Source organism: Podarcis filfolensis (genome assembly GCF_964270895.1).
Source record: "Podarcis filfolensis genome assembly, chromosome: 13".
NCBI lineage: Eukaryota > Metazoa > Chordata > Lepidosauria > Squamata > Lacertidae > Podarcis > Podarcis filfolensis.
In genome coordinates, this window is record NC_139615.1 from 46,039,546 (window position 1) to 46,155,845 (window position 116,300).

At 46.0% G+C, this 116,300-nt stretch overlaps 1 protein-coding gene across 4 annotated transcripts; it reads left to right on the forward strand.

Moving 5' to 3' along the window:
• The first annotated feature begins 21,089 nt into the window (after nucleotides 1-21,089).
• On the forward strand, nucleotides 21,090-101,036 carry LOC310747908 (transmembrane protease serine 11E-like). 4 transcript variants are annotated; one of them, XM_083583307.1, is made up of 13 exons: nucleotides 21,090-21,462; nucleotides 50,394-50,613; nucleotides 62,113-62,264; nucleotides 64,981-65,102; nucleotides 66,473-66,591; nucleotides 67,471-67,538; nucleotides 71,081-71,244; nucleotides 76,281-76,319; nucleotides 84,245-84,268; nucleotides 90,541-90,709; nucleotides 91,621-91,886; nucleotides 98,776-98,918; nucleotides 100,593-101,036. In XM_083583307.1, the coding sequence occupies exons 4-13, from the start codon at nucleotides 64,982-64,984 to the stop codon at nucleotides 100,752-100,754; spliced, it is 1,275 nt and encodes a 424-aa protein (XP_083439433.1). In that variant the 5' UTR covers nucleotides 21,090-21,462; nucleotides 50,394-50,613; nucleotides 62,113-62,264; nucleotide 64,981; the 3' UTR covers nucleotides 100,755-101,036. The 4 variants fall into 4 exon arrangements, with proteins under 4 accessions (XP_083439433.1, XP_083439436.1, XP_083439434.1 ...); XM_083583310.1 differs by lacking the exon at nucleotides 84,245-84,268; XM_083583308.1 differs by lacking the exon at nucleotides 62,113-62,264.
• The last annotated feature ends 15,264 nt before the right edge of the window (nucleotides 101,037-116,300 follow it).

The following is a 116,300-nucleotide window of genomic DNA, read 5'->3' on the forward strand; positions in this document are numbered from 1 at the left end:
TTTCTGTTCTGATTGTACCAACAGCCTAGCAATTTTCTGTTTCGGCAAATTCATCATGGCCAGGCTATTACGAAACAGGCTTTCATTCAGAAGCCGGGAGATGTTTGCGGTACAAAGCACTGCAATTCAACTGCAGTCAATTGAGTACACTAATCCAGCGGTTTTAAACGTCTGAGGGTGTCAGAATAAACCTGAGTGAGTCATTAGGTCTTTCAGAGTTCAATGCAACAGCTGTGGTTATGATGACACCACAGAATTTTAATGATAGGCATTGTTAAATGCATTCCTCCCTCTGCTGGTTCGCAAGTCGGGACAGCCCCACACCTTCCACATTTCTCTCTAAATGTTGACAGAGGAGCATCGCTGGAGCCCAATTTGTACAGTAAACGGCCAGCATTTACACAGGACGGAACTTGTTAAGAACATCACTCCCCCCACTATGAAATGGGAAGCTACTTAAGTACACGTTGCTCACTGATTTCTCCTTCTCTTGCAGAACAGAAAACAACAAACTTTTTTTTTTGTATTTTCTAAGGACAGCAGCATTTCTTCTCTTGTACTTCCTGGTCTAGGGTGCAGAGTTGTACCTGTTTAACCAAGCAAGGGTTGTCTTGATTGATTTCCACATACAGAATCTTGCAGTTAATGTTGCAGCCAGAGAGCAAACTCTTAGTCAGATTAGGCAGAGAATTATTATGGTGCAATAGCTTCCAAGTTCAAGCTTGTTTAATTGTGGTGCACGTTAAACTATCAGTTCACTTGTATCAGGTACCCATACACCCTGGGGGCTGATGGGAATTGGGGTCCACCTGGACGACAGCAAGTGCCCCACAACAGACATGAAGAACAACAAACAGACATGAAGAGCAACAAAAGTCAATTGTTCGGTCTAATCTTGCTCTTCCTCCTAGAACCTCATGGCATCATACATAGTATCTTCACAACAACTTTATGAAGGCTGTCAGATGGTAACTGGACCGAGGTCATAAAGTAAGTTCATGGTGGAGGGGAATTTGAACCCAAGTATTCCAAGTCTTTTTGGGGGGGATGCGGGTGGCGCTGTGGGTTAAACCACAGAGCCTAGGACTTGCCAATCAGAAGGTCGGCGGTTCGAATCCCCATGACAGGGTGAGCTCCCGTTGCTTGGTCCCTGCTCCTGCCCACCTAGCAGTTCGAAAGTACGTCAAAGTGCAAGTAGATAAATAGGTACTGCTCCGACGGGAAGGCAAACGGTGTTTCCGTGCGCTGCTCTGGTTCGCCAGAAGCGGCTTAGTCATGCTGGCCACATGACCCGGAAGCTGTACGCCGGCTCCCTCAGCCAGTAAAGCGAGATGAGTGCCGCAACCCCAGAGTCGGTCACGACTGGACTTAATGGTCAGGGGTCCCTTTACCCTTTACCTATTCCAAGCCTTTATCCACTCCTCCACTCAACTGTTGAATGAAAGAGACTAGATACCAGCGAATAATGGCACTTGAAGGATTACTGTTGCTCCACACGGCATGAAGCAGAATAAAATTGTGATTTAAAAAATCAGAGAAGACCCCCCCCCCCCTTCAAGCAGCAGAAATGACCAAAAACTCAAAAATGAGCTGGAGGAGTTGACATGAGACTGATCACAAATGATGTTCAGATGAAGAGCAAGGTTTACATCGCTGTGCAGTACACAAAAATCAAGGCTGAGGAATCTGTGGCCTTCTAAATGTTGCAGAACTGTTGCCCCATCATCTCTGACCTCTGGCCAAACTGGCTGGGGCTGATGGGAGTTGGGTTCCAACAACATCTGAAGGGCTATGGGTTCCTCACAGCAGACATAAAAAGATTAGCTGTTTGAACTCATGTTCAGTCTGTTGTTTTTAGAAATGCATACTAACATGGCAAGTGCAGCTGAATTGAAGGCATATACAGTGGTACCTCGGGTTACAGACACTTCAGGTTACAGACTCCGCTAACCCGGAAGTAGTACCTCGGGTTAAGAACTTTGCTTCAGGATGAGAACAGAAATTTCGTGGTGGCAGCGTGGCGGCAGCGGGAGGCCCCATTAGCTAAAGTGGTGCTTCAGGTTAAGAACAGTTTCAGGTTAAGAACGGAGCTCCGGAAGGAATTAAGTTCTTAACCAGAGGTACCACTGTATAGGTATTACTGGGAAAAGATGTGTGGCTACCACAAAAAGAAGAAACTGCACATCTCTTCCTTTCCCTGATATAAAATGCATGTGCTAAAGCTGATCCAGTATGCTTTGCTGCCAAGGAAGTAGCTCAGTTCATGTGTGCTTTCCATGTGAACTTTTTTTATATACAGAAAAGACAGTGCTGTATAGTGGTCAGAGTGTGGCACATGTTCTTGTCCTTGCTCAGTTATGAAATCCAGTCTGTGGTTTTGGACAAATCACACTTCCTCAGCCTGACTTACCCCACAAGGATTAAAAAATGATAGAACCTGATGCCCCAACAGATTTGTTTTGATTTGATTTTCAAGTGAAATCTTAAAAAGGAAAAGGAAAATAATAAGCTCATATTGTTACTCAAACCATAGAATCATAGAACTGTAGTTGGAAGGGACTCCAAAGGTCATCTAGTCCAACCCCCTGCAATTCAGGTATCATGTTCCCTTAGAGTTTCGAATTCTTAACAACGAAAAACCACTGCAGTTCATCCGCTGTCAAAAAAACCCTATGCTGTTTGTTTTGCTGACCAGTGTGGCAAAATCACACACCTTATGTGATTTACACAATTAATTATGGAAATCACACACTCCATAAGTTATTCCACCCCATTCATTTCAGTGCAAATGAATGTAAATAGGGGTGGCAAATGTAATCAGTCACGTGGTTTGCAGACTGAAAACAACAACAACAGCAAATACTGATCATATTTGCTGGAACGATTTCCATTCTGGACCTGGGATGAGTCAGAACATGGGCAATTTCCATTTCCATCAGAAAATTCTGACATCCTACCGACTGCGCTACCAGCCCTGTTCCTCCTCTGCCTCCTTCAGCCACCCACCTCCATCCCTTTTCTGCTGTGGAATAAATGAAACCCTCTTTACTATCATAGCATACGGAGTGAGCTCCTGTTGCTCTGTCCCAGCTCCTGCCAACCTAGCAGTTCGAAAGCACCCCAGTGCAAGTAGATAAATAGGTACCTCTGCGGTGGGAAGGTACACGGCATTTCCATGCGCTCTGGCTTCCATCATGGTGTCCTGCTGTGCCAGAAGCGGTTTAGTCATACTGGCCACATGACCCAGAAAACTGTCTGTGAACAAACGCTCAGGGGCAGAGGAATGGAGGTGCGGTGGGGGCAGTTCGTACTGGGTGTCCCCACCGAGGGGGGTGACAAAATGCCAGGCGGCACTCACCATGGGGCCTGCAGTGCATCCGAGCCATGTGTCTTTCCTGGGAGTGACTCAGTGGCTTGGATGCCCGCAGGCTCCATGCTACCCCAAACGGTCTGCCCACCACCTTCCCCTCAGCTGTAGGGTAGCTGAGTGGGAGGAGTCAGGCAGACTTCTCGGAGGCCCCGCGTGTGGTTGGCCCCCCCCCCGGGTGCAGGGCACGCACGCTGCCCCAGGCGCCCAATTGGCTTGCTCCACCACTGCAAACGCTGGCTCCCTTGGCCTGAAAGCGAGATGAGCGCCACAACACCATCGTCACCTTTGACTGGACTTAACCGTCCTGGGGTCCTTTACATTTACCTTAAGAGGAGGAGGGAGGGAGGGCAGGCAAGTGAAGGAGCTGCATCATCTTCCCTCATATTGGGACTTCCAAAGGTATGCCGAGACACACATTTCTTTTTTACGATACGATATCTTTATTGGGATGCGGGTGGCGCTGTGGGTTAAACCACAAAGCCTAGGACTTGCTGATCAGAAGGTTGGCGGTTCGAATCCCCGCGATGGGGTGAGCTCCCATTGCTTGGTCCCTGCTCCTGCCAACCTAGCAGTTCGAAAGCACGCCTAAGTGCAATTAGATAAATAGGTACCACTCCAGCGGGAAGGTAAACGGCGTTTCCATGCGCTGCTCTGGTTCGCCAGAAGCAGCTTAGTCACGCTGGCCACATGACCCGGAAGCTGTACGCCGGCTCCCTCAGCCAATAAAGCAAGATGAGCGCCGCAACCCCAGAGTTGGCCACGACTGGACCTAATGGTTAGGGGTCCCTTTATCTTTATCTTTTATCTTTATTGTCATTGTCCCATACAGAACACTGAAATTGACAAATCTACATAAGACATTTAAAAACCCCTAAAAACTCTGAAACCCCATTTTAAAATACAATATTCTATAGAGACTCCTTATATTGCGTTTAGAACCAGAATTGCATTTAGGTAGAAACTGTTTCTCAGGCGGCTAGTCCTGGTCTTTATAAACCTATACCTTCTCCCAGAAGGCAGAAGCTGAAAGAGATCATTTCCGGGGTGCATACTATCTCTGCAGCTTTCTTATGGCACCTGACAGCATAGATTTGATCCAAGGTGGGAAGAGTGCACCCAATTATTCTCTCTGCAGAATAATTATTTTTCAACATTTCAAATTGTCCTCTGGCCATCTGTATAGCAAAAGGGGACTTCAAATGGACTTCATTGTCTGTGCAATCCCCTTCACATTACACCTTATTTGGGGGGTGGGGTGAAACGAGGGAGCTGCTCCTGGACACTGTAAAAGGGTAAACGGACCCCTGACCATTAGGTCCAGTCGCTTTATTGGCTGAGGGAACCAGCGTACAGCTTCCGGGTCATGTGGCCAGCATGACTAAGCCGCTTCTGGCGAACCAGAGCAGCGCACGGAAACGCCGTTTACCTTCCCGCCAGAGCGGTACCTATTTCTCTACTTGAATTTGACGTGCTTTCGAACTGCTAGGTTGGCAGGAGCAGGGACTGAGCAATGGGAGCTCACCCTGTCGCGGGGATTCGAACCGCCAACCTTCTGATCGGCAAGTCCTAGGCTCTGTGGTTTAACCCACAGCGCCACCCACGTCCCCCTGGACACTGAGTTTGGAGCTAAAGCACTGAAGAGGAAGCAGAACAAGCCCCAGTAAAAAAACCCTTACAGGAGTTAGCCCAAACCCATTTTTTAATTTATTTATTTTTTGCAGAGCTCTCATTCATTTAATCAGGGCTTGCTCAAGAGAACTCCCAGCGGATCATGTCTCCATTATGCATCGTTTCCTTAATTTATCAACAATGCACTTTCCATATTATTTGCAGCGGCTTTCAGTCTGCTGAGAATGGTTTCCTCTTGCCTCCCATCGGTTATTCCGTGCTGACGTGCCGTTCTGTCAATCAGATCCCACAATGCAAAGTCGTGTTGCCCAAGTATTTTAACTGGAAATCTAGGTGCAGTCCTAATTAAGACTCTGGTTGTAATCACTGCTTGAGTCAAAGGCTCCCCAGTGCCTTTAATAGCTACATGACAAGGGAGAGGTTGAAGAGGTGCAGCTTTGCCTGCCACAGACTGAAATGGCAGCAGAAGCCTCTCCACCCACTCCGCTGCTATCTGCATTGTAAAGCACTAAGAGATGAGGTAGCAACGAAACCTCTGGCAGTGGTTAGCTGAGTTGCTATAAAGAGCTACAATGGGCAGAACGGGTCCCTGGCTGCCATTGGTTGCCACTTGTCCCGAAAAAAACCGAATTTGGACAAAAGCCTCTCCTGTCCTGTTTGAACTTCCACTTGCTACTCATCAAAGAGGCAGGACAGGCACAGGAAATTAGGAATTAAAAGGAAGATTTTAATGGCTTTTATAGGTCTATTAAATTATAAATAATACTGTTCCTTTTCAGAGGTTAGTTTTGTGTGGATGCGCTGCTCATAATTAGCAAGAATTACATATGGGCTTGCCGACAAAGGTCCGTATAAGTAAAGCTATGGTTTTCCCAGTAGTGATGTATGGAAGTGAGAGCTGGACCATAAAGAAGGCTGATCGCCGAAGAATTGATGCTTTTGAATTATGGTGCTGGAGGAGACTCTGGAGAGTCCCATGGACTGCAAGAAGATCAAACCTATCCATTCTTAAGGAAATCAGCCCTGAGTGCTCACTGGAAGGACAGATCCTGAAGCTGAGGCTCCAGTACTTTGGCCACCTCATGAGAAAAGAAGACTCCCTGGAAAAGACCCTGATGTTGGGAAAGATGGAGGGCACAAGGAGAAGGGGACGACAGAGGACGAGATGGTTGGATAGTGTTCTCGAAGCTACCAACATGAGTTTGACCAAACTGCAGGAGGCAGTGGAAGACAGGCATGCCTGGCGTGCTCTGGTCCATGGGGTCATGAAGAGTCGGACACGACTAAACGACAACAACATATGGGCTTCGTTTGCTCATAATGCTAAAGCTAAACCATGCAGTGGGGGAGGAAAGGGGGCGCGGTGGGTGTGGTCCACCCCAGGTGTCCCCACTGAGGGGGGCGACAAAAATACGAGTTTAAAAAAACATTGGGCTCATGAAACTTTTCAGTTCAGTCAAGAAACGTAAAGAAATGCGGCTGGCACTGGGCACCACACCGCGGAGGCTGGCACTTACCGCAGGGCCTGCAGTGCGCACGAGCCAAGTGTCTCTCCTGGGAGTGACATGGTGGCTTGGGCACCTGCAGGTTCTGCGCTGCCTGAAACGGCAGTGTGGGACTTGCGTCTGCCCACCACCTCTCCCTCAGCCGCTCTATAGCCGAGGAGGAGGTGGCAGAGAGGCTCCATGCAGCGCGCCCTGCTCCCATAGGTGGCTTGCCTCACCCCGGCTGCAGGACGCACACGCCGCACCAGGCATCCGAGCGGCTAGCTACGCCACTGAAGCCATGGTTTGTTTTAACCATTGTTTGCTTAATCAAGTAACAAACACAAGTTGTTTCAGGGATGAAGGTTTGTTTCTCCGTAGGTCAATTTGTTGTGCAGCTTCTCTTGCCTCGTGCCTCTGCAGATTGGTGGTTTGGTGGGAGTGGCCAGACAAACCATGGTTAAGCAAGCCCACTGAAACACAGCTTGGTTGGCATCCATCTGTCTTGGAAGACAATGGAGGAGTGCACCTTTGGGATTGAAGTCAAACTAGTCACACTGAATCACACCAAACCACTGTCAAAACAAGCCATTGTTTGTAAGCCAACAACAAACAATTGCTTTGCATTGTTGTTTTTTGCCAGAGAATAAACCAGGTCGATCTGCTAAGGTGGGCTTGGATGTTTATACAAACCATGTTTTAGTATTATGTACGAGCCCAGCCATTGTATATCTCTATTTTAATAATAATAATAAAAATATTTATACCCCGCTCTCCCCGGCCAAGACCGGGCTCAGGGCAGCTAACACTGAATAAAAATACAGTAAAACATTAAAAACAAAACAAAACAAAAAAACAAAAAACAGTTGATTAAAATATAAGTTAGAATACAGTTTAAAATCCAGCCTCGTTTTAGTGGTAGCCTATAGATCAAAGCCATAAGGGGAGAAAACGTCAAATATTCACCGGAGCCAACTATCCATGCTGGTCCTACATGGGCCAGCAAAAAGAGCCGAGGGAAAATTTATATACAAATCCCATATAAGGGGTTCCATAAAAAAAGGGGGGGTGTTAGACTGCGTCCAGCCTAAAGGCCAGGCAGAACAGCTCCATCTTGCAGGCCCTGTGGAAGGGTATCAAATCCCGCAGGGCCCTGATCTCCTGCGGTAGGGCATTCCACCAGGCTGGGGCCAGAGCTGAAAAGGCCCTGGCCCTGGTTGAGGCTAATCTAATCTCCTTGGGGCTCGGGACTTCCAAAGTGTTGTTATTTATGGATGTTAAGGTTCTCCGCGGGGCATACCAGGAGAATTTTGCCCATACAGTATGAATATAGAAAGAACTAGAGTGGATTTTCTTCTGACTCAGTGTTGTTTAAACTGGACTAGACCTTGACAAACTTTCATGTAGGCTTAGAGACTGCAATGAAAATGGAGAATACTTACAAGCCAAAGATCTATTTCAAGTTTCAGCCACACATAAAAATGCAATTAATGGGTCAATTCTTCATGAGTCAGCAGAGAAGACTCATTCCCCACAATGCACCTGTAGGCATAATGTCTTATCAGTGTTGCTGGGAATATTTGGCAAGTAACTTTGTGTATATAAGGGCTCAGGTTGCAGCATACTGTGTGGGTTGTGGTAGGAGATTGCAGGAATTGCTGGAGGCTAACTGTTGGAACTGCGGATTTGATTGAAGGCTTTTTGAAGAGATGGTCTGGGGAAGAAGGTGGAAAATTGCCAGGCTTCAGATCTTAGAGACCTCTCTCAGTTGCAGGACTTTGCAAGCAACTGAATTTAGGACTTGGCTGTGGGCTTTAGCACAGCAAGGACTTTGAAGCAAAGAGCCCTCTCTGGGTTCTGAGAAAGAAGACTACTTGTAAATAGTGTGTGTGTGGTGGTGTATGCTGGTGTTGGTCAAGTAAAGACAACTTTGCTAAGTGACTGTTTTCTATGGTGAGCGTAACTGTTTGACTGAGCTACTACAACACGTAAAACACCCAACAGCAGGTTCCAAAATAGACAAGGAATTAAGAACAGGTCTTCTCAGCCCATAGCAATGGTGACAGGACTGGCTCCTAAATTCTTCCTGAGACTTGTACTAAAATGACCCCCTTCTCCTTGTAGTGTCTTGTCTCATCTCAAGATTGTGGGCGATCTGACCCTCTGGGACATAGCAGAACTTAAAAGTTTAATATAATACTGTTATGTGCTGATGGGGTGATCACACAGTAATCCATGGTGTGAGAATATGGGTATTATAAGTACACCAACAGAAATGGGCCCATTTTCATTTACGAAATGTTAAGGAGGTGTGTAACACCAATTGTGTGGCTATGTGATTAGAATCATACTGTCTGGGTTCACACCTAATGGTAAGCCAAAGATGGCTTAGTGCAAACTTGCAGGCTCCTAGAGAGATCATGGTTGTTTTTTCCCATCCCCTAGTTGTTCTGCTGCTGTGCTGAGTTAAGCCGTGGTTTAGCTTAGCATGTCATCCAAACTGGGGCTTGTGTTTTAGCTCTCTCTAGACAAACAGTTAGCTGTATCCAAGGTTATTCCTATCATACACAGCTTGTGTTTTGCCTGGGAGAGCGAAACCAGGAGCCTAGTTTCAGGTGATATGCTAAGACGAACTGTGACTTAGCTCAGCGCAGCGCAGCAACAGAATGACTGGATGAAGACCAAAGCATCTTCAAACTCCTCCCTGGGAGCCTGCATGTTTGTTCATTCACACTAAGCTGTGGCTCAGCTTAGTGCTATATGCAAATAGGGCCACTGCCCATGCGTTCCTCTGTCTTCACAACACACACAGGGCTGTGTGTACTCCACGCTAAATTAAAACAACAACAACAACTCTGTCAAGGTAATCCAAATTCTGAAATTTACTGTAAATTACAGACTGAGGAAATGTGCCCTATTTCTCTTGTATTGCATAATTTATTCTGCAAATTTTACAACTTTGCATAATTTATTATGGATTTATTAATTGGGGGGCATGAAGCTATACAGACATTGATGCCCGCAACTATTCAGCCTCTTCTCTGACTTCTGAGATTTTTGCTGGCATTGCCTGCACACTTTCAAACATATTTTTTGCAGCCATATTTTACAGAAACCTCTTGTTTTCATGAATGATTGTGGCAGTTTAAATCTCCACCTGATACCAAATTCCTGTTGCGATTCTCAGGTGAAATACCCATGCAATGGAAGCTACCCCCAGTTCCAGTCTAAGGTCCAAAATAGTTTACTGCTGCAGAAGATTAGGCTTCAGTAACACAGTTCCAGACATTGATATATATGTACAGTCTGTGGGCTTTACAGATACAGATATATACATGCACAAAGTATCTCTGTCGCTCAAACTTCAAGATATAACACCAACTCCAACTCAGTCACTTATATAGATGGGACTGGTCCATTGCCATAGCAACTTGCTTGACTCATTTTTGCACCTGTCGCCTTATCTCATACATGGGGTGATTTGTGCCCATGAAGGAAATTAACCCTTTCCTAAACCCCACTTCCTCCAACCATTTCTGCACATTTTCTGAGTTTCTACAGACAATGCACATCCCAGAACACAGCTGTCCTTCACCATCAGTTCGGGAGTCATTTGACTTTGAGCCTGGGGTGGTGGAGGTGATGATTTGGGGGGGGGGCACCCGTTAAGGGTGGCAGAATGAGAGACAGATTTGGCTCTGGGAGACCCGATCCATTCTGTGCTCCCTTCTATGAAACACCTGTGTCCCATGTTAATTACGGAGGGCTTGCCCTTGGGGATTCCACTTTGGGCTGGGGCTGTACATATCCCATAGTTTCAAACGAGGTGCTGAGGGAGAGGCTGTTAGCTTTGGTACGTGATCTCCTGGTGCACAGCTGTTGTGTTCCTGGGAGGGGCGCCATGCTGTGCCTTCCATGCTTTGCAGGTTGCTCAGAGTTCCAACTCCCAGGTCCTTTTGTTTCCACCATGGGCTGGATTTTGCCACCAGGAGCCCTGCCCAGCTTTTAGGCAGGCCTCCAACAGCAGCACTGCCCCACCTTGAGGGAGCTCAGCGAAGGAATTCCGCTGCAGGGCGTTCCTTCTTAGGCTGCCTGTCACAAAAGGGAACACCCACCCACTGGGTGCTGACAGACTCCTGCCAGGACAGCAGCCGAGGCTGCAGCTTACAAATTGGGAGAAGCAAGCTCCGCGTTCTCTGCATACAAAGCCAGCGCCAGTTCAGTCCAATGGAAGGAGTGACTCAGAGCAATGGAAGCTTCAGCCACAGACTCAGCAACATCTTATAATCCTGCCTCAACCTGGATCCTTGGGCAGGTCTGGTGGCGCCAGGGTGCACTGATTCTTTTATTTATTGTGTTCTGCATATTGTTTTTCAGCTCCTGCCTTTCAGCATCAAAGTCGGTCATAAGGAGCTGTTTTACAGCTGGGCTGTGTACTCACCATACGTGTAAAGCATACGGCTTTAATAAAGGTAAAGGTAAAGGGACCCCTGACCATTAGGTCCAGTAGTGACCGACTCTGGGGTTGCAGCACTTCATTGGCTGAGGGAGCTGGCGTACAGCTGCTGGGTCATGTGGCCAGCATGACTAAGCCGCTTCTGGTGAACCAGAGCAGCGCACGGAAACGCCGTTTACCTTCCTGCCGGAGCAGTACCTATTTAACTACTTGCACTTTTTGGTGTGCTTTCGAACTGCTAGGTTGACAGGAACAGGGACCGAGCAACGGGAGCTCACCCCGTTGCGGGGATTCGAACCACCGACCTTCTGATCGGCAAGTTCTAGGCCACCAGCGCCACCCGCATCCCTTATGACTTTAATAGTCCCCCCCCCAAATAACTGCAGTTTACCCCTCACAGAGCTATGGTTCCAAGCACATTTAACAAAACTACACTCTAGATCAGGCATAGGCAAACTCTGGCCCTCCAGATGTTTGGGACTACAATTCCCATCACCCCTAACTAACAGGACCAGTGGTCAGGGGTGATGGGAATTGTAGCCTCAAAACATCTGGAGGGCCTATGCCTGCTCTAGATCCCTGCTCAGTAAGACTGATAACATCTAGTGGGAGGGGATTGACTGTGTGGGCCCACAGTGCCTCACCGTGAGAGGAAGTTATACCATCAGGAGCAAGTCAGTAGTAAACCACACAAACTAAGTGGAGTTAACTCTTTATCTGAAGAAACAGGATCTGCTCATGAGTGTCAGGCCCAATGAACACAGCAACTCTTCTTGGGTAGGGCTTGCCAGTATGAAGCAGTTGCAGAAACTGAAGGTCCCCACCTTCTCACAGCTGCCTAAGTCTCTTCCTCTCCAGAGATTTCCCCAAGCAATCTGAGACTGAGACTAAGTGCCTGCCTTTGCTCCTCCCACTTCATGCTTATTCTGGGTGACAAGTGGGGAGGGGAGCTTGTTGCAGCAGCAAGAGGAGACACCTGTTCCTCTTTACAAACTGGACTCCTCTTGGTCTCTTTGCCTCCCTCCTCTCCTGCTTCAGCTTCAGCTTCTAATTCTGTACTTCATTCCGCCACAGACTCCCCCTGCTCACTAAGCCCTGTTACCTCTTCGGCTTCCAACACATCCTCCTCCCAGTTTTCTCTACTCATCATCGTCCCACCACCAATCCCCTGGCTCTGCGCCTTCTTCCCTTCAGGGTTTCCCAGCCAGTGCCTCCCACCATTCCTCTGTGTCTAGCCAGTGCCTGACATACGCCCACTGCTTTGAAAGATATGGTGATATGGGCGTTCCTCCCTGGATCCAGAGATTTTGCAAAACTACTGTCCAGATTCCAATATTCCTTTATTGGGCAAGGAGACTGAGAAGGTAGTGGCCAGTCAGCTGCAGGTATCCTTGGGAGAAGCAGATGATCTAGAGTTATTCCAGTCTGATTTCAGCCTTACTCATTAATTACCTGAATTGGGAGAGAGACAAGGGGTTCTCCATGCTGTCTCAGGTTTTGATACTACGGCATTCTTCTGGAGCGACTCAAGGAAGTGGGAGTTGGTTCTGCTGCTACCTGCAGGGTCACTACCAGAAAGTAGCGTTAAGAGTTTGTTGCTTGGCTCCATGGCTTTTGGGCTGTGGGGGTCCCAAAAGGATCCATTCTGTCTCCTGTGCAATAGGAGATATGAAACCATTGTGGGAGACCATCTGAGGATTTGGACTATGGTGTCATCATTGTGATATGCATCTCTCTCTCTCCGTTCCATCAGAATCAGGAGAGGTTGTGAAGGTGTTGACCTGTCTAGAGGCACTGATAAGACTGGATGCAGGGGGCAAGAAACTGAGGCTGATGGAAGTGTTGTGGGTAGGTGGTTCCTATGTCCAAGAATGAGGTGTATGACATCTTTCTGGGAGGGGCTGCACCCCCCCTTTAAATATCAGGATTGTAGTACTCCTAGATTTGGACTTGTTGCTAGAATCTCAGGCAGCTTCTGTGACGAGGAGTACTTAAGCCTAGCTTTGGTTGTTACTGGACTGGGTTGGCTTGACCTCAGTTGGCCATGCTCTCGTGATCTTCTGCTTGCACTACTGTAATGCGTTGCCCTTGAAGATAGTCCAGAGGCTGCAATTAGTGGCTGTTGGGTTGATAAGTGGGGCAGCCCAATGGGACCATGTGGCTCTGGTTCTGAAAGTGCTCCACTAGGTGCCAGTGAGCTATGAGATGAAATTTAGCATGGTGTTTGGTTGGTTGGTTGGCATCCATCTGTCTTGGGAGACAATGGAGGAGTGTGCCTTTGGGCATGAAGTTAAACTGTTGGAAGATCATGGTGCCTGCTGTGGCTTAGTGGCATTCTATAAGGCCTTAATGGCTTGGGACCCAATACCTTAAAAAAGTTTTCCCCAGCACCAACCATCTTGGACTGTATGACTGGCAGGCGAGGCTGCCCAGTTGACAGGGCCTTTTCAGTGGCAGTTCTTCGGTTGTGGGATGTGCCCCCTGCTCCAGTGAGGCACGCTTGTCTCCATCATTGCAAACTTTCAGGAGGAATGTTTACCCAGGAATTTGGTGGCTGGAGAATACTGTTCCTGGCAACTCCAAGATCATTGGATAGAAGAATGTTGTTGTCATTGTCATTGTCGTTGTTGTTTAAGTGTAACTGCTTTTAGATGTTTGCTTTTAGAATATTTTAACTGTTTTAACTGTTTTTGCTTTGTTTTTGTTTTTAAATTGTGTATCTGTTTGCCCCTCTGGGTTCCTTGGGGAGGAAGGGAGGGATATAAATTCAATAAACAAACAGGAAAGTGTGACATGCCATATAAGTTATGTGTTTTCGCCTTTGTCAGTCAATGAAAATGCTACTTCCTTCCTCCTCCAAGTTATCACAAGCTTGCGCTTTGGAAAGCTGTGTGCATTGTGATAGCGCAAGTCACACAAATATACCTGTGGATCAGTTCCAATGACATCACTAGGGATGAGCCAAACTCCCCAAATATCACAACTTCCCATTCTGTGAACTGTTTGCCTTTTTAAAAAATAAAAATCAACTCCTTACTGGATTTCTTGAGAGACTGATGGTGAAACTACATGCTACATTAGCTAGGTAGCTGTGCCTTGAAGCGAAGGTTTGTTGTGTTAACACAATTTCCAGTGCATAACTCCTGATCCAGGCATTAGTATCAGGGAGTAGAGGTTTAACCTTTTCTTCTTTTGGTGTTCATCATCAGCAGCATCATAAACTTTATTGCACTAGCCAAAGGCCACGGCATCATTCACAATGGGAACAAAAACAAAAGCAACAATAAGCATAAAAACCATAAAAACATCAGGCACTGCAGATACAATAAACCACGATCACTTCTCCTAAAAATTATTTGTTGCATACGATGGAACAGCAAGGGATTCTCAGATAGAATGTGCCAGCTTAAATGTCCGAATCACCTTTGCAATTGACCACTATTTTATCTAGTTCTTTTCTCCTGATCTTCCTAGCTGCCAAGACATATAGTGCTACTTTTACGAAGTCATCAGTATCGCTCAGCAGCCATTTCACCCTTTCTGCCCTGTTCGAGTGTGTTCCATTCATGAGCAGGGGTTTTATAAATCGGTCTCTTGGTTCTATATATAGCAGGCATTGCAATCAATAGTGGTACAGATCCTCTATGCAAGGTTGCCCACACAGACAAAGTCTCTCCTTGTTCTGTACTTTGCCACAACGACCATCCACCACCGCCGAGGGCATCAATTGTAATTGTAATTCTGTAAAAGCGATTCTTAGTATGGCAAGTGGGTTAGCCTACGGCACCCGGTATTCATAAGCGGTCTCCCATCCAAGTTCTAACCAGGTCTGACCCTGCTTAGCTTCCGAGATCAGACAAGATCGGGTGTGTTCAGCGTAGTATGGCCGTAGACGCCTTTGGTGGTCCTAATTCAGACTGAGGCCCATGTGTTTACCATTTGAATTGGATGTGGGGAAAGCTCCCTTCTTCTCATTAAACATGCAGAGGCTCAGCCCATCCTACAGCTTGACTCTTTTCATCTGAATGGGGGAAAGCTGGCTGTGGGAGCTGTTGATTGGCTAGTACCTATGACGTTAATGCTTGCAGGGACAGATCATTAGTTGAATGGTATCTGAAGTCGGAAAAAAGTCAAGCTGGCTGGGTGGCTGGCTGCCTGCCTGAAGTATATACAGAAGGTAAAGTCTGATGGGCAAACAAACTTTAATGGTTGCTCACACAAATGCAGACCTTACAAATGTCCCTATTTTCCAAGGATAGTCCTGGATTTACAGAAGCCATTCTGGTTTCTGATTTGATTCCAGAATGTCCTGCATTTCCTTGTTGTTGTTGTTTAGTCGTGTCCGACCCTTCGTGACCCCCTGGACCAGAGCACGCCAGGCACTCCTGTCTTCCACTGCCTCCCGCAGTTTGGTCAAACTCATGCTGGTAGCTTCCAGAACACTGTCCAACCATCTCGTCCTCTGCCGTCCCCTTCTCCTTGTGCCCTCCATCTTTCCCAGCATCAGGTCTTTTCCATGGAGTCTTCTCTTCTCATGAGGTGGCCAAAGTATTGGAGCCTCAGCTTCACGATCTGTCCTTCCAGTGAGCACTCAGGGCTGATTTCCTTAAGAATTGATAGGTTTGATCTTCTTGCAGTCCATGGGACTCTCAAGAGTCTCCTCCAGCACCATAATTCAAAAGCATCAATTCTTCGGCGATCAGCCTTCTTTATGGTCCAGCTCTCACTTCCATACATGTCCCTATTTTTATCAGAGAAATGTTGGAGGGTTTGGAGTTATGCAACCCCCGAGCCAAGGAGATAAGTAACTATACAACCTTTGGAAGACACCTGAAGGCAGCCCTCTGTAGGGAAGTTGTTGAATGTTGAATGTTTTATTATGTTTTTATATGTGTTGAAAGCTGCCCAGAGTGGCTGGGGGCAACCCAGGCAGATGGGTGGGTATAAATAATAAAATGATGGTGGTGGTGATGGAATAGGACGTCCCTATTTTCATCAGAGAAATGTTGGAGGGTATGCAAATGTGTAAGGCACTTTGTGCTAAAACTGTATTTGTGTTGTTGGCAGAGAAAGTGCTGTGATTTATGGCCCAAACTAGAAATTATGGGGAAGTGTGACTTCTGCTGACCTGTATCTTTCCAGCAACATCTAGTAAAAGGAAATGTGTGATGTAACATAATTGGAAGGCTGGATGAATCTCTCAGTTTCGGTGTGCCTTAGTTTCTCATTTTTGCAATCTTAAGTTCAGTCAGCATTTCCCCAATGAAAAAAAAGCACAAGCACTTTCACAAACATTTCTCCTAATATAGTCCCTTAGTGAAAATAACGTGCAAAAATGTGTTAATATCATACAGATTTGTGTGTGCATTTTTCTGCAATGTATACATTTTTGTACACATTTTTTCTAAGAAGGAGGCAGCTATGTGTTTCCTATACTGTCTAATTTGGACTATCTTATGTCTGCCTTCACCCAAGGATGGACTTTGCTGCCAAAGACAGGTATAATTTCTCCTTTGCCCGATTTTCATCCAATCTCATTTTTGAAATGTGTTGCAAAATGTGACACTTTTCTAACTGTTACAAATGCAGGATACTGCAGATTCCTAGATGCTTGCAGTGTAGAAAAGACTAATTGCTTTATTAAGATTGCTACTGCCCCATTCCCCTACAAATGCAATCCCACAGATTTAGATACATGTCGGATTATAATGGCGCAATTATAGCAATTGCACCAGGGACAATGTCTGCAAGATTCTGAGCTTTTTCTCTATTATTTTCAAAGTAGTCATACCTCGAGTTGAATATGCTTCATGTTGTGCGTGTTCGAGTTGCACTCTGTGGCAACCCGGAAGTAACGGAGCATGTTACTTCCGGGTTTTGCTGCTCGCGCATGCGCAGATGATCAAAATGACATCACGCGCATGCGCAGAAGCGGCGAAAAGCAACGCGTACGTGCGCAGACGTGCCGTCGCTAGTTACGTTTGCTTCTGGATGCGAACGGGGCTACGAAATGGATCCCGTTCATATCCAGAGGTACCACTGTACTTTTCTAGCCCTCCTGGAAATGAAGTTATAAAGCAAAATATGCAGGCAATGAAGCAACTTCTATAAGTTGAGACAGCCTGACTACTACTGCTTTTCAATATTTTTAGCCATTGAGTGAAGCCACAGCTGTGATCAGTGAATGATTTGTTTGGACACCAGACCATAGAAATCGCTGAAGTCCCCCCCGCCTTTAGTGCATTTTTCTTTCCTACTTTTCATTTTCTAGTCTTTGGATTGCCGTAGTGTGATCACCCCCCTCCCTCTCTAGTAATTAGGTTTCATCTTTCTTATGCTGGCTTCATAAGAGATCAGGTCTTAGATATTATTTTCTGCAAATACTAATGAGTATATGTTGTTGTTTAAATTTGTTTACCACCCTTCATCTGAAGATCACAGGGTGATTCACAACGTAAAAATACAAAACAAGAACACAAAAGACATAATAAAACAAAAACAAACCAGTAAACCGCCCCCTACCAAACACATTAAAAAGACCATAGGCTGTTAATCCGCCAAAGGCCTGGTTATTGAGAAATGTGTTCACCTGGTGCCTAAAGTTAAGTAATGAAGTCGCCAGGTGAGCATCTCATGGGAGAACATTCCACAAGCGGGGGGACACCACAGAAAAGGCCCTCCAGACCTCTCATGAATGGGGCACACAAAGAAGAGACTCAGATGATGATCATGGGTTCCAGGTCTGTTCATATGGGGAGAGGTGGTCCTTGAGGTCTTGCAGCCCTGAGCCATTTAAAGCTTTTAAGGTCAAAGAGATCTCTGATAACAAGACAAGAATAAAATATGAGAAGATACGTCAAGATACGGTACTACAAATGACTGAGGGGGGAGGGGAAAAAAAACACCTGTCTTCCTTTTTTTTATGTGATTTAACAAGAATCCCCTCCCCTAATGAGTCAGAAACTAAGGACTTAAGCTGTGGATTTAAGGCTGTGTGGAGATAAACTTTCGAACCAAAGCAATGTTTCAAGATGAAGCTGGAAAGCTAAGAGTTTTGGAATGACGCAGTTAAAAATGCCGTCGCCATTTTGGGAGGCATTGTTGGAGCTCTTGGGTCTGGGAGGAGAAAGAGAGAAATAGAGTTGTTTACATATCATAGATCAACTTCTCGGTGGGACTTAAGAGTGACAAATGCCAAATTTATGATGGAAAGAGCGATGCTATCTACGAAGGAGATATATGGAAACCATCTGGACTTAGTGGAGGAACGGGAAATCCACACAGGATTATTATTTTGCTTATCGGCTTAAGGAGACTAACAGAAGAGATCGTAAAGGAAAAATAGAAATTATATGAACAAGATATGATGTGGAAACACCAAGATAAGACTGGATAGAATTATGAATTTTGTTTGGACTGATTGGGACTGATTTGGACATTAACGCAGTAATAAGAAGATGATCTGAATCCCCCTTTGGATCTTGAAGTATGGGTTCCCCCAACAAAATTTAAAAATTTGGCTTTGTAATTTGGAATTTATGTGATGTGATTTAATTTGATGTGATTGGCCAGTTAATAAAAATTATTTAAAAAAAATAAAATAAAGCTTTTAAGGTCAAAACCAGCACTCTGTATTGGGCCCAGAAACTAATTGGCAGCTAGTGAAGTCAGGCCAGGATCCGTGTAATATGCTCAAACCGTCTTGCCCTGGTGAACAACCTGGCCTCTGGATTCTTCACCAGCTGAAGTTTCCAAACCGTATTCAGACACGCGTATAACGTGCTGCAGTTGCGTGTTGAGACCTTTAACCCGCCCCCTGAAATAAGTTCAGACAAGACTCAAATTTTGGTTTGGTTTTTGGCAGAATTTAGGCCACAACTTTATTGATTACAGCAAGTGACTGGTTGCATAGGCTCTGGTTCAACTAGCTCCCTGCACCTGTTGCAGGTAGCACTGACCCAGGGCACCAGCATAGGTCAGCCAAGGGTGAACACCTGGATAAGCAGAAAGCTGGGAACAGGCTAACTTCGCCTCCCAAATTTCTCCCTGGACTCAGGCATGGGCACAACCCCCTCTCAGGGGTTGACCAAACCATCAAGTTCCTGGATTCCTTTAACGGAATATCCTTCACATAGGGATGGCGAGAGCCATCTCCCACCCCTATCACCTGAACCAGAGCCTATCCGCAACCTTACAAGTTGTGACGATTTGCTACGCGGCAGGCGAAACCCAAATGGCAACAGCCAATCAGCCAAGTGGGGAAAATTCCTGCCGTGCCCCTGTCCCAATGACAGACGACACACGACGGCATAGGAAGGTCAAGCGCAAAGCCCTAAAAGTAGGGAGAGGTGGGCGGGTGTTCCGATGCACAAGCCAAAAGAGGAAGCTCTGGGTCACGTGCATGGGTATAAATAGGTCTCTTGATCCATTTAGGCTGCGTCCCATTGGCCTGATGGAACCCTGCATCAAGGGACCTACCAATCGGGTGTTGTGGCTATTCAAACGTACCCACCCACAACACAGGGTCAGGTTGCCAGGTCCCACCGCAACACGTGCCCTCTTTAAGGGAGGACCCGATTCATCTAATCTAGATGTTATCAGAGCGTAGGCCCCAGAAGTTAGACTATACCTGTCTGGATAAGGGCGCAGATGGGCCACCAGCCGAAGTTGATGGAAGGCACTCTGCACCGCTGAGGCCACTTGGATGGATCCAAAAGCTGCATATCGGCTCCTTCAGAGGAAGTGTAACCCCATCAAGAGCAGGCCACCCCCATCCCTCCAGTCTAGGGAACCACCCACTCACAGTGTCTCAGTCTCACCTGGATTGAGCTTCAGTTTGTTGGCTCTCATCCAGTCTATTACAGAGGCAAGCACACTGGCATCCAATTAAAGAGCACCGCCACCCAATCACAAAGGCAAAATGTGAAAACCTGCAAAGAGGATTAGGCATGCATACTGCTGCAAAAGGCACTGAAGTCTAGTTGTGCAGTGATATATATGTCTTTCTGGAAAGTACCGTATTTTTCTGTGTATAAGACTAGGTCCCCCCCCCTCAAATAAATAATGTCAAAAATTAGGGAGCCTCTTATACACGGATAGTGTATTTCCCTATTTCCTTAAATCTGAGTCCTCCAGAATAGGGGGTGTCTTATACATGGGGCCGTCTTATAGACGGGAAAATATGGTAAGTTTCTTTGTGTACACTGAGGTTTCCTCCCAGGCAAGCGGGCACAGGTTTGCAGAATCAAAGGATAATGTTAACAACATTTATTAGTAATATTTTTTTTTTAAAAAAAGGATTTAAAGAATTCTGGTTTTAGCCAGCAGAAGGAAGTGTCCCACCCAGCTGCAAAACTTTCTACTCCTCCTCGGATTTTTTATTTACCAGAGGATTTATCCAGTGCTATTTTTATAGAAAAAGAGGAGCCGGAACTCACCATGAACACCTCCTTTGTTCTCTTATAATGGCTCACCTAAGAGGTGCTGGAACTGAGTTCTGGCTGGGAAAAACAAAACCCTGGTTTTATCTTTGGGGCAGAGCTTTGGAAAGTGGGAGCAGGTTTTATTCTTTTACTGGGCAATTAGGAAAAATAGTGGCCTTATGCTTATCCTTACTATTTTACTTGCGAAAGCAAAGTAGGGAAAAAAAAGGGGGGGTTGTTTTTAAAATGAAAGCACGTCACTCTGATTTCCAGTTTGGCAAAACGTTTTTTGTTTGTGTTTCGCTGCAAGTTCCGAAACCTGATGGGCTCGGCATATTTTTGTAGTTCCTGAAAGTTTATATCGTTCTAAACCTCGTAGCATTTAAGTTACCACAAGACATATTTTATGGGACCTTGTTTAATGCATTCCTGGGGGTGAGGGCTGAGCCCCCATTTTGGGAATTGCAGCAGGACCCAAACCAGCTTAACCTGGTTTTGACATGGAGGTAAAGTCGAATTCCATGGGAATCAATGGTCCAGATTCCCAGCGGTTATAAATCTGCCTGGTTCCTTTGATTTACAGGTGACCACACTGATTTACCTAAATAGACATTCATCATTTTCTAATGCCAGCTTCCTGGGAACTCTTTGTAAATTCTTTGTTTCATTCTGTTCTGCCAAATGTCTTCTTTATTTGATCTTGCTTGGCCAGCAGAAGGGAGTTCCCCCCCCCTCTCCGCCCCCTGTAAAGCTTTCCACAGCTCCCCGAATTTCTGTTTACCAACCTCTCTGCGGTTGTGTTGCAAGGCGCAATGAGTTATTGCTTGTCAAAGTCACCAAGATTCTTGAAAGAAAGGCATTATTATTAAGCATAAGGCACTGTTATGCTTATGAGTCCTGCCTTGAAATCTTACAACGAGGTGAATTGCTTGTCACCGTGACTTGTCCAACTTGTTTTATCTATCGTGTTGGTGGCTTCGTTTTTTTAATCTTAATCCAGCCCATAAAGCATCAAATGTTCACAGTGATCATGCCACACAACCTGCTGTGAATGTCGCCCAGTGGAGGCGAGGGCTCCTCAGCTACAACCAGTACCCGCAGGTAAGAACTCTTTTACTTTTTAAAAACTGTGGATGGTTTTCGACAAGGAGGCAGAGGCCGACATTGCAACAGTTTGGATTCCCTGCCAGAATTTGGGAGGCTGTTTCCACACCACCCCCCTCAAACTGGCTGTGCCTCTCTGGTTGTATAATTTGTATGAAAAGTAGACTTTGCTAGTAGGTGCTTTCTTTCTTTCTTGTTACTGGAAGAAAGTATTAAGGCAGCGAAAACAGCTGAGGAAAAAGCAAGAAGAGACCTTGCCCCTGGCTGGCACTCATTCAGTGGACTGACCACCCTCTGACTGCTGTATACATTTACAAGGGATATGGAAGTGTAACAGACATGTGAGAATGCATTGCCTCATCTCTCTCTCTCTCTCTTTCTCTCTGCTGCGGAGGCTGCTCTCTGTATGGGATTTCAGGGGAGAGGAGCAGTTAAGAAAACGAGAAAATGAGGCTGCAATTTGGGGCACAGACACTGGGGTTCAAACCCAAATTGATTGGGACTTCTTGTGTGAACACTCAATGCTCTCACTGTACTGCTTTATCTTTCTGTAAAATTTCCCCCTCTGTTTAGGACTTTGCTATCTTTCCCCTGATAAATGAACACTTGCTTGTGACAACTCAGTTCTGCAAAGTCTCTGTGTCCAGGCTGTCTTGAGCATCAGGTGTTTGGCGGGGGGGGGGGGGGAAGCACAGGATTTATTTGTTTGTTTTATATTCTTGGCATTTATTTTGTTTCTTTTTTTCACAATATTGGCGTACGATCCTTCAGCAAAGCGGCTATCAAAAGAACAATAAGTCTTTGCTTGTGAGCTTCAAAAGGCATCTGGATAGCCTTAAATGTGCTTTCTCGATTGCTGCTGCTGACATGATGTTCTATTGAAACTATTATTGCAGTGATTCTCTCTGTGTGTTTTGAATTATTATATTGCAACGTTTCCTCATGAGGTCGTGAAAGTGTGTGGAAAAGAGGGCCTTAAACATTTTAAATAGTGTGAAGGACTGTCACTGGAGTGGAAATGTTGAAGTAGATGGATGCCCGGATCAAGTAAAGCAGCCTTTGCATTCTTAGGGTTTGGGGTGTAGGATCCAGATATTTTTCCTTGAGGAAGGACTGTCTATTGCACAGATAAAACAGAATTCCAAGAACAATAGTTTGCCCCTAGGAACAATGCTGTTCTACTTGTTCATCCAGAGGCATTTCTTATGGCACTTACGTTATGGTTGTGCACCTGTTGGATTGTAATTTATTAAATTAATGCATTTAATAAACCTCATGTGACTCTCATGCTCAGACTGTCTGGTAGCTTACATTGCCATATGTTGATTGGCTAGTCTTCTATTGTTTGGTCATCGTTCTGCCCTCCATCGTTCTGCCCGGACACTGAGGTCCAGCGCCGAGGGCCTTCTGGCGGTTCCCTCGTTGCAAGAAGCCAAGTTACGAGGAACCAGGCAGAGGGCCTTCTCAGTAGTGGCACCCACCCTGTGGAACGCCCTCCCACCAGATGTCAAAGAGAAAAATAACTACCAAACTTTTAGAAGACATCTGAAGGCAGCCCTGTTTAGGGAAGCTTTTAATGTTTAATAGGTTATTGTATTTTAGTGTTTTGTTGGAAACTGCCCAGAGTGGCTTGGGAAGCCCAGCCAGATGGGTGGGCTATAAATAAATTATTATTATCGCTCCCTTTTCTAGTTATGTAGTGCATGCATAAATCCAGGTGTGCTGGAAAGCCAAAATGGGAGTGGGGAAGCTTAGGTAAGAGACACCCCCCCCCAAAAAAACCTTTGCATGAAGGTTTGGGACGATAGAAATATCCACCTGTCCCGCTACCCTGCCCTGCCCCACGGCCACCCGATGACTGGCCACAGGCTGCTTCTATGCTACGGCTTTGGTGCATTGGCAACAGAACGCAGTGCAAGGCCACAGCTGGAGTTAAACAGAAGGGAAGCAAACATCTCCCCATGGTTGAATTAAGTCATAAGGGAGGGCTGCACCTTTGCAGTTTTGAAAGCCACTGCTTTGCAGGAATTGCATTTCCCCACTTGGTTTGTGAATGTTGGAAGATTCAAGGCGGATAAGAAAGCACTTCTTCACACAATGCATAATTAAACAATGGAGGCAGCGATGGCCACCATGTTGGGTGGCCTTAAAAGAGGATTAGACTGTGGATGGCTATTTTCTGTATCCACAGTTGGAGTCAGCTATGCTTCTAAATGCCAGTTGCTGGAAACCACAAGAGGGGAGAGGGGTCTTGCGTTCGAATCCTGCTTGCTAGTTTCACCCAAGCAACTGTTCAGCCACCATGAGAGAAGAACGCTGGATCTAGCAGGCTGTCCTTACCTTATTGTTTTTAGGACTGTAAAGTAAAAATGGCGCACATCCTTAACACACATCAGTTGAATCATTCGGCTTTACCAGAGAGCTTACTTCGGAGAGAGTTTCAGCAATTCAGTGCAATCCTCGCAGTGCTGTGCTATTAGCTCCCTTCCTTCCTTTTTCCTCGTTAAAAAAAATTCTTACAGCCCTTTCTATTCATCTTCCTTCTGTCTCGTGGCTTTCTTCCTCTCCTTTCTTCCTCAGTATCTTTGAAGTCTAGTCCTGAGGGAAAGGCTTAACAAACTCTACAAACTTCAAAACCTAAACAAGAAAATGAGCCGAAGCCATAGGGTACAAAAGTTGCTCTTCCATCTTAACCACAGGCTTAAATCCTCAGGATCCAATCTACCATGCACACCGTTCGGCTTAGACCTATAATTGCAATTTTATTTTTTTAATTGTATGGAGAAGCGGAAAGCTCTAATTGCTTTGCCATGTTGCCTGTTCATCACCATCTTTCGTTTTATTGCTGCCTGCAGCTCTGTTGCCCAGCAGGACAGAGATAGGTCAGGCAGCAGAGCACATAAAGTATGAGAGGATACGATGGAAAGTCAGTCTGGCTGCTCCAAAGTCACTACTCTTTTAGCCTGTCTATTTCCACCGCTGTAAGCAATAAAAGGTAAAGGGACCCCTGACCATTAGGTCCAGTCGTGGCCGACTCTGGGGTTGCGGCGCTCATCTCGCTTTATTGGCCGAGGGAGCCGGCGTACAGCTTCCGGGTCATGTGGCCAGCATGACTAAGCCGCTTCTGGCAAACGGGAGCTTTGGGATTGATGAAATATATGCAACAAGAAATGAATCAATGTGAGTTACACGGCTCAGATTGGGTCTACTAGACCCAACACTTTTATTTTACTTTTTTTATAAATATTTATTCAATTTTCCAATTTTATACAAACAATAAAGAAAAAGAAAAAGAAAAATATTAAAAACAAATCAATTTCGATATCAATTTTTCAATAACATGTTTCTTTGACTTCCTCATACCTCCCCTTCTTGTTTTCTAGTTCAAAATGATTATCCAGCAAATCCTAATCTCTTAACATTCCTTTTAACTAACACCTTATTTTCCAATCAACTTTTTTAAATTTTATAACTTAAACAATATTTATCCCATTTCTTTTTATCATAACAGCTAGAAACCACATGAATTCAATCCAGCATCTTTCAAAGTTCATTAATTTTGCAATATTTCTGTAAATAGTCCTTAAATTTCTTCCAATCTTCTTCTGCCGACTCTTCTCCCTGGTCGCGGATTCTGCCGTAGACCCAACACTTTTAAGCAATATGGACAAAACTTGTTTCTGGGGCCGCTCTGGGATTGGGGCCCTACAGCTTAATCTTCATTAGTTTCCTAGTAGATCTGCCCCTGCTTCCCAATCCCACCAGAGAAGTGAGGAGAAGCTGCTGCCACATCTTCCATGGTAGCAGGGACCCACCACCAAAATCTGAAAGTTGCCACTATGTGAACCCTGTAAGCAGGACTTTGGCAGGGACAAGGCAACAGCTTACTGCTCTCACCTCAGGTGACAAAATCAGACAGGCGGACCTTGGTAAACATTATTCTAATACGAATGCAAATGAAATCCACCATTAGTACAGTGGTACCTCGGGTTACAGACGCTTCAGGTTACAGACTCCGCTAACCCAGAAATAGTACCTCGGGTTAAGAACTTTGCTTCAGGATGAGAACAGAAATTGCACGCCGGCGGTGGCAGGAGGCCTCATTAGCTAAAGTGGTGCTTCAGGTTAAGAACAGTTTCAGGTTAAGAACGGACCTCCGGAACGAATTAAGTACTTAACCCGAGGTACCACTGTGTATCCATATTGCAGTGAGCAGGCATTCTGCTTCAGATAGTGTGGGCTATGCCAGCCCTACATAGCAGACTAGTAAAGGTAAAGGTAAAGGACCCCTGACAGTTAAGTCCAGTTGCAGAGGACTCTGGGGTTGCGGTGCTCATCTTACTTTATAGGCCGAGGGAGCCAGTGTTTGTCCGCAGACAGTTTTTACGGGTCATGTGGCCAGCATGACTAAGCCGCTTCTGGTGAAACCAAAGCAGCGCACGGAAACGCCGTTTACCTTCCCGCTGGAGCGGTACCTATTTATCTACTTGCACTTTGACGTGCTTTCGAACTGCTAGGTTGGCAGGAGCAGGGACCAAGCAAAGGGAGCTCACCCCGTCACGGGGATTCGAACCACCGACTTTCTGATCAGCAAGCCCAAGAGGCTCAGTGGTTTAGACAACAGCATCACCTGCGTCTTTACATAGCAGTCTAGTGTTGCTATACTGATGTTGTAGGAGTGAGGACTATGGGGCAGCTCAGGGTTCCAACATGGGGCCTTGGGCAAGCGCAGTTAGCCTTGAGGCAAGGCCATTGTGGGGCACAACTATGAGGGTGGGGTGAAAAGGTGAGGGCCTGCTCTCCTCCCTCACACAGAGACTGCGACATGTTTCAGGATGGCTGAGTGGGGCTTTTGCCGTATGTATGTACAGGAAGGAAAGAGGGCAGGTCACACGTGTTCCTGCTAATTCTGTCAGACTTGAGTGTGAAGTCAAATCTTATCTGCTACATCTTCCTGGAGCCAGTCACCTTGAGAAGCCTCAGGTGAACCCCGGAAACTCTGGATGTGATGTTTCTTGAGGCAGAGCCAGCTCTCGTTCCACCTCTCTCTGCTGGGTCAGCCCTGAGATAGGTACTCCTCATCATGCTTACATGAATCAGAACCTCAGCCCCGTGTTACGCAATGGCAATGAAAATGCAGCCACCTCGGCACCCGGTTTGCCTGCCGTGCCCTGCCTTTTTGCTGCGCTGATGGTTACAGTAAAAACAATGGGAATTTAATGGTTTAGTCATAGCTAGCATACTGGTTTTCCCAGTAGTGATGTATGGAAGTGAGAGCTGGACCATAAAGAAGGCTGATCACCGAAGAATTGATGCTTTTGAATTATGGTGCTGGAGGAGACTCTTGAGAGTCCCATGGACTGCAAGAAGATCCAACCTATCCATTCTTAAGGAAATCAGCCCTGAGTGCTCACTGGAAGGACAGATCCCGAACCTGAGGCTCCAATACTTTGGCCACCTCATGAGAAGAGAAGACCCCCTGGAAAAGACCCTGATGTTGGGAAAGATTGAAGGCACAAGGAGAAGGGGACAACAGAGGACGAGATGGTTGGACAGTGTTCTTGAAGCTACCAGCATGAGTCTGACCAAACTATGGGAGGCAGTGGAAGACAGGAGTTTGGATTTGATATCCCGCTTTATCACTACCCGAAGGAGTCTCCAAGCGGCTAACATTCTCCTTTCCCTTCCTCCCCCACAACAAACACTCTGTGAGGTGAGTGGGGCTGAGAGACTTCACAGAAGTGTGACTGGCCCAAGGTCACCCAGCAGCTGCATGTGGAGGAGCGGAGACGTGAACCCGGTTCCCCAGATTACGAGACTACCGCTCTTTTTTTTTTTAAAATAGATATTTATTAAAGTTTTAGAAAACAAAGAGTTCATCATTTCAAAATGTATCATTTCCATACATAAAGCTCAAGAAAAACAACAATATGTGACAGAAAAAAGAAATAAATAAAAGAAGAAAAATAAAAAAACAGAAAAAAGAAAAACACTCTTTCTTAAATTTGTAAAGTTCCATGCCCCTCTGTCTTGACCTCCTCACATCCCCCTTTTTTGTGTTCCACTTTACTCCAATCAGATTCAGCAAATTCAAAACCTTGTTTCAACCATACTTAATGTTATATTCTAATTATTATGTCCCCATTTTCCATTTTTTTAATCCGTACCTCATCTTATAAAATATGACATAATATTGTTCTGTTCATAACCCCTTATCCTTTTTTTTTCTTAGATTCTTCTTTTCACACACCTTTGGCCAAGGTCACACAAACCCTGTTACTTTTACTTCCCACATCCTATTAACACTCAAAGATTTTACAGTATTTTTGTAGATAGTCCTTAAACTTTTTCCAGTCCTGTTCCATCGATTCTTCTCCCTGGTCACGGATTCTGCCAGTCATTTCAGCCATCTCCATGTAGTCTATCACTTGCGTCTGCCATTCCTCCACGGTGGGTAGATCCTGTGTCTTCCAATATTTAGCTAAAAGTATTCTTGCTGCTGTTGTTGCATACATAAAGAATGTTCTATCTTTCTTTGGCACCCATTGGCCAACTATGCCCAAGAGAAAGGCCTCTGGTTTCTTGGGGAAGGTACTTTTAAGTACTTTCTTAAGTTCATTATATATCATTTCCCAGTAAGCCTTAACTCTTGGGCAAGTCCACCAGAGGTGAAAGAATGTTCCCTCAGCTTCTTTACATTTCCAACATTTATTGTCAGGCAGGTGATAGATTTTAGCAAGCTTGACTGGGGTCATGTACCACCTGTAAATCATTTTCATAATGTTCTCCTTTAAGGCAATACATGCCGTAAATTTCATACCGGTGGTCCACAACTGCTCCCAATCAGCAAACATAATATTATGACCTAGATCCTGCGCCCATTTGATCATTGCTGATTTGACCGTTTCATCCTGCGTGTTCCATTTCAACAGCAAGTTATACATCTTTGACAAAATCTTAGTTTTTGGTTCTAACAGTTCTGTTTCCAATTTCGATTTATCCACCTGGAAGCCAATTTTTCTATCCAAATTATAGGCCTCTCTTATTTGATAGTAATGAAGCCAATCTCGCACTTTGTCTTTTAATTTTTCAAAACTCTGCAGTTTCAATCTGTCACCTTCTTGTTCCAAAATTTCCCAATATTTTGGCCATTTAGCCTCCATATTGAGCTTTTTCTGAGCCTTAGCTTCCATAGGTGACAACCACCTTGGGGTTTTACTTTCCAGCAGGTCTTTATATCTTATCCAGACATTAAACAAAGATTTTCTGACAATATGGTTTTTGAATGCCTTATGAGCTTTAACCTTGTCGTACCAAAGATATGCATGCCACCCAAAAACATTATTAAAACCTTCCAAATCCAAAATGTCTGTATTTTCAAGAAGCAGCCAGTCTTTCAGCCAGCAGAATGCTGCTGATTCATAGTACAATTTAAGGTCTGGCAGGGCAAATCCACCTCTTTCTTTTGCATCAGTTAAAATTTTAAACTTAATTCTAGGTTTCTTGCCCTGCCAGACAAATCTAGAGATGTCTCTCTGCCACTTCTTGAAACAATCCATCTTGTCCAAAATTTGCAAGGATTGAAATAAAAATGAGACTACCGCTCTTAACCACTACACCACACTGGCTCCCTTAGTGCCTGGCATGCTCTGGTCCATGGGGTCACGAAGAGTCGGACATGACTAAATGACTAAACAACAACAAAGCACCTCCAGGTCTCAATTGGCCATTTTATGGAAGGACTGAAAGCAGAGCTTTCAGGTCAGTCTTCCTGAGGCAAAATTTACTACTGCTGGTAGTAGTAGTAGTAATATTTGCTCATCCTTTCCCCTAATGCCCCCAGGGCAGGTTGAAATCATTTGAAAAAAAACATTAAAAAATGGTTCAGAACAAATTACAATCACAAGAACAGGGTGAGTTTGACAAATATACAGCTTAAGTGTCAGAGGTAAAGAGGTACATCGTTAGCATTGGAGGAAAACTATACAGTGGTACCTCGATTTACGAATTTAATCCGTTCTGGAAGTCTGTTCTTAAACTGAAACCGTTCTTAAACCGAGGTGCTCTTTCCCTAATGAGGCCTCCCGCCGCCGGTACCCTTCCACTGTTCAGCTTCCATTCTTAGACTGAGGTAAAGTTCGCAAACCAGGACACTACTTCCGGTTTTGTGGAGTTCGTCAACCAAATCGTTCGTAAACAGGGCTTTTCTTATACCGAGGTACCACTGTATAGCGAAGGTGCCAGATATCATTACTTGATACCATTTGAAAACTCTCCCCTTCGTTCGGCTACCAATGTCTTTTCTATCCTGCACAAGCTCCAGGTGAATGAAGAAGGAAGTGGTGACCCAAAATGTCATTTCAAAGGGGCATGCTGCTGAGCAAGGCAAAATCAACCGGCAATGAGCTTTCCTTCTCAGAATGAAGCTGATTTCTCAAGAAGCACTTTTAAGGGATGTAAGATATGCCATAGATCTAGAGCGGGCTTCCTCAACCTCGGCCCTCCAGATGTTTTGGGACTACAACTCCCATGATCCCTAGCTAGCAGGACCAGAGGTCAGGGATGATGGGAATTGTAGTCTCAAAACATCTGGAGGGCCGAGTTGGAGGAAGCCTGATCTAGAGTGTGTGCGGACTACCTTGGTAGTACTTAGTCTCCATTGAGTCTAGAATAAAATGTTGTTTGTACACTGCCAGAGCAGTACATTGGATGCTCGGGTTGCGAACGTGATCCGTGCGGGAGGCACGTTCGCAACCCGCAGCACTGCGTCTGCGCACACGCGGGTCGCGATTTGGTGCTTCTGCGCATGCGCCAGCACTGAAACCCGGAAGTAACCCATTCCGGTACTTCTGGGTTTGGCGCGGTGCGCAACCCGAAAACACGCAACCTGAAGCGTCTGTAACCCGAGGTATGACTGTACATTCAAACCGCTTGACACCTGTTACATAACTCCTATCTTATTTATTTATATCCTGCCTTTCTCCTAATGCAGAACCTAAGGCAGCTCACAACATAAATTAAAACAGATGCAAATAAAAAGCACACAATGAAGATAAATATTTTAAAAAGCAGGTTAAATAAATAACCCTACTAAAATCTGCACTAAAATACCATTTAAAAGCAGCAATCCCTCTCTCTTTGTGCGTGTAATGCGTATCCTCAGAAGACCCTGCCACAACAGCCCAAGACCTGTTGGAACAAAACAAAACAAAAAAAGATCTGCCTGCCAGCAAAATGAAAGTAGAGACGAGGTCAATCCAGCCTTCCATGGAAGGGAGTTCCACAGCCTGGGAACAGCCACCGAGAAGGCCATCTCTCATGTCCTCACATGCCTCTGAAGGTGGCAGGATCAAGAGAAAGGCCTCCCAGAAGATCTCAAAGCCCAGGCAAGTTCATATGGAGATGTGTACCTCCATACAACCTGCAATTCTACCTGTTCTACCTGTAATTTGTCTTTGAACAAGCCACCCCACCTCGCCTGGCAACTATGGAAATATTTCCTCGAGACCAGAAATGAAGGCCCAAACCATATTGCCTGAACCTGTAGTGTCCACATAAGGCATGAGCCCAGATGTAAAAAATTGTATCCAAGGCTTTTGCTCATATGGACTGCTGTGTAATTATCCTCTTAAAAGTGGGGCTTTTTCTCTGTCTTGAGACAAACATGAACAGTTAATTGTACCTCTTGGTCCTTCCATCTTCATGGTCAATGTATCTTAAAGGTGTTGGCTTTGGTGAAGAGCAGTTGCTCTCTAGGAATCCAAGTGTCAAGGAATCTATTTTACTAAGGGTTAAACTAAGGTAAAGGGTAAAGGGACCCCTGACCATTAGGTCCAGTCGTGGACAACTCTGGGGTTGCGGCGCTCATCTCGCTTTATTGGCCAAGGGAGCCGGCGTACAGCTTCCTGGTCATGTGGTCAGCATGACTAAGCCGCTTTCTGATGAACCAGAGCAGTGCACGGAAACGTCGTTTACCTTCCTGTCTGAGCGGTACCTATTTCTCTACTTGCACTTGGATGTGCTTTCGAACTGCTAGGTTAGCAGGAGCTGGGACCAAGCAACAGGAGCTCACCCCATCGCTCGGATTCGAACCACCAACCTTCTGATTGGCAAGACCAAGAGGCTCAGTAGTTTAGACCACAGCGCCCAATAAACTTCAACAGAGGGCAGATTTATTCAGGAAATTAGAATGTATGGCACATTAAAAAGCATTTTACCTTTTCGTCTGCCTGAGCAGTAATAATTCATCAAGAGGTGTCGTGCTCCTGTTTATTTCAAGGTGACCCATGTAGGAGACCTTCTCAATGGATTGTTCCATATTCTCAGAATCTACCTTGGATTCAGCTGGAGCTCAGCATATCTCTGTTAAAGGGTCAGTGAAGTAGCACCTGATCTGCTCTTGTCTGTCTGTATAGGGAAGTCTGGCCTCCCTGTAACCCCTTCCAGAGTTGGCAGGGCCGTCTTACCCATAGGTGCTGGGGTGCAGGGCACCTGGGCACCGGGCTCTCAGGGGCAACAGGCCGAGAGTCCGGGGTCTGAGAGTTGAGTCCAGGGAAGAGCCCACCCGTCGGTCTGAGCACCGCGGTGGGCTCTTCTGCTGCGGCTCTGTGCTGCGAGTTTGGGGGGCGACCAAGCCAGTAAGACACTGATGTGGCCGGCCAGCTCTGCCTTCCTGCGCGCCTGGGACTGGGCAACGGGGGGGGGCGGCACCAGGTGGATATTTGCACCCCAGTGCCGCATATGCTTAAGACAGCCCTGAGAGTTGGCTAAATTTATTTATTTTATTATTAAGCCACCATTTCCCCCACGGAGCTGCAGGTGGTGTCCATGGTTGGGTTAGGCTGAGAGATGGTGTCTGGCCCAAGGTCACCGGGTGAACTTAGTGGCCAAGTAGGGATTTGAAGACCCGTCTCCCAGTTCCTGGTCCAACACTCTAACCATGACACCACATCCTTCCTCTCTCATACTATATGTTCAAGACCCCCTTTGGATCCTGATACATGCTGAAGGAAAGTGTGGCAGGCTAGGTTTGACTTTGAGAGAGACAAATTATATTTTGAGAACTGCACCCCAAATCTCTCGGGACTCAGAAACGGAGTGTGGAGCAGTGGTGGAGGGGGGCCAATTGTGGCACAACAGTGCAATCCTCCCGGCGGGGGTCCGATCATGGCAAGGCGGCGCGACCCTCCTGGCAGGGGGTCAATTGCAGCAAAGCGACGCAACCTGCCCTGGGGGGGTTTTGTCATCCCCCCCCCGGGATGACACCTGGGGCGAACCACCCCCACCGCATCCTCCTTCCTATGCCCCTAGTTTGGTGAGGTCACCACTTTGCTGCCTCTTCCTTCTTCCCTTACTTACCCCGTGCTATTATTACACCGCTTTGAGGAAGAAAAACAGAATCCTGTTGCAGAGAGGATTAATCTGCCACTAAAGGCTTCGTCAATGTGCATCAGGTGATCCTGGTCTCTCTCTCTCTCTCTCGGCAGTAGTTCAACTGTTGTGAAAGAATGACACCAGTGCTGTCAAGACAGGATGCTAAGAACCACATTTCCTGCAGTGTTCTGGAGGGGAAAAACCGAAACGCGTTTGCCAAAGAGGAAAGAAAAGGGGGCAACCTTTGAATTTTATTTATTTTAAAAAACCAAGATGGCACGGTTTCAGCATGCAAATGTTCCGTTCCTCATAGACCGCTGCACCTCTCACGAAGGGGTAGCGAGGTGCCTTAGCATCATAACAAAGACAAATCACATGCATTTTATTTTTAAAAAAGAAGCCTCTCCCGGTTTTTATTTTGATTGGTTTTCTCGCAGATCATTTTTCCTACTCTTGGTGCCAAACTACGCAAGGTACACAGTGGCATTTAAACTCTCCCTAGATATAATTTTAAAAGCAACAGCAACAACTTGCTTCCAGACGGAGGTTGCAGTTTTGCTTGCTTGCTACATCCAGACCTGTAGCCCAGTATTCTGCACACAAGAAGTATTGCACGTAAATTCTATAATGTTCCGTCCACCTACTCTTGGTGCCAAACTACGCAAGGTACACAGTGGCATTTAAACTCTCCCTAGATATAATTTTAAAAGCAACAGCAACAACTTGCTTCCAGACGGAGGTTGCAGTTTTGCTTGCTTGCTACATCCAGACCTGTAGCCCAGTATTCTGCACACAAGAAGTATTGCACGTAAATTCTATAATGTTCCGTCCACTCAGTGGGCATGACCTGGGGCTCGCTCACACTTCACCTCTTGTCCTGTGCTTGCTAAGCTTCCTGGTTCGTATCTGTGCGCCATTTTTTGCCGTGCTGCTTTTCCCAGGAAAACCCAGTTGTTACGGCTGAATCGGAACAAACAACAGTTTGGGTTTTTCAAGGTAAACGTAGATGAGCCCTTAGTCGGTGGGAACCTGACCGCTTTTCCTTTCTCCCAACTCTCATGGTTGCTTTTATTATTGCTTCCCTAGTGGATGCTGTTGCTCTACAGTGGTACCTCGGGTTTCATATGCTTCAGGTTACACACTCCACTAACCTAGAAATAGTGCTTCAGGTTAAGAACTTTGCTTCAGGATAAGAACAGAAATCGGGCTCCGGTGGCGCGGCGACAGCAGGAGGCCCCATTAGCTAAAGTGGTACTTCAGGTTAAGAACAGTTTCAGGTTAAGAACGGACCTCCGGAACGAATTAAGTACTTAACCCGAGGTACCACTGTATTTTCCTGCCCTTTCTCTGGAACGGAGTAATAATTAATAAATAAAAAAATAAAGGCATCAACACCTGGCTCCCTTCCTTCTCAGCACATAGTACAGTGGTACCTCAGGTTACATAAGCTTCAGGTTACAGACTCCGCTAACCCAGAAATAGTACCTCGAGTTAAGAACTTTGCTTCAGGATGAGAACAGAAATCGCGCAGTGGCTGCGGGAGGCCCCATTAGCTAAAGTGGTGCTTCAGGTTAAGAACAGTTTCAGGTTAAGAACGGACCTCCGGAACGAATTAAGTTCTTAACCCGAGGTACCACTGTTCTTTAATGGGGTGGTTGTTTTTCTCCTGCCCTTCCTTGCTGTTTGCTTTTCTTATTTTATTGTTAATTCACAAAGATTTCCCCTTTAGTAAAAACAGCACTGATGATGATCAGAGTCATCATTTTGGACTAAAGGACTTGTCGTTTTAATAGAATTGCTGGGAGCGCACTTCAGGAAGCTTTATTGTACTCCGTCTTCTCATTTTTAGTTTTTTTGGTGGTTTTTGTATTCCATGGAGTTGTAGGTTGCTTTGAGACATCTGTTTGTATTGGGTGACAACCTGCTGCTGCTGCTATTGTTATTTAGTGCCTTGTCTGATTTCCCCTTGCTTGCACCCCCAGAACTGTAGCCCCCCATTCCAGTTTCTAATACAGTGTCTTGGGGCTTTTTTTAAAGCACATTTTAAATCTGTTTTAATGCCACTTTCCCCAGAATCATGACTGCTTTTAATTCTTTTTTTTTTTTACCAACCCCTTTTCTGGGGTCTTTAAATTTCATTTCAGCAAGTTCTAACCACCTTGCCTTCAGATGTTGCTCTCCTGCTAAGATGGGATGGTCATCTCAAGGTGCAAGGGAGGAGGGATATGTCAGCTTTGGCTTCTCATTTTTCTAGTCTTGAGTTCACTATTTCTGCATCAGCTCGCATTAAAAAACAAAATCCTCATGAAAATTCATCACTATTTTAGTGCAAATTTCTTTACTCGTTTTTGCAAAGCAATCTCCCCTAACATAATGCATTCTAATCTTGCATGCTTTGGCATATGCCTTACTATGCATTCCTTGCTCAGAAGATTGTATGACAAGTTTGGGAGAAGTGCAAACTTCAAAAGGTGGATATGGTTCAGTTCACTTCCAAAAGTGTGAATTGACTTGGTAGGTTCCCCATTAGATGATGCTGATGATGATTTATTATACCCTGCCCATCTGGCCAGGCCTCCCCAGCCACTCTGGGCAGCTCCAAACAGGATATCAAAAACACCATAAAACATCAAACATTAAAAACTTCCCTAAACAGGGCTGCCTTCAGATGTCTTCTAAAAGTCAGGTAGTTGTTTATTTCCTTGACATCTGACGGGAGGGCGTTCCACAGGGCAGGCACTACTACCGAGAAGGCCCTCTGCCTGGTTCCCTGTAACCTCATTTCTCGCAGAGAGGGAACCGCCAGAAGGCCCTCGGAGCTGGACCTCAGTGTCCAGGCTGAACGATGGGGGTGGAGACACTCTTTCAGGTATACTGGACCGAGGCCATTTAGGGCTTTAAAGTTCAGCACCAACACTTTGAATTGTGCTCGGAAACGTACTGGGAGCCAATGTAGGTCTTTCAGGACCGGTGTTATGTGGTCTCGGTGGCCGCTCCCAGACACCTGTCTAGCTACCGCATTCTGAATTAGCTGTAGCTTCCGGGTCACCTTCAAAGGTAGCCCCACGTAGAGCGCATTGCAGTAGTCCAAGCGGGAGATAACCAGAGCATGCACCACTCTGGCGAGACAGTCCGCGAGCAGGTAGGGTCTCAGCCTGCGTACCAGATGGAGCTGGTAGACAGCTGCCTTGGACACAGACTTAACCTGCAGCTCCATGGATAGCTGTGAGTCCAAAATGACTCCCAGGCTGCGCACCTGGTCCTACATGAGAATTGTAGCAAGTCTATTCCCCATCTCTATGTGCTATCTTTCTTTACTGCCCCAGCTACCAAGCCTTAAGGAAACAATGGCCTGGCTGATACACAGAAATGTAGCAAGTGAAGCCTTTTTTCACCATGGGCTTCACTTTCATGTCAAGAAGAATTCAGCTGCTTCATGATAAAGGCAGAGAGACAATAAAACTAAAAAAGGGAGCAACCCTACTAATCTCTCCATACTCAACTTTTGCCCCACGCTTTCCAGATGCAGTTCCGTACTTTGAAAGCTCAGCATTTATTTATTTTATTTGCCCTTATCTATCTCTGTGAAAGCCCGCTCTGTATCACTCAATCATAGCAAATGCTAGCTTGGGTTTTCCACAGATTTCTGTTTGCTCTGGTCATGCTTTAGAGAGAGTGTTTTTCTAGGGAAATCTCCGGAGCAAAAGAAAAGGGGAGGCACCCTTGACATGGAGTTTTAAAGCTTGAGCCTGGAAAGAGCAGGGGAAAGCTAAGTGCAGATAAGCCCGTGTGGTGTAGTGGTTAAGAGCGATAGACCCGTAATCTGGTGAACCAGGTTCACATCTCCGCTCCTCCCCATGCAGCTGCTGGGTGACCTTGGGCCAGTCACACTTCTCTGAAGTCTCAGCCCCACTCACCTCACAGAGTGTTTGTTGTGGGGGAGGAAGGGAAAGGAGAATGTTAGCCGCTTTGAGACTCCTTCGGGTAGTGATAAAGCGGGATATCAAATCCAAACTCTTCCTCCTCCTCCTCCTCCTCCTCCTCCTCCTCCTCCTCCTCCTCTTCCTCTTCTTCTCTCTAGCAAACATGCCCAGATTACAACCTGTCCTGCTCCTTTAAATGCTCCAAAAGCAGTTGGAGGGTGTGTGCCCTGTGCGCCTGAACATTTTGAAGGCATGGGTAGGAATGGGGCAGTGGCGTAGGGAGGGGGGTGCGGGTCACCCCAGGTGTCATAACTGAGGGGGTGACAAAATGGCAAAAAAGTGCTTTTATAATAAATAAATAAAAACTGGCCCCACAACACTTTTTTTTAATAACTTCTGCACCCACCACACCCCCTTCATACACCACTGGTAGCTAGGTGAGGCGGGGGGCACCGCAGCGTGCCTGAGCCCCACGTCTCTCCTGAGGGGGGTGCAGCGGCGGACTGTCTGCGAGCTCCGCGGTGCTTTTTCGAGCAGCGTGGGGCCTGCGTCTGCCCACTGCCTCAGCCGCTCTACAGCTGAGGGGGAAGCTGAGGAGAGGCTCCACGCAGCGCACCCTGCCTTGGCTTGCCCCGCCCCCATGGGCAGCTCACCCCGCCCCTGGCTGCAGGGCACGCACGCTGCCCCGGGCACCCAAGCAAGTAGCTATGCCACTGGGATGGGGTGAGTTTTTAGTGCAAGAATGCTCAACTACTGCAGAACCCCTGCTCAAATCCCTCCATATAGAAATCGGGGAGGGGGGGGGCGTATTTCAAGCAGACCTCCTGCTGCCATGTTTCTGTTTATACCAAGAAAAAAGCACACCAAGAACTCAGGCCAATGTAAGTTTCAATAGTGGGCGTGGTCCCTACTCACAAATCAACAGTCAATAGTAACAAAAACTAATCCATTCAAAAGTACAGTGGTACCTCGGGTTACATACGCTTCAGGTTACATACGCTACAGGTAACACACTCTGCTAACCCAGAAATAGTGCTTCAGGTTAAGAACTTTGCTTCAGGATAAGAACAGAAATCGGGCTCCGGCGGTGCGGTGGCAGCAGGAGGCCCCATTGGCTAAAGTGGTGCTTCAGGTTAAGAACAGTTTCAGGTTAACTGGTTGCCAGTTTACAGCCAAATATGGTGAGAAATACGAGCTGCACGCAGGTACAGAGTCCACCCCAAGTGTCGTGGTGCATATCTGTGACACGGATGCAGCAGAAGAGGGAGACCCAAACAATTCACCCAAGCCTAAAATTGTTCAAACTCGACGTCCTGATGTGCCATCTTCTGTGTCTAACTGATTTTCTCCAACAAGAGCACCTCTTTTTTATCCCACTTCTGTAGTCTTCCCATGCATTTTAATTTCTATTGGCTCTGTTTGTCTGGTAAAAATATATTGTGTGTTTCTGGATATTTACCTTATTGGAATACACTCTTTGCTGCAATGAAATCTTACCAAAGAGTAAAAAAAAAGAAAAGGAAAGAAAGAACAGTTTCAGGTTAAGAACGGACCTCCGGAACGAATCAAGTACTTAACCTGAGGTACCACTGTATTTAATAACAAGAACTCCAACTTATTTAAAGTTTCTGCTTATGCCTCAGCTGCCCCTTCTGAGGTCTCCAAGGGATGGGGTAGCAGGCCATGGAGGTCTCCCTTGATAGTAGGAGAGACCAAGGCAGGCATCTGTTTCAACAAGACGCTTCACCATCATTTCATGGCACAGGAGAGGTCCAGCCAACTCTCTCCTATCATTTCTGGAGACCTCAGACATCTGCTCTGTCTACCTTCTCCAAGCGGAGCCTTTTTATCCTGGGGTGGGGGGAAGAGGCAAAGTAGCAGGTGGAGGAGGGTTGGCATTGCTTCCTTCAGGACCCCTTGAAGGTTTCAAGCCAGAGCAATGCAGCTGATTTGGGGGTGGGTGGGTGAGCACAACAGTGGCGTAGCGTGGGTTGTCAGCACCCGGGGCAAGGCAAGTAATTTGCGCCCCCTAACCCGTGGATCTGCGCCCCCTAACCCTAACCCCCAGATGTTGCGCCCGGTGCGGCCGGTCCCCCCTGCACCCCCCACGCTACGCCACTGGAGCACAAGGCTGCCTGTGCATCCCTTTGGCGGAGGCAGAATCTCTGGGTTGTAACAAGGCAATTCCAAACCTTCTGCTTCTTCCATTCTGAAATGCCCATGTTTGCATTTCAGAGAGTACCTGGAAAACAGAGCAAAAGTCAAAGAGCATCGGGGACAGCTGAGACAAGCAGGTTCAGGGTAGCAAAGTAGGAGTTTACTTCCTGCAGTGTATGGGTAAAAGAACAATGGGAATTAAGTTGCATCACTCTTAAGGCCGAGTGTGCGATTGGTCAAAAAGGATCCAATCATCTGTATTGTTCTTAATACTCGATTGGAAGCCGCCCAGAGTGGCTGGGGAAACTCAGCTAGATGGGCGGGGTATAAATAATAAATTATTATTATTATTATTATTATTATTATTATTATTATTATTATTAGAACCCTCAAATTTTGGTCAAGTATTTTTCATGCTTTAACACCATGAGAACAACACATAAGATACAGATTTGATATGCGTGCTAATTCCAAGCACACAAAAAACACAAACTAGCTGATGTTATGAAATAATTAAATTGAGTTTAAAAAGCAGCAATGAATTATTTATTTTGCAATCTTTCCATTCTCCCCTTCCCCTGTGAAGCATACGGAGTTTCTTGCCTCCATGTTCTTCTCCTGACTTAAACTGGGTGACTGACCCAGTGTGGACTTCATGGCTGCGTAAGGTTTTGAACCTGGGTCTTCCTAATAATAATAATAATAATAATTTATTTATACCCCACCCATCTGGCTGGGCTTCCCCAGCCGCTCTGGGCGGCTTCCAAAAAAAATTAAAATACTGTAATACATCAAACATTAAAAACTTCCCTAAACTTCAGATGTCTTCTGAAAGTCTGGTAGTTGTTGTTCTCTTTGACATCTGGTGGGAGGGCATTCCACAGGGCGGGTGCCACTACCAAGAAGGCCCTCTGCCTGGTTCCCTGTAACTTGGCTTCTCGCAGTGAGGGAACTGACAGAAGGCCCTCGGCGCTGGACCTCAGTGTCCGGGCAGAACAATGGGGGTGGAGACACTCCTTCAGGTATACTGGACTGAGGCCGTTTAGGGCTTTAAATGTCAGCACCAACACTTTGAATTGTGCTCGGAAACATACTGGGAGCCAATATAGGTTATATGTCCTGCTCTCCCTACCTGCTAGGCAGGTAGGCCTTTGCCACTGGAACCTGCCTGTTTTTATTCTGGTTACAGCAGAAAAAGCTCTGCTGTGCTACGAGGTTTGCTCCCTGAGTGCTGCAGGATGAGAATGCAAGTGGCCCTTGCTTCTCCTCTTGCTCTTGTAATTAAATAAATCTGCTGCCCGTCAGCTTCATGGGATGGCTGGCAGTATTTGACTGGTCAACTAGGGCAAGGATTCAAACAGAGCAGGTCTTCTGAGACCCTACTTCCAGCACCCAGCCTTTCCGTTCTTCAGCGTAATGCATTTCAGTATTTTGCCTCCCGTTTCATGCCCAGAAAAGGCATCCAATGCAATCTACATAAATTGCACCAACCAATCAAGTTTGCTTAATTTATTCTTCACCTTTCTCTATTTTGCATAACTTAGTATTTGCTTCTGAGGGGGGTGTTAAGTTGTGGGTAAACATATCAGACGACACAGCGATTCTTCAGACAGCTCTTGTTTATTCACAGGCCAGAACAGAACTGAACTGAAGGGTTCAGCCAACTACAAAGCAACAGTAACAACTTTCTGTAACTATCCAATCACTGAATGTCACTTTCAATTCCTTATTTGCATATGTGGACCTGAGTGAAAACTAGGGTTCAGCTCAACTACATATGTGGACCTGAGTGAAAACTAGGGTTCAGCTCAACTACAAAGCAACAGTAACAACTTTCTGTAACTATCCAATCACTGAACGTCACTTTCAATTCCTTATTTGCATATGCGGACCTGAGTGAAGACTATCTACAGTATCCCCCTGCTGGCCCAGGGTGAGAACTTTAGTACATAACGGGGGGGGGGGCAGGAAGTTATGCAGTACACCCAAACTCCACCCCTGAACCCCAGGAGATCTTTTTCAGCAACGCTCTCTGGCTTTGCGATATGAAATGCACAGATGCATTTAAAGGATGCCCCCCCACTCCCTTTAACCACAGTAGCCATGAGCTGGATTGGGACCATGGCATGCAGAGAAGGGGCTTAACTCTTTCCTCTCCTGCTGAGAATTGCTCCCCGCCCTCCAGAGGGGAAGCATCTATTTGCACCAACGGAAGCTCTCAAGAGAAGGACACTCAGGTCTTCCTATAGGATAGATGTGCTCTGAGGCCAGGATGCTTGTGCTAACCGCAGCCTCATGGTGCAAAGGGCCTTTTCCTCATAGTCTTCCTTGCCAGAGTTCCTCCATTGCCTCAGTGTTTGCGGCATGAGCCCAGAGAGATACCTCCTTGAAATAGACTCAGAGTCGCAAAGTGATTTCATGCTCTTTATTCAGCTCATAGTGGTGAGGAGGAATGAATGAAAGTCCCCTCAAAGTATCTGCTTTATATACGTTATTTACACAATGGGCTGCACATGATTGGCTAATTCCGGAATTCTACTGTAAGCCAATCAGGTTGTGGATTCACTTTTATCTGGAGCATGATTGGGTGGTTCCTGCCAACCAATCATACTGCTGCATTGTTCTAGGACCAATCAGACTGCTGCATTCTGAATCCTATTGTTCTAGGACCAATCAGACTGCTGCCTTTTGAATCCTATTGTTCTAGGACCAATCAGACTGCTGCAGTTTGGATCCTATTCAACTCAGTACATAACACTCCTCATGCCATAACATATTTTTGATGCTCTCTTGATATAACCTGCCCTAAGGAACTTCTGGTGAAGGACAGGCAGTAAAGCTAATCATTGTTATCATACGTACTGGTCCAGAGTTTATATGCTGGCATTAGTGTGCTATGACTAGGGATGCCTCATCCTGTCAACTAAATAATAACCAAGTAGGCAACAGGAGGGACGCAGGTGGCACTGTGGGTTAAACCACAGAGCCTAGGACTTGCCGATCAGAAGGTCGGCGGTTCGAATCCCCACAACGGGGTGAGCTCCCGTTGCTCGGTCTCTGCTCCTGCCATCCTAGCAGTTTGAAAGCAGATCAAAGTGCAAATAGATAAATAGGTACCGCTCCGGCGGGAAGGTAAACGGCATTTCCGTGCGCTTCTCTGGTTCGCCAGAAGCGGCTTAGTCATGCTGGCCACATGACCCGGAAGCTGTACGCCAGCTCCCTCGGCCAATAAAGCGAGATGAGCGCTGCAACCCCAGAGTCGGTCACGACTGGACCTAATGGTCAGGGGTCCCTTTACCTTTAATGACATGGCTCAAACAGTGATTTCGTTGTGACAAGGCTCAGGAAACTAGAACTGTCTTGGCCAAACAGAGTATGAAAATAGTACTTCAGAAGCAGCACCAGAGGGGGGTATGTTTACTTGCAGGTTTGCAGGGGAACAAAGAGGAAATTCAATTCCATGTATACACCCTTAGAAACTAGCAATAATGACATCTTCGCAGGATTTTTTGCTTTTTATAAGCAATGACGTGAGCCCAACCTGAAGAAGGAAGAGTTATGGACTTTTAAAGCTCCTATTGGCACACATCATATAAACTTTAAATAGAACATAATCTCAACATTTGATAACTTCCCTGCTGAGTGATTTAAGACCTTTACTGGTGTCATTCATGAGCGTATTAAATGTATGCTTAATGTACTCTGAATTGCATGATGCATGGAATGATGCCATAATCTTCATTTATAAAAATGGGGAGCATCCAAGGTTGTTGACGGACAGGTTAAACAGGTCCATTATTAGTTCATTTGGAATCTGCTAGTGGCTGCGAAAAAAAGAAATCTGATTACAAAGAAATGGCATGGGCCTGCTTTTCCTATGTTAGAATAAGGGGTGGTTAAGATTTGGAAATGTTGATATTAACAATGTTGATTTAAGCCAGGGGTGGTGAACCTGTCACCCCACCCCCCAAGATGTTGCTAGACTCTACCTTCCATCATCCCTGACAATTGGCCTTGTTGGCTGGAGGTAATAGGCCTTGTAGACCAGAAGACCTTGAAGATACCAGCTTCATGAAAGTTGCAAAAGGGAACTGAAGCCAAGTCTTCTTTAGAGCTCTTGGCTATGTGTGTGGGGCTTTGATAGCCTCCGATCCATTGTCGCAATGCTTCAGCAAATGGTTGATGGACAAGTTTGCTAAGAGGATCATTTTTACCATGAAGGTAAAGGGACCCCTGACCATTAGGTCCAGTCATGGCCGACTCTGGGGTTGCGGCCCATCAGCTTGTTACTATTCAGGATTACAGTGGAACCTTGGTTTGCATACATCTTGGTTTGCATACGTTTTGAATTACAAACACATCAAACCCGGAAGTGCGTGTCCCGGTTTGCAACCCTTTTTTCGATTAAAAGCTAAAGGTAAAGGACCCCTGACAGTTAAGTCCAGTTGCAAACGACACTGGGGTTGCTGCGCTCATCTCGCTTTCCTGGCCGAGGGAGCCAGCGTACAGCTTCCGGGTCATGTGGCCAGCATGACTGAGCCGCTTCTGGCAAAACCAGAGCAGCGCACGGAAACGCCGTTTACCTTTCCGCCGGTACGGTACCTATTTATCTACTTGCACTTTGGCGTGCTTTCGAACTGCTAGGTTGGCAGGAGCAGGAACCGTCGCAGGGATTCGAACCGCCGACCTTCTGATTGGCAAGTCCTAGGCTCTGTGGTTTAACCCACAGCACCACCCGCATCCCTTTTAACACAAAGTGTACTGCAAATATTATCTGCTATCTGTTTTTCTGGGATGGCTGTCTTCTGTTTTTGTGTGAATATAACCTGTCTTCTGAATTATGGGCAAAGATTATTTTTGGTAAGGCTTTTAAGGATGGCATTTGCGTGGCCAGGTGGAGACGCCCGACCCCAGGCGACCCCCAGGAGGAATGATGACTCATGACAACGTGTTATGGGATTAAAATTGGCCACAACTTGATTAAACTTTCAGATGTAGGGAGACCTTGGCTTCGGCATTGGGCATTTATCCCTCCCAGTCCCCATCCGGGGATCTGGCGAACATCAGTGTTATCCAAACTATGTGGGGATTGGGCTGGCTCTGGAAAACGTATGTTTAAGCAGAGAGCCTGTTCCCCATTTCGCCGCAACGCAGGGGTAGACCACTGACAACCTCTCAGCGTATGGCCAATGACTCCCCTCAAAACAACCCCTTTAACGGGGAACCCTGGGACTGCCGCTGCAGGGGGGGGGCGTGGGTCACCGCTTCACTCCCCCCCCCCCATTTAGGGAAGATAGACTAAAGGATTCCGCCCAAGGCCTGAAACCGCCAAAGTTGTGATGTTTTGCTACGGGGAAGGCAAAACCTGCCAATGCAGGGAAATTGCTTCCCGGTCCTTCAACAGCAACCATCAGTGACCGTAGCAGCGCCCGCGTACCTGTAAAGAAGTGGTTAACCTGCAAAAGATGGTTGGATAGTGTCTTCGAAGCTACAAACATGAGTCTGACTAAACTGCGGGAGGCAGTGGAAGACAGAAGTGCCTGGCGTGCTCTGGTCCATGGGGTCACGAAGAGTCGGACACGACTAAACGACTAAACAACAACAACCTGCAAAAGGAAGGCATAAACTGAGGGAGGGCAGGGTGGGAGAAGCTCTGGAGCCGGCTGAGGACTCCCAGATAAGTTCCACCCTCTATTGTGTGTGCACGGCAGTCCTAACCCTATCTGGCCAACTCCCCTGGCAACATCTCCCCAGCTGGGATTGGTTGACTATCTGAGGTTAGGCGGGAACCTCCAGGTATTCAGCTTGGGGAGGCAAAGCCAGTCTGACTTGCCGAAAATTGTGTAGTGCCGGGGGGCTGCGTGCGACCACACAAAAAGCACCCCCCCATTTGAAGTGGGGAGTGGTCATTAATAGAGAGACTGGACAATCAAACCCTGGACAATCAAACATTTTGGGCTTGCCTGACATGGGAATAATAATAGAATTAAGAATTTGACCATGAAATAGTCTGTTATGTACTAAGTTGAATAGGATCCAAACTGCAGCAGTCTGATTGGTCCTAGAACAATAGGATTCAGAATGCAGCAGTCTGATTGGTCCTAGAACAATGCAGCAGTATGATTGGTTGGCAGGAACCCCCCAATCATGCTCCAGATAGAAGTGAATCCACAACCTGATTGGCTTACAGTAGAATTCCGGAATTAGCCAATCATGTGCAGCCCATTGTGTAAATAATGTATATAAAGCAGATACTTTGAGGGGACTTTCATTCATTCCTCCTCACCAGTATGAGCTGAATAAAGAGCATGAAATCACTTTGCGACTCTGAGTATATTTCACTGGCGACGAAGGTGGGATCCCGCTGAGCTGACTGCCACACACAGCACCACAGCACCGCCACCTGCCGCACCGCTGCCTCGCACCGTGTATCCAGGCTTCAGCTCCGGGACACAAGGAACTCTGAGTATATTTCATAGTCCAATAAGGGGCTAAGACAACGTCTTGGGGAAAGCTTTTTAAAATGTGGTAGGAAAACCCTCAGGCTGAATTGCTTCCCCGGATTCAAGATCTGGAGAATAGTATCTTTCGCTATGGATATTATTAGCCTATTTAAACATTTTCTGTGTTGGTCCGGCATTCCTTCCTTCCTTTCTAAACAAACCACTTTGGAGCTAAGACAGATATGCCATAATTTTCCCAGAACCTTTTAAATGTATTATTTGAAGTTCTTTATATCAGTGCAACTACATATAAATTTGGGATCTCAAATAGGGAGATAATTTTCTGCTTTAACTTAGGTCACATAAGTTGAATTAATACTTTGGTCCAAATTGTGAGAAACAATTTATTATGTGAAAGGCAATCTGTTCACATAATAAGAAGCAAAGAAGTTTGCAAGTTAAGGTTGGGCTTCCGTATTTTTTGCCATCTTAGAAAAATAATAATAATTAAAATGTTCCCCTCCCAGTCCATATCTCAGTAAAGCCCTTTAGCCTGTCTGGGACAACTGCAACATTACCTCAGTTGCCAAGACTGAATGAACAAAATGGTAAAAAAATAAGTAAAATCAGGAGTGCCAGAGCTGGACTCAGCATACAGTAATCGAAAGGAGGTAGAATCAAGAGAAGTTATTCAGGCACAGAAGGAAGGCAAAGAAGAAATTGCGGAATTTAGAGTTGCCATATTTCAAAAACCAGGACACCCCGAAAGTTGTTTTTGGAAATTTCCACCAGACGTGAATTCCGCAAATGTATGGCATCCCTAGCCCAGAATTGTGTGGTTAGGCACTGAAGGGGGGGAAAGGCCACTGAGGGAACAAGATGCTCGACAAAATGGGCCTTCTTAGGTCAATCTAGAACGGCATAATCATGTGAAAGTGCTACAGGGCACTCGTACCACCATTTAAATTTCTTTTTGTCACTGCAAAGCAAAAAGCAGAGACATCACCTTGCCAACAAAGGTCCGTATAGGTCAAGCTATGGTTTTCCCAGTAGTGATGTATGGAAGTGAGAACTGGACCATAAAGAAGGCTGATCGCCGAAGAATTGATGCTTTTGAATTATGGTGCTGGAGGACACTCTTGAGAGTCCCATGGACTGCAAGAAGATCAAACCTATCCATTCTGAAGGAAATCAGCCCTGAGTCCTCACTGGAAGGACAGATCGTGAAGCTGAGGCTCCAATACTTTGGCCACCTCATGAGAAGAGAAGACTCCCTAGAAAAGACCCTGATGTTGGGAAAGATGGAGGGCACAAGGAGAAGGGGACGACAGAGGACGAGATGCTTGGACAGTGTTCTCGAAGCTACCAGCATGAGTTTGACCAAACTGCGGGAGGCAGTGGAAGACAGGAGTGCCTGGCATGCTCTTGTCCATGCGGTCATGAAGAGCTGGACATGACTAAACGACTAAACAACAACAACATGTCACTGCTGTTTAAGGCACAGAGGCAAGGCCAAAGAAATGGCTGCACCACAAAACAGGTCAGCTCCAGAGGAGCAGCTGTAGAGAGATTTCGTTCTTCTCCGTAAGAAAGATAATATTGATTTTTCCGGATTATTTCTGAGATCCACTGATGAGCTTCCCCACAGAATCCAGTCATTTTTTGTGCTAGGCTGCAAAGTCTTCTGAGTTCATACATGTGGTCTGACCGCAACAGGAACCTCATCTGTAATCCTAATGCATAGCTATTACTCTGATTTCTATTGTCAGGCGTAATCCCTTCCCAAAGGGCTTGGTAGCATTAATCATAATTCCCCTGCGGGCATTTGTCAAGTCTCCCAATTCTTTTCCTTCTCTGAATCTTGCTTAATCATTGCCTTAAAATATCATGTTGTAATGAGTTCCACAGACTAATTACACTCTAGGTTCCTTTTGAGAACTCATTCTGTATTGAGGCGCCAGTGCCGAACACAGCTGTCGCTCTCTTCTGTGAATATCGTTTTGCATGTTTGACAATTAAGTAAGAAGACTTCAATTTTAGAAATGGTTTAGAAAGCAATCTCAGGAGAATCCTGACACACACATAGGGTTGCAAACACTTTCCCTGCATTCTGACGTGCAGAAATTAAGTAAAGTGAAGTTTTTTTCATCACTTTATCTCCACGATAGGAAAAACGTCCGCTGCTAAATTTCTGCACAGAAGGCAACTGGAAGAGACAAATAGGTTTTTCTTGTAATCTGGGAATGAATGTTCCACCTACATCTTGTTACAACATGCCACAGCCTGTCATTTTCCTGCCCTGTCATGCTGTAATGTCTGCATTTACTGCACCAGTGTCGACAGGGAAATCACTTCAAACTATTTCTGCATTTGTGGCTGCATCATGCATTATTTGATTGCTTTAGGAGAGGATTTTTGGCTTTTTGAATATTATCACTCATGGACTGCTTAGAAATATCATGCAAATGGGTCAATTATAAATAAAATTCATCCCATTGGCTGATACTTCAGAAGATACCTAACCCACCCGGGCCACTAAACTGGACTACATATTGCGTCTTACCTGCAGTTTTCCGTTTCGGAAGCTTTAAACATTTGCATTGCGGTTCTAGGCTTTTATGCCCACCAGGTGGTTACTATTCAGGATTACAGTGGAACTTTGGTTTGCATAGGTTTTGGATTACAAACACGTCAAACCCAGAACTGCGTGTCCCGGTTTGCAACCTTTTTTTTGATTAAAAGGTAAAGGTAAAGGACCCCTGACAGTTAAGTCCAGTCGCGAATGACTCTGGGATTGCGGTGCTCATCTTGCTTTACTGGACAAGGGAGCCAGCGTACAGCTTCCTGGTCATGTGGCTAGCATGACCAAGCCGCTTCTGGCAAAACCAGAGCAGCGCACGGAAATGCTCTTTACCTTCCCGCTGGAGCGGTACCTATTTATCTACTTGCACTTTCACGTGCTTTCAAACTGCTAGGTTGGCAGGAGTTGCCTACCCATGGATAAAAACATTGGCTTCCAGATGGAAAAATCAAAATTGGAAACAGAACTGTTAGATCCCAAAACTAAGATACTTTCAAGAATGTATAACTTGATGTTAAAATGGAACACGCAGGATGAAACGGTTAAATCTGCAATGATTAAATGGGCACAAGATATTGGTCATAACATTATGTTTGCTGACTGGGAACAGTTGTGGACCACCGGTATGAAATTTATGTAATGCTTTAAGAGAGAATATTATGAAAATGATATATAGGTGGTACATGACACCAGTCAAGCTTGCAAAAATATATCATTTGCCTGATAATAAGTGTTGGAAATGTAAAGAAAATGAAGGTACATTCTTTCACCTTTGGTGGACGTGCCCAAGGATTAAGGCTTTCTGGGAGATGATCTATAATGAAATGAAAAAGGTATTTAAATATACCTTCCTGAAGAAACCAGAGGCCTTTCTCCTGGGCATGGTGCCAAAGAAGGACAGAACTTTCTTTATGTATGCAACAACAGCAGCAAGAATTCTCATCGCAAAGTATTGGAAGACACAAGATCTACCCACCTTGGAAGAATGGCAGATGAAAGTGATAGACTATATGGAACTGGCGGAAATGACTGGCAGAATCCGAGACCAGGGAGAAGAGTTGGTGGAAGAAGATTAGAAGAAGTTTAAAGACTATTTGCAGAAACATTGTAAAATTAATGAATGCTAAAATGATGTTGGATTGAAATGAAGTGGCTTTAGCAATAAGGTTAAAAAGAATATGTAAAAATGGACTGATAATTAGATGAAAATATAAAGTTATAATATGTTAAGATACAGAATTAAGATAAATACAAAGAGGGAAAGGATTTGCTGAATTAACCATGTGAATTGGAATACAAAAAAGGGAGGTGTGAGGAGGTCAGGAAACAAGTAATTGAAATATAAGATACGAAAAGATTGATTTGTTTTTTAATTGTTTTTTATTTCCTCATGTATTTTGTATTTTTCTTTGCATTTTTGTATCTTTTTTCTTTTTCTTTTTATTTTTCTTTTCTTATTCTGTAATTCTCTTTTGTCTGTAAAATTTCAATAAATATTTTTTTTTAAAAAAACAACAAACTGCTAGGTTGGTAGGAGCTGGGGTAACTGTGCCCCTGAAGGACCAGGTGGGAGTCATTTTGGACTCACAGCTGTCCATGGAGGCGCTGGTCAATTCTGTATCTAGGGCAGCTGTCTACCAGCTCTACCTGGTACGCAGGCCGAGACCCTGCCTGCCTGCAGACTGTCTCGCCAGAGTGTTGCATGCTCTAGTTATCTCCCACTTGGACTACTGCAATGCGCTCTACTTTGGGCTACCTTTGAAGGTGACCCAGAAACTATAACTAATCCAGAATGTGGCAGCTAGACTGCTGACTGGGAGCGGCCGCCAAGACCACATAACACTGGTCTTGAAAGACCTCCATTGGCTCCCAGTACGTTTCCGAGCACAATTCAAAGTGTTGGTGTTGACCTTTAAAGCCCTAAACGGCCTCGGCCTAGTATACCTGAAGGAGTGTCTCCACCCCCATCGTTCTGCCCGGACGCTGAGGTCCAGCGCCGAGGGCCTTCTGGCCGTTCCCTCATTGCGAGGAAGCAAAGCTACAGGGAACCAGGCAGAGGGGCTTCTCAGTAGTGGCACCTGCCCTGTGGAACGCCCTCCCACCAGATGTCAAAGAGATAAACACCTACCTGACATTCAGAAGACATCTGAAGGCAGTCCTGTTCATGGAAGTTTTTAATGTGTGACATTTTAGTGTATTTTTTGTCTTTGTTGGAAGCCGCCCAGAGTGGCTGGGGAAACCCAGCCAGATGGGCGGGGTACAAATAATAAATTATTATTATATAACCTGTTTTGGTTTACAAACGGACCTCCGGAACGGATTATGGTTGTAAACTAAGGTACCACTGTATTGTTGTTTACAAATGGAGGGGTGGGGTTCGTGTTGTTGGAATAGTTGCCATGTTTTGATGCTTGATCCCTCAAATGCTTCTTCCCCATCATGTCCCTCCAGATCTGGCACCTCCCTGAACCGGTCTGGTCACCGCAGACAGAGATCTTGAGCTGCAGGCTGTCTTGTCTTGGATGAAGGGAGGAGCAAGACACAGAGTGATAACTCAGCATATTGGGTCACGTCCTTTGCATCAGATATCACCAGCAACCTGGAGGTGATGTCAGGTCTTGAGGCAACTTCTTACTGAGGTCTTGCATGCTGCAGTGGTCAATGCGATCTGGTAGGTGGTTTTTACCCAGGGGTTTTTTATTAAAAAATTTTTTACAAGCTGGAAAGTGTGCAGAGGAGGGCAACCAAGATGAACAAGGGTCTGGAAACTAAGACTTATGAGGAGCGCTTGAAGGATCTGGGTATGTTTAGCCCAGAAGAGAGGAAAATGGGAGGCGATATGATAGCCATCTTCAAATATCTTAAGGGCTGTCACGTGGAGGAGGGAGCATGCTTGTTTTCTCCTGCTCTGGAGGGTAGGACTCAAACCAATGGCTTCAAGTTGCAAGAAAGGAGATTCTGACTAAACATTCAGAAAAACTTTCAGACGGTTAGAGCTGTTTGGCAGTGGAACAGACTCCCACGAGAGGTGGTGAACACACTTTCCTTGGAAGTTTACAAGCAGAGGTGAGATGGCCATCTGCCATGGATGCTTTATCTGAGATTCTTGCCTTGCAGGGGGTTGAACTAGATGACCCTCTCGAGATCCCTTCATAGCTGTCAACTGTTCCCTTTTTTTAAGGGAAATTCCCTTATTCCAAATAGGATTCATCGCAAGAAAAGGGGAAAAGTTGACAGCTATGGATCCCTTCCAACTCTTAAGATGCTATGATTCTAAATGTGAAGTGGTTATATGGGGAAACTGGACCATGGGACCTGGAGTTTGCATAGCCCTTCTGGAACCGTACAGGTTCCCTTAGTTGTCAGAGTCCCACTGTATGAGTCCTCTGGGAGACAGCAAGGGGCCTTTTCTTCTAACAGTTGAGTACAAGAGGAGGAAGAAAGCAGCACCTACTAAAACCCTCTACAGTGGTACCTCAGGTTAAGAACTTAAATTCGTTCCGGAGGTCCGTTCTTAACCTGAAACTGTTCTTAACCTGAGGTACCACTTTAGCTAATGGGGCCTCCCGATGCAACCACACGATTTCTGTTCTCATCCTGAGGTAAAGTTCTTAACCCGAGGTACTACTTCCGGGTTAGCGGAGTCTGTAACCAGAAGTGTTTGTAACCTGAAGCGTTTGTAACCTGAGGTACCACTGTATTCCACACCACTGAAGGAGAACAAAAGCCCTGCTATTCTCCTTCATATTTTGCAACTCGGCCAAGTTAGACAATGTCCTGTGGTCATATCATAGCTGGGCATCAATTGATTACATTCGGAGGAGATCTATCACAGGCTATGGCATTGACTTCTGCCACCAGCAACGAATAACTGAATGGGGTTTGTGATTGGGGGAAAGAGCAATAAGTTGGGGGTGGGTGGGGCGGAACTGCAAATTACTGACATAAATTCCACTTGCATAACATGTGGTTGTATTTTGAGTCCCGCGATTGCTGGTCTTCCTCGTCAGAATATCTCCTTCTTTTCCTAAAACCCAGTGTTTTTAGAAATGGGGACACAAATGTTCTCATGGGCAAATGTGAAAAGTTGCTAAGAATAGACAGAGGCCGCCACTAAGTTCTCCTTTGAAACAAGTAGATTCTGTTGTGCAGCTCCCATTCATCTCAAAGGAGCTGACTCAGGACAACTTCCCAGTGGATTACCACCAGTTAAAGTTGAACTGCAGAGGCAGTACAACTTGCCTTACTTATTCAGACTAAAGGTCAATCTAGTCCATTATTCTATCACCAATAACGTTAAGACAGACAGATGCAGCTGATAATATGCCAGGCACGAGGCTGATGGCCTTTCTCTGTTGGCTTGTCCTCAACAACTGGTGCCATTTTCTGCACCCCTTCATTTGCTATGCTTTCACACTGGTTTTTTTTTGTACCTACTCATCAGACCACCATAAAACAAACAAACCTTCAACAGACAAAGGGAACTATGTATTTGTATCAAGTTAATGAAAGTGGGTGTGTGGGTGTGTGGGTGTGAATGAATGAAACTTTATTTGCGTCAGCCATCGGCCATAGCAACAAGTACAGTGGTACCTCGGGCTACATACGCTTCAGGTTACATATGCTTCAGGTTACAGACTCCCATAACCCAGAAATAGTACCTCAGGTTAAGAACTTTGCTTCAGGATGAGAACAGAAATCATGTTCCGGCGGCACGGCGGCAGCAGGAGGCCCCATTAGCTAAAGTGGTGCTTCAGGTTAAGAACAGTTTCAGGTTAAGAACGGACCTCCGGAACGAATTAAGTACTTAACCCCAGGTACCACTGTATGTGGTGTGTGTGTGTGTGTGTGTGTGTGTGTTGAGATTGTATGCAAACCTAAACTGAATTCCCTAAAAGCATAAACTTAAAATTCTGAATCTCCCTAGCAAGTCACAGCATTATCCTTTAATTATCTCCTTGAGGATGATGTTCCTGCAGATAGAACATGTGCCATGCAATCTTTGCAGAGAACATGTACATATCTTGTCAGTGCAGCAGGTAGATTACAGTCTTCTGGGTGAACTTTCCTGCGTTGCTTGCTAAGATCTGTCCCAAGTAATGTTGCTGAGCATATAATTGTTGTTGTTGTTTAGTTGTGTCCGACTCTTCATGACCCCATGGACCAGAGCACGCCAGGCACTCCTGTCTTCCACTGCCTTCCGCAGTTTGGTCAAACTCATGCTGGTAGCTTCGAGAACACTGTCCAACCATCTCGTCCTCTGTCGTACCCTTCTCCTTGTGCCCTCCATCTTTCCCAACATCAGGGTCTTTTCCAGGGAGTCTACTCTTCTCATGAGGTGGCCAAAGTATTGGAGCCTCAGCTTCAGGATCTGTCCTTCCAGTGAGCACTCAGGGCTGATATCCTTCAGAATGGATAGGTTTGATCTTCTTGCAGTCCACGGGACTCTCAAGAGTCTCCTCCAGCACCATAATTCAAAAGCATCAATTCTTCGGCGATCAGCCTTCTTTATGGTCCAGCTCTCACTTCCATACATCACATAATACAAAGGGCAATATACAATAGTGTGTGCAAGATCTTCAATCTGTTTTTAAATCACAAGGGGAGCTATGCTCAGAATGTGGCTTATGACTTTGCAAAAGAGAGGCTTAGTGGGTTAGGAACAGTTTATTGATGATACCACTGGATATTTTGATTGTTCCTGTGGACAGCAGATCATTGCATCCTTAGCTGCGGAGAGCAAAAATGGAGGAGAATAGCTGGATCAGCTGGTATTCAAAGTGCAATTCATTGTCAAGGCAACGTTTTTGGGAGATAAAATGTGACTGTAGAGAAGAACAGTCTTATTTGAGAAGTGGCATATTTCAGAAATGACTATTCCATAGTCCTTAGCCAATAATGGCTGATAGAAAAATTATGGAGATACAGTGTTGTAGTGAAATAATATCTGAAATGCTGGCATGAGTTGCGATAGTTTTGTTTTCAGTCTGTCCCCATCTTGGCTCCCTAACCCGCACCTTCCTTGTACCCATTTCTCAATCCTAGAATCCTCAATCATTATTGGTTGCAGCTCCTGCTGGCACCATGGCATTCAGGAATATGCGATGATGGCAGGATGACATTATGTGCTGTGACATTACACAGATGTAACAGTTATCATGCCTTGTGGTGTGCGTTCCCATGCAACTATAATAAATTAAAGAGGAACTGGTGCTAATTTGCTGCATTTTTATGCTGCAGATGTTGAGCACTGGTCCTTCACAATGACATTCCAGTTTGCTAGGTGCCACCCTTTAAAAAAAAAACCTCTCAGATCTACCCTGAAAGCAAATCTCAAGTTTTTGAATTTCCATATCAAATTGAATTGTTTGTTTACTTGGAAAAACACGTCATATCTCTAAAGAGCTCTGGCTCCAACACTTGATGGAAAATCAAAGGAGATGAGTTCATTTACCGTTTTGGCCCATGCTAATCCAGGTAAACAACTCTGTCAATTTAAGCTGTTTCGGCATAATGAGGAATTCGCATCACAAATTCATGAGTTGCCCATTACAAAGTCATGACTAATTTATAAGCAACAAAATGCTTGGTGAATTCGAATCTGAAGTTCACAGTTGCGAAAATAACACGATTCTCTGTTCTGTTCTTCCTTGCTCACAAAATAGCAAGTTAGTTTCGGTTCAGCTGGACAGCATGTAGGCCCCCTTGTGCTTTGTCACAACCTGGGTGTGATGTGGGGTTTTAATTGTTGTCATTATTGAACCCAGTAAATTGTGAGAGAATGTGGGCAAGCCCATAACAAGGATTTGCTTGAAATTACTCAACACAAATACTGTAGCTAGTGTCTCCAGGTAGCTTTGTAATTTGAAGAAAACATTGGATGAATCAGAGTGGGAAGTTCTCTGCTCTCAATAAAGTTCAATCAAAACCAGGAACCGAAGACCTTCTGTTTCATGGGTAGTGTTATGTACTAACCTTGGATCCTAGAACAACAGGCAAGTAGGATCCTAGAATGCAACAACTGATTGGCTTGCAGGAGGCGGCCAGTCAGGCTCCAGGAAGAAGTTAATCAACCTATTAGGCTGGTAGGATCGTAGAATGCAACAACTGGTTGGCCTGCAGGAAAAGACCAATCAAGCTCCAGGAGGGAAGCAGAATCAGCCAATCAGGCGGGACTCATTCTGTAGATAATGTATATAAAAGCCTGAGGTTTGGGGGGGGGGTGCAATTCAATCACTGTTTTACAAGCTGCAATAAAGAGCATGAAATCACTACAGGACTCTGAGAATATTTCACAGTTCATCTCCCAATTTTTGGGAGAGAATATTTGTTTTTTTAATTATTGTTTTTTCTTTTAGCTGTTCTTATTTTATCTGTAAGCCTCCATGAGTCTGTTGTCTGTTGTAATAGTAATTTCAGGGGGTCTACTTGTGAGTATGACGTAACATTGACTACAATCCAATACTTTAGGTAAAGATGGCAGTTTGCTCACCTTCAGGCAGGTACAAAATTTTGCCTGGCTGGTTGCTCTCCCCAGACCAGCAAGGAAGTGAATTAAGATGGTTCTGTAAGTGGAAGAAAGACTGTCAGGAGGAACCAAGGTTTCATGGGTGGGGGAACATAAAGCCATGGAACATAATATCTGATGAGGGGTACTCTGGGAAGAGGCTACCTGGCTGTTTTCCTAGTCGAAGCTGAGAGCCCAGGTTCCTTGATGTTATTCGCCTAACTTCAGATTCATACGCCAAATACAATGAAATGACCTAACCATTGAAATTGTCGACAGCATAGCTGGACTTCCGGAGGCGGCGCGACCGGTAATGGCTGCCTTCTCCGAGTAAGGAGAAGGGAGCTCCGCTGTAAACGGGTCGTCCGCTACGGCGAAGCGGAGACCCATCCAGGAAAACCACAGGTGGCAGAAGCCTGTGGTCTCGGGACCCGGCGGGCGCCAGAAGCAGCCCCCAAAACGTTGAAGGGACCCCGTAAGGGGCTCCGGATCGCGGAGGGGGTAGCGGCGCTGTGGGTCGTTGCGCAAACAGCGAAGTGAAGCCGCATTGCTGTTGCCGGTCAGCGCTGTCCTTTCTTCCTGCAACTTTTCTGAACTTTGGAAACTACAACCCGTGAGTAAATTTGGACATTGAAAACTTTCTGAAACTTTCGTCAACTTTCTGAAACTTTTTGAGAACTTTATGGAACTTTTAAAACTTTTTAAAAAAAAGTTGAAATTTGGCTGAAAACGGAGTGAGAATAAGCAGGAAGCCCATCTCCCGCGATACTGAACTTTAAGCAAAGAGCAGGAGGAGTGGAGACAAAAAATTATGCTTTAACTAAATGCTGGCACCCTGTTAAAGCAGTTTTCTGAGTGAAAGACTTTGAGCTATTGACTTTTGCTGGTCATATGTGGGATGCACTGATATTCTTCTTCTGTGGTACCAGTGGATTATAAAATAAATAAGAATCTCTGGTGCTGGAGCTGCCTGAATGAGCACCAGTTTGCAACTTTGGATATATTGAATTCAGGTTTTGAAACATTCTGAGCTGGAACTGGATACTTTGAAACTGTTGCAGTCAAGGCACTGTAAGAAACACTGTTTTGCTTTAAGTTTTACTCTGCTAAAAATAACACACTGTGGAGGCGATAGACATGGATTTAAATTTATAAGTTTAACTTGGATTTGATCTTTTCCCTGAAGACGTATTAAGCTCCCTCTAGAGGATTTTGGGCTTACAGCAGTGACTTTGTTTTACTTTCCCTTTCCCGGCCTCTGTTTGACTATTGCATCTGGGACTCTGCTTTCTCATGGGAACAACTCGGATTGACCTTGGATTACAGATAACTTTGGAATGAGTGGCGCAAGGAGAAGAGGAAGGACTAAACAAACAACTTTAACTTTATCTGCAGCCTCACAGCGTAGATCTTCTGTGCCGGCCTTGCCTTCCACTTTGCCTCCAGACATAGAGGCGGCCTCCCTAATACAGGCAGGGGAGGGTGAGACAGAGGAGCTGCACCTGGGAGATATGGCTTCAGGGACAAGTAGCTCTGTCTTGGAGAAAATTTTGGAGAAACTGGAGGCTCTGGACAAGAAGGCTGATTTGCATACAGCTAAAATTGAACAGAACACAGAAAGTTTGAATAAGCTGACTGGACAAGTTGCACAGAATGCCCAATCCATTGGAGAATTAAAGGAGGCTGTAGGTGAAAATCGTAAACTGGCTGAAGATACTAGTCAAAGATTGGAAGAACTTGAGAAAGAAGTAAGACCACTCAGCAAACAAGTTGGAGAACATCAGATTTACTTTTTGATGACAGAACTGCGAAACAGGGAGACCAACTTGAGGATACGGTCAATACCAGAGGTGGAAGAAGATAATCTTATTGAATTTCTAACTAAGGAATTTGCCAAGTTTTGGGAGTTAGAGGAAAAAGACTTTAAAATTGCATCTGCTTTCAGGCTTGGCAGAGTCAGAAGGACAGAGAAGCCCAGAGATTGTTTGATAACATTGAGATCAAAGGAGGAAAGGGATAAGATTTTGGGCCTGCACTACGAAAAGTCACTAGACATCTTGGGCAAGAGAATTGAAATCTACAAGGACATTCCTAAGCAGTTGCTGGACCTTAGATCTAATTACACGGAATTGGCAAGACTGTTGAGAAGCAACGCAATTATCTTCAGGTGGGAGTTTCCACAAGGATTATCCTTTACCTACAGAGGGAGAAAGATCAAAATCAAAACAGTGGAAGATAGAGACAAGTTTTTGGGAGCACACGGAGAAGACCTCCACAAAGGACTTGGATTGCCAGCGCCAGAACCTCCAGGGGAGCCCGCCCCCTCGGATCCTCAAGGACCGGAGAACAAGGTACCACCCCAGAAAGAATAACCAGATCTATCCAGGATGTCTCTGCAGCTTTTGAGTTGGAACATAAATGGCTGTAACAGTCCCGAAAAAAGGTCTAAAATTTTTCATATTTTAAAAAAGGAACAATTGGACATTATATGCTTACAAGAAACGCATGTGATTAGGCTCCATAGAAAGGTGTTAATAAATAAAAGGCTTGGTCAAGAATTTATATCATCGGATACAGTTAAAAAGAGAGGTGTAGTGATCTATGCAAAAGAGAGCCTTTCACCAAAATTTCTCTTTAAAGACGAAAGTGGAAGAATCCTCGCAATAGAAATACAGTATCAAGGAGAAAAAATTTTGATATTAGGAATTTATGCTCCAAATGAAGGAAAATCGGATTTTTATAAGAAGTTGCACGAGATCATGCTGGACTATCTGGATTACAACAACGTCATCATGATGGGGGACATGAATGGGGTCGTATCAACAAATATGGATAAGTCACAGAACCAGAACATTACTAAAGAGGGAAGACTACCTAAGACCTTTTTTGAAATGACTGACAATATGGACTGGGTTGACATCTGGAGAGTTAGAAACCCCTTGGGAAGAGAAGGAACATTCTTTTCTGAAGCTCAACTGACTTGGACACGAATCGACCAAATATGGATAACTAGAAGTCTGGCACCTAAGGTGAGGAAGGTGGAAATCTGCCCCAAAACATGCTCCGACCATAACGCCTTGAGAATGGATATGACATTGATCCCAATCGGCTCCTTTAGATGGAAGATGAATGATGGCCTGTTTAGAGATCAAAGAATTGTAAAGAAGGCCCAAAAAACCTTAAAGGACTATTTTGAGATTAATTTGAACACTACGGTGGAAAAAAGAACTATCTGGGATGCAAGTAAAGCTGTGATGAGAGGGTTCTTGATCCAACAGAATTCCTTAAAGAAAAGACTGCAAAATGAAAAGAAAGATAAAATTCTGGAAAGTATCAAAGAGTTGGAGAAGAAGTTAAGATCTAACCCGAAGTCCCAACCGATTCTGAGAGAAATTAAACTTTATCAGGCGCAATATTCCAAGCTGATAAATCAGGAAATAGAATGGAAGATTAAAACAATGAAACAAAAAACTTTTGAATCGGCAAATAAATGTGGGAAACTGCTAGCTTGGCAGTTGAAAAGGAGACAAAGATTAAATACAGTAACAAACTTAGAGGTTGAAGGAAGGAACATTCAGAACCCGGGAGAGATTAGAAAGTGCTTCCAGAGGTATTTTAAAAAGTTATATACTCAAGGGCCACAAGATGAAATAGAGATTACACAATTTTTGGAGAGAAATGGATTAGCAAAGCTGTCAGAAGAAAACAGAACAATTTTAAATGGCAAAATAACACAACAAGAGATTGAACAGGCCATCCTGAGTCTGAAACAGGGCAAATCACCAGGGCCAGATGGACTGACCTCTAACTACTATAAGACATTGAAGGATTATTTGATACAACCTTTGTTGGAGGTCAGTAATGAAATAATGGAGGGGAAGAAGGCGCCTGAATCGTGGAAAGAAGCATTTATCACATTGATTCCAAAGTCAGAAACTGAAAAGACACAACTTAAGAATTACCGTCCCATCTCCCTTTTAAATGTGGATTACAAAATATTTGCAGATGTTTTGGCACGAAGATTTAAGAAAGTTTTAAGTGAGATAATCCATAAAGACCAGGCAGGCTTTCTCCCGGGCAGACATATGTTTACTAACACAAGGAACATTATAGACATATTGGAACTTTTACAAACAAACATAAACACCAAAGCAGCTTTAATTTTTATAGACGCGGAGAAAGCCTTTGACAACATTTCTTGGAAATTTATGAAGGGGAACTTAAAAGAAATGGGAGTGGGACGGGGGTTTGAGAACGGGATTGAGGCAATATATTCAGAACAAAAGGCTAAACTGATAGTTAACAATGTGGTTACAGAAGAGTTTAAAATTGAAAAAGGTACACGACAAGGCTGCCCGATTTCCCCATTACTGTTTATTTCGGTTCTGGAAGTGCTCCTGAATATGATTAGGGGGGACCGGTTGGTGGAAGGGATTCAGGTCGGAGCGAAACAATATAAACTTAAAGCTTTTGCAGATGACCTAGTTCTGACATTACAGGAGCCGGAGTCTAGTTTGAAAAGAGTACTACAACTGATTCAAAACTTTGGTCGAGTGGCAGGATTTAAGTTAAATAAGCAAAAAACTAAAGTTCTGGGGAAAAACATGACAGATATTGAGTTGGAACAGCTTCAGAAAGAGACAGAACTAAATGTGGTTAAAAAAGTTAAATACCTAGGGGTAAACATAACAGCAAAAAATCTGAGTTTATTTAAAGATAATTATGAAAAATGTTGGTCAGAGATTAAGAGAGACTTGGATAGTTGGTCAAGATTAAAACTTTCATTGCTAGGCCGAATAGCTGCCATCAAGATGAATGTATTGCCAAAAATGTTATTTTTGTTTCAGACACTGCAGATTGTAGACAAGACAGAGTGTTTCCGGAAGTGGCAGAAAGATATCTCTAAATTTGTCTGGCAGGGCAAAAAGCCCAGAATCAAATTTAAAATATTAACAGATGCGAAAGAAAGAGGGGGCTTTGCCCTGCCAGACTTAAAGTTGTATTATGAAGCTGCAGCTTTCTGCTGGTTAAAAGATTGGTTACTTCTTGAAGATACGGATGTCTTGGATTTGGAAGGTTTTAATAATGCGTTTGGATGGCATGCATATTTATGGTATGATAAAGCTAAGATAAATAAGGCCTTCAAGAACCATATTGTCAGAAAATCAGTTTTTAATGTCTGGACAAAATATAAAGACTTACTGGAGAATAAAACTCCGAGGTGGCTGTCACCCCTGGAGGCTAAGGCTCGGAAAAGAGCCAATATGGAGGCCAATTGGCCAAAATATTGGGAGATAATAGAAAAGGATGGTGACAACTGGAAATTGCAGAGTTTAGAAAAGATGAGAGACAAAGTGCGAGACTGGTTACACTATGCTCAGATTAAAGAAGTGTTTAAAAACGACAAAAAGTTAGGATTCCAAGTGGAAAAGTCAAAGTTAGAAACTGAACTGTTAGAACCTAAGACTAAGGTACTTTCAAGAATGTATAACTTGCTGCTGAAATGGAACACACATGACGAAATGGTAAAATCAACAATGATAAAATGGGCGCAGGATATTGGGTATAATATTATGTTTGAAGATTGGGAAAGGTTGTGGACCTCTGGGCTGAACTTCACTGCATGTAATGCGTTGAAGGAAAATGTGATGAAAATGATGTATAGATGGTACATGACCCCTGTCAAACTGGCTAAAATATACCATTCGTCTGATAGCAAATGTTGGAAGTGTAAGGAAAATGAAGGAACATTTTTTCACCTCTGGTGGACCTGCCCTAGAGTGAAGGCCTTTTGGGAGAAAATATATAACGAATTAAAAAAGGTGTTTAAATACACCTTTACTAAGAAAGCAGAGGCCTTTCTCCTGGGTATTGTCGGCCAGAGTGTGTTAAAAGAGGACAGAACATTCTTTTTGTACGCAACAACAGCAGCAAGAATATTAATTGCCAAGAATTGGAAAACTCAGGAGCTACCCACTGTGGAAGAATGGCAGATGCAACTGATGGACTATATGCAACTAGCCGAGATGACCGGCAGAATTCGAGACCAGGGAGAAGAAAGGATGGAAGAAGACTGGAGGAAATTTAAGACTTATTTACAAAAATATTGTAATCTGGCTGAGTGCTGAATAGGATGCCAGTGCAGACAATTGTCTACCATTAAAATAGATTTAAAGTCGAATTATATGTCAAACCAAATTAAGATTATTAATTAAGATGAGTTAAATGATAATTTGCTTGAAAATAATTTAATAATGATGTAAGTGTATGCGGGAGGTGTGGGGGAGTCCCATGTAACAATTGAAAGATGTTAAATGGACAACGATAAGTGCTTATTTGATATATGTTTTATTTGAAAACTTTAATAAATATATTATAAAAAAAAAAAAGAAATTGTCGACAGCATATTCTTGGAGTTAGCGCCACTGCTTTGCTTGGGTTCTCTTCTGCCCATCCAGTATTAGTAGGGCAGCTAAAAATTAGGCGGTGCGTCACAAAGAGGAGGTGAAAAGAGGACATGGATTTGCCTTAATTGTATGTGTGCTAATTAAATTAGATGTAAATTAAAACAACAACACTTACAGTCATTTAAATAGAAGTAAAAGGCATCGCATAATAGTGGAGAAGACTGTGACCAGATGACCTGCTTTGTTTGTTGTCCAGGTGCCAACTCATGATGCACAATTTAAAGGCCCCTTCTGCTCTCCCGTCTTCAAGCTCTTTATCTTTAAACCAGACTTAGACTGGAAAGTGCTTCAAACAGAGGACTACTTCACATAGAGAACTGTCCCCTGATAGCCCTTCAAGAGTAGAAGGTAATGTAATATGTCCATAGCCCTAGTTTTACTCAATTTTCGGGTTGATGCCTGCATTCTGGACCAAGAGCCATTTCCAATCACTTTTCTTAGACACTCCCACTCTCAAGGTACATTATAGTCATCCAATCTGGGTGTTGCTACAGTATGGATGATCGTGGCCAAACTAGGACATCAGCTGAACTGCACACCACACCAGTAGAAATATCCCCCAGAGTCATCTGAAAACCATTTGGATCCATCAGTCTAAGGGTTGACTACTGAAATTGGTCCCTTATGCCCTGCAGAATTTTGAAGATGCTTTGAGGTTACACATCGCCAAATGGCAATGAAGCATATCTATGCTCCTGAGTCAAAATATCAGATCACCTCCCTCCTATCCAGTAAGGTAAAGGGACCCCTGACCGTTAGGTCCAGTTGTGACCGACTCTGGGGTTGCGGTGCTCATCTCGCTTTATTGGCCGTGGGAGCCGGCATACAGCTTCCAGGTCATGTGGCTAGCATGACTAAGCTGCTTCTGGCGAACCAGAGCAGCGCACGGAAATGCCGTTTACCTTCCCGCCAGAGTGGTACCTATTTATCTACTTGCACATTGACATGCTTTCAAACTGCTAGGTTGGCAGGAGCAGGGACTGAGCAACGGGAGCTCTCCCCATCACGGGGAATCGAACCGCCGACCTTCTGATCGGCAAGTCCTAGGCTCTGTGGTTTAACTCACAGCGCCACCCGCATCCCATCTCCTGTCTAGTACAAAGCACCAAATCAAGGATGTGACCTGTCAAATGTGTAAGATCAGATGATCTGATCTGAGACAGACCCATGGTTGCAATGGAGGCCATGAAATACTGATAGAGGGAGCCTCTTCATAGATGTTGAAGTTCCCTCAAATCAACCAGTTCCTCCAACAGCACCCTCAAACCATCTCCATCAGCTCAGACACAGAAACTGTTCACAGTGGAACAGATGGCATCCTAAGAGAATGTCTATCCTGTCTCAAGAGCTCAGCACCGGCTACAGAGAGGTTTCGGGGCAGAAATCTGGTGGTGATGAGATGAGATTGTGGTAGACTGTGACAACTCTTCTCTCAGCCCATAGAGCCTTGGCTAACACTGTACCACAATACTTGTTGGGAACAACTGAGCGAGACAAATCTTTCACTCACTATGTTCATCCAGAATTCTTGGCGTCACATGGTTTACAAGCATTGACTGATTTGATGTTAATTCACTAGTTAGTACTACTAAGATGGATAACTAATAGGACAAGCAGGGAGCCCCAAGCTCAGAGAAGGACCAGAGGGGTTCACAGCCTACAGCTGCCTGATCTCCTTTCTCCTTCGTTGGTCCATTCATGAATAATCTCCAACCACCAACACACTACCAAGCACAGGACTAGCCTTCTCACTCACTTGAATTCCAAGTCAACCCCACCCCACATACCGTATTTTTCACCCTATAAGATGCACCCGACCATAAGACGCACCAAGTTTTAGAGGAGGAGAACAAGAAAAAAAATATTCTCTCCCTCTCTGCGCAGTGCCTCTCCAGCGAAGCGAAGTCAGAACAGCAAGAGGGATCGCTGCGCAGCGAAAGCAGCGATCCCTCTTGCTGTTCTGGCTTCTGAAGAGGCTTCGCGCGGCTATCCCTGAAGCCAGAACAGCAAGAGGGATCAGTGCGCACCGATCCCTCTCGCTCTCCTGGCTTCAGGGATACCTTTGCAGCCTGCATTCGCTCCGTAAGACGCACACACATTTCCCCTTACTTTTTAGGAGGGGAGAAGTGCGTCTTATAGAGCGAAAAATACGGTGATTCGCATTTGCATTTCTATACTGATCCTTGGTTTCCTAGTAGAGATTTGAATCTTTTTAAATTTAATTTAATTTTTTAATCTTTTTATGTAAGAATGCTTAACAACTGAACTCACAGTAGACGTCATACTAATTATACTATCTGGTGGGGGAGATATGATGGAGGGGGTGGAATACATGGAAGTAACCTCTCAGAATGGGTGCATGTTACATTTATTTTTTTAAGGCACCCCAAAAAATTCACACAAAGGCAAAAGAGCGAGAAAACAAACGGGGCGTTCCTGGTAACTAGAGACAGCTAGGTCCTGTTTGCTCAGACAATTCACAGTTGCGTATGGGAGAGACCCTGGCTGCCTCTGCTGGTTCTATACCACGGCTTAGCTGCTGGCCTTCCACCTCCTGACAGCTGGGGGAGGACATGTCTATAGAGGGGAGCCTACTCTCCAAACATAAGGACCCTACCCTGAACACAGAGGTTCTGAATAGGAAATGCAGAGCAGCCCCCCTTTCATGTACATGCTCCCGTCCCCCAATCCATGGACAGCAAGGGGACGAGATGTATATCTGGGACCAGCAACGTGTGGTGAGACCCTGCTCCTCCCCCTCACGCGATCATGACTTGCATAAGGGATAATGGCCAAACAGGGCTTTGAAGCTCATAGGATCTAAGTGAAAGTGATAGCCATTTCACTTAAGTTTACGGGGACAGATAATTCATTGCATTTTTAATGTACTTACTGAATTCTAAGATAATGGTTTACAAGAAAACAGAGCACACTTTCATAGTGGGCATTTAAAATGTGATTGAAAACTCATGCTATTAATCTCTGGTTATTTTATCGTGGCGGGTGCCAATCTCCCCACTCTGTGTTTTCACCTATAATTCTTTCATTTTCACCCTTCTCTCAGAATGGCTAGGACGGAAACAAGAACGAGATACCTGGAGCCTTGGATGATTGCGCTGATTGTCCTAGCAGCGTTTGCAGTCGTAGCCCTTGTCGTCGGCCTGCTGGTTTATTTTTTGGTATATGGTGAGTGCATCAATTGTTAACCAATCCATCTGGCCTGAACTGCTCTCTGTTTTCAAGCTTTTCAAACGTTAAAGTGGTCTCAACCAGGCTTTGTGATCGAGACAACCTCTAGCCCAGGGCATGGACCCTGGAACATGTGCTTTGAGGTTCTGCAGGGTGCTGTCTTCTCCCCAGTGCTGTTTTACATCTATATGAAGCCATTGGGAGTGGACACGAGGAGTTTTGGAGCACAGTGTCTCCATATGCCAGTGGTGGCGAACCTTTTAGAGACCGAGTGCCCAAACTGCAAACCAAAACCCACTTATTTATCGCCCAGAGTTGTTGAGATTTTTGTTGAGGGTTTTTTTGGGGGGAAGGGGGCTCCCCAAAGTTGTTGAGCTTTTCAGGAGGAGCGGCTCACCAAAATTTTGGAGCTTTTTTGGGAGGTTTGCAAAAGTTGTTTTGCTTTTTTAGGGGGGGGGTGCCCCAAAGCTGCTGAGCTTTTTTGGGGAGAGAGAGAACAATGACGAATAATACCTAACTAACGTGCAGCTGGAACTAATGCCCCACAAATAACCCAGAGATGCATTTTAAATAAAAGGACACATTCTACTCATGTAAAAACGCCAGCAGGCCCCACAAATAACCCAGAGGTGCATTTTAAATAAAAGCACACATTCTACTCATGTAAAGACACCAGGCAGGCCCCACAAATAACCCAGAGATGCATTTTAAATAAAAGCACACATTCTACTCATGTAAAAGCATGCTGATTCCTGGACTGTCCACGGGCTGGATTTAGAAAGCAATTGGGCTGGATCCGGCCCCCAGGCCTTAGTTTGCCTACCCATGCTCTAGTGTCATCAGCTCAGTATTATGAAATATTCTGCCAGTGGAGACTCAAGTAGACCCCTTCTGTGCCAACTTTAAATGCCTGATGAAAACTTTTTTATTCCACCAGGTCTATGCAGGCAATGAACTTCCCACAACAGTTAGCTGTTTTCTGATTTTAACTTTTTGTCTATGTGTTTTCTGTATGGTTGTATGGGTTATTACTGTAAACTGCTGTGATACGTTTTATGAATAGCAGTAAACAAATATTTCTATGGACAAATAAATATGCTTTATATTTATGGTGTATGGATGCAGCCTGGGGCACCATACATATTCCTGGGCAAATGAAAGGCAGAGAGCAGCCTGCTACTCTCCTTTCTCTGCAGAGAGAGATATGAAAGCGCTCTGTTTCAGAGTTAAAAACACAGAGTGCCTCTGTCAGGGACTGCTCACCTCTGCGCCACGTTCTTGTAGATAGCATGAGCCACATTGGGGCGAAGTAAAGAGAAGATGAACATTGTTTAACGTCTTCCTTTCCTCCTCTTCCTTTGTTGCAGATCAGAAGTTGTTCTTTTACAATGCTTCCTTTAGAATCACTAATGAGCCATACCAACCAAGTTTGGAAAAACAGACCTCAAAAGAATTTAGAGACCTGAGCTCTACCATTGAGACTATTGTAAGTGAAAATGGCTTTCTTTCTTTCTCCCTCCCTCATTCTAAACGCCACTTTTTGAGCAAAAAGAAAAATAACTGACGAAAGCTAGGGTGACATGAGGAATAAACCAGGTTGCCTGTGCTGATCGCCGAAGAATTGATGCTATTGAATCATGGTGCTGGAGGAGACTCTTGAGAGTCCCATGGACTGCAAGAAGATCCAACCTATCCATTCTTAAGGAAATCAGCCCTGAGTGCTCACTGGAAGGACAGATCCAGAAGCCGAGGCTCCAAGACTTTGGCCACCTCATGAGAAGAGAAGACTCCCTGGAAAAGACCCTGATGTTGGGAAAGATGGAGGGCACAAGGAGAAGGGGACGACAGAGGACGAGATGGTTGGACAGTGTTCTGGAAGCTACTAACATGAGTTTGACCCAACTGCGGGAGGCAGTGGAAGACAGGAGTGCCTGGCGTGCTCTGGTCCAGGGGATCACGAAGAGTCGGACACGACTAAACTACTAAACAACAACAACAACAAAGCCTGGGCACAGCAATCTAGAATCTGATGCAAAGTTATCAAGGCCTATTCTTGTAAGCCTGGCCATAATTTTAGCGGGAACGTGAAGTATTCTTTTTCTGTCAGCTGTTTTATTTTATCTACCAGCCATATGTTTACTATCCTTAAAAAAACAAACGCAAACCCTAAATGTTCTTCATAAATTGCGAAGTACAGCATGACAAACACCACATGGTGATGATAAACAATAGCTAAGTCTACAGAGATTGCAAGTTATTTTGATTAATTTTGTGGCGCAGATTTCAAATGTGTGTGAAATTTCTCTGAGGCATTCTGGGATGCACTTGCCTAATATCATTTTCCTTCCTTTCTTCCTTTCAACAGATTAATGAGGCATTTGAAGGTACTCCGTTGAAGAAAAGGAAGATCAAATCGCAAGTCGTAAATCTACGGTATGTAAAGCAAATGTTTTATGGCCAAAAGTGAAGTTCGGAATACAGTGGTACCTCGGGTTACATACACTTCAGGTTACAGACTCCACTAACCCAGAAATAGTACCTCAGGTTAAGAACTTTGATTCAGGATGAGAACAGAAATCGTGCAGCGGCGGCGCAGTGGCAGCAGGAGGCCCCATTAGCTAAAGTGGTGCTTCAGGTTAAGAACAGTTTCAGGTTAAGAACGGACCTCCGGAATGAATTAAGTACTTAACCCAAGGTACCACTGTAAAGTTAAATGTAAATCAGCTTGTCCAAGACACTGAATTGGCCTTACCTTCTAGTTGCAATGGGAAACCTTTTTCCTTTTGGCCCAAGGTCTGAATTCACTCTTGGGGGCTGCACTTGCACGCCAGGAGTGGACATGGCCATTCCAATGCCTGCTCAGAATGATCTGATGACCAGGGGGTGGCATGGCAAGCTGCCCATGGAGTCTGCCTGGCAGATGCAAGCCCCATGCTGCTGTTTCGGGCAGCGCAGGGCCCCAACCCACTGCGTCACTCCCAGAGGAGACACGTGGCCGGGCGCACTGTAGGCCAGGCCCCGCGGTAAGTACCACCCCCGGGGGGTGCCATTTTGTCAACCCCTCAGGGATGACACCCAGGGCAGACCGCACCCCCCACCCTCCCTTCCTACGTGTCACGGTCCGGTTCACGGGCGGTCAAAGTCACGGCTGGTGACGTAGGGACCGGGGGCAAGATGGCGGGGGGGGAGCAGGAACAGGAGTCCGGAAGCCAGGAGTCCGGAAGCCAAGAGTCCAAGGGTTAGGAAGCAAGGAGTCACAAAGTCAAAGGTCCGAGGATCAAGAGTCAAGGGGTCAAACGCAGCAAGGCAGGGAACATGTTGCTGTGGCAAAGAGCTGAAGGGAAAATGCTGACCTTATATCCCTTCCCGGCTCTTGCCACCAGGTGCTGTGAGTTACCAATCGGCCTCACCTGTGCGGCCGCGCCTTGCCTCTGCAGAACAAACTTGGGAAGGCCCCAGTCCTGCAAAGTCCTACTGGTCACAGGGCCTGGCTCCTGCACGCACTCCTGACACTACGCCCCTGGGGAGGAGGCCATTTCCACTTCCATCAGGGAACTGTGTATAGGTTCTCCTCAGCATATCGACACATCCCTTTTGTTTATTACTCATTCCATTTTGATTATGTGCACATCATGACTCAGTTTCTGAGTCTGCTGTTCATATGATGATGCGATACGATACTGCATTCCACTTTTATGCTGTTATTTACCCAAAAAATACAGAGAAGCTTACAGGTGGTTTCTACGCAGTACCCCATGGTAGCAACTTACAGGGCCAAACCTGCTTACTTTCGCCAGCATTAATTTTATTCCTTTCATCCCACACTTCTTCCAAAGAGTTCATTATGGTCTGTGCAGTGGGGCAAATGGGTCTTGTGCTTTTCTCTCACACACCTCGGACTGGTTGTTGGTTATGGGCTCATTAACTTGATTGCTCTCCAGTGAAATTGGATGCCTGATTTTTTTTTTTAATGGCTTTGCCTTGGGCTTTGCCAACAGCGTATTTAAATACAAATGCCACCCTCTTCTCAGTTATAAATCCAGCTGCCGGATTTTAAAAGTAGGTGGGATGATTTAAAAACCATTAATCATTCCGTAGCTCTATAACTTTTTAGATGTTCATAAAGATAACCGTGCCTGACTCGCTGTGCTGGGAACAGATGACTTGCAAGAAATGGGAATAAATTTCCATCTTCTTGCTTGCATGTGTGTGCACCTGAGGGAATGAAAATGGCAATATCCAAGGTGAGAAATGGTGGAGTCTAGAGGCAGACGCCACAAACAGTTCCACCAGGGCTCCACAGAGCCAGGCTTTTACATCTGCATCATGTAATCTATTACTAATAGGATGGGTGAGGTGGCTGTCTCTCAGGTTCAAGGTGTCACTAAGGACAGCAAGTGGGAGAGAGACAGATATGATCTGAGGAATACATCATGCACAAGCCCTATTAAAATGAATGGAAGCTTGCCAAGGACACAGTTTTGGGGTGGTAGACTGATTGGAAATCCCACCCCCCTCAGAACAGATTGCTGCCCTCGTCACAAGGGAGGCCCATTCTAGTCCTTTTTCAGGGAGCTAAAATTGTTAGGTGGGGCTTACACCCAATGGTTGAATTGCCCTCCTTTCTCCCCACCCCTTTTCAACTTTTTCAAAGCTCCTCTCAGAATGCAGCTCATTTTGGCAACCAGGGAAAGAGGCTTTGCTCCCAGAGGAGCTAAAAACAGATACTGCACCTTCCAAAAGTAAGACCCCAGGAACTTTTCAGAGACTCCCACCCTCAAGTTTCAAAGGGTACCCCAAAGCGTCTTGTTTGAGCAGCGGTGTAGTGGGAGGGGGCATGGGGTGGTTGCCCTGGGCACAAAATTGTTAAAGGTAAAGGGACCCCTGACCATTAGGTCCAGTCGTGGACGACTCTGGGGTTGCGGCGCTCATCTTGCTTTACTGGCCAAGGGAGCCGGCGTACAGCTTCCGGGTCATGTGGTCAGCATGACTAAGCCACTTCTGGCAAACCAGAGCAGCGCACGGAAACATCGTTTGCCTTCCCACCGGAGCGGTACCTATTTATCTACTTGAACTTTGACGTGCTTTCGAACTGCTAGGTTGGCAGGAGCTGGGACCGAGCAACGGGAGCTCACCCCGTCGAGGGGATTCAAACCGCCGACCTTCTGATCGGCAAGTCCTAGGCTCAGTGGTTTAACCCACAGCAGGGGGTGCAAAATTTCAACACCCAGTTCTCCCTGCGTGCCTCCGTTGCTGGTCTCTGTTGAAAACGGCCTCTCCCTGAGAACCAGGAAGTGACCTCTCCAGATAATGGAACACCTCTTCTTTTCTTATCTCTGTGGCTGTGATCTGCTAGGTGACGTGGATGCCATTAGGCAGTCAAATGTGTTAGGCAGTTGAATCCGTTTCCCTCCCACCACCCTCTACACAGCCCCAGACTCTGGCAACCCATGCTACACCATTGTGCTTGAGAGCGATTGCTCAGCAATATTTCTTACACAGCCCCCGTTCATTCTTGAGTTATGCAAGAGTGGAGAACATCTGGGCAGTGGAGGCTAGTCCATTAGGGCCAAGTGGGCACTCCCCCGCCCAGCTTAGCTTGCCCTTAGCAAGCCTCTACCTCCTAACTTACAACCAGGCTGATGGAGGTGGTAGGCACTGCCAATACAGCCACCTCCTCCTCCTCACTCCCTACATGTTGCCTTTGTGGAACCCAGGAAGGAGAAGGTTGAGACCAAAACTCGAATTACGGGCTCTGGGCTTCACCTGCCTTCTGCCTTATCAGTCCGAATGGGTGACAGCCTCCATTGTATCCCGGCGAACTGTGTACCATATCAATTAGTAGGAGGTGGAGATGCTTTTTTATTTTCTTGTTGCCCAGATGTCTTGGGCCAGTCTCGCCTGTGCAGAAAGTTCTAGTAGAAGATACCCCGGCTTGTGGGATCAGCCGTCTGAGGCCTTGTTTTTCTTTGCAGTGAAGACTACAATGGCGTCCTTGCAGACGTGGTGCTGGTATTTAGGTTCATTGCCTCGGATAGGAAAGAGGCCCTCTGGATGAGTGTGAACGATCTTTTGCTGAGGCGGCTGAGGTTGCCAACATGGCCCTTGAGAATTGACCTTTCATCTTACAAGCTCAGAGGCAAGTGTCAGACATTATTACCTTCTAAAATCTTGACAAGACAGAAGTACTGTTTTTGGGGGACAGGAGGCGGGCAGGTGTGGAGGATTCCCTGGTCCTGAATGGGGTAACTGTACCCCTGAAGGACCAGGTGCGCAGCCTGGGAGTCATTTTGGACTCACAGCTGTCCATGGAGGCACAGGTCAAATCTGTGTCCAGGGCAGCTGTTTACCAGCTCTATCTGGTACGTAGGCTGAGACCCTATCTGCCTGCGGACTGTCTCGCCAGAGTGGTGCATGCTCTGGTTATCTCCCGCTTGGACTACTGCAATGCACTCTACGTGGGGCTACCTTTGAAGGTGACCCAGAAACTACAACTAATCCAGAATGCGGCAGCTAGACTGGTGACTGGGGGCGGCCGCCGAGACCATATAACACCGGTCTTGAAAGACCTACATTGGCTCCCAGTACGTTTCCGAGCACAATTCAAAGTGTTGGTGCTGACCTTTAAAGCCCTAAACGGCCTCGGTCCTGTATACCTGAAGGAGCGTCTCCACCCCCATCATTCTGCCCGGACACTGAGGTCCAGCGCCGAGGGCCTTCTGGCGGTTCCCTCATTGCGAGAAGCAAAGCTACAGGGAACCAGGCAGAGGGCCTTCTCGGCAGTGGCGCCCGCCCTGTGGAACGCCCTTCCAGCAGATGTCAAAGCGATAAACAACTACCTGACATTCAGAAGACATCTTAAGGCAGCCCTGTTCAGGGAAGTTTTTAACGTGTGATATTTTACTGTATTTTTGGTTTTTATGGAAGCCGCCCAGAGTGGCTGGGGAGGCCCAGCCAGATGGGCGGGGTATAAATAATAAATTATTATTATTATTATTATTATTATTGACTGGATTCCTCCCCCCATGTTTTCCTTTCTCTGTTTTGGGCCCTGAAGCATATGATGTTGCCTCATAAATTTATTACCTGCTCCCCCTTCCTTGCTTCTCGTGGACAAACTTCCCCCATTGATTTTGCTATGGGCCATCTGCTAAGCTCTGCCCCACAATTTCCAGCCTGCCAAGTTTACCCCTGTCTTCCAGCTCATGCCTTGCATTTCATCTGCTCTCCCAGCTGGCTGTGCTCAGGAATTACGCAATCATACAGGACAAGGGGGACACGGGTGGCCCTGTGGGTTAAACCACAGAGCCTAGGACTTGCTGATCAGAAGGTTGGCAGTTCGAATCCCCACGACGGGGTGAGCTCCCGTTGCTCGGTCCCTGCTCCTGCCCACCTAGCAGTTCAAAAGCACGTCAAAGTGCAAGTAGATAAATAGGTACCGCTCCAGCGGGAAGGTAAACGACGTTTTCGTATGCTGCTCTGGTTCACCAGAAGCGGCTTAGTCATGCTGGCCACGTGACCCGGAAGCTGTACGCCAGCTCCCTCGGCCAATAAAGTGAGATGAGCGCCGCAGCCCCAGAGTCAGTCACGACTGGACCTAATGATCAGGGGTCCCTTTACCTTACAGGATGAGGGGGTTACATACCGGGGCATTTTGGTCATATTATATCTATTTTTGACTGAGAGACAGAGCTGATAGATTAGATTAAAGGTAAAGGTAAAGGTAAAGGGACCCCTGACCATTAGGTCCAGTCGTGGCCGACTCTGGGGTTGCGGCGCTCATCTCGCTTTACTGGCCGAGGGAGCCGGCGTACAGCTTCCGGGTCATGTGGCCAGCATGACTAAGCCGCTTCTGGCGAACCAGAGCAGCGCACGGAAACGCCGTTTACCTTCCCGCCGGAGTGGAACCAGTTTATCTACTTGTACTTTGACGTGCTTTTGAACTGCTAGGTTGGCAGGAGCTGGGACCGAACAACGGGAGCTCACCCCGTCACGGGGATTCGAACCGCTGACCTTCTGATCAGCAAGTCCTAGGCTCAGTGGTTTAACCCACAGAGCCACCCACGTCCCTATAGATTAGATTAAGTAGGTACTTTATAGGACCTCTGTGACCCTTGCATAATGCCACCAATCAAAAAGTGGGTTGACCGGCTAACTCATGCCCGAAATGAGTAGTATGGAGCTGAAAAGGTGCTTCTGGCACAACCTCATCAGGTCTGTGATAGAGGGCAATGCCATTATTGACGTTGAGATGGTCTCAGAGCCAGCTCTAGTGACAGAAGTATGGTTGAGGTTGCACTGTGCCTTCAATGACCTGCTTAGAAAAGCTTTCCTGGAGAAATGCAAGCAGCAGTTAATACTTCTAACCAAATGAGCTTATGGACCTTCTAGGCATTTTGGCAATAAAGTTTAATGGGACGTATAATCATCTGCTTCTTCCTGACACAGTGTGGGAGACAGATAGATCTAACCAACAGGGCATGTGGTTCCACCACAAAATTCTCTGGAGCTGTTCAAGAACATGGCCATGCTCTTCCACAATAGTAGTAATAGTAAAATCATCATCACCAACATCATCATCATCATCAACAACAACAACATATTATTTATATGCCACCCATCTGATTGGGTTGCCCCAGCCACTCTGGGCGGCTTCCAACAAATAAAATGCATTAAACACAGTGAAACATCAAATATTAAAAACTCCCCTATACAGGGCTGCCTTCAGATGTCTTCTAAAAGTCAGATAGTTGTTTATTTCCTTGACATCTGACGGGAGGGCATTCCACAGGGCGGGTGCGGCTACCCTAGAAGGCCCTCTGCTTCCACTCATTTCCATGGGGCTTGTGCAAGAGGGTCAGATCTGCCTGTCTCTCAAATAGTCCAGCAGGGCTCAACACTTACGTAGTTCCTCCCAACTATGGAAAAGCAGTGGTGTGGTGATTAGTGAGGTGGTCCTCATGCGTGTGCTTAGTGGGCTACATCTTAATCATATTTTGAAAGGAAGAGTCAGGGTTTATCCACACTAAACTTTTGCCCCGCGCTTATGAGGCACAGGCCCACCTGTCTGAGTACCCTTTTTCCTGCCCCAGAGCTTTCCCCACCAAAAAACTGCTCTTTAAAGCTGTAGCACAGCAAATGGCAATTCGGGTTTTTGTGGGGAAAGCTCTGGAGCAAAAAAAAAAAAAGTGTTTGGAGCTTTAATGCGCAGACTGTGCCTGGGAAGAGCAGAAGAAAGGTAAGAGTTGCACAGCAACGAGTAATCCTGTAACAAATAATTAGCTAATTCATTTGGTAATTAACTCTGGTTGACTTATTAATATCCATAACGTAGTCTTTTCATAAGAGTCTTTGATTAATAAATGATTTGGATTTAAATATGTGCAATGACAAACATCGCCCATCTTTAAAAAAATGCATGAGTTGCACTATGCAAATTGCTGCACTGGGAATGAATAATACGATAATAGATTATAGCTTTATCCCTACAAATGAAAAGGCTGTCATGATTGGCAGGTGACAGTTCCACACCACGACTGGCGCAAGCTACTTGTGGATGTTGCATTATATACATGAGGATGAGGGATGTGTGAAACTATTACTGCTCTAGCCCCCAAAGATGAGACCAAGTCTTCTGAAATCTCTTTTGGCTCCTGCTGAAATAACCTCAAATGTTTTGCCTGAGGAAGTTCCCCAATGTTTGCAATGAGTTTCATGTTGCAACAGGTCTGGGATCTGCAAGGCTCTATGCCTCCAAGAAGCCACCTGGGCAACCAGCGGGAAAAGTGGATAGGAAGAATATTTTTCTCCCTCTATCCTTATACCAGAACCCAGGGTCATCCAAGGACGCTGAACAGTGGGACTCAGGGCAGATAAAATGAGAGGCTTCTTCACAATGCTGCATCATTAAACTGTGGCATTTGTCCCCACAAGACAGTCACTAACTTGGACAAATTTACAAGGTGCATTAGATCAATTTATGGAGGCTATCAGTTGCTACTGGTCTTGATGGCTATTTTACTTCCACTATCACAGTCAGAATGTCTATGAATATCTGTTCCTGGGGAGCAAGAAGGGGGAAAGGGCTATTTATGTCACGTCCTGGTTGTGGGTTTCCCAGAGGTATTTAGTTGAGATCCTGGACTAGATGAAAAAGACCTTTAAATTAACATTTGCAAAGAAGCCAGAAACATTTCTACTTGGAATTTTAGGCAGTGATATCCCGAAAAATCTAAGAGAAATATTTTTATATGCAACAGCCGCTGCCCGGTTATTAATTGCATCGAACTGGAAAGGGGGGAAGTACCAACAGTAAGGGAATGGCAGAATAAGTTATTAGACTATGCAGAATTGGCTCAACTGACAGACAGATTAAGGGGAAATACAAAACAATCATTTACGCAAAAATGGGATATGTGCAAGAAATGCCTACAAAAATATAACGACATAACATCTGTGGCAGCGTTTGAATGACCCTTGTGTAAGTTAAATACTGCTAAGCAATGAAAAACGGTACAATATGTTATAAGTAAGTACTAGAAACTATAGTAAGAATAAGGTAAGAAGTATAAGTACCGTATTTTTCGCTCTATAAGACGCACCAGACCACAAGACTCACCTAGTTTTTGGAGGAGGAAACCAAGAAAAAAAATATTCTGAATCCCAGAAGCCAGAACAGCAAGAGGGATCGTTGCGCAGCGAAAGCAGTGATCCCTCTTGCTGTTCTGGCTTCTGGGATAGCTGCGCAGCCTGCATTTGCTCCATAAGACGCACACACATTTCCCCTTACTTTTTAGGAGGGGAAAAGTGAGTCTTATAGAGCAAAAAATACAGTACATTCGATGTCGTAAATGTAACTTACATCAGGAAATGACGGGAAGTCTGTTTTCATATAATTTAGTTTATTGGATTTTTTACTTTGGTTTACTTTGGTTTAATTAGAAATTATAAGAAAAGAGCATGTACAAATACAAGTTTAAATCAAGAGAGAGAGAGAGAGAGAGAGAGAGAGAGAGAGAGAGAGAGATATGCTGGACTAGATAAGTCATTGCTATGATCCAGTTCTTAACTAAAAGCTCAGTTTTGCAAGCAGAGTCTTGAAAGTCCATTCTCATCCATGAAAAGAGCTCCAAGTGACAGTGCTAACATGACTTCCTCTTTTGCCTTATTTTCCAGAGATTAATAAAGCCAACGGTGAACATCTTATCAGCAATTGTAAGTACTAAAAAGTGGGCGGTGTTCCAAAAGGGGGTTGCTATAAATAGCATTGCTTTGGCACTGCGCTTGAATCTTGTTGCATTCTGGATGGCTCTTTGTCGACCGCCATGTATTTGCAGTCCGAACGGCAGTTGCGAGACCATTTTAAACACTCTCTCTTTAACGATTCCTTCTGCAGCTCTGAAGCTGTACTGGGTGTGTGGGCTGGAGAATGGAGGTTACTGAGGGCCATGCACCACTAAGATATTTGTCGGTCAAGATACTACAAAGTATGCTGAGTTTTAAATGGGCATCCATGGCATTTTGGTTCTGCAAAAAGTCTTTAGTATTCCCTGGTCAATGTAAAACGTGAATATAGTGCACCCCACGGCAGCTGTCAAAAAGTAAAAAATTAGATAAGCAAGTCAACTTGAAAAGAAGTGTTTTAATTTAGACTGCTAGCACGAACTAGGACCCCTCTTCAAAAAAAAGAGGTCCCAAGGACCAGCAGAAAAGACATTGCCAGTGGTCCACTGTCAGGAATGATTGGTGGGTGCTAGTAGAGATAAGAGTCCGGGAATCCAGCCATATTTACAAAGATTTATTGGTTTCTTCAAGCTATTTAGGTAAAGGTACCCCTGCCCTTACGGGCCAGTCTTGACAGACTCTAGGGTTGTGTGCTCATCTCACTCTAGAGGCCGGGAGCCAGCGCTGTCCGCAGACACTTCTGGGTCACGTGGCCAGCGTGATGAAGCTGCTCTGGCGAACTGGCACCAGAGCAGCACACGGAAACGCCGTTTACCTTCCCGCTATAAAGCGGTACCTATTTATCTACTTGCACTTAAGGGTGCTTTCGAACTGCTAGGTGGGCAGGAGCTGGGACCGAACGATGGGAGCTCACCCCGCCGCGGGGATTCGAACCGCCGACCATGCAATCGGCAAGTCCTAGGCGCTGAGGTTTTACCCACAGCGCCCCCCGCGTCCCGTTCAAGCTATTTACAAGAGCTCAAAAAGTCCGTCTCCATCATGGTGAGTCAGTTGCCTCGACTGAAGAGGCTTTCCGTTTCCCCCAGCATATCCATTTCCTGAGCCCAACCCCCTTCCTTCCTCTGTTACGAGGGTGGCTGGGCCCCAGAAGTGGCTCCCCCCTCTCAGATTCATTGCCTCCTGACAGCCCTTCGTCACCTTCCTCGTCCGAGGAAGAACAGCTGCTAATTAACGGAGCCTGATCTCTGTAAGTCTCCATTCTCTCCCCCTTCTCTGCCTCCAATTCCCTGACATCCACACATAGAATTGGTTTAGAAAGTACAACCAGCCATTATAACAGATGTGATTTAAAACTGCCCAAGCAGGTATTCAGGGACAACCATGATGAACCTCAGCCTTTCTCCTGAACCCCTTGGAACCAGGGAAGATGGCACTGTGAGCACTTGGACAGTGTAGCTCTGGGTGGCTCACAAACACACCGTACATAAATGCATCGGAAATATAATATCATATAAAGCAGCAATACCATAAAACACCAATCCAACTTGCACACCCCTTTTATCCAAAATACGTTTAAAGCTGTTCACGTGAGCCAAGCTTGCAACAACCGCTAGCAACAACTCTTTCTAGGTTCTGGATTGCTACTCAGTTGCTATCTTTACAGTGGTGCCTCTAGATGTGAACGGGATCCGTTCCGGAGCCCCGTTTGCATCTAGAAGCAAACATAACCAGCGATGGCACATCTGCACACGTGCACATCGCTTTTTGCTGCTTCTGTGCATGCGCGTGATGTCATTTTGAGCATCTGCGCACGTGCAAGCGGCGAAAGCCAGAAGTAACACACTCCGTTACTTCCGGGTTGCTGCGGAGCACAACTCGAACGTGCTCATCCCGAAGCACATTCAACCCGAGGTATGACTGTACTGACCTGGTTTTCCAGTTTTCTTGGTCTAACCTAGGATGTATAGATACTATTTTACAACTTTGCATAACATATATGGGATAAACAAAAACAGAAGAGATCCCCATGGACCTTCCATAGCAGCATTAGCAAACAGAATATTCTCCCAAATTTTACCTTTACACTTTCTGGCACTAAAACTATAGCACAGAGGCCAGAATAATAGTGAGTCTTCCCTCTCGGCCAAGACCCAAATGTAAGCTGATTTCAGGGCATGCCATTTTTAGTTGCTGCTAGCTCTTGTTCTGCTAGTCAACACTTTCGTTAATTGTTAAAGTTAATTCATTAATTGTTAAAGTTAAAGTTAAAGTTTAAGACATTTCTGCCCCACCTTTATGACTCCAAGCTCTCTTAAGGTATATTCCATAAAAACAACAATATCTACCACTCAGAAAATTAATAAACCAGCAATGATAAGACAGACATCCATCCCAAAACCAAAGTATAAACATAACCAAGACCTACAGCAACAAATGAGCACGATAAATAAAGCCCTTTCAAGGGAAAGTCAGCCAAAGCAGTTGGACTGTCTGATTTCCAACAGGCTATGCAGAGCCGTCTTTCTCATTGGGCTTACTGGCGCGTTGCGCCAGGGCGCCGGCCTCTCAGGGGCGCCCCAGTGAGTGGGGGAGCTGTGCGGCTTTTCCGGCGGCCTCCCGTTTTCCTGCACACCCGCCAGCTGTGCCCTGTCAACCATATGGCTGGCGGGTTTGCAGCTTCCTTCCCAAGCCTTCGTGGGAGGAGAGCGATCGCCGCAGAGACTTGGGAAAAGGTCGACAACTCTGGGAAATGGGGGGGTGGGGCTCCAGAGGGATCTTTGCACCATGGCGCCGGATATGCTTAAGACGGCCCTGAGGATATGGTAGGCCGCATTCAGAAGCACCTGAAATTTCTGAGCCATCTTTAAGTGCAGTGTGGCTTGCAGCAACCCATTGTGGACTTAACTAGAACATGTCCAACTGCGACTAGATCTGACTTCTCTAGGCAGTGCCACTGTTGGCATACCAGCCTAAAGGGATAAAATGTAATCCTGCCATCGCCGCCACCACCTAGGCTGACGAGGCAGATTCCCAAACTACATGTTTGATCCATTGGGAGAGTGTAATCCCATTGGAAACAACCTTCCAGAGCAAGTGATCTTCTTTCTCGAAGGACCTCTGTCTTGCCTGGATTCAGCCTCAGATTGTTCACCCTATTGCACCCCAGAAACGCCTCCAGACACTAGTTTAGGAATTAGGATAAGAATGGCAACAGGGCATATTCTTATCATTAGCCATAATTGCAGTGAAAGAAGATTATGATCTTTTTGGCAGCGGGTGTAACCAGTATGATATATTCCTGGCGACTCGCGTACAATACGGATTTGCATGCTTCTACGTACAAGAGAGTTGTCATTCAACCATTGGTGATATATGCTAGGAAATATGAGGTGCATCCAGAGTTCTCCCAAATAACTTGGAGACTTGGTTATGCTCCGTTGGCTAATTTGGAACAGACATGTAAGTTTGAATGCCGGCATTATTGGTCCTGAAACCAAGCTACTGGCAATCAGTAATCCTGTTAGCTTCTGAGATCACATCTCGTTGACCAAATATTTTCAAGCATATATTTACAATCATTAGAGCAAAATACTTGCTTCTTTTATGAGATTTATAGACAAGGAAGTTGTGTATCCTTCATATGCATCTGTGCTCTGTTTGCTGCTTCTGCAGAATCATAGCATGCCCACAAACCTGATAAATGGTTGCCCGCACCACTTTTGTGCATGGCTATAAACTGTTCGTATGGAATTTTGCAAATGCCTGCCTGCCTGCTAGAATCTAAATGCCTGTAATACACACACAAAGGACTGCTGCCAACTCTTTTCTGTGATTTATGTTAGCTCCCACACTCTTTTGTTTGAAGTGTCCTGTTTAGAGAAAGAAAGCAAAAAGGCCCCTTCAAGCTGTGGATGAGAACTGACTCGCCATGCAGGTTTTCGGGGAGTCCATTATTCCTTTCTTGTGTGTTGTAAGAGGCAGATTACAGAAAGGGGAAAAAAAGTATCGCAATGCTAAGCCTTGTCACTTGCAAATGCTGTGTGCCTGGGGCTTAGCCGCCAGAAAGTATTTGGGAACTCCCACATCCTCTTCTGAACAACTTTGTCACCTTGACATTTCATAGTACAAATGGGGACAAATTTCCTCCCCAAGGGTGCCCCTCATCACCACGGAGCATCATCGTCTCCAGGAAAATGGCTCCTTGAAGCTGTAGGAAGGATTTTTGGGTTAAAGAACAGTGTTGTTGTTTAGTCGTTTAGTCGTGTCCGACTCTGCGTGACCCCATGAACCAGATAACGCCAGGCACTCCTGTCTTCCACTGCCTCCCGCAGTTTGGTCAAACTCATGTTGGTAGCTTCGAGAACACTGCCCAACCATCTCGTCCTCTGTCGTCCCCTTCTCCTTGTGCCCTCCATCTTTACCAACATCAGGGTCTTTTCCAGGGAGTCTTCTCTTCTCATGAGGTGGCCAAAGTATTGGAGCCTCAGCTTCACGATCTGTCCTTCCAATGAGCACTCAGGGCTGATTTCCTTAAGAATGGATAGGTTTGTTCTTCTTGCAGTCCATGGGACTCTCAAGAGTCTCCTCCAGCACCATAATTCAAAAGGATGATACAAAGAGGGAGCTGCAGCCTGAGACAGGAAAAGAGGTGGTAAGGGAACACCTAGCTATTTTAAATGAATTCAGATATTAAATGAGCTTGGGGTGTAATCTCAGAGTCTCTGTCTATAATCATTTAGAATTTGCAGAGAACAGGTAAGGTCTCTGCAGACTGGAGGTGAGCAAATATTGTCCTCATCTTCAAAAAGGAGGAAAAAGAAGATTCGGGTAACGACTGATAGGGAGCTTGGCAATGATACCAGGAAAGATCCTAGAACAGGTTATTAAACAGTTGGTCTGTGAACACTTAGAAAAGGATACCGTGATTACTAAGAACCAGCATGGATTTCTCAAAAGCAAGACATGCCAGATGAATCTCAGTTTCTTTTTTGGTGGAACAGGGGAATCCTGTGGACGCAATGTGCCTTGATTTTAGCAAGGGTTTTGACAAAGTCCCCCATGATATTCCTGTGGAGAAGCTGGTAATATGTGGGCTGGACAAGGTAACTTAGATTGGTTTGTAGCTAGTTGGCTGACCAAACTCAAAGAGTGCTCATTAATGGTTCCTCATCATCCTGGAAAAAGGAGGTGTTGCAGGGATTTTTTGAAGGGCCTGTTGTTCAATATACTCATAAATGACTTGGATGGAGGTCTTGAGGGGATGCTCATCAAATTTGCAGATGGCACCAAACTGGGAGGGATAGCTAATGCCGCAGAAGAGAGAATCAGGCTGCATCAACAGAAGAAGTCTTGTGCCCAGGTCAAGGGAAGTCATAGTCCTGCTCACACCTGGAATACTGTGTCCAGTTCTGGGTGCCTCAACTGAAGAAAGATATTGACAAGCTGGAACATGTGGAGAGAAGGGAAACCAAGATGATCAAGGGTCTGGAAACCAAGGCATATGAGGAATGGTTAAGAGAGTTGGGTAGATTTAGCCTGGAAAAGAGACAAGTAAGACATCTCTCAGTTGATAGCTGTCTTAAAATATCTGAAGGGTTGTCACATGGTAGATGGAACAAGCTTGTTTTCTCCTGCTCTGGTGAGTAGGACTCAAACCAATGGGTTCAAGTTACAAGCAGAGCCATCTTCCCAATTGGTGTTAGTGGTTCGTTGCGCCAGGACGCCGGCCTCTCAGGGGTGCCCTAGCGAGTGGGGGAGCTTTGCTGGCAGCCTCCCCTTTCCCTGCACACCTGCCAGCTGCACCCCACCAACTACCGTATTTTTCGCTCTATAGGACGCACCGGACCATAGTGTGCACCTTGTTTTAGAGGGGGAGAACAAGAAAAAAAATTCTCCTCCTCTCTGCTCAGCGCCCCTTCAGCAAAGCGGCAGGAGAAATGGGGCCCCTTCCATTTCTCCTCCCGCTTGGCCGAAGTGGTGCTGCGCAGCTCTCCCTCTCTGCTGAAGCCAGGAGAGTCTTGCTCTCCTGGCTTCAGCAAAAGGAACCTGAAGCCTGCGGAGCGCAGCGGGAACTCGCACTGTGCTCCGAAGGCTTCAGGCGGCTATCCCTATCATATCTCCAGGCTTCAACGAAAGCAATGCGAAGCCTCCGGAGCGCAGAGGGAGCGCTCCCTCTGCGCTTCGGAGGCTTCGCGTTGCTATTGCTGAAGCCAAGGAGCCTGCATTCGCTCCATAGGACGCACACACATTTCCCCTTAATTTTTGGAGGGGGAAAAGTGCGTCCTATAGAGCAAAAAATACGGTATATGGCTGGTGGGCGTGCAGCTTCCTTCCTAAGGCCCCCCCCCCCCGCAGAAGCTCTGTATCTGTTAAAGACGGCCCTTCTCCCGGTCGTTGTCCTCCTGCTACTTCCTGGTGAAAGGCAGCGCGCAGCCTTCCTGGACTGCCTTCTCGGGCGCCCTGACACCGCAGAGCTTGTCCGCCAGCACGTTTTCCTGCTTGATCGCGGCCACCACACCAGGGATCAGGGCGTTGGGGGAGGCAGAGGACATTTTCCACCATCCCCTCCCTTGTTTTGGAGTTGCTGGGGGGCGCCGGAGGGATCTTTGCACCACGGCGCCCGATGTCCTTAAGACGGCCCTGGTTACAAGAAAGGAGAATCTAACTAAACACTAGGGAAAATGTTATGATGATAAGAGCTGTTCAACAATGGAACGGACACCCTTGGAAGAAAGTGGGCTCTCCTTTGTTGGAGGTTTTTAAGCAGAGGTTAGGCGGGATGCGGGTGGCGCTGTGGGTTAAACCACAGAGCCTAGGGCTTGCCGATCAGAAGGTCGGCAGTTTGTATCCCCGTGACAGGGTGAGCTCCCGTTGCTCGGTCCCTGCTCCTGCCAACCTAGCAGTTTGAAAGCACATCAAAGTGCAAGTAGATAAATAGGTACCGCTCCGGTGGGAAGGTAAACGGCGTTTCCGTGCGCTGCTCTGGTTCGCCAGAAGCGACTTAGTCATGCTGGCCACATGACCCGGAAGCTGTATGCCGGCTCCCTCGGCCACTAAAGCAAGATGAGCGCCGCAACCCCAGAGTCGGTCACGACTGGACCTAATGGTCAGGGGTCCCTTTGCCTTTATCTTTAGGCGACCATCTGTCATGGGTGCTTTAGATGAGATTCCTGCATTGCGGGGGGTTGGACTAGATGATCCTCATGGTCCCTTCCAACGCTGCAATTCTATGATTCTGTGATTTTGATGCAAGTGTTGCCTGCTTTCCTTCTTGTGCGTATGGGGTGCTCTGGTTGTCTGAGTGCAGTAGGAGATGCTGTTGGGCATTTTGTGTCTGAAATCCTGACATGTGGCGCTTGTTAGGATCCTAGGCAGAGAAGCATTATAAAAGTATTTAAGTTTCCTGGGTTCTTGTGAAATCAGGCTGTTTTGCCACCACCGGAGACCCCCCTCTAAGCATGTATGATGTGACTACTCAGAAGTAGGGGTGGAAGGGTGTATTAATTTTGGCTCCCTCTGTTTTCATTTTCCCCAAACTTACATCCAGTTCTCTGCATTTCTGCAACAGTATGTGATTTACAAAAAAAAATCCTCATGAAAATTATTCAGCAAATTCTTCTCCTAATAAGCACATAATATGTATTTTTGTGGGTTACTTTCACTAATATATTCATTTTATGCACACTTTTGCCTAATTTTGCCTTTTTGCAAACAATGTTTGTTTGGAGAAATGCATGTCAAATTTGGATAACTGAGAGTTTATCCAAGGATGGCTGTATTAAGGTTCTCATATTGCTTTTGAAAGTGCAAATTGAATCAAATCCTACCCTCCACCCTTACTTGGAGCTAAGCCCATTGAATTTTGTGAGACTTACTGCCATGGAAGTGTGCATAGGATTGTAGCCTAACTTGTTCACGTGCATCTTACGCTTTCCTCTTCTCTTTCTTTCCAATAGCTACAGTAAACTTTCCAACTCAAGGTAGGCAGCTAATTCATCACTCTTCAATATTAACTTAACCTAATGCAAGCTGCAGCCACTCTGCTGTGTCTCCATTAAAACCACATGGGAATCGGGGTCAGAATGTCTCCAGCCTAAACTAACACTCTTCCCATTCCACCATTTTGAAGAGGAGCAACATGTTTTGCTACGACTTAGCAGAACAAACACTTTAAAAAAAACCACAACGTTAGAGATGTGTGCAAATGGCTTCTGGAAATTTTCTACGCTTCTTTGTGGGCAGAAAAATGGAAGGAGCCATTTCATCAAATTTCTCCAGGGGGAGGAGAAATTTGCCAACATTTTGTTGTTGGGGGGAGGGGAGGGTGGCTGTAAGACTTTCCATTAGTGGTGAGTAGCCAACGCTCTTTCCTACAGTGTTGTTTGTTTGGTTTTGGCTGCTTCTGGAAGGAGAAGCAACAGCGCCAACTATGTTGTGACAGCCCCGGTTGCCATTTTGCGTTTCCCACAATGCTCTGAGCTTCATCTGAGCATTGTGTGGGGAGGTGGTGCTGGTGGTGGGGAAATGGCGGCCACCATTTGGTGGAGAATATTCAGAGAAAGTTCTGTGACGCGGTCTTATTTTTCTCAGAAGAGTGTCTTCTGACATGCTTTTCCTCAGCTCTGAAAATATTCTGTGGTGTTCCCATCCTGTGTTGCTTTTGGTCACATTCTAAAAATTAGAATCTAACATGACCAAGTAAGATTTCAGAACAGGTGAGTACCATGAAGCGCATATTTCCTTGCATATCTTCTGTGCACAATTAACCAGGCCTGTGGATCCTAGAGAATAGGAGGTACTGGAAATAAAACCAACCACCACAATCTCTCTCTTTCTCATATACATGTACCCTCTGGTGGATACATGGCAAAATGCACAGAAGCTATTCAAATGTGCAGCTGGAGTGAATGCATTTGCAAACACATTCATTTCAAAACTGTTTATCTCTTGATTTCATTCCCTCGATGAATGCTTGAATCTGTTGCTTTTTGCATTTGTTCTGTTATATCTGATTTGTGCCTAGTTAATGGAAATAAATAGTTTCCTTTGCCTGCTGGTAAAAATAGTTTTTGTTCAGATGGAGTTTAAACCTCTTCACAGACAGCTGAGAACATATTCATGCTAAAATATACTTTTAAAAAAACGAGAGTGATTGTTTTCAAATGTTGCCCTTCTATGCCAACTTGCTTGAAATGGCATATTATCCGAGGCAGGTAGATCTAGCTGCAGATTGGCAATGTTTGGAAGAAGAGGGACCCTGCAGAAGTGGATCTGAGATCAGAACCAAAATGTGATCACAATTACAACACTGGGTATTATGCATATCCAGGGCTGAAATAGGAACTTGCTGCTGCCCCATCACCTTCGTGGGGCTACCTGCAAAGCAGTGGTGATGACAATGGTCTCTGATGAGTTCTCATAAGACCTTGCCGAAATCTCGTGAGATTTTGTGTGTTCATTTTCTCTCAGCCAAACCTATTTCTCAGGGCTGGTGCAAAGGCCTGTTGTAAAGCCTATTTGGGAGAGGTAATACATAGTGATGTTAAATTCTCAAGAATAATCTTTTGGAGAATACAGTGGTACCTCAGGTTAAGTACGTTATTCGTTCCGGAGGTCCGTACTTAACCTGAAATTGGCCGCCTCCTGCTGCTGCCGCGCCGCCGGAGCCCGATTTCTGTTCTCATCCTGAAGCAAAGTTCTTAACCCGAGGTAATATTTCTGGGTTAGCGGAGTCTGTAACCTGAAGCGTATGTAACCTGAAGCGTATGTAACCTGAGGTACCACTGTATTCTCGATTAATGAGGTGTGTACATTTAAAGCAGCTGTGTAGACAACACAGAATTTAGTTTGTCGAGAATATTCTCCAGAGAATATTCTCACCTCACCTCACAAGGTACAGTGATACCTTGGTTCTCAAACTTAATCCGTTCCAGAAGTCCGTTCCAAAACCAAAGCGTTCCAAAACCAAGGCGTGCTTTCCCATAGAAAGTAATGCAAAATGGATTCATCTATTCCAGACTTTTAAAAACCACACCTAAAACAGAAATTTAACATGAATTTTACTATCTAACAGACCATTGATCCATAAAATGAAAGCAATAAACAATGTACTGCAGTCACACAATCAATCAATCAGTAGCTGAACTGCGTTCCACACAGTCACAAAAACAAAAACGCAACATAAATAGCAAAAAAAGACAGACCTCAGCGTAACACTCAAAACGGAAGCGTAAAACTCAAAATGGGGCACGTTTGGCTTCTGAAAAAAGGTCACAAACCGGAACACTTACTTCCGGGTTTGCAGCGTTTGGGTTCCAAGTTGTTTGAGTACCAAGGCATTTGAGAACCAAGGTACCACTGTAGTGATACATGCTACTTTTGGAGTTTTATCAGGCAAGGAAGACATCATTTGACAACCATTGGGGGGGGGGCTCTCTCCACACTTTATAAAGGAGTTTGAGGGCATGTCTTCAAGCTACAAATTTAAACCAATATCATGCATGTTTGGGGACGCGGGTGGCGCTGTGGGTTAAACCACAGAGCCTAGGACTTGCCAATCAGAAGGTCAGCGGTTCGAATCCCCACAACGGGGTGAGCTCCCGTTGCTCGGTCCCAGCTCCTGCCCACCTAGCAGTTTGAAAGCACGTCAAAGTGCAAGTAGATAAATAGGTACCGCTCTGGCGGGAAGGTAAACGGCGTTTTCTCTGGTTCACCAGAAGCAGCTTAGTCATGCTGGCCACATGACCCGGCAGCTGTACGCCGGCTCCCTTGGCCAATAAACCCCAGTGTCGGTCACGACTGGACCTAATGGTCAGGGGTCCCATTACCTTTACCTGCATGTTTACCTATCCGAACCCTCAATCACAGAACTGTTACACAGTCTATATCTGTAGGGTCCTCCTGTCCTGTTTTGCGGTTCAGCCCCACTGCCAAAGCCTCCTTTACCTGGGTAATATGATGGTGCCCAGGAAGCCGCAATGGCAGTTTCTGTCAAGATCTAGTCTTGCCAGAAGCCACCACTTTTTCTGGAGTTTTGGGGTGGCCGGGGGGGCGCCACCTCTTGGGGTTCTGCTGCCTGAGGCAGCTGCCTCAGCTCACCCCATGGGCCCTGATAGTCTGGATCTGCAATAAATAGTGCCTGCTTTCACCTGCAAACCATCCCCTCCTGGTGCTGCTTTGCAGCTGAGAAAGTGCAGCCTGACACGTGAGCCAGCTAATAGTGTATAGTTCAGGGGAGATTATGGGCTGTTGCTTAACACTGGCTTGTGCCCATTTCTCCGATGTAGCTGCCAAACAGAAGTCCACGCCTGTCGCTGCCTGTTCGATATCAATTAGATAGAAGATTATCGCAAATTGGCTGGAGCCACTTATTAAATAATCGGGGCAATTAACTCCTTAACTAAGTGAAATATACTCGGGAGTCCTGCTCTTTATTGCAGTATTGGATTGTAGCCAATGTTACGTCATACTCATGAGCAGACCCCCTGAAATTACTATTACAACAGACAACGGACTTATGGAGGCTTACAGATAAAATAAGAACAGCTAAAAGAAAAAAACAATAATTAAAAAAACAATTAAATATTCTCTCCCAATATTTGGGAGATAAACTGTGAAATATTCTCAGAGTCCTGCAGTGATTTCATGCTCTTCATTGTGGCTTGTAAAACAGTGATTGAATTCTCCCCTAAACCTCAGGCTTTTATATACTTTATTGACACAATGAGTCCCATCTGATTGGCTGATTCTGCTTCTGTTATGTACTGAGTTGAATAGGATCCAAACTGCAGCAGTCTGATTGGTCCTAGAACAATAGGATCCAAAAGGCAGCAGTCTGATTGGTCCTAGAACAATAGGATTCAGAATGCAGCAGTCTGATTGGTCCTAGAACAATGCAGCAGTATGATTGGTTGGCAGGAACCACCCAATCATGCTCCAGATATAAGTGAATCCACAACCTGATTGGCTTACAGTAGAATTCCGGAATTAGCCAATCATGTGCAGCCCATTGTGTAAATAATGTATATAAAGCAGATACTTTGAGGGGACATTCATTCATTCCTCCTCACCACTATGAGCTGAATAAAGAGCATGAAATCACTTTGCGACTCTGAGTATATTTCAGCTTCCCTCCTGGAGCCTGGTTGGGCTGGTACTGCAGGGAGGGGAATGATGGGAAGACTTAACTGGATTTTAAGATGCTGTGTCTCTCTTGAAAAGGTTTTCCATGATGGTCGCATTACAGTCGTTAGGGTTTCTTTGGTCGAAAGCTGGATCTGTCGCATCTGCAACCAGGTGTTCAGAGAAATCCAGCTGGACAGTAACCCACCCAAAACCACTGAAGCAAATCATCTGCAACCCCAACTGGAGGGGCTTGGAGCTTGACTTGCGTGGCGAGTTCCCGCCTCCCACCAGTAGGAATAAAGACACATGAAACAATTATTTTAGGTTAATGGGCTAAAATTGGCCACAACTTTATTGGTTACAGGTAAAGAGCGGTATTGGCTTAGGCATTGGTCCTATCCGACTGTCCGGCTACAGCCTGTTTGCTTGAAGACCGGGAAGGGTTAACACCAGCAGGGGAAGCCCTGCTGATGCACATCAACTAGGGACTCCCCCGGGGTCACCGCTCGGGGGCGCGCTTTAGGCCTGACCTCCATAGGCTTCGGACGAGGCCATGCCCCCTGGAATCCTTTACCAGACTGCCCTTCAATATTTGGGGGAGGTGATGGCGCTCCTCCCCCCCAACACATCTACATAACAATACCCTTACCAATGCCTAACCGCCAAAACCAAAGGAGTTGTGACTATTTGCTATGAGGTAGGCGAAAAACATCTCCCCACATCTCTTCCTTGCTAAATATTGCTCCCCTTCCCCTATTTATTACAAATTACACCTTTGGGAGCAAAGTGCAGCCAGGAAAGGGGGCGAAGGCGAGGCAGAAAACTCAGTCCAGTATACCTGAAGGAGCGTCTCCACCTCCATCGCTCTGCCTGGACACTGAGGTCCAGCGCCGAGGGCCTTCTGGCAGTTCTCTCGCTGAGAGAAGCCAAGTTACAGGGAACCAGGCAGAGGGCCTTCTTGGTAGTGGCACCCGCCCTGTAGAACGTCCTCCCAGCAGATGTCAAAGAGAAAAGCAACTACCAAACTTTTAGAAGACATCTGAAGGCAGCCCTGTTTAGGGAAGCTTTTAATGTTTAATAGGTTATTGTATTTTAGTGTTTTGTTGGAAGCCGCCCAGAGTGGCTGGGGAAACCCAGCCAGATGGGCGGGGTATTATAAATTATTATTATTATTATTATTATTATTATTATTATTATTATTATTGTGACAATTTGGATCAGGTGCACATTCTGAAGCAGACCTCACCCCCACCCACCGCAACTGCATTTTCTTAGGCGTTGATGGCAGAGTTATCTCTTTTACCTCCTAAAGGGCAAAAGGAGACAGTCTGGGGTGAGATCTCCTGGGGATCGGGGGGTTGTGTGTGCTGGATATTTTTTCTGACCCTCATCAGATTGCCATTCATTCCTCCCTGCCTCTAAACTGAGTTTTGTAGAAATATTAAATGCAGTGCATGGGGATCAGGGTAATTTATTTGCTTTATGTTATCTTTCTAAAACTAGAAGGCAAGTAGATTTCTAAGTTTAAAAAGCCGCTCTACAGTGGTACCTCTAGTTACTGACTCGGTCCATTCTGGGGTGCCATTCACACCCCGAAAAGTCCGTAACTAGAGTGCTGCTTCTGCGCACATGCACGGCACGATAGAGCGCTTCTGCGCATGTGCGAAGCATGCAGAACGCTTCTGCGCATGCACGTGTGGCGAAACCCGGAAGTACAGTGGTACCTCCGGATACGAACAGGATCTGTTCCGGCGCCCTGTTCGCATCCTGAAGCGGATGCAACCCGCATCTGTGCTTCTGTGTGTGCGTGAGTCACGCTTCGTCGCTTCTGTGCATGTGCGTGACGTCATTTTTGACTGTCTGCGCATGTGTGAGCGGCAAAACCCAGAAGTAACACATTCCGTTACTTCTGGGTCGCTGTGGAACGCAACCCGAAATCGCTCAACCTGAAGCAACTTCAACCCAAGGTATGACTGTATACACTTCCAGGTTTGCTGTGTTCGCAAGCCGAAAAGACACAACACAAGGTATGACTGTACTTCTTCAGAATATTTATGGTAATGTTCAGATCATGACAAAAGTCTTGTTATTGGGAAAGAAACTGGGCTAAGAAGATGTTCTTTGGCAGGTTGCGGGACACGAGTGGAAAGATCCGTGGAGAGAATCTATGGAGGAAACATTGCTGTGGAAGGGGAGTGGCCATGGCAAGCTAGTCTTCAGCTGAATGGCATCCATCGCTGTGGCGCAACACTGATCGGTGATATATGGCTTTTAACTGCAGCTCACTGCTTTAGAGGGTGAGAAGATCTCTCCCCCACCTCCCAGCCTTGCTAAAACTGTTTCTGGGTTCTGCAACATTACATGAGTAATCAGAATCTTTAGTAAGGTATCACATCACGTGCAACCTCAACCCAGCTATATATATGTTCAAAACATATGAAATTGATGCTTACTGTATTTTTCGCTCTATAGGACGCACTTTTCCCCCTCCAGAAATTAAGGGGAAATGCCTGTGCATCCTATGGAGCGAATGCAGGCTCCTTGGCTTCAGCGATAGCAACGCGAAGCCTCCGAAGCGCAGAGGGAACGCTCCCTCCGCGCTCCGGAGGCTTCGCGTTGCTTTCACTGAAGCCTGGAGAGCGAGAGGGGTTGGTGCGCACCGACCCCTCTCGCTCTCCAGGCTTCAGGGATAGCCGCCTGAAGCCTGCGGAGCGCAGCGCAAGTTCCCACTGTGCTCCGCAGGTTTCGGGTTCCTTTCAGCAGAGAGGGAGAGCTGCACAGCGCCCCTTCAGCCAAGCGGGAGGAGAAATGGAAGGGGCTCCGTTTCTCCTGCCGCTTCGCTGAAGGGGCGCTGAGCAGAGAGGGGGAGATTTTTTTTTTCTTGTTCTCCCCCTCTAAAACAAGGTGCGTCCTATGGTCCGGTGCGTCCTATAGAGCGAAAAATACAGTAGTTATTTTGCCCCCGCTCATGGTTGTCCTCCCATCCTGGCTTTCTTTCTTCCAAGTTGGACTTATTTCTGGCCGGGGAGACCTCAGGGGGGAGAACTGTGGGGCCAAATCAGTAGGCAAGGGGAGAATTCTGCCCTACACAATCCCCTCTTTTGCCTTAATATTAACTTCTTGTTAAGAAAGACTGGAGAGCAATAAAACTCTATATGCATGTCAAGTAGAATGGATTCTTATTGTACCGTTCTCAAATGTGTTTTAGAGTGAGGGATCTCCGCAGCTGGACAGCTAGTTTTGGGGCCCGCTTAAACCCTCCACTACTGAGAAGGAACCTTCGCCAGATCATCGTCCATGAGCAATACGCCGAGAGCGTCATGAGACATGAGTTTGACATTGCTGTCGTGCAGCTTGCGTACCCAGTTCAGTTTACAGCAGCCGTGCACCGCATCTGTCTCCCGGAGGCGTCGTATATCTTTCCAGAAAACACCACCTGCTTCGTCACAGGATATGGTGCTCTGAGAGATGAAGGTCAGTAAACTATCTGTTCAGCTTAAACACAGACGTTGACTTTCGAGGTGCAGTCACTGTGGCAAGGCCGGTTCCAAGTCATGGAGTGACATTCACCTGCTGGGCTCTGCCATAGCAGGTCCAATCCCAAACCACCAGTTAGAGAAGAAGAAGAAGAGCTTGGATTTGATATCCCACTTTATCACTTCCCTAAGGAGTCTCAAAGCGGCTAACATTCTCCTTTCCCTTCCTCCCCCACAACAAACACTCTGTGAGGTGAGTGAGGCTGAGAGACTTCAGAGAAGTGTGACTGGCCCAAGGTCACCCAGCAGCTGCATGGGGAGGAGCGGGGAATCAAACCCAGTTCACCAGATTACAAGTCCACTGCTCTTAACCACTACACCACACTGGCTCTCCAAAGAGAGTTATCCAAAGTTATCTCCAAAGAGTTATCCAAAGAGAGCAAAGATATAAGCACAGGGAAGGTGTTGCTCCTGCCACTACAAGCAGTGGCATGGCATAGGGGTGTGGGGAACAGGACCTGCGTGGGCCCAAACCTTCCAGAGGACTCCGTCTCCCACTTTGTGGGAGTGGCTGCTACTCCTCAGAAGCACCTGATCCGAAGTTGGGTTTGGTGGACCGTCCTGAGGTGCCAATGCCATAAAGGGGACGCAAATGGCGCTGTGGTCTAAACCACTGAGCCTCTTGGGCTTGCCGATCAGAAGGTCGGCAGTTCAAATCCCCACAACGGAGTGAGCTCCCGTTGCTCGGTCCCTGCTCCTGCCAACCTAGCAGTTCGAAAGCACGCCAGTGCACTATGTGACACTATGATGTGAAACAGCTCTATTAAATTTTCAGATTTTAATGTATAGTCTACATAAAGGTTTACTCAATTCTTTTTTTCTTTGCATTTTCAAAAAGAGGAACAGAGCATATTTAACCACCCTCCCCTGTCTCACTTACAACTTCATACTAAATACAGCATGTATGCAAATACCATATGACTTCCCTTCCACACTTTTCCTGGTTCCTTTTGCTTTTCTACTACGTTTCTGTAAGCGCTGTTTTTACATCAGTAGTAAGTTGAAGTAGTAAGGGACGCGGGTGGCGCTGTGGGTTAAACCACAGAGCCTCTTGGGCTTGTCGATCAGAAGGTCGGCAGTTCGAATCCCTGCAAATGGGGTGAGCTCCCGTTGCACGGTCCCTGCTCCTGCCAACCTAGCAGTTCGAAAGCACACCAGGGCAAGTAGATTATTAGGTACCCCTCCGGTGGGGTCGTATGTGCTTGCAGGTGTCCATAATCTTGGGGTGCAAAAGGCACACAGGGGCACAGTTGCCCCATTCAGGACCAGGGAGTCCTCCACACCAGCCCACCCCCTGTTCCCCAAGAACAGTACTTCTGTCTTGTCAGGATTCAACCTCAATCCATTAGCCACCATCCATCCTCCAACCGCCTCCAGGTACTCACACAGGACCTTCACTGCCTTCACTGGTTCTGTTTTGAAAGAGAGGTAGAGATTGAGTATCTGTATCAAGTCTGGCTGAACCAGAGGTTTCATATTGGCAATCCTAGAGGGTCACATTGCAAACTCCCTGTTTTGTTAGGGCTCCCAGGGCTGAGCACGTACTGCCTAAGGAACTCACTCGGCGAAGTTTAAGCATCAGACCATGAGATCCTTGCTTCAGATTTGGCATCAGATTTTGGAGGTGAAGTGCTCAGAGTGCGTTGGTAGCAGTGTTTCTGTAACTGAACGATGACTCTGTGGTCCTGTGTCGCATGGGGTGTGGGGTTATGTGGTGCTTCTATGTGTTGGGATACTGCCAGGGAGATAGAGTCCATCTGAAGCTGCCAAGCTCGGTGCCGGACGATCCATCGACCTCCCGTAGTCACGCAGTATCAGCTATTTAGCGACACTAAGCCTCTGGCTTAGTGCACACTCTTAACAGCAGAATTCACACAGCAAGAAGTTGCACAGCATGAGAGCAGAACATGCATATTTACAGTTTATTTGGCGTTGGTCAGAACAAAGAAAACATGACCGTCTGCTCCGACTGCTCAGGCAAAACAGACAGAAAACGAAAGGAACATATAGCATAAACATCCTGTGAGCAGGAAATACGCAGGCTGTGACACAAACATCCTGCTGCCTTTTAAGGTGGAACGGAAATATCCTAACATCCTCCCCCTTTCCGTGTAACCTGTAGTACCTGTGGTTCAACCCAATTGCAACCTTTGTGCGTAAACCTTCAGTTGTTCTCTGTTAACAACCTTAGACAACAGATCAGCAGGAATTTCATTTCCTGGCATGTAGGACACCTGAATGAGTCCTTTCTGAATACACTCTCTTGCTCGATGTAGCTCAATCTGCAAGTACTTGGTCCTTTGCTTGCAACTCTCCGAGTTCAGCAAAGCCAAACAAGATCTATTGTCTTGATACACTTGTATAGGACATTTCACAGAAACCCCAATGTCCTTAAACAGTTGCATCAACCATTCACAATCCATGAGTGAAAATGACAGAGCATTGAGTTCTGCTTCACAGGAACTTAGGCTAACTGTCGTCTGCTTTTTGCACAACCAGTCAAACAGGCAGTGGTTGTACATGTAGCATACTCCAGACGTGCTTGTACCATCCGTGGTGTCACTTCCAAAACTTGCATCTGCAAAGATTTCAAGACCTCCAGTCTTCTGACTGGTGAACCTCAGCCTGTAGTGCATAGTCCCTTTCAAATACCGGGCTATGCGCTTCAGAGCTTTCCAATCCTGAACAGTAGGATTGTTAGCATGTCTGCTAAGCAGGTTAGTGCTTACAGCAATGTCAGGTCTTGAACATCTAGCAATGAAATTCAACTTGCCTAGAATGCATCTGTACAGCGTTGTGTCAGAAAACGCTTCAGCAGTACTGTCTACCTGGTAACCTGTCACCATCGGTGTGTCTGCTGGGTTTGCATCAACCAAATTCAACCTGGTTAATACATCAGCAATTTTCTGTGTTTGGTGTACCAGAAAATTACCTGCTTGGTCCCTCTCCACCTGCAGAGAAAGATAGTTGGATACCTCACCAAGATCCTTCATGTCAAAGTGCTCCTTCAGCTGAGCTAGGGTGCTTTGGTAGAAAGCCTTATTCTTCCAAAACATCAGAAGATCATCAACAAAACATAAACAATACAGTTTGTTTTGCCCCTCCTCCTTGACAAACACACACGGATCAGCTTTGCCCTGGTGAAAACCTAGAGAAAGCAACGTTTCAGTGAGTTTTGTGTTCCAACACCTGGCACTCTGCTTGAGACCATATAAGGATTTCCGCAGTTTACAGACCATTCCCTTCTGTATCTGCATCCCGTCAGGTGGAAGCATGTACAGCTCCTCATTCAAAATCCCGTACAAAAAAGCTGTATTAATGTCATGATGGGAAACATGCAGTTTCTCCTCCGCAGCGATCTTGAGCATCAGCCGAATGCTCTCATATTTGACCGTGGGTGAGTAGGTCTCGTGGTAATCCTGCCCTGGTACCTGTGAAAAACCTCTGGCAACCAATCTGGCTTTGTGTCTGACAACCTTGCCATTCTGGTCTGTCTTGGCCTTGAAGACCCATTTGCTGCCAACCAGTCTCATTCCTGGGACTACCGGTACCAGTTCCCAAGTCTGGTTCCTGTTTAAGGAATCAACTTCAGCCTTCATGGCATTAAGCCAAGGCTCAGCATCTTTAGAGGTTAACTCTTGAACCTCTTTGAAGCTTGAAGGTTCCCACACCTTCTCTGAGCTACTAAGAACAGCAGTTGCTGTCTTAGCAAACTCTTCAGCAAATCTCTTTGGAGGTTTGCCTTTGGTCGCCCTTTCAGACCTGCGAACTAGACGCAAGTCTTCTGGACTCATCTCCTCCTTCTTAGGAGAAAAGTGACCAATGGTGAACAGTGGTTCTTCCAGTTCATTGTCAGACGCATCAGATGGTCTGACTGAGGCCTTTGCGCTCTTGTAGTCTGCTGTGTCATCACTGTCGCTGACAGCAGCAGCAGCGCCGCCCACTGAACTGGAATCTGAACTCTGATCATCATCATCATCATCATCATCATCATCATCAGCTTCCTCAGCTTTCTCAGCATGATCTGCTTTCTTCACATCACCTTCATCCTCCTCTGGGTAACTCTGGAAAATTCCCACATTTTCCCCCCACTTAGGATTGTACTCAACACTCCTTGTGAACTTTATGGATTTTGAGTTAGTCATCCATACTCTGTATGCACCTTTATCGTACCCCATGAACAAACCATGTGCCCCACGCTTCCCAAGCTTGTTGCTTTGTGGGGTGTGTACCCACATGTCAGAACCAAAGATTCTCAAGTGCTTGGTGTTAGGTTTCTTACCAAACATTTTCTCATAGGGAGTGCAGCCAATAGGTGATGACAGTCTGCGATTAAAAGTGTAAACAAAATTCGAGAGAGCCTCCCCCCAAAACTTCTCAGGGAGGTTGGCATCATGCAACAAGGTTTTTATGCCTTGCAGCAACGTTTGATTTGCTCTCTCCGCAAGCCCATTCATCCATGGTGATCTAGGCGTTGACAAGTCATGCTGGATTCCCTTCTCAGTCAGGAAAGCTTCAAACTGCTGAGAAGTGAACTCCCCGCCCCGATCAGTAAACAGACAGCCAATACGTTTACTATGAGCATTCTCCAACCAAGCACAGAATGCCTTGAACCTAGGAAATGCTTGCGATTTCTGCTCGAGCATAAACACATGAATGTACCTGGAAAAAGAATCAATTAGAACCATGAAGTACCTTGCCCCTCCCAAAGAGGGCGCTAGAGGACCTACCAGGTCTGCGTGAACTAGCTGGTAGGGTCTGGAAGCCTGCCTGCTAGACTCCTTGCCTTTTGGAGCAACCTTCACCTTGTTCTCTGCACAGGATACACACTTCATGTGAAATTTACAAGGTTTGATGTCCAAACCTTCAACCAACTCAGGCATCTTGGCTAGCGCTTGCCAAGAGAGGTGACAAAATCTTCGATGTGCATCATGAATACATCCTGCATGAAGAACCTTGTTAGTTTGTGCAACACAACAAGTATCAGCATTAGACACAGCAACATCATCATAAGTTAGACAGAACAAACCATCCAACAACTTTGCATGCAAAAAGTCCTCTTTGCCTTTTCTGATGATACAGACAGTCCTCTTGAAGGAAATCTCAAAACCACGCCCAGTCAGCTGTGGTACACTTATCAAATTGTCCACAGCTCCTGGAACAAAAAGAACATTACTAATGGTAGTATGCAGACTTTCAAGTTTCACAGTCCCAACTCCTGTAGCTTGCAAAATCCTTCCATCAGCCAGCTGGACCTCTCCATCTTGAGGTGTGAAGGAGACAAACAGATGGCGGTCTTTGGTGAGATGGCGCGTGGCCGCAGAGTCAACAATAAACCTGGCCTTCCCCTTCGAAGCAGATTTGCTGGCAAACAAAACCTTGTTTTCCACCAGCGTGGGCTTTTGCAGCTTGCCCCCCTGCTCCTGGCCATCAGACTTGCCTTTAGCCTTTGGCGAAGCTGTGCCAGCATACATAGCCTTGTTTTCCACTGGCGAGGGCTTTTGCAACTTGCCCCCCTGCTCCTGGCCATCAGACGTGCCTTTAGCCTTTGGTGAAGCTGTGCCAGCAAACAAAACCTTGTTTTCCACTGGCATGGGCCTTTCACCCCCCTTCTGCTTCGGGCCATCTGCAGGCTTTTTCCTTTGTTTACTTCTGGCCTTCCGGCCTCTGCAAAGTTGACCTTGGCTCCCATGGGAAACAGAGCTCTCAGCTGCCGACTCCTTGGCTCCCCCTGGAGGCTGGAATGCTGCCTGGGATGACATCACAGTCAGCTCCCCCTGCAGCTTGCAACCGGTGCCCTCGGCATCCTTGCATTCACTCGCATTCTGGGAAACAGCCAGGACCTCCGATGCATTCAAACACTGGGCTGGGATTATTGGCTGGTGGGCCTTTTTCAAAGCATCCCACATATCACGTGCCGTGAGATTTCCAGCAAGCGTCTTTATTTCCTCCAGAGAGACGGACAAGACTATTACGTCTATGGCTCTTGAATTCTGAGCCTCCCATCTCCCTGTCAGAGGAACTGGAGGGGCTTCACTGACAGTTTGCCAGACTCCAAACTGACGCAGCAAACTCTCACACCATTTTGCCCAGGTCTCATAATTGTCCCGATTTAATTTTGGGTACTCAGCAGCTTCAGAGGCTTGGAAAAACTCCATTCCAGCTCTTAACGTCAGCCGTGAGTCTTCTTCACTTCAGAGACTCCTTATCTTGGCTCTCATAAATCACGAAGCCTGCTTGGCTCGGCTCCCAGGCCAATTAGGCCAGCCGGACATCAAAGACGCTGCCGCGGCAACAGAAAAGCCTCTGCTTTCGCTTTTCCCACACATACCTCAGCAGTCTGTCGCAGTCTTACTCTCCTGCAAGTGCCGTGAATCTGGGCCCGAAACCTGTTGTTGGGATACTGCCAGGGAGATAGAGTCCATCTGAAGCTGCCAAGCTCGGTGCCGGACGATCTATCGACCTCCCGTAGTCACGCAGTATCAGCTATTTAGCGACACTAAGCCTCTGGCTTAGTGCACACTCTTAACAGCAGAATTCACACAGCAAGAAGTTGCACAGCATGAGAGCAGAACATGCATATTTACAGTTTATTTGGCGTTGGTCAGAACAAAGAAAACATGACCGTCTGCTCCGACTGCTCAGGCAAAACAGACAGAAAACGAAAGGAACATATAGCATAAACATCCTGTGAGCAGGAAATACGCAGGCTGTGACACAAACATCCTGCTGCCTTTTAAGGTGGAACGGAAATATCCTAACATCATGTGTGTTACACCGCAGGCTTCCTACAAAATTTCACGCCACCCATATTATTTTGGAACTAGGTCCCAGCGTCGGTGAACTTCGCCAAACAGAAGTGAAAATCATAGGCAACAAGATTTGCAACAGATGGAACGTGTACAATGGCGCCATTTCGGCAGGGATGCTTTGTGCTGGGTACCTGGAAGGAGGAAGCGATGCCTGCCAAGTAAGTCCAATAGCTTAATAGTAGAGGGATGCAGGGAGAGAAATCCATGCAGCTTGCATTTTAATGCAACGTATCTAATTTGCAGCTCCCAAGCCAGCATGTGGCTCTAAACCACGGGTTGGCAAACTATGGTCCACGGGCCAGATTCGGCCCAATTGCCCTACGGATCCAGCCCGCGGATGTTCTGTGGATCATCTATTCTGTTCGTTAATTTTTTTCCATTAATTTTTTCCGGCGGCGCCATTGGGGGGGCGCCATTTCCCCCGTCCTCTCACACACCATGGTGCCTCCTCCCTCCTCCTGGCTTCTCCACGCCCTGCATAGTGGAGGAAGGGGGCTGGGCTGAGCTGCCTGAGCGCCATTTTGTAACCAAACAATTAAACCCCTGTGTTGCAAACGATCATCAGTAATATCCAAGGCAACATGATCATCAGTAATATCCAAGGCAACCTCTCCCGGCTGGAGAGGTTGCGCGGGGTTAAAGAAGCCATAGCCCCGCTCAGCCTCTCCCGGCTGGAGAGGTTGCGCGGGGCTATGGCAGAAGCCAAGACAGCGAGAGGGATGTGTCCCGCTCACTGTCTTGGCTTCTTTGCTCTTTGCGGCTGGGGGGGGGCGGGCTTCCCCGGCAGCCCCGAGAAGCTCACGGAGCAGCGGGAAGGCTACGCGCCTTTCTGCTGCTCCCCGACCTGCTCTTTGGGGCTGGCGGTGGGGGAAAGCAGCGCTTCCCCCCACCGCCGGCCCCACAAGCTCGGGAAGCAACGGAAGGCTGCGCGCCTTTCCGCTGCTCCCCGACCTGCTCTTTGGGGCTGGCGGTGGGCTTCCCCCCGCCAGTCCCAAAGAGCAGGTTGAAAGGAACCCGAAGTTGCCTTCGGGTTGCCTTCACCAAAGCCTGGAGAGCGAGAGGGGTCGGTGTGCATTGACCCCTCTCGCTCTCCAGGCTTCCAAGGTAGCCGCCTGAAAGCGACTGAATGCCTACCTTGAACAGCACATTGTTTTAAAGGGGGAGAACAAGGGGAAAAAAATTCTCTCCCTCTCTGCGCAGCACCTCCTGCCACTTCGCTGAAGGGGCGCTGGGCAGAGAGGGGGAGAATTTTTTTTTTCTTGTTCTCCCCCTCTAAAACAAGGTGTGTCCTATGGTCGGGTGTGTCCTATAGAGCGAAAAATACGGTACCCGCTGTTTCGTGGAATTCTTCTTCAGCACAGCAGATGGATACGGAAATGCTTCATAAACTGCAAATTAATTATTGAAATGATGACCTGCATATGCATGGTAACTTACAATAACTCAAATTATTATAAACTGTACGCATTAACTATAATGTCAATTCAATATGAAATGAAAGCAAAAGTACATACCCCATCTATATGGTGAATGGAATTGTATAACATCAGTTGCTGTGGAGCAATGGTCATAAGTTATATAACCGCTGCTACTAAGGGCAGGCACAGGAGCCGCGTTTGGGAGAGTGCAGCGCCGACATTAGCAGCATAGCTAGGCAGGGGCTGGGGAAGAGAGAGATAAGTCCCCTCCGCCGCACGCGTGCGGTCCGGCCCTCCACAAGGTCTAGGGGACGGTGAACCGGCCCCCTCCCAAAAAGGTTTGCTGAGCCCTGCTCTAAACCCCACTGCACCAAATATTATGCATATCAAAAATGGTCCTCTTTCCTCTCCTAGGGCGACTCTGGTGGTCCTCTGGTTACTCCTGATTCTAGAGGAATATGGTACCTGGTTGGCATAGTGAGCTGGGGTGAAGAATGTGCGAAGCCAAACAAGCCTGGAGTCTACACGCGAGTAACTTACTATCGGGAATGGATTGCTGCCCGCACTGGGATATGAAGCTGCGAAGGAGGATTCGCAGGCAATGTCAGAGCCTGGAACCCCAAGACATTTGGACTATACATATATATATACATATGATGCATATAGCTCCATTGTTTTGGTCTGTTCTGGTTTCAGAGCAGACCTGGTGCCTCTACAAGAGGCACCAACACAATTCCTTGCCAAATTACGCCATGCCCACCAGCCTCGTTTTATTTCGCATTCTTGGTTTTGTTTTGTTTTTTGTTTTTTTACAAGGAGAGCAATAGATTGAGGAATACAGTTGCAACCAGCAATAAATGTTTTGTGTGTGGTTCTTTACGGCGCCAACCCGTGAAACAGTTGTACTGTTTTAATACAGTGGATCTCTTACTGCCATATCTTTTTTGATAACCTGGCTGACAGTGCTTTTTTAAAGGGGTTCACATCCCGTTTTGCTCAAGGCAATGACTACACGTAGGGACTAGGAACAGCCCGATTTATTTCCTCCCTCTACCCCAGTCACAAATATCCCAGCCAGTATCTTGGGGGAGGCGGGTCCTTGGGCAAGAGGCTGCCTGTGTTCTCCTTAACTCAGGAATGGTGGAGAGGGGTGAGGCAGGAAGATCGAGAAAGCACAGAGAGCCCACTGTGGTATTCTGTTACCTTGAGTGTACCCTGATGCAGAGCCGTCTTTCCCATAGGACTTAGTGGCTCGTTGCGCCAGGGCGCCGGCCTCTCAGGGGTGCCCCAGCTTTGCCGGCGGCCTCCCCTTTCCCTGCACGCCACCAGCTGTGCCCCACCAACCATCTTTCCCTCCTACCCTCCTCGGCCCGCCCCCCTTTGCGGGTGGGCGCATTGGCCCTGCTGCTGCTGCTTGCGCTGCTCCCATAAACGCTCTGTGGCAGCCGCACGGGCAGCAATGGACAAGGAGCCGCTCCTCAACTCTGAGGCGGTGGCCGAGGACGGGCTGCCACCTCCTCCTCCTCCCCCTCAGTCGTGGGAATCCCATCAGCCGCTGTCGTCGTTGTCTGAGGACCAGCTCCCAAGGGGCCTCTTCCATGTCACCAGTGTCCACCGCCCCACCACCACCACTCCCCGGGGCACAGGCGCCGGTGTGGCAACTGCCTCCTGCTCCTCGGGCCCTTGGGCCGCTGGGCAGCAGCGAGAGCGCCGGCAGCAGGCTGTTGTTGCCAGGCAGAGGAGGAGGAGGAGGCGCCCTGGAGCCCTGCAAGCGAGCACGGGGTTCTGGCGGTCTGGCCAGCTGCGCCGCACCCACCACATTGACAGTGTCATCTGTGGGCAGTGGCTCCCGGGGCTACGAGGTGGTCCGCAAGTTGGGCCACGAGTTCTAAATTCTGAGAAAGGGAGGGGGTGCCGGAGGGATCTTTGCACCAGGGTGCCGGATATGCTTAAGACGGCCCTGCTCTGGTGTCAAGTTTCCCCTCAGATCCATTGTCCTGACACCCAAGAGTGTAAGGAAAGGTTCTATGAGCGCATTGTATTTCACAATGCGTGGTGCGCCTGCAAGCATCAAACCAGTATCGTGTTTTTGCTCTGCTTCCTGTGCACCTGAGGGGGCTTGGTGGACTTCTTGCTGCCATCATCAGGGCCTTGAGAAGGTGCCCCACACTCCCCACACTGGCCTTTGTCTTTCTAACTACCAGAGAGTTGGTGACCCCCCCCCCAATTTTCTGTCTGGCACACAGCCACTTCCTTTGTTACCTGACTGGCCCATACTTAGAGAGCCATTGCCTCACCAGGAAGCTAGCCTGGCTTTTCCAGGAATTGAATCGTAGCTATTAACTGTTCCCTTTTTTAAAGGGTAATTCCCTTATTCCGAATAGGATTCCTCGCAAGAAAAGGGAAAAGCTGACAGCTATGAATTGAATCATAGCTATCAGGGAGGCAGTGGAAGACAGGAGTGCCTGGCGTGCTCTGGTCCATGGGGTCACGAAGAGTCAAACACGACTAAACGACTAAACAACAACAAATGAATTGAATCAGTGCTGAATCCAGGAATTAGCCTACAGGAATTAGCATACAGCCTACTGCCCCCAAACGCATAACACTAATATGCCCAACTATGCATTTCAAAGTATTTTTCTTACGGACCAACATGACTGCTTTTGTCGTTTCGTTAGCCAATGTTTATCTGCATTTTAATTCATCTCTTCAGCAATAGCAATAGCAGCGACTGCAATGTTCACATAAATAGGAGAGCACCTGGCTTAAAGGCAAATGTAAGCCTTGCATTCCCATTCTAACTTCCTTCGATGGGCAGTCATTTGCTGGAAGTATACCTGAGACCTAACTTGCTTGCTTGCCACCTCCTCTACAAATCTGATGCAAGATTCAAGTCGCATGTTGAGATCCTTGCGTGATGCAACAGAATTGAGGTGGGAGCAGCCAAGCTTAACTCATTTTTTTTTTAATAGCTCGTCCATGGTGTGTTTTCCTTCCCACCTCCTTAAAACTATGCCTTGTGTTTGGAAAATGCAACAAATGTCATTCGCCAGCAAGCGAGAATATAATAGTCTGTGGTTAAAGAGTAAGAATTAATCAATAAGGCTGCCCTGCTGGCTAATTGATCGTTGGGATAGCTCAGTTGGTAGAGCATGAGACTCGATCACAGGGTTGTGGGTCTGGGCCCCACATTGGGCAAAAGATCCCTACATTGCAGGGGGGTGTAATCTTCAACACCTCCCTTTCCATAGAGGCACAGATTGCAGCTATAACAAAGGTGGCATTTTTTCATCTCCGCCAAACTAAGCAGCTGGCTCCTTATCTCTCTCGCCCTGACCTAGCCACTGTGATCCACGCGACAGTCACCTCCAGACTGGATTATTGTAACTCGCTCTAAGTGGGGCTGCCCTTGAGACTGACCCAGAAACTCCAGCGGGTGCAGAATGCCGCGGCGAGACTCCTTATGGGGTCCTTGCTGCGGGATCACATTCACCCAGTGCTATACCAGCTGCACTGGCTCCCGGTGGGGTACAGGATCAGGTTTAAGGTGCTGGTTTTAACCTTTAAAGCCCTATACGGCCTAGGACCCTCGTACCCACAGAACCGCCTCTCCTGGTATGTCCCACAGAGGACCTTACGGTCTTCAAACAAAAACATCTTGGAGGTCCTGGGCCACAGAGAGGTTAGGCTGGCCTCAACCAGAGCCAGGGCTTTTTCAGCTGTGGTTCCGATTTGGTGGAACGCTCTGTCACAAGAGACTAGGGCCCTGTGGGACGTGACATCTTTCTGCAGGGCCTGCAAGACAGAGCTGTTCCACCAGGCCTCTGGCCAAGGCACAACCTGACCCCCTCCTTTGGCAATCCTCACAGAACTTTAGCCCAATGGTTGCCATTAATCTGATTTGAACTGATTTTATAATGAAATGATTTTAGAATGTTGTATCATTTTACTGTTGTTAGCCCCTCTGAACCCGGCTTCGGCTGGGGAGGGCAGGGTATCAATAAAATATTATTATTATTATTATTATTATTATTATTATTATTATTATTAATGACCCCCTTCCATCTCTACAATACTATGATTCTATCAATGCAGACATCTGACCCAAACCATCCCAAACCCCAGCATTATTCCTTCATCCCCATAGTCTCTCCTCACACCTGACAGCTCATCATCTTTCATGGCCTGGATTACCACAAGAGGCCCTGCTCCGTGAATGATTTTGCTTGTCAGATATGGATGATGACACAGCCTTTTACTGCTTGCGGACTCCTGCAGGGGTTCTCCTGTAGCGAAAATGAAGGAAAAACAGATCTCAAAGGATAACTTTACGTGGTAGACCAAAACCAGCTTTGAATGCCTCTGGAGTATTGTGTACGTGTTTACTTCTTGCTTCTCTTGGAATCACAGGTTTGCTGTCCAGCTACAAATTACCCACCGCAGACTCAAATAAAGAATCGGGACCTGCTGTTCCACTGCATTTTTTAGTTTATTCTATAGGAATAAGAGAATGGCACATCAATGTTGGGCTCACCCTTCTCGATCTTGCAGCCCAGTTAGGCTGATTACTGGTCAAACTATGCATAAACAAATGTCCAGGCCAGTAGATTCTTCCCTACAGATGCCAACACCCATTGCAGTGACAATCCACAAGAGGGCACTGCTATACATTTGCAGCTATAACGTTTTAAGTGTGTTTTAAGTGCATTATACAAAGGTGACACTAGATGGCGCTGATGAGCTAATAGCAAATTCCTTTTTTTAAAAAAAGTTTTAAACAAAAGCATTTTCACAGCGTTTTCTTAAATATCGGTGTAGATCCATTCCCGGTCTTCCAGAACTACACTGTAAGCCCAGTAGCCAGGAACATAACTCACCCCTCTGGTCATTGCCAGTTCCTGGAGGGGAGTGGCTAGCAGGCAAGAAAATTATTCATGCTTGTGCTATGCATAAACCTTCTCCTGCAGTTGAAACAAAAACGAAAACTATGAAGGACCAGGTGCGCAGCCTGGGAGTCATTTTGGACTCACAGCTGTCCATGGAGGTGCAGGTCAATTCTGGGTCCAGGGCAGCTGTTTACCAGCTCCATCTGGTACACAGGCTGAGACCCTACCTGCCCGCAGACTGTCTCACCAGAGTAGTGCATGCTCTAGTTATATCTCGCTTGGACTACTGCAATGCGCTCTATGTGGGGCTACCTTTGAAGGTGACCTGGAAACTACAACTAATCCAGAATGTGGCAGCTAGACTGGTGAATGGAAGCGGCCACCGAGACCACATAACACCGGTCTTGAAAGACCTACATTGGCTCCCATTACATTTCCGAGCACAATTCAAAGTATTGGTGCTGACCTTTAAAGCCCTAAATGGCCTCGGTCCTGTATACCTGAAGGAGCGTCTCCACCCCCATTGTTCAGCCCGGACACTGAGGTCCAGCACCGAGGGCCTTCTGGCGGTTCCCTCATTGCGAGAAGCAAAGCTACAGGGAACCAGGCAGAGGGCCTTCTCAGTAGTGGCGCTCGCCCTGTGGAACGCCCTTCCAGCAGATGTCAAAGAGAAGAACAGCTACCAGACTTTTAGAAGACATCTGAAGGCAGCCCTCTTTAGGGAAGCTTTTAATGTTTAACAGACCACTGTATTTTAATATTTTGTTGGAAGCCGCCCAGAGAGTGGCTAGGGAAACCCAGCCAGATGGGCAGGGTATAAATAAATTATTATTATTATTATTATTATTATTATTATTATTATTATTATATTCTCAGTCAATTAGTGGAAAAAGAAATAATGTTTGAAAATTATCGAAAGGGAGAGAGAAGATTTCAGTGAGATTCTCACAGGTTTTGGGTGCACTTAACTTGCTTTTGAGATCGCCGAGGGGTGCACATGAGAATATTTTCTTTCATCGTCTCCCTGGTGGTCTGCACTCTACAGCCTTCCCAGGTGCCTGCACTTCCCAGGGAAAGACAGAATAAGATAACTCCTCCCCAAAGGCTCTTCCAGATCAGGAAGCCTAGGCAGCCAGGGAGGCTGCAGACATATTTGCTGGTGTCACGGACTGGTTGGACGCAGAAGAGCTTTGGGAGGCACTGGCTCCCACCCACCAAGGGAAGAAAGCTCAGAGCCTGAGGAGTAGTAGGGGGATGACGATGAGTGGTCAGAGGCAGGCCCAGACAGAGGGGGGACCATATGAGCCACTTGGCCCGGGCCTCTGATTCCAAAGGGGGCCTCGGTCAGCATATTCACAATTGCAGAGGATGCACTGGGGTAAATGTGGAGGCGCAAAGGTGGTGGCGGCGGCGGTGGGCAGGTTCCCTAGAGCCATGGCTGGCAGCACAAGAGAAAACCTTCCCCGGCATCCGGGGCGGGGCCTGCGATTGGCTCAACAGAGGAGCGCAGAACTGGGGCCAGGTGGTTGGAGGTGACCAAAGCTCCAGCAGCCAGCACGCCACGAACGTGATGGTGGACCATGTTTTTCATGCTGTTAAAAGTTGGTGAGTTTTTGTTTGAAATCTTGTTTGCCAAAAATGAAAACCACACGTACCTTAAAGATAAGTGTGTTGGCTTTCTTATTGCTAATTTTTTTTTTTTTTTGAAAATGATGAAAAATTGATGAAGATGTGGCCATTTGTTTAAAATTTTGTTGACTAGGCCAGAAATATTACTTACACCCGAGGAGCACATATAGCTCAATGAGGATAAAATTTGGTGGAAACCATGTTTTTTTAAGAAATAGTGGCTTATAAGCAATAGTGGCTTTCTCACAAGCATACATCTTTTTTAGGAGTAGAATAAGAAGACGGAGAACTTTTAATTAAAATTTAATTATAAATAATAGTAAAAGTTGTTTAGGGAAACTTTTAATGTTTAATAGGTTATTGTATTTTAGTGTTTTGTTGGAAGCCGCCCAGAGTGGCTGGGGAAACCCAGCCAGATGTGCGGGGTATAAATAATAAATTATTATTATTATTATTATTATTATTATTATTATTATTATACATACATTATTGAACTATTAAAAATTGTTTAATACATTTTAAAATGAATAATGTATGTATTGTAAAATGTATTTAAAATTATAATACATAATAAAAAAATTACATTATATACTTACTTATTTATAAGACTTTAGTTATCCCCAGGGTAAAAAAAGGAGGGGCACATTATCTACCTGGCCCGGCCTCTGCCTGGCTCTGCAAGGCCCTGGTCAGAGGGAGAAACGGGAGAAGACTGGCAGGAGGAGATGCTGGTGCCTGAAGAGGTATCAGGGTTTAGTGTGCTGAGAGAGTCTGTGGCAGAGAGAAGTTCAGAATCAGAGGCAGGAGCTGAAGCAGAAGAGGAGGGAGGCCAAGAGGCAGAGATAAGGCAGGCCGCTGAAAAGTAATAGGTGTCTCCCTCTCTTGCTGCGACAAGCTCCCCTCCCTCCTTGTCCCCCAGAATCTGAAAAGACATGAAAAGAGTGGAGGAGAGGTTGACTGCATGCAGGCACAGTTTCTGGTTGCATGTTGGGGACGTGGGTGGTGCTGTGGTCTAAACCACAGAGCCCAGGGCTTGCCGATCAGAAGGTGGGCAGTTCGAATCCCCGCGACGGGGTGAGCTCCCGTTGCTTGGTCCCTGCTCCTGCCAACCTAGCAGTTCGAAAGCACGTCAAAGTGCAAGTAGATAAATAGGTACCGCTCCAGCGGGAAGGTAAACAGTGTTTCCGTGCGCTGCTCTGGTTCGCCAGAAGCAGCTTAGTCATGCTGGCTACATGACCCGGAAGCTGCACGCTGGCTCCCTCGGCCAATAAAGCGAGATGAGCGCAGCAACCCCAGAGTCGTTCACAACTGGACCTGACAGGGGTACCTTCACCTTTACTTTTACTCATGTTGTTAAATGAGGTTGCATTTCCCACAATTATCTCTGCCTTTGTTATCTACACCTTTGTCACTTCCTATCAGCCTAATCAAATACTGCCGTGGTTGTGGCTGCCTATAATGCAGGATAGGATAGGAATTTCCTACCATTGTGGTGCAAAATTAGGTCTTGCAGAAATCCAGGTTCTGGCATCCTGTATTTTAGCGGGAGATTTACTTAACTTTAACACAAAGGTAGGTGCACTTTCTTTGTCACCAGTGCTAATTATGGAAATAGAAACACAATCCGGGCTGTTTTTCAGGAGCAGGAACCTTTTTAAAAGAACTTTTATAAACATCAAGACGAACTGTTGGTTATATACAAATTTCATAAATGTTAGCAACAGCAACTTGCCAGAAAGCTTGGACATTTATACTCTGCAACAGTTAACAGGCATCCCCAACCTTCAGCCCTCCAGATGTTTTGGACTACAGTTCCCATCATCCCTGACCACTGGTCCTGTTAGCTAGGGATCATGGGAGTTGTAGGCCAAAGCATCTGGAGGGCCGCAGGTTGGGAATGCCTGAGTTAAGATGTCAGTCCCTCCTAATCAGGGCCGGATCTAGGTTTGATGAGACCCTAAGCTACTGAAGGTAATGGGGCCCTTTATATGTCCAGCTGTCCTCTGTCAACAAAAATTGCCGCTATATGGTCATTTATGGGCCTAATTTATGGACCTAAAGCCATTTGCACGTAACAAAATATGTATTTTATCAAAGTAACTGTTGAACAGAAATACAATTAAGAAGAAATATATTAATAGTGAAATAATTATTAAGCTGTAACTTAAAATGGTTTTTTTATTCATAACAAACTTAATAATGCATTAAACATTGGCATTTGGCAGTAACAAAAGTTCCTTTAGAAACACAATTTACAAAGACTCATAATTTTTTTGGGGGGGGGCCAAGAGAGTGGGGCCCTAAACTATAGCTTGTTTAGCTTATACGTAAATCCGGCACTGCTCCTAATCCATTACATTTGATTGGGAGATCATTTTATTGGCATCAAGAAGGCATCAGAATGGCTAAGAATTGTTTAATTCACTGTTTAATTCATTGTTTAATACACTGACGATAGAAAAAGGATCTGAGAATGACTGGCCATCTGCCAAGGATATTGCAGACCCTGGATTCCACAGTTGGACCAAATGGTGATCCCATTATAGTCCCTTCTGACTATAAATTCTGGCTCCAGGCCAGGATGCTGCCAATCAGCTTGGCACTTAGTAAGGCTGCTATAGAACTTTACTGCCATCAAGTGGTAGCAGCCCATTCAAAAACACCTCGCCTATCCCTTCTAGACATGGTAGGGTAGTGGCATGGAGGGACTAGACACAGATTTCACAATGAGATCCACAACATTCTTTACTAGAGGTGAAACGTCTGTGATATAAACAAGCATTTTGGCCAAGATACACAATGTGTCTTTCAGCATTGAACCTGAAAGATTCAGTATTGCGGCTTTAATTTTTTTGCCAGTGTTATCTGCAATGTGTGTGTCTCTGGAGCAGCAACTAAGATGCAAAGCAGCATGTTCCTTCACCTCTACAGTGGTACCTCGGTTTATGACCTTAATCCATTCCGGAAGTCCGTTCTTAAACCAAATCTGTTCTTAAACCGAGGCACGCTTTCCCAGTGTGGTGTAGTGGTTAAGAGCAGTGGACTCGTAATCTGGTGAACCGGGTTCACTTCCCCGCTCCTCCACCTGCAGCTGCTGGGTGACCTTGGGCTAGTCCCACTTCTCTGAAGTCTCTCAGCCCCACTCACCTCACAGAGTGTTTGTTGTGGGGGAGGAAGGGAAAGGAGATTGTTGGCCGCTTTGAGACTCCTTAAGGGGAGTGAAAGGCGGGATATCAAGTCCAAACTCCTCCTCCTCCTCCTCCTCCTCCTCCTCCTCCTCTTCTTCTAATGGGGCCTCCTGCTGCCGGTACCCTTCCACCGTTCAGCTTCCATTCTTAGACCGAGGTAAAGTTCGCAAACCGGGACACTACTACTTTGCAGAGTTCGTAAACCGAATAGTTCGTAAACAGGCCTGTTCTTAAACCAAGGTACCACTGTACTCGTTTTGTTTAAAAAAAAAGGAGGGGGCATTAATGACATGTGCCACTTTGGGCTCCTTAATAAAAATATATTAGTAGGAGATTGGCGCTGCGGTCCAAACCTCTTGGGCTTGCTGATCGTAAGGTCGGAGGTTCGAATCCCCGCGATGGGGTGAGCTCCCATTGCTCCGTCCCAGCTTCTGCCAACCTAGCAGTTTGAAAGCATGCCTAGATACCGTATATGCCTGAATATAAACCTCACTCCCCCCCCCAAAAAATCCGACTGCGAAAAGTTAAAGTGTGGCTTAAATTCACAACCTTACAAAAATGGGTTTTTACGATATCGCTGTAGGATTTTCTTCTACATTTGCCATTTGTGGGTGTGAGTGTCTGCAGAATTTTAAGGATGTGGCTTATATTTGGGTATTGCCTTTCTTTTTCCCCCACCCTTGAATTTTAAAGGTGCAGCTAATTTGCAGGCGCGGTTTATATTTGGGCCAATACGGTAAATAGGTACCGCTCCAGCGGGAAGGTAAACGGTGTTTCTGTGCGCTGCTCTGCTCTGCTTCACCAGAAGCGGTTTAGTCCTGCTGGCCACATGACCCGGAAAAACTGTCTGTGGACAAACGCCGGCTCCCTTGGCCTATAGAGCGAGATGAGTGCGCAACCCCATAGTTGCCTTTGACTGGTTCTTTACCTTTATCTACAACCTTTAGAAGGTATCTGAAGGCCAGTATGGGAAAGGTTTTTTAAAATGTTTAATGTTTTATTATGTTTTTATATATGTTGGAGGGACGCGGGTGGCACGGTAGGTTAAACCACAGAGCCTAGGACTTGCTGATCAGAAGGTTGGCAGTTCGAATCCCCGTGACGGGATGAGCTCCCGTTGCTCGGTCCCTGCTCCTGCCAACCTAGCAGTTCGAAAGCATGTCAAAATGCAAGAGATAAATAGGTACCGCTCTGGTGGGAAGGTAAACGGCGTCTCCGTACACTGCTCTGGTTCACCAGAAGCGGCTTAGTCATGCTGGCCACATGACCTGGAAGCTGTATGCTGACTCCCTCGGCCAATAAAGCGAGATGAGCGCTGCAACCCCAGAGTCGGCTACGACTGGACCTAATGGTCAGGGGTCCCTTTACGTTTTTATATATGTTGGAAGCCACCCAGGGTGGCTGGGGTAGCCCAGTCAGATGGGCGGGGTACAAATAATAAAATTATTATGATTAAAGAATAGTGGAATAAACATGGAATTAATAATGATAGGCACCTTCGTTTGAATAGGTCAGCCCCAAGAGCAGGCTTCCTCAAACTTGGCCCTCCAGATGTTTTGAGACTACAATTCCCATCATCCCTGACCACTGGTCCTGCTAGCTAGGGATCATGGGAGTTGTAGGCCAAGTTTGAGGAAACCTGCCCAAGTGTCTGGTCTGGAGAATAGCTGACTATCTCTAACCTAGGATATAAGAAGCTAATGCCTTTAAATAGTACATAGAAATTATTCCCCTACTTGCTAACATTGTTTGCAATATTAGGAAGAAACTTAGAGAGAAATAGAGAAAGGAAGTATTGTCTAAAGTGAAGTGACTCCTCATTGTTTGACTGATGAAAAAAAGAGTTATTTCTTTTTTGCAAAAATATTTTACATTCCTCCCTCTGGAATCACAGAGATTTGCCAAACCGTTTTGATCAAGTGATTCCTTTTGTTTTTGTATCCAAATGTAATCCACAGAACCTCCAATCTATTCTCAATGCCACACAACCAATTGTGTTGCGTAGTTTGAAGTTTCCTGGGACGTGCAGTTTGTTTAGGGTGCCGGGAAGTGAGTTGCCAGGATTCTCTGGGAGAAGCCATGCACCTTAAATGTGCATTGAATATGTTTTACATGTATTGTGTAGATCTGTCTTTAGTGTGAAATCTGCATACCTCACTCACATATTTATGAGAAGTCTGTGTGTCTCTTGATTGGGTGCTGCCCTTGAAAACCTATCAGAAACATCAGTTGGTGCAAAATTTGGCAATCCAAAATTCTGTCATTGGCTACAGTTCATTTCTAGGTTCTGATCAAGGTGTTTGCTATTATTTTAAAGTCCTTGACAGCTTCCATGCAAGCTGTGTAAGAGATTGTCTCCTTCTATGTGAATCTGCCTATCCTTTAGGCCTCGTACATGCATCATGGACTTTTGTGGTATGGTTGGTAGGAATGCGTGAGAAGCCGTTTCTATGGCAGCACCCATGCGGGGAACTCCCTGTCGCAAGAACATAGCACTTGAATGTTTTTCTCTTCCAGCAAGCTTTTAACTTTGCTGCAGTTTGAAGTTATTAAATATCATTATGGGCTGGCTTTCTAAGTCCCCACCCCACGTGCGGCTTATAAGCTATTATTGTGCTGCTTATTTCATTGCTATCATGATGCAGATTAGTCTTACTGTTATTCTGACTGCTGCTGCATTTTGTAAGCAACTTGGAGCGCCATTAAGGATCACTAATGCAGACTGTGTTTCAGATTTTGGGGAAGAAATCTCGGTCAACTAGGGACGTAGGCAGCAGAGCTCATTGACCAGTTCTTGGATATGTTCCAGGTTAAATTCCATAAAAGCTATGCAGTTTGTGGACATCTGGTTCGTTAGTGTGTTGTTGTTTTTTTTTTTTAAAAATTGCCATAATAATTATAGAAAGATTATCAACACACATCAACCACCCTTTCTTGAAAAGCAAGGGGATTTGTGCTGACATGCATACCGCAGACATCATTGAACAGCAAAAGGAACATGGGAGCGCCACTCAAAATAGTGAAAAGGTAATAGGTACCCTGCAATGGGCCCTAACATCATTAAGCTGTATGCTTCCCCACCCTTTCTCTCCATCATTGTCACTGGTGGGAAAATACATGGCACCGTGATGTATTAAAAGACACAGAGATAACTACATTCCAATCCGTGCACTAGGTCAGGAGGTGTGAATCAGGTCAGGTCGCGTTAGAATTCACGGAGATCAAATTCTGTAAGCATCCCTAGAGGCACATGTGATGGAAGAGGAAGATAAACGAAACCCTTCTTTGCACCCTTCCTCCCATTGACTGCCTCCTAGAGGACACCAGGTTGGGAAAGTCTGTTGTAATAGGTAAGGTGTCAAACTAGGAGTTGATACACCTTCGACAAATCCCCACTCTAGCTGCTCAGTGAGTGGTCTTGGGACAGTCAGTGCTGTATGCTCCCAGTGGCTCCCAGCTGGTTTCCCAGGAAAGCATAAAGACAAGGGAAAGTTTCTTATCGCCCTTTTTTATTTCAGTCTTTACAGAGAGAGGCTATAGATCCCACCCTCAAATTCTGTATCAAATCCCTAGAGACACATGTGATGGAAGGGAAGATAAATGAAACCCTTCTTTGCACGCTTCCTCCCATTGACTGCCTCCTGAGGTGGACCAATTATGCCCAAGAAATGTCAAGTAGGATGCAATCACATCCTTATTTAGATGCTCTGGTTTGGACAGGAGGGCTTTCTGGAGTCTTAAAAAAGAAACCATTCAGCTCACTCGTCTATTTCCAGGGCTCAACACAGTGGCCAGCTTTTCTCCACCAAACTCCACTCATACACACATGTAGCCAGGCCTGGTGCAACCAGGAGGTGGGGTGAAGCAGCCGCCTGAGGCAGAAGAAGCCCCCAGGAGACTGCCTCCAGGGGTGCCTCACCCGCCCTGCCACCAGCATTGGTACCAAATTCTGGTGAAATCTTGCTAGATCTTGTCCAAATCTCATGATGTCAGGATGCTGTCAGCAGCTCCTGGCTGGTTGCCCAGGAAAGTAATAAAAACAAAGGATAATTTCTTACCGTCCTTTTTTATTTCAATCTTCACAGAGTGAGGCTATAGAACCCGGCCTCTTGGATAATGGCATTGTCCCGAGTGAATCTCCACACACACACACACACACACATACCCCACCTCTCCCACATTCCTCGTTCATCACTTTTATGGGTGCTGCGACGTGCCCTCTCTTTGAGCTCTTTGCTCTCCTACTTTTAAGCATTGCCAGGTTCTGGGAGATGAGGGGTCTGGAATGCTTTCTAAAGACACCATGTCAGCCGACTGCTGTTCCAGTCCTGCCTTGCCCTCTCCCATGATTTCGCAACTTTGCCCCTCATCTGCCTCTGAGCTGCTACCTCCCTCAAACCCCTGTTGTAAATCTATACAGTGGTACCTCGGGTTAAGAACTTAATTCGTTCTGGAGGTCTGTTCTTAACCTGAAACTGTTCTTAACCTGAGGTACCACATAATAATAATAATAATAATAATAATAATAATAATAATAATAATAATTTATTTATACCCCGCCCATCTGGCTGGGTTTTCCCAAAACACTAAAATACAATAACCTATTAAACATTAAAAGCTTCCCTAAACAGGGCTGCCTTCAGATGTCTTCTAAAAGTTTGGTAGTTATTTTTCTCTTTGACATCTGGTGGGAGGGCGTTCCACAGGGCGGGTGCCACTACCGAGAAGGCCCTCTGCCTGGTTCCCTGTAACTTGGCTTCTCGCAGTGAGGGAACCGCCAGAAGGTCCTCGGCGCTGGACCTCAGTGTCCAGGCAGAACAAAGGAGGTGGAGACGCTCCTTCAGGTAAACAGGATCGAGGCCGTTTAGGGCTTTAAAGGTCAACACCAACACTTTGCATTGTGCTCGGAAACGTACTGGGAGCCAGTGTAGGTCTTTCAAGACCGGAGTTTAGCTAATGGGGCCTCCCGCTGCCGCCACGCCGCTACCACATGATTTATGTTCTCATCCTGAAGCAAAGTTCTTAACCCGAGGTACTATTTCTGGGTTAGCGGAGTTTGTAACCTGAAGCGTCTGTAACCTGAGGTACCACTGTACTGTCTTCCTCCTCCTTCTCCCTGAAAGGGTCAGGATAGGGAGGCGGTCTCCACCATTTCTCCTCTGCCCAGGTCCTGACACATGAAGCACAACAGTTCTTGTGGGAATTAAAGGAACTCCATTGGCTTCTAGTCAACTTCAGAGCACACTTCAAAGTCAATATGGGGGAGCCACTAGGTGGCGCATCGGAAGATGGCTGACAATAACATCTCGAGGTAATTTGGAGGCTATGATGGGGGTAATTAGCCTCCTTAATCCCCCCCAGGATTGTGGGGGGGATGGCCCTTGCCTGCTGTGCCCTATACCACCCCCGAATTTGTGGGGGTGGGGGCACTAGGCACAAAGCCCTCCTGTGGGATTCCGGCACTCCTGGACGCCGTCCCTGATTCGCGCCGCTAGTTGCAAGCATCTTCAAAAGAAACAATTTGGACGAGATAAATTGCACATGCTTCAAGGAAAAAGGGGAGTAAAGACTGCTGACAGAAGAGATCTCTGATAACAAGACAAGAATAAAATATGAGAAGATACGTCAAGATACGGTATGACTGAGGGGGGAGGGGAAAAAAAACCTGCCTTCCTTTTTCTTATGTGATTTAACAAGAATCCCCTCCCCTAATGAGTCAGAAACTAAGGACTTAAGCTGTGGATTTAAGGCTGTGTGGAGATAAACTTTCGAACCAAAGCAATGTTTCAAGATGAAGCTGGAAAGCTAAGAGTTTTGGAATGACGCAGTTAAAAATGCCGTCGCCATTTTGGGAGGCATTGTTGGAGCTCTTGGGTCTGGGAGGAGAAAGAGAGAAATAGAGTTGTTTACATATCGTGGATCAACTCCTCGGTGCGACTTAAGAGCGACAAATGCCAAATTTATGATGGAAAGAGCGATGTTATCTACGAAGGAGATATATGGAAACCATCTGGACTTAGTGGAGGAACAGGAAATCCACACAGGATTATTATTTTGCTTATCGGCTTAAGGAGACTAACAGAAGAGATCGTAAAGGAAAAATAGAAATTATATTAACAAGATATGATGTGGAAACACCAAGATAAGACTGGATAGAATTATGAATTTTGTTTGGACTGATTGGGACTGATTTGGACATTAATGCAGTAATAAGAAGATGATCTGAATCCCCCTTTGGATCTTGAAGTATGGGTTCCCCCAACAAAATTTAAAAATTTGGCTTTGTAATTTGGAATTTATGTGATGTGATTTAATTTGATGTAATTGGCCAGTTAATAAAAATTATTTAAAAAAACAAAAAAACAAAGTCAATATGTACACTGTGCCAATGCAGATTTGGGGATTGTTTTTAAAGG

What these genes read in the sequence shown, in the direction of transcription:
- LOC310747908 (XM_083583307.1), top strand. Translation starts at nt 64,982, where the DNA reads ATGGCTAGGACGGAAACAAGAACGAGATACCTGGAGCCTTGGATGATT. An exon ending in TGAACATCTTATCAGCAATT is followed by an intron (nt 76,320 to 84,244) that starts GTAAGTACTAAA and finishes TCTTTCCAATAG; the next exon opens with CTACAGTAAACTTTCCAACT. An exon ending in TGGTGCTCTGAGAGATGAAG is followed by an intron (nt 91,887 to 98,775) that starts GTCAGTAAACTA and finishes TTTTGGAACTAG; the next exon opens with GTCCCAGCGTCGGTGAACTT.